Genomic DNA, 144,179 nt, shown 5'->3' with positions numbered 1-144,179 from the left:
AATTATTCTACAGTTATTTAATGTTCAAAAACAGTTTTGTAATGGTTTTATTTTATCTAGTATTTGTCTTTCTGATATAGTAAGTTCAATATTAAAACCAGTAGAGTCACTTTCATGATACTTTAAGATACTTTAAGATACTTTTAAGATACTTTAAGATACATTCCATTATCCATTACTTAAGATACATTTAAACCAACGTATCTTTTCAAAGATGACAAATTGAGAAGTTTTCTGCTATAATTTTTAAGTTTGTGAGAGATCACTGGAATCGACATGGGTATGAAGTATAACTTTTCAGTTATAGAAATGAATTTTATAAGTGTGCAATGTAAAGTGGCCTTTGGTTATATTTTCACACACAACACACATAAGGCATCTTTGAAAGGGATATCCACCTTAAAATAAAAAAGTAGGTGCCAAGCAAAAAGAAAATGGAGTGATCATTTTGTACCGTCAATTCACTATCCTCATGGTAAACTTTCTTTAGGAGGTCAAATAAGATCAGGATGTTGTAGTAATATAGAGGCATAGAAGCAAACCAAGTACATAAATTAATATATTGCTAGCTCGTTTCCTTCTTCCCTTTAAGATATTGAAGAAAACACAAAAATGAAAATTCTCAATAGAAACTGCTAATACTGTCAGATGCCAAGAAGAATTTATATTAATTAAAATGAAGTTAGTGCTCTGAAAAAGGGTAGAATAATTTGGAAGTAAAAAAGTGGGGGCGGATTTCTGCAATGACCAAAATAACTAAAGTTAATACAGCACCACATAAAAAGGTGAAGTTGTCAGTAATACTGTGCTTTGTACATTGATTCTTCATTCTAATTTCCATTAAAGAAATATGTCTAAGTTGGATAAGCATAGCCATTTGGGCCCCGCCTCTTGGGATGAGATTTTAGACATAGGCTCTGGTGAAAAACACAAAATGAAAGTCCGAGCACGCTCCCGGTTGCACATTTCCATTCCCTTTCTACAAAGAAAGAACTGGATTCCTTTAAAAAGTCCACTAATAAAGACCTCCATGAATAGCTGGGAAAACTGGCAAACGAAATCAAAGTCCTCCTCCATTAAACAGGAGGTGCAAGTTAGCACCTAATAGACACTGGATATTTGAACCGGAGTGTTAGCTAGGATGGCCTTTGCAGTTTGTGATCTGAGAAGAGTATTGATTGACTCTTCTTGATTGAGGGAAGCAGCATAACAATTCCAAACTCAAGAGGGTGGGCTTTGACTGTGGGTACTTATCTTGGCTCTGACTCTTGACATGCCTGTTTTCTCGTGGTATAATCTTACACATCACTAATACTCTTTGACCATGTTTTCTCATTGACAAGATTTTTAACACGTAGAATCGTGAGTCAAATGCGTGAAATATATCTGCTCTGTGGCTAGCATGGAGGAAATACTTGAGGAAAAGCAAATGCATCATCAATGTCATCATCATTATTGTAAAAAGCAATCCTAAGACATATTTTAGTAAACTGAGAGGTGGATCATGATAAAGAATGCATTAAAAAGACAATTTACATATTGGAAAGTTGTGCAATTGTCCTAGTAATAAAAACAGAATCTAATTTACTTTAGTGGTTACGAAAAATGATTTCTTTTGATATACAATAAAATAAACATTTCTAATTTATTTGCCGTATTAGTTTCCATGGGACTGATTGAGTGTCTAAAAACAACACAAATTTATTATATTATTATCCTGTTTGTCAATTCCTGAATAGGTGTTGTTAGGCTGAAAATCAAGGTGTTGTCAAGGTTGTGTTCCTTCCATGGGCCCCAGGGGAGAGTCAGTTTCAGGCCTTTTTCAACATGGAAAGGCTGATTTCTTACTTTTTAACTCCGTTTCAACATTTTCAAAGCTCATAGCTTCATGTTGAGTTTTTTTATGTTGCTATGAAATTGAGACATAAAGCCAAAGTGATTAAATCATCATACTCAAAAAGGAATAACATTATTTGCATTATTTGGTTTTAATTTGTACTTATTCTTTTTGTATTATGAAAATAAGAATAGTATAATAATGTTTCAAGAGAAACATTATAATACAGAATATCAATAATAAGTATTTCAATTACCTGCTATTACCATGAGATGGTCAATAATAATATGTTGTATTAAATCTTTCTAGACATTTTTTTAGAAAATTACTTTAAAAAGTCATCATAAAACATTATACACATATGTTTAATATAATTAAGGATTTGTGATAGAATAAAAACATACCTCATCATTTAAAAGCTTGCATTCTATTATTTGTAGGTGTGTGTATAGCTTATTTAACCTATACTAGAGTTAGACATTTAGGCACTTTCATTTTTATGCTACAATGAGAATGCTATGATAATTCCTATTCTAGAGGACTTGTAGTTTATGTTAAGGCTGCTAATACTCCCTAACTAGACAAAAAGCCTATGAAGTCATCCCAGGATAGATCTCTGCAATATAACGAATATATACAGTGTATTTATTACTATTATTATTATTATTATCATTTATTATTTAGAAAACACACAATTTAAACAGGTAAATAATAAAGGAAGAGTATTACAGAACTAGGAAAATTAAAAGTATTAGTATTATTTTAAAAATACGATGCAGGATATTTATAGAAATTGCTCTCAAAATCTCAAATAAAAGCAAAAGTAGTGTGGATATAAGTTAATTGAAAGTAGCTTATCACATCACTGAGAAGAAAAAACCAAAGACACTAAAGACATTGCTTTTTTAAATTTAAGGAAAGAAGAATAAAAATGAAAAAAAAAATTAAGTTAAAGTTAGTAACAGAATAAAAAACAGGGTAGAGACTCGAAATCCCCAAATGAGAGATTTAACAGATAAATTTGGCAAATGAGGCAAAAAAATAAAGCATGATACATAGCAAAAATAAAATGGCAGCATAAGTTCAAATCGACAAATTATGATACTAGGTTGAAATGAACTTTGATAAAATAAAAACTCATATTTGGGGAAAAAAACTATAGCTATATATTCTACATGAGCGACAAAAAATGAAATTGAAAGTTTTTTAAATCGTCATTAAAGAACTTTCACTTTGGCAACTAAAATATTGTAAAGAACTGGAGTGTTAGCATAAGATGAAGCAAAAAAAAATCAAGTAATAAATAATTACAGAAAAAAAAAAGAAATCCCATGATTGTCTAATACTGTCATAATGGAAAATCCTCCAGGATGATATGACAATCATAAAACTTTGTGCTCAGAATAACATTGCATCAAAATCTTTAATTTAAAAAACTATTAGAAATAAGAACACACCTTGAAAAAAAACTAATTATTGAGGAGGCAAATATATTCTTCAGAAAGTAATTAATTATTCTAGCTGAAAAAGGCCAGCTCCTACAGAATCTTAGCCCTACCCACATTTCCAAACTCCTCTTTCCACACTCTCTATTTTGCTGACATCTCTAATTACAGAGCCCTTTGTAATGTGGGCTACAAATGATGAGGTCGTTCTTGCCTCGGGGTTTTTGTCACTTCTGTTCTTTCTACTTGAAATTATTGTCCCAGATTACCAGATGGATTTTTTCATATATCTACCTCAATTTGACTTCTTCAGAGACAATTTTCTCTGATAACTATGCAAAATAATTTTTTCAATGTAATCTGTTTTTTATTATTTTCCCTTAGTATAATGTCAAAATCTGACACTACATTGTATGTGAGCCTGTGTGTTTAATTTTTGTCTCCCTCTTGAATGTCAATTCTACAAGTATGGGTATTCTTTCTGCTTTATATGTTTATATGTCCTCAGTCCTTATGACAATGTCTGACATATAATATCAGTAAATATGGAAAGCTTGAAAGAAAGAATAGAGCTGGGATTCCAACAAGAGAGAGACTTTTATCAAATGTAAAAAATAAGTAAATATGGCAAGGAATCATTGAAGCAATTTAATAAAGATCTGATCCAGTTCTAGAAAACTACCTTTTATTCTAAGTATTTTATTTTGCATTGATATTTTTAATTGCATTTTTCTTTACATTAATTTTTACATCTGGCATAATTTTTATATTTAAAACATTGATTTTTACAAAATTACTATTAACAAATGAGAAATATATTTTAAGAGAAACTGGGTGCCTGGGTGGCTCAGATGTTAAGCACCTAAGACATGGTTTTGGTTCAGGTCGTGATCTCACGGATCATGTATTCGAGTCCTGCATCAAGCTCTGTGCTGACAGTGTGTGGAGCCTGCTTGGGATTCTCTCTCTCCTTCTCTTTCTGCTCTTTTCCCACATGCACTCTCTCTCTCAAAAAAAAAAAAAATAAATAACTTTAAAAGTTTTTTTTTTAATTAGAGGAAACCATTTGTAATAGCACAGTGTCAAAGTATCTAGAAATAGTTATAAGAAGAATGTCCAAAATTTATATGATCAAATCATACTACTTTATTGAAAACCATTAAATTATTAAATAAATACATTTAACTTAAATGTGAAGAGAAACAAGTGTATTTTAAAATTGTTGATTCTCCTCAAACTGATCTGTAGATTTAAAACAATTTCAATAAAAATCAGTATAGATTTTCATATACTTACACGAATAAAGAGCTAAATTCACTAGCTACTTTTATGGAAGAATAGAAGGACAAATTTTTATTTTGAAATATTAGGGCATATTATGAAATTATAAGGTGTGAACCAATCTGGTACTGATGTAGGAACAGACAATTGATTAAGAAATAATAGATATCCCTGAAACATACCTAAATGTATTAGAATTTGTTTGCTGCAGTTACACCATGACAAAATAATAAGGAAATTAAAGAATATTCCATAAATACGCCTAAAAACTGGTTCTGTTTCCAGAATAAAATAAAAAGAAAGAAAATTGAATCCTTTTTGCAGTAGAAAGAAATTAACTAAGCATGTACACTGAAATAAATATCAAAAACAAGTCTTCAAAACTTTTAGTAGACAATATAGGTAGATAACTTTCTATTGATTAGTACTGTCTAGCACCAATTGTAAAAAAAAATGATTATTTGACTACATTTATATAAAGAATTTATATTCATTAAAAGACATATTTAAGAAGGAAAAAGACAAGTACCTAAGTGGTTGAAGATAACTGCAACACTTAGTGAAAAGGCTGGGTGGGGGGGGGGGGGGTGTTACAAATTTTTCAAAATGGCCAACAAAGGACAAAATCCAATAGAAAATTAGCAAAATAAATGAAAATATTTTTAACAGAAGATGAAACATATAGAACCCATCAATATATAGCAGTATAGTTAACCTAATTAGTGATCAGGGAGATAAAAATCCATATTACAATGAAATGCCATCTTACATCCAATAGTAAATGTTAAAAAATATGAAAATTTCCAGCATCTGAGAGTATGTAATCAACAGTATCTTATATTCATTGTTGGTGGATGTGAAGTTGACACAATTACTTTAGAAAAAAGTTTGTCAATCTGTATATTCTTATATACAACCCAGATTTTTTACTCCTAGATATGTATTCAAGAGAAACTCTTTCACTTGTATACAAAGAGATGTAGGAAAAAAATTATTGAGCAGCACTAGTAATATTAACAAAATATTAGTGAATTGGAGGCAGAATCCAAAGTCCCATCAACAGAATAGCCTAATGAATTTTGCTATATTCACAAAATAGAATATAACAATGTGTTATATTCTAGTTATTAACCAGTGTTAAACCACAGTTAATAACTGGGTAATTAACTAGTATAAATAATATAAAATAGATTAAATTTATTAAGAAAAAATGTCAGATTAGTATATATTAAATATCTGTAATGAGAAGTTCTTACAGAACTTTACATATAAAACTAAAATCAAATCAAATAAGAATTAGTTGACAAAATAATAATTCTAAGACAAATAATATCTTGGAAGTAGTGATTCTAGCATATATGATGATCAAATGGTTCCTTTCACACACACACACACACACACACCTCTACTATGCTTAAAGATGTAGAGACTTACTTTCGTCTATTTCTAGCCAAGATGGATTAAATTTATCTCCATCATAAACATCTGGAAAATAAATTTTATCAAATGACAGTTCTCAGACATTGCACACAGCAGTGCTCACAGCAGAGCAATCCCTGATAGAAGACAACAAATTAGGTAAGTCATACTATAGAATTCCCTAGCATTTCGTTGTCAGGCCGATAGAACCTAGTGTTTTTCCTGAGTTAAAGAGACTGACTTGAGGGTTCTAAAAGTCAAAAATAGTTTGAATTTGTAGGCCAGAAAGAAGGAATCTCTAAAGAGATGCCAAAGAAGAAAAGGGCAGAGCACCAGTTATCTCCAGAGATTTCCGTGTAAGAAAGTCTACAGCTGAATACTACAAATAAATTAGCAAAGCATCACCAGTCTTTGGGAAAACTTCTACTAATGTAAAGGTAAATAGAGTTCCTGAAAAAGAAGAGAGAGTGGAAAGTGATAGAAAACTATTTTTAAAAAAAAGCCAAACATATATTTTTCTAAATGTGATTAAAAATGTTAACCCCCAGATTCAAGAAGGTTAGCAAACTCAAAACTCAATAAACATGAAGAAAGCTCCGTGAAGGTATATCATAATCAGCATGCTCAAAACAAGTATTAAAGAGATGCTTTCAAAAGCAACCAGAGAAAATGACACATTAAAAAGGAAAAAAAGATAACAATAAGGGTAGATTTCTCTTGAGAAGCAATGCAAATGAGAAGAAAGTAGAGCAACACACATTCGAGTGCTGAAAGGAAAAAAAAGGAAAAAAAAGAAAATACCATCACCCTACATTCTATGGGAGATAAAAATCTCTTTTTAAAATATACATGAAATGAGGCTTTTTCAGACATTAAAAGCTGAAAGAATTAATCATCAAGGAATCTGTAATTTAGAAAAAATTAAAGGAAGTTCTTTAGGCATAAAAAATATACCATATGCAAATCTAGTTCTACACTGAAGAACCGGCAGCAAAAGAAATGGTATATATGCAAGTAAATAAAAAGTACTTAGTACCTTTCTTAACTTTAAATCTCTGCAAATATAGACAATTAAAAGCAAATAAAAATGAAACTTAGAATTTATATTATATGTAAAATAAATGTAAAACTGAGAGTAAAGTATTAGAGAGATGAGATGGAAGGAAGGATTAAATGATACTTTTGGTGAATTCCTGGAGGTCCAGAGTGTGGACAACCATGAGAATGGAAAACCTCCCCAATTTCATCTATGAACTCAAATAGGTTATTGTACTAAAGAGTCAAGAAAAATCTCCTGGTTTTTCAAGCAGAGGCAGAAAAAAAGCAACAAGTTAAAATACACCTAGAGTATTCTACATAATAAAGCCCTACACTAAAGGGAGAAAAGATTTTACCAGAACCTATTCATAGCGAAGAAGGGCAGCTACCAAACTTCAGCCCCTTTCAGTTTTCCTGTCTTATATACAAGACAACAACATCTACCACAATGAAGAAGGAGAAGGGGCAAGAGGAGAAGCGGGAAGAGAAGAAAGAGGAGGAGAAAGAGAAAAGAAAAAGAAGAAGAAGAAGAAGAAGAAGAAGAAGAAGAAGAAGAAGAAAAAGAAGAAAAAGAAGGAGAAGGGGAAGAGCTAGGAAATATTTGTAAATGTTTCAGTGCAGACACAGAGGTACAGTAAAAGACTGAGATTTAATCATAAGGTTATGGAAGATAACCATCCCCCCACATTTTACAATTGTACCAATAGGCCTCCAATATAAAAACAATGGATTATGGGTTAAAGAGCCATACAGTACAGACTCTAATTTTTTAATTTATTTTTTTAAATTTGTTTAACATTTATTCATTTTGGAGAGAGGGAGAGAAAGAGACAGAGCATGAGCAGGGGAGGGGCAGAGAGGGAGAGGAAGACACAGAATCTAAAGCAGGCTCCAGGCTCCAAGCTGTCAGCACAGAGCTCAACATGGTGCTCAAACTCACGAACTGCGAGATCATGATCTGAGCTGATTTCAAATGCTTAACTGACTGAGCCACCCGGATGCCCCTAGACTCTATTTTAGAAGTTCTTAGGGACACAAAAACATCAGGGTAAAGAAACCAAATGAGGACACTATAGAAAAATAAAGCCTCCGGCAACTACAGGCATATCAACAGAAAACACTCCTAGTCAAGAACACAACTCCTAGCCAGATAAACATAAAACCCCACAGGACAAGCTTATTTATCTCAGTTATTATTACCAATGGAGTATACCTGACACTCAAGAAAAAAAATTACAGGGCTTGAAGGTAAGAAAAAATAGCTTAGTAAGACAAGGCAGACATCAAAAATAGATTCAGTTATAATACAGATTTTGAAATTGTCAGACAAATAATATATAATAATTATGAATAATATGTTAAGGGATCCAATGGAAAAGGTAGACAGCATGAAAGAACAGATGCTAATGTTAGCAGAAAGAAAAAAAAAGGAAAAGAAAGGAAATGCTAGAAATCGAAAACAAGTTAATAGAAATGAAGCATGCTTTTGATAGGTTCATCAATAGCTTGGACATAGATGAAGAAACAATCAGTGAGTTGAAGGCAGGTCAACAGAAATTTCCAAAATTTAAATGCTAAGAGAAAAAAAAAAAAAGAATGAAAAAAAAAAAAAAAAACCAGACCAGAATATCCAAGAACCTTGGGAAATTTTTTGAAAGAATAACATAAGTGTAGTTGTAATGTTGGAAGAAGAGAGGAGTTAAAGAAGTATTTGAAGTAATAATGCCCAGAAGATTTCAAAACAATATTAGGCACCAAATCACAGATCCAGGAAACTTTTCAAAGATCAAACAGGCTAAATACCAAAAAATCTATCCACAGGACTATCACATTTGAACTCTAGAAAATCAAAAACAAAGGAAGATCCTAAATAAAGCCAAAGCAGAAAACACCCTATCTATAGAGGAGCAAAGATAAAAATAGTAGAGACATGCTGTCAGAAAGCAGGCAGTAAAAAATAAAAAGAGTAGACTGAAATATTTAAAATGTTGAAAGATAGAGAAATACCAACATAGAATTCTATATCCAGCAGAATTAGCTTTTATAAGTTAAAGAAAAAGACTTCATCAGTTTACTTCACTGATAAGAAATGTTAAAAAAGTTTTTCAAGCAGAAGAAAATGGTATAAGTCATAAACTCAGATCTGTATGTATAGAAAGAGAAATTGTGGGAGGAGTGAGTGGAAGCATAATAAAATATTTTATTTCTCTTATTTTTAATTAATATAATAGTCATTCAAAATAATAATAGCAACCAAGTATTTTGTGATTATATCATATGATAAGTGAAATGGGTACAATGTTATAAGGAATGGAACACTCTTTTTTAAGGTACCTGAATTATACATGAGGCAGTATACTACTATTTAAAAGAAGATTCAGATTAGTTGTAAATGTGTATTGAATAGTTAGGGCAACCACTAAAACAAATTTTTTTGGGGTGCACCTGGGTGGCTCAGTCGGTTAAGCGTTCGACTTCAACTCAGGTCACGATCTCACGGTCCGTGAGTTCGAGCCCCGCATCGGGCTCTGGGCTGATGGCTCAGAGCCTGGAGCCTGCTTCCGATTTTGTGTCTCCCTCTCTCTCTGCCCCTCTCCCGTTCATGCTCTGTCTCTCTCTGTCTCAAAAATAAATAAACGTTAAAAAAAATTTAAAAAAATAAAACAAAATTTTTTTATAAAAAAAGTATAACTGATGTTCTAAAAGAAGAGAGAGAATGGAATTATATAGAACATTGAATTAAAACCAGAAAAGACAGAAAGAAAGGGGAGGATAAAATGGAATTAAGAACAAGTGCAACAAATAGGAAATAATTAGAGAAGGCAGACATTAATCTGACTATGTAAATAGTTATTTTAAATGTGAATGTTTTAAGTACAGCAATTAAAAGACAGGGACTTTCAGAGCAGAAAAAAGAACATGTTATTTAGAAGAAACCCACTTTGTATACAAATACACTCAGAGATTAAAAATAAAGGGATGGAGAGAGATACTTCATGCAAATACTAATCAAAAAAAACTAGAGTAGCTATATTAATTTTAACTGAAGCAGATTCAGAACAAGGAGAATTTTCAGGGATAAAGAGGGACATTATACAATGCTCAAGGAGTCAATTTTCCAGTAAGACAACAATTATTAGGATGTATGCACCATCAGCATGCCAAAATAGGTGATACGAAAAGTGATAGATTTTCCAGGAGAAATAAACGAATCCACTATTAGAGTTGGAGGCTTCAACAACCCCTCATAATATAATTGATAGACCTGGCAAGGCAGAAAATCAGTGAGAATATAGTTGAGCTGAGCAACACCATTAATCACCTGGACCTAATTGACATTTATAGACTAGTCTATGCAACAACTGCAGAATCCACATTCTTCTCAAGCTCACGGAGCATTTACCAAGATAGACCACATTCTGGGCCATAAAACACACCTAAATCAATTTAAAAGGACAGAAATCTTACAAAGTATGTTCTAAGACCACAACAGAATTAAACTAGAAATCAATAACAGAGAGATAGCTGGAAAATCACAAAATATTTGAAGTTAAACAATATACTTTTAAAAAGGCCATAGGTCAAAGTCTCAAGAGAAAGTAATAAAAGAACAAATTAGATGGAGGACATATAGAAGCTACTATATATGTAATTATTCAGTAAACTTAAAACTGTTTTAAAAAATAAGGTCTTTAAAAATAGTGATAGCTAATAAAGACACAAAATTTTACAGACAATAACAAAAGACCTGACATTAAAAAAAATAATGCTAAATAGGGAAAAGAGAAGAAACACTAGATGGGACAAATAGACAACAAATGACAAGAGATTAGCTTTAAACACAACTGATAATAATATTAAATGTAAATGACTTAAAGACTATAGTTAAATGGCAGAAATTATCGAATTAGACTATGAAAGCACAAGATCCAACTATATGTTCCCTAGGGTAAAAAAATTAAAACTAAAACACAAATGCATCTAAAAACAGAAAAATATACAACACTCACACTAATTAAAAGAGAGCAATAGTGGTTTATTAACATCATTAGATTTTAGAGAAAAAACTATTATTAGCAATAAGGAAAGTCATTCTATAATGACAAAAGGGTAAGTTCATTAAAAGGACATAAAAAACCCTTAATGTTAATGCACTACTAACAGAGTTTCAAAATCAAGAACCAAGTGGTGTAAAAATTCAGGGAGAAATAGATAAAATCCAATTATATTTCCATAATCTCATACCCTTTTTTCAATAATTAATAGAAAAAGTACACAGATAATCAAGGACATAGAAAACTTCAGCAATACTAATTTAACCTAATTGATAATTACAGAACATTGCATCCAAAATCAATAGAATGCATATTCTTTTTAAGTTACTTATAATATTTACCAAGGTAGACTATATTCTGGGCTACAGAAACAAGTTTCAATAAATTTAAAAGGATTTGAATCATACACAGCATGTTCTCTGACAGCAACTAAATGAAAGTAAAAATCAAAATCAATAAAATAAAGAAAGCTGAAAAACTCCAAAATATTTGGAAACCAACTAACCCAATTAAAAGAATCTTGGATTAGAGAATATATATGAACAGAATTTAGAAAATAGAACTGAATGAACATGAAAGGATGACATCAAACTCATGTGATGCATTTGAAATAGCTCTTATAGAAAACTGTGGCAAGAAATGCCTCTACAGACCTTCCTTGCCTTACAATGGGGTTACATCCTGATAAACCCACATTAAGTTGAAAGTATTTTAAGTTGGAGTTGCATTTAATACACCTAACCTACTGAACATCATCGGCTACCCTAGCCTACTTTAAACTTGCCCAGAACACAGAGTCACCTACAGTTAGCAAACTCATTTCTAACACAAAGCTTATTTGTCAATAAAGTGTTGAATATCTCATGTAATTTATTGATTACTACACTGAAATCGAAAAACAGAAGGGTCCTCTGGGTACAGAATCATTTTAACTGTATTGATCGTTCACCCTCAAGGATGGCATGGCTGACTGGGGAGCTTCCGCTGGCCGCCACTGCCAGGAATCACGAGAGGACTGTACCACATATTGCTAGCCTGGGGGAAAAAAAAATCAAAATTAGAAATGTAAAGTACAGTTTCTACTGAACATGTATTGCTTTTGCATCTCTATAAGGTAAAAAAAAATCATAAGTTGAACTATCATAAATTGTGGAATTGTCTGCATTAGAAAGGAAAGAAAAATAGGGGTGCTTGGGTCTTGGGATGGAGACTGTGGGGCTCCATGCTGAGTGTGGAACCTCCTTAAGATTCTCTCTCTCTCTCTCTTTTCTCTCTCTCTCTCTCTCTCCCTCGACCCCTCTTCCCCTGCTCCTACTTTCTCTCTCTAAAATTAAAAAAATAAAAAGAAAGAAAAAAAAAAAAAAGGTCTCATTTAATGCCCTAAGCTTCCATCTAAAAAAATGGGGGAAAAAAAGGAAAGTTATTTAAATCAATAAAAGCAGGAGAAAAATAGTAATGAAAAATCAGAATGCTCTGCATTAAAAATAAAAAAATGAAACAAAAGTTTATTCTTTGAAAAGTAGCAATAAAATTGATAAAACTCTACTAGACTCATTTTTTTTTAAAGGAGAAGGCACAAATATTTACACCGTAATGAGAGAAGGCATTATGGACATGAAAAGAATCATGAAATTATTGTAAACACATTTATACCAATTATTTTGACAACTCAGAAGATATCAACAAATTCCTTGAACAGCATAAACTAACAAAGCTCACTTGTGGAAATTTGATAACTATCTATGGAAATTATTGGACTTCCCTGCAAAGAAAACTCCAGACATATAAGTGCTTGGCTTATGAATTCTATGAAATATTTAGGAAATAAATGATACAAATTCTAAAATAACTTCCCCAGAAAATTGAAGAAGAGAAAAATACTTCTTAATTTATATTATAAAGCCAGCATTGCCAGAAAAGACACTAAATGGGGTGGGGAAGCGGGGGAGGACCCATATCTACATACCAATAACCCTCATGATCAGAAAAGCAAATATTGCCAATGAAATATTACCACACTTAGTTTCACAATGTATACAAGATGTTTAATATATCACAATCAATGTTTTCAGACCAGAAACGTAAGTCTGGTTTAACATTGGAAACATTAATCCATAACATTTAATATATAAACAGGGTAAGAAAAATAAAAGGTTTTTTCAACATAGTAGAAAAAGCATTTGATAATATTCAACAGTCATACTTGACAAAACAAAGAACATACTCATCCTTATAAAATTCATCCACAAAAGACTTGGAGCTCACATTACAATAAAAAGTGAATGACTGAATGCAATCCTCCTATGATCAAGACACGCTATATAATATCTAAAATGTGACCTATTTAGGAATATATTTGAGCAAAATATATGCAAGTCCAGTATCCTCAAAAATGAAATCATTGATAATAACAATTAAAGAAGAGCCAAATTAATGGAGAAATATATCATGTTTATGGATTGGAAAACTCATTATTGTTAAGATGTCTATTCTCCCAAGCAATGATTTATTGACCAAGGCAGCTTCAATCAATATCCCAGCAAGCTTTTGTAGTACTTAGCAAAATAATTCAAAAATTATATGAAAATACAAAGGGCCTAATATAGCCAACCAACTATGAAATAGAAAACAAAATCTGAATTCTTGCACTAATTTTAAGTCTTATTTTATTATAAATCTATACTAATAAGAGAGTGTGTTGTTGGCATAAAGGCACACATGTAAATCAAAAAACATGGTTAAGAGTCTAAATAGAGCCATAAAAATATATAGTCAATGAATCAACAAAGGTGCCAAAACAATTCATTTACAAAATGATAGTCTTTCCAACAGAATGCTGAAACAATTGGACAGAGAAGCACTGAGTAACTTGAGCAAAAATTAACTCAAAATTGATCATAGCTACACAAGAGCTAAATATCTAAATATTGTTGAAGATAAGAGAGGAAAAGTGTTGGTGACATTGATTTTTGCAAGATTTCTTAAATAGAGAACAGAAATCATGGACTGTAATAGACATAATCAATTAGTTGGTATCATCAAATTAAAAAGAATTCCAAAATACGTATTTGACAATAGGCTCATATCTATAATATATAAAGAATTCTTATAATGTAAGCAAAAGAAGTCAATCTAAATTGAAAAGTGGACAAATGATTTGAACAGACACTTTACCAAAAAAGATACACAGATGACAAATAAGTAAGTTTAAAGATACAACATCATTAGTCATTAGGGGGATGTAAATTTAAACTACAATGAGTTTAAATTTACACATTCCCTAGAATGGCTATATTAGAAAAAAAAAAGATTATGTCATTTAGAAGTGAAGATATGGAGAAACTAGACATCTTACCCATTAATGGTTGGAATGTAAATTGTACAAACACTTTGAAAAGCACTTTTTTACTGTTTCTTTAAAAAGTTAGTTCTTAGAGATACATTTTCCATATGACCATCCATTCCTCTCCTACATATTTACCCACAAAAAAATTAATGCACATATCAACACAAAGACTGACAAAGTGTTCACAGCAGCCATTATTTATAATAGATCCAAACTGGAAAGAACCTTCATACTCATGAATATGTGAATAGATAAATAATCTAAGGTATATCCACAAAACGGACTACTACCCAGTAACAAAAAATGAATTACTTCTTTTATAGGAAATATGGATAAACGTCAAAATAATTATCATGAGTGAAAAAAGTCAAGCCAAAAATAATACATAATTTTTCATTGTCTTTCATTGCCTTATATACAATTCTGAAAAATGCAATCTAATCTATAGTGTAGAAAGCAGATCAATGATTAGGATAAAGAGGGAAGGAGAGAAATGGTTAAGTTTCAAAGGGATAGGATAGAACCTACCTACCTGGGTTGATGGTTTCACAGGTGTTTATATATTTCAAATACATGCAGTTTATATATCTCAATAATGCTAAAAAAAAAGTGAAAATACAGGCATTCTCAGTCATTGTATGACTTAGAGTATTAAGGTAGTACAAACATAATCTGCAACATTATACTCCCACCTCAGGACATAACTTGTTTATATTTACTTTAAACTGCTAACTACAATTTACATTTAAATGCTTTTGAAATGCTTAGCGCACATCACAAAATTAAAGCTTTCAAATAACAATGTATGATATTGGTAAATATATTTTTCTTATGAAGATACCAAAATTAAATTTTTTTAACCAAGGTTTTAAATAACGTTTATTCACTTTGACCCATTTTTCAGCATCTAGCAAATTAATAGAAGAATAAATAATAAATGTCCATAAGAAAAATTAGAAAATAATGATTTGTCTTTTTAATCTTCAAGGATAGCCTGGGTTACTATATATGCATAGTGATTATCTTTACAGTGATTATTAAGGTAGTCCAAACATAATCTGCTAAATTATACTCCCACCTAAGGACATAACTTGTTTATATTTATTTTAAAATGCTAACTATATTTAAATGCTTTTGAAATTCTTAGCACACACCACAGAATTAAAGCTTTTAAACAAAAATGTGTAAGTGATACTGGTAAAAATATTTTTCTAATGAAAATACCAAACCATTGATATCTAGCTTTGGTGTTTTAAGTACCACAACGAGGAAGAATTGTTACCAAAATTTAAAAAATAAATTTAATGAATATTTTAAAAATTGTTGAAAGTAACTGCAAATTCTGAAGTGAGATATATATATAGTTATATGTAGATATAGAAGGTATAGATATAGGCAAAAATATATATATATATATATATACATATTCTCATTATCCTTAAAAGAATTTATGCTGGGTTCTGATGAGAACAGGTAAGAGAAAACTTCTATTCTGGTCTGATTTAAATGCCTTCGTATATTATTCCAAAACTGCACATCTTTTTTCTCTTTGTCTTGACTTTCTTGCCTTGTGCTGATCCGCACTGAGATATTACTCCTGTGAAAGTGAAAAACATATACAATGATAAAAATATTAAATATTTTTGCCTCTCTGGTGTTTCTAAGGGATTTTCATTTGTGTAGTTCAGATCACCAAGGCTTTTTTGTATAACATGATGGTTTGGTTATACGATGCTAAGGTGGGGAGAAGAGAAAAATTAGAATTGATAATTAGAATTAAAATAATTATTAGATAATTAGCCATCTTTACTATCATCCTGGACTAACTGATAAACAACAACTTTTCTTGGAGCCATCAAGAACTGAAGTAACTGCCATCCTGCAGTCCTGAGAGACAGGCTCATCCAGGGAGATATAGAAATCAAGATCAATTCAATTAGAGCAGAAGATCCTGAGGTATAAACTAATAAGAACATTAAATCATAATTTTGATGAACTGCTGAAGACTGAATTTAGACCAGCATGAGACCAGAAGAAATGCCTGGGAATTCAGACTTAGGGGTTTCCTAACACTTTCCTGAGGTTACTCTCAGAAATTTTTATTAGTTGGGGCACCTGGGTGGCTCAGCCAACTAAACATCCAACTTCAGTTCAGGTCATGATCTCCTGGTTTGTGGATTCAAGCCCCTCTCAGACTCTGTGCTGACAGCTCAGAGCCTGGAGCCTGCGTCAGATCCTGTGTCTCCTTTTGTCCCTGCCCCTCTCCCACTCATGCTCTGTATCTCTCTCTGTCTCAAAAATAAACTTTAAAAAAAAAGAAATTTTTACTGGGAATATTCACCAAATGTTTACAGTGATTATATATGTACATATATATTCAGAATAATATATATATGTATATATATATACAGTGAATATATATATGTATATATGTATACATATATATGTATATATATTTATATATGTATACATATATATGTATATATATGTATACATATATACATATATGTGTGTATATATATGTATACATATATACGTATATATGTATATATATGTATATGTATACATATATATGTACATATATATATGTATATATGTATACATATATATATGTACATATATATATTCACTGTATATATATATACATATATATTATTCTGAATATATACGTACATATATAATCATATATATGCATATGTATATATATGCATATGTATATATATATGTATATGTATATATATGTATGTATGTATATATGTATACATATATATGTACATGTATATGTATATATATGTATATATATGTATATGTATATATATATGTATATGTATATATGTGTGTGTGTGTATATATATATATACATATATATACATATATATATGTATATATATATATATATCTTCTTCTTACCTCTGGCAGGAGAAAGCAAGAGTAAGCATTATGAAAAAATCTCAGAGACTTCTCCATAGCAATGGGCTACTCTCTCTAGGGCTAAGGACTTAGCCAGCATATTCTGAAATTTGCTCTTGGGGTGAGGAGCAATTTCTCTCAATTTATACCAGTTTATACCTTTGTCAATTTATACCAGTCTTGCTGCCTCACTAAAGCTGTGGGACACAGTCATCAGGGGTCGTGGCTTCATATCACTTCAGAGAAATTGATTGGGAATACAGCAGCCAAGCAAGAAAAGTAGAGAGCAGTAGGGGAAAGCTATGGAGAATCACTTGTGAAGGATAAATCTTTCAGACAAAGGTGCGATACATGATTAAGGTTTAATCAGAAGTTCACAAAGTGTTCTTCTGTTTTAAAGTATCAACACAACACACATAGGGCTACAATATTATAATACATAAAATAAGAATACATTGTAGCTGAAGAATACATGGAGAAGCACATGAGGAAGTCAATATGGGAGACAAACATAAAGTTAATACAGGAATTTGGAGCACCTGATATTGTCAAAGAAAAATTACATTGGATGGGGTTAAAGAGGCAAGGAAGACTTTATTTAAGACTGTTCCAGAAGAGGAGAGAGACTGAACTCATCTCTGTTGAAACAAAAGGCAAGAGAGTTTTTAAGCACTGGGGTGAGCTAGTGGAATTGTAGTAAAGTATTTTATTTATTTTGTAATTTATTCAAAGTAAGTGAAGTTTATCATTTAAAAATAAATGCAATCTATCATGTTGTATCAGCTGAAACAGAATAATCATTTTACAGAATCTAACACTCATTCATGATAACAAATCTTCACCAAATATGAATAGAAGGAGAATTCCTCAACATAGTAAAGAATATTCACAAAAAACCTACAGCTAATATTATACTTAATGGTGAGAAACTGGATGTTCTACTTTATTATTAACAAAAAATTCAAGGATTTCTTATCTCACCACTGCAGTTCAACATCATACTTAGGCATAAATCTAACAAAATGTGTATAGGGTTTATAAACAGAAAACTTCAAAACTAATAAAAATAAACCAAAGATTTAAATGAAAGGAAAAATATTCTGTGCTCACCTATTGAAAACCTCAATATCATTAAGAGTTAATTCTTATCAATTTGGATTCAATTCAATCAAAATCTCAGCAAGTTCTTTCATATGTAGTGATAAATTATTCTAAAATATTTATGGAAACCAAAAAGCCAGAATAGCCAAGAAAATATTGAAGATGAAAACCAAAGTTGAAGATCTCACATTATCAGATTTTAAAACTTATTTTGAAGATAGTGTAATACAGAGAGCATAGTATTGGTTAGACACAGAAAAGAATGGAAGTGTAGAGATCCTAGAAGTAGACTAACACAAACACGGTCAATTAATTTTTGACAAGACACAAAAGCGATGGAAAGAGGGTCAATTTTTAACAAATTATACTGGAGAAAGAAGCAAAAAGGAGAGAGCCCAGACACAGATTTTGCTGCTTTCACAAAATTTAGCTCAAAATGCATCGTATAAGAAGGTGTAATTTGCGAAACTCTAAGGGTCTGTTGTAGACTCTGGGTCTGGAGTTCTCTCTTGCCGAGCAAGAAAATAGGAGGCAGGATTAAAAATGCAAGAGAGGCAACTCAGTCAGTAGAGCACAAGACTCTTAATCTCAGGATTGTGGTTTCGTTCCCCACGTTGGGTGCCAGATGGTGACCCTGACGGGATCTGAGGCAAGAGGACTATAGGCCATCATGGAAAAGGAGCCAACACGGCCAGAAGGCAGGGTGACACAAGGACTGCAGGACACCACGGAATGACTGAAGAGCTCCAAGGGGGGAAAAAAAAACTGCACTGGTTCAGTCTCTTCCTGAGGAGGTAAGGAATAAAGCCAAACTAGGTTAAAATTCGCTGCTGTGGAACTTTTTGAGAGATCTATCATGGGAAACTCCATAGCCCCTGAACAAAAGTGCTATATTCGAATTCTTCAATCACTAGGGGAGACAGCAGGGACTACTCTAAATTATAAAGCTCTCCTTAGATTATTGCTGGCAGTCCAACAAAGTTGCCTGTGATTCCCAGAACAAGGAACTTAAGATCTTGATGTGTGGGAACCAGTAGGGAAAACACTGAAGACCAGGCATTCTGAAGGAGCTAATATCCCCCCTGAGGTAATCTTCACCTGGTCCATCCTCCACACTGCCCTTCTCTCCTTGAGATCGGGCAGTGTATACGAAGTTATAGAGTTATCTAAAAAGGAGGAGAAACCTCAGCCCCCCTATAGTCAGACCATGCCTCTGGTGCCTCTACAGGCATAAGATACTCTCCCTCCCTCAAAAGGGTGGGACGATATTAAGCCTCTAAAAACCTCACCAACCGGTTCTGATAAAGTCCTCACCCCAATGCAAAAGTACATTAAGGAAGCCCATAAGGCTGGTAAATTCCAGCAAGAAAGTGGGGCACAGGATTAAAAGTGCGAGAGGGGCTAATGTCCGGGAGGAGACCAGAGCCCCCAGTAAGGGTCCTTGCTCGTTTTTATTAGGATCAGAAGGCTTACAAACGTGGTGATGGACGTTGCACAAAGATACAATGAAATCGTGAACATTAACTCATGGGCGTGAGGGAAAGGGGGTTTTGAAGATATGTGGTATTAGGGGTTTGGGTCAATAAGAAACAAAATCCTGGAACTGGTCAAAGGTTGTTTACAGCAGATGTGAGGCCCCACCTCTGTTTACCTACATTGGTCTAGGGAACTAGAAAGACAGAGCATGCTACCTCAGGGTCAACCTTTCTTTTGCTAATTAGCTCCACCCTAGGCAACTTCACCCCACTGTGGTCTATAGCCCTATCTCCCTGTTCAACTAATTTAGTCCTTCCTTCCTGTGAAAGCAGCTTTCTGCTATTGTACTAATTTGGGGGCCATTTCCGCCCTGAATACCTCATCTTGTTTACCTATCTTGGATGTTTTCACCCTGAGATTCCCTGTTCCTATACCTTCATCCTATACTGGGGGCCTTTGCCCCATTTACCTAATCTTATTAACCTAATCTTGTTTACCCAAACTTGGGTGTGTATATCCTATGGCTTTCTAGTTCTTTATGCCTTATTAACCCGTCAGTGCAGGCTCAGGGAATTCCTAAGCTTATTCCCCACAAGTGTCTAGAAGAAAACATAAGAGAAAATTATGTTGACCTTGAGCCTGCTGATGAGTTTTTAGATAAAACAACAAAAGCATAATCCATGAAAGAAAATAAAACATAAAGTTGACTTTATTAAAATTTAAAACCTCTGCTTCATGAAAACATCATTAAGCCAATAAAAAAAAAAGCCAGCTAAAACTGAGAGATAAGGTTGCAAAACACATCTGATGAAGGACTCCTATCCAAATTTACAAATTATACCCGGTATTTTTAGAAAATTAAAAATAAAAAAAGAGAAACGTGGGCCAAAGATCTGAACAGACACCTCACGAAAGAAGATTTAGAAAGGGCATGTTAGCAATGAAAAGATACTCAACATTATTTGTCTTTAGGGAATTACAGATTAAAACAATGAGATCAATGAGATACCATTATTCGTGTATTAAAATGACTAAAATCCCAAATACCTGACAATAACAATTGCTAGTGAGAATGCAGAGAACAGGAACTTTCATTTATTGCTGCTGGGAATAGAAATGGCACAAACACTTTGCAAGATCATCTGGCAGTATCTTAAAAAGCTAAAATATGGTCTTAGTATGCAATAGAGCAATCATACATCTAGGCATTTACTCAGTTGAATTAAAAACTTGTGTCCATACAAACACTTACTTGTAAGCAAATTTTATAGCAGATTGTATTTGTTTTTTTTTTTAACAATTGCCCCAAGCTAGAAGCCATTAAAATGTTCTTCAATAAGTGAGTGGGTCAGCAAACTATGCATATCCATACAATGGGATACTATTCAGTGACTAAATAGACATGTTCTTTCAAGACACACAAAACCTGAATGAATCTTAAGTACATGATGCTATGTAGAATATGCTAGCCTGAAAAGAATATATACTGTATAATTTCACTCACATGACATTTATAACTTCTCACTCTTTATGTAAAGAGTAAGTCAGTAAATTACACATATGGATTCCCTTTTTAAAATACAGTGTAGAAAAGGAAAGAAAGAATGATTTTACAATGGAAAAAGTCAAACAAACACCATCTCAAGAACGTGCTGAGTCAACATGAAGGGTGGCAAGCCATGCTGTTAGTACTTCCTTTACCTCTGTGGACTTGCTCCCCAAAACCCTTAACCTTGGAACAAACCTCAGAACAATCATGAGGAAAACATCAAACAGATCTCAATTGAAGGACATTCTACAAAAGAGCTAACCATTACTTATCGAAATTGTCAAGGTCATCAAAAAAAAAAAAAAAAAAAGAAAGTCTGAAAAACAGTCACAATCAAAAGGAACCTCAGAAGACATAATGACTAAAATACAATATCATATCCTGGATAAAATTTTGGAACACACACAAAAAAGACATTTGGTAAAAACTAAAGAGATTTGAATAAAATACGGACTTCGGTTGATAATGTACCTTTATTCATAAATGGTGTCAAATGTACCATATAAGATCTTAATAATGAAAGATATTGCATATGGGATAAATGGGAGTTTTGTTTTATCTTTACAAATTTTCTGTACATCTAAAACTATTCTAAAATTAAATGTTTATTTAAAAATAAAGATGCAAGAAGAAAAGAAAAACCTTATAACTATTAAAAGAATGAGGGGCTATGCCTTCTACATCAGCTTTGTATTGGGGGCAATGGAATTAATATACAAATTACATTGCACAAGCCTTGAGGGTGTTTTTGTAATCAGACAACAGGATAGCTTCTTTCCTTTACCTTATAATTTCTTTGAATCATTCCCATAAGCGATGGACGATCCTTAATAATAGGGGATGGTCTGGAAACCATATATTTAACAACAGTACAAAAAAAAACCCCACACATAATAAAAAAAAAGGGAAGGTTAAAATAACTGATAATTATGTCTTGCTTTTCAATTAACATAGGGTAAATTTCTGGTAAGACAGGATGACAAATTCAAGTTGGTTATTTAATCATTTTTAATACATACTAATTCCATGGTTGTACATTCAGCTACCTGGGATATGTTTTCATAAAATCTGTTAGTTTATGGCTTTTATGTAAATTTTCCATCTTATCTTCATTCAGAAAAATGTTATCAATGATGTATAATTTATTTACTCTTTGGATAAACGTAAAAATCTATACAAATCCCTTTAAGATATTCATATGTAATTTTATCACTTAATCCAACCATTCGAAGTGTGACTCATGTTCTATGCTTTATTTCTATTACTGCCCAAACAAAATGAATGAATAGCTCAATTATTCAAGTAAATTATTCTTCAGAATGATATACAGTAGAGATATGTGCTTAAACACACACACACACACACACACACACACACACACACACACATATACGCACACATTTACACATAACCTACTTCCACTTTAGAGGACAAGCTCCTGCAGGAACATATTGATTCTTTTGCCTTTTAAATATCCCAAGACCTCTGAGCTGTCATTAGTGACTTTAGTTTTTGTGGAGTGACAGTATGCTTGAGGCCTCATACACGATCTGTGAAATCTAAAATTAGACTTCTTGGATTTGAATTTTATCTCCTTTACTTACTACCCATGTGACTATGGGAAAAATTGTCTAATTATCTATTTTCTTGTTTTTAAAATTAAAATATTAAAAATAACCTATTCATAGTATCAATGAGCTAATTGAATATAAAAAAACAATATGTGAATACAAAACACATAACAGAATGCCTAACATAGTTAATATACAATAAGTGATAATTACTCATTATTTCCTCCTAGTAGTTTATCTCGCAACATCATCATCATTTGAGCCATTTCTGGTAGTAAGTACCTATATTCACAATGATAGGCATGGTATTTGGTAGTACTGGAGTTCTGAATAAGTAATATGAATGATTTTAACATAAAAAAACATATCATCTCCATGGGGCACCTGGGTGGCTCAGTTGGTTAAGCATCCAACTTCAGCTCAGGTCATGATCTCACAGTTCGTGAGTTCATGGCCCACATTGGACTCTGTGCTAACAGCTTGGACCCTGGAGCCTGCTTCTGATTTTGTATCTCCTTCCCTCTCTGCCCCTCTCGTGTTCGCTCTCTCTCTCTCTCTCAAAAATAAATAAACATTAAAAAAAAGAATTAAAAAAAAAACAAAAAACAAACAAAAAAACCATATCATCTCTAGATAATAGGGTGCCTAAAGGTTGAACTTACATTCTGAGACCAAAGAAGTTGAAAAAAAAAAAAAAAGTAGCTCCTGTCACATCCTTATATCAGAAAGAACTGATTGTAATTGCAAACAAATGGGCATATTAGTATGTTACTTGTGGTTAGAAAAAGTTAGAGGTACATTACAGCCAAACACAGTTTTTTGTGATCATTATTTAGAAATTGGAATACTATCAGGATGCAGGAATCCATTTTTCATAGTCAGAAATATTGGTTATTCAGAATTATTTGGCCTCAAAACTTGTGATGCGATGGATCCTTTCCTAATTGTTTCCTGTGCTGCTTTGCTCATCAGTGGCTTAAAGGCATAGTTTTTGTTTCCTGGTTTTGGGGTGTTTTGTTTTGTTTTGTTTTGGGGTATTTTGTTTTGTTTTGTTTTGTATGCTGGTACCGCATACAGAAAGAATAAAGCTTTTTCTCATACATATTTTCCTCACTTCAGATCTTAGTTATAGGAAAATAATTTTACATTTATAGGAAAAGAATTGCATTCTCTCTGTCATATATAGATTAGTAAATGTTTAATAATAGACTCACCAAAAAGAGCCCCAATTTGTAGTGTTTTTTGATTCTTTGAAGAAAAATCTCCCACTTCGTCAATTTCAAGCTACCAATGTGATGCTGAGGGACACAGGAAAAGATGCTTTGCAAAATTGAGTCTTGTAAACCATCACAACCCAGCTCCCACACATTACTCTGTGTGTGTGTGTGTATGTTTGTGTGTGTGTGTGTGTGTGTTAAATTTCCATGTGCCAGGATTTGTTTCAAATACTGGGAAGATAAGAGAACAATAGAAAATGTCCGCCTTTGTGATACAATATATATAGTCTGTGGGGAGATACAGACATTAAACTAATAAATGAATAAATAAATCCAATGGTTTCCAGAACACTAACTATATAAAGGGAAAAAAAATGGTGTGATAGTGACTTGGGGGATTTTATGGTCAGAAAGATTTTTCAAATAGTTATGTCAGTAAAGCTTTTCCTGTGAAAGTGACATTTGAACTCAAATTTATGTGATATCAAGGAACAAGCCTTACAAAGTGTTGAGAGCAGTATGCTCAAATAGCCCTGGGGTAAGAACATGCTCAGTGTATTTGAGGAGAAGAAATAAGCCTGCAGGGAGATGGGGGTCATTAAAGGAAACTGAACACTGAAAAAATAAAAAGAAACCTGGTGAGACAGGTGGGAAATGAATGGGTAGAGTTGTAAAAGGTGAAGTGGGAGGAATGGGATTACATACAACCCAGTTAAGTATGATGCGCAGTTTGAATTTTAGTACTCGAAGGCCACAGTATATGAGAATGGAACTTGTGCCTCTAGAGAAACAGGTTTAGGGAGAGATTCCAGAAATATATAAGGAAATCTGTACTTGGTACTGAAAGAAACTGCAAGTTAACACAGAAGCCCTTTTCTCCCCATTTTCTTCTACTATCTAGCATTAAGGTAATGAGTTTAAAACACGGCAATGAATGACTTGAGATTTCGATGAACAAGCAAAAATTTCATTTTATAAATAGGATAAAAATTGGTAAAAGTAAATTGTGTACCTGTACTCTTAGGGCAAGATCGAGCTCCGTATCTAAAGAACATCACATGTTGGCCATATATTGGTCACATACTGAGATTTTCAACTAGTTTTCTTAAAAAAATATTTTCACTTATTAACATAATTGTTCTATGAGATAAAATAACTTTTTAAAAAATATTTCAAAATCAAAATGAAGACAGTGAAGATCAAGGAATTCTGGTGCCTGGACCACATCAGATATAACCTCATCTTTTCTACTTCTCCATGTTAATTATATTACACACTTCTATGATTTATGTTTATTGGAGGTATCTCATTTCTTTTTCAGTGTTGTTTGTCTCATTAGATATAAAATAATGGAATTTAACAAGCCAGTTAAAAATGGATTCAATGGTCATGTTTAAAACCTGCTGAAGTCGTAGTATAGTAGTTTTTACTCATAGCTCTCTACTTCTATGTACTGCTGTTTTTGTGAAATTTTGTTCTGTGAATATATGCATTATTCAAATTATAAGAATCTTTTCAAATATTAAAGTCATCCTACAGAATATTAAGTCATATCCACAGAAGCAGCAATGAGTTTCTACTTCATTTTTTTATGTAAGAATATTCTGGAAATATTTTATTTCATTATTGAAGTAGCCTTCACTTAGAAACTTAGAAACTTAGAAATGTCATTGTGACAGCTGTGCTCTGTGCTGCAGTATTTCAATGAGATATCATATAATTAAATTATCTTGATTATCCTTCAAAGAAATGAAGAGCTCAAAAGTTTGAACCATTAATGGGAATAATTTAAAAACTAAGTGGGAAAAACTAGATGTCATGAATGATTTTAAGTGTCAATCTGTGATACCGAATAGGGTTTATAAAATTGGTATTATTTATTTATTCCGTACCTATCTCTTATCTGCACTAAATATAGGTTCAATACATAATTCAATACCATACAAGCATTCATTAACACTAGAACTTTCCACTTCTCACTGCTGCCCAGGTCTGCTTAAGTCCACTACTTCTTAGCTCCTCATACCTTTGGGAGAAGGAGTTTGCAGTCTAGTTAGTAAGAGTCTAGGTTGCCTACCATCCACAATTCACAAGTAGAAAGGAGTACTATTAATTTTCAATACTGTAAATTAAATGGTACTTTGATTTCAATTAAGAGATTTCCCCCTATTTGTAAAGTTACATTAGAAACCGTCCTAGGAGATGATATAATAAGAAGGTGAGATTCAGCATTCTGGAACCCCTGATGCTAATTCTATTATAACACCACAAAAGGAACCAGTAACTGTACTTGGATTCATGACACACTTAAGAGGGGGATATAAAAATATAAAACCTTCCATTTATAAGGATGGAAGACAGTTTACCTGCCTTCAAAATATTCACATTTTAATGTGGAAGACACTCAAATAAATAATTAACTATTGCTCTATAGGCACAAAACTATAGGCAAGAATATCTTGTTATGCTTATGTGTATAGAACCAGAGGAATATTTCAACTGGATGTGATATTTGACTTTGACCCTGAAAGGGGAATAAACTTTTTCTAGCTGTAGAAGAAGAAAGAATATAATAGGATAAGAGGAATAAGTTTGAACAAATATTTAATGTACATGGCTATTTAGGTAATCAGAGGAAGAAGATACAATATGGTTGGGACAGGAAGTGAAGAGAGAATCAAGGCATGCTTTGAATAAATAAGGAACACATTTTAGGATAGCAATAATGTCCTGGAATTAAAAGGAGAAGAGTGAGGCAAAGAAAATTCAGATATTTCTGTATGATAGATTATGTTGGATCCTAAACGGGAAACAAATAAAGATTAAATTGAAGAATTGGTACACAGCTAACTGAAAAAGAATAACACAATGTATGTTGCTCAGAACAAAAGATTTTAATATATGAATTTGGAAGTCATGTTATAGAAAATATACAGTAAGGTGGGCAGAATATATCCTGAAAATGCACTTCAACAGGATAATTTGGTAAATTTTGGCTTAAGATAGTCCCTTTATTTCTGCAATAAATAGTATTAGAGTGTTGAATTGAAAGGGAGACAATGAAAGAGGGAAGATGTATATAAAGCCCTCAGAGACTTACTTACCAGGTTCTTCTTTTTGAGATTCGAGTAACCAGGAGCAAGCTGAATAGACAACCAGGAACAGGAAATGAGTTTCACTTAAAATCATCATTTGGTTAAAATAAAAAATGAGAGCAGTGGATCAGCCCTAGGATAGACAGGGTGATTACAGGGTATTTCTGAGTCCATGAGGTGGTAGATATCAGAATATTTCCGTATAAAATATTTTCCCCATATAAACACATCTGAGGCGTTCTAACATTGTGTGGGAGTCAGACCAGTGTGAGCTTGGAGCCCTCAACAAAACAGAAGTCTGAGTCATTTGCTGATCAGAGACATTTTTTTGGTCGTAGTATCTGTGCATGGGGAAAATGCAGAAATCTTTTCTCTCCTCAATTCCCATTTTACACCTGTGCCACCAGGGCAGCTCATATTACCCCACAAATAACCATACTTGTGTTGTTTCTAAACTTCAGGAGAGAGCACAGTGACGGAGCAGTGTGAAAGCCAGTAGCACAAGCATACCTTGGAGATACTGCGTTTTCAGTTCCAGACCACTGCAATAAAAGGAATATTGCAATAAAGTGAGTCACATGAATTTTTTGTTTCCTGGTGCATATAAAAATCATGTTTACATTATAGTGTAGTCTACTCATTATGCAATAGCATTATGTCTAAAACACAATGTACATACCTTCATTTAAAAAATACTTTATTGCTAAAAACTGCTAACCATTATCTGAGCTTTCAGAAAGTCATAATCTTTTTGCTGGTGGAGGGTGCTCTTTTTTTGTAACAATAAGGGTTGACTATAAATCTTGGAAGACTATACTCTTGTAAAGCAAGACTATACTAAGTACATAAGTTGCCCAAATAAGAGGCAAAGGTCACCATCAAAACAAACAAGGGAGCTGGCTTGAAAAGCAACCTAAGTAGAGGGCTGGCTGAGCTTACTTTGTAAGAACTATGAGAGAGAGCAAGGCATGATAAAAATTAATATGTTTGTGTTTGTGAGATTGGCATGTTGACAGTAGGAAAGGGAAGAGGAAGAAATATAGAAGGACTGGTCAGAGGGTGCTGTAAAACTTCTCATGGAAAATGGGAAAAATAAAATACTTCATCAGCGAAGCTCAAGGGTATGAGCAGAAAATGTAGGGAAAAAAAATACTGCAAATAAGGAAACTGACAACAGAAGACCCAAAAAGTAAAAATGACTTCTGAGAAAGCTTCCTATAGTATATGAGAACAAAAGGGCAATGAAACTCATACATGAATGATCAAATTGTCATTAATTTGGGAAGCAAGCAGAGACACCTAAAAAATAATTCACTCTAATGTTGGGTATGTAATGTTGGGAAAGTTATACCACTACAAGAAATATCATAGTAAGTTAGGCAATTAAAAAGGTAGCCTAAGCATGGGAAATATAATAAAAGTTATAATGTTTTGCACCAACAACTGACACAATCAATGCACATTACACAGAATCGTTTCCTCATGCAGGTGAAGACTGAGGGCTTGCTACCCTCAGTAGGATGAATTATAGATATATTACTGGGTTGCAATAAATTACTTTGATAGGGAAATGCCCTGGCATTTAGGGGGCAAGTAATTAATTTTCTACAAGTAAGAAGGCTATATTTTAGAGAACAGTGAGTAGGGGAATGACAGAGTTCTCAGAACTAAATTCTGGAACTCAAATGCATTTCCACCTAGCTTCTGTTTGGATCCACCCATAAATATTTGAAAACATGTTCCTTTGTCCACTAAAATCCAGAACATGAAACTCTATGTAAACTTGACAACTAAACATAAGAAAGCTCAGGTGTATTCCTTACATAAGAAATAGAACTTCACAGACCTGGACTTTGGTTATCTATCTAGTTGCATGTTTTTATTCATTCAGCAATTTGTGTTCTGTATACCAGATAGGATAGGATAGGATACTTCATATCATTATACTTATGAGCAATAACCAGACTAATTTATAAAAGTTGATATCACATAGATGAAATTAGAAGTTAACTTTTTTAAATTAAATTAAAATTCATTATTTTATTCATTTAATTTTATTATTGTATTGTATTGTATTGTATTGTATCGTATTTATTCTTTTATTTAAATTCAAGGTAGTCACCTTTTAGTCTTGTCTTCAGGAGTAGAACCCAGTGATTGATCTCTTACATATGACAACCAGTGTTCATCCCCAAAAGTGCCCATCTAAAAGCCCATCACCCATTTAACCCATCACCCCCTCCAGCAACCTTCAGTTTGTTCTCTGTATTTAAGAGTCTCTCATGGTTTGCCTCCCTCTCTGTTTTTTCTTATTTTTTTCTTCCCTTCCTCTACCTTCATCTGATTTTGTTCTTTTTTTAATTTTTTATTTATCTTATTCGTTTTTGAAAGAGAGAGAGAAAGACAGAACATGAGCGGGGAAGGGGCAGAGAGAGAGAGGAAGACAGGATCCGAAGCAGGCTCCAGGCTCTGAGCTGTCAGCACAGAGCCCGATGCGGGGCTCAAACTTACAAACTGTGAGATCATGACCCGAGCTTAACTGACTGAGCCACCCAGACATCCATCTGATTCTATTTTTAAATTCTACATATGAGTGAGATCATATGATATTTGTCTTTCTCTGACTGGCTTATTTTGCTTATCACAATACACTCTAGTTCCATCGATGCTGCAAAAGGCAAGATTTCATTCTTTTTGATCACCAAGTAATGTTCCATTTTATATATATACACCACATAATCCTTATCCATTCATCAGTCGATGGACATTTGGGCTCTTTCCATACTTTGACTATTGTTGATAGTGCTGCTACACTGGGGTGCATATGCCCCTTCGAATCAGCATTTTTGTATCCTTTGGATAAATACCTAGTAGTTGACTTTATTTTAAAAGAAATATGAAGAGAAATTGTCAAGCCTGGAGTCTGTTCAGCCTTACTGTCCATGACGGTGTTTGAATTTGGTGGTGTAGGTAATGACCATAATAGGATATCATTTTACATCATAAAAAGTTTTGAAGTTGTTACATTATAGGCACATTTTATGTATCATCAAAAAATCAGACTATTCATAATTACTAACAAGTATGAAGAGGAATTCTGAATATTTTACTTGTTGGGCCTCATTTGAATTCTCTTGAAAAAGACATTGTAAAATCTTAACAAAGTTTTCACTTAATCTCCCAATTCTCGCCACTGCAGGTATCCTGGTCTCATGGGAACAGAAAATAATCCCAATATAGAGCTTTCTTTACAATCAAGCTAAAATATATAACAATATGCATGTTCAGACACTAATCAACAAGAATTTGTTATTAGTGCCATCTGTTATTTGTCATTATGTTTTGATTATTTCAATCAGCCCCCAGGAATTTCAGCCGTATCCCAAAATTATTCTCTAGAGACTGAAGAAAACATGTACATTCTTAAAATAAAGAATATCTTAAATTTGGGAGAAAAACAAACCAGAATATCTATTTCTACTTATATGAAAATTTTGGATTTTAAAATCTAAGCAAATAGCATATTATCTAGCCCATTTTGTTATACTGTGAACTTATTTGTTTAAGAATAAAACCCTTCTCGGGGCGCCTGGGTGGCTCAGTCGGTTAAGCGTCTGACTTCGGCTCAGGTCATGATCTCGCGGTCCGTGAGTTTGAGCCCTGCATCGGGCTCTGTGCTGACAGCTCGGAGCCTGGAGCCTGCTTTGGATTCTGTGTCTCCCTCTCTCTCTGACCCTCCCCCGTTCATGCTCTCTGTCTCAAAAATAAATAAACATTAAAAAATTAAAAAAAAAAAGAATAAAACCCTTCTCTTCTTGTTGTAGGTAAATCCCTTAGCACTTTATCATGCCTTTTGTAAATATATTGTGAAAAATAGCTATGAAACATACACTAAGTAACCTTTATACTTATTGTATAATTATATATTTCAGTAAACCTTGTATTATGAGATGTTTGGGGTTATGCTTTGGAAAAAAGAAGTAGAAAATAGTTTTCTTGTCTATAACTATTTGGATTTTTTTAATTTTTTAATTTTAATTTTTTTCTTTTTGAGAGAGAGAGAGAGAGAGAGAGCAAGCAGGGTAGTGGCAGAGAGAGAGAGGGAGACAGAATCTGAAGCAGTCTCCAGGCTCTGAGCTGTCAGCACAGAGCCCAATGCAGGGCTTGAACTCATGAACCATGAGATCATGACCTGAGCTAAAGTCTGAGGATTAACTGACTGAGCCACCCAGGCACCCTTCTTATATATAACTGTTTTTTTTAAGTTTTAATTTTTTTTTTTAATTTTTGAGAGAGAGAGAGAGAAAGAGAGAGAAAGTATGAGCAGGGGAGGAGCAGGGAGAGATGGAGACAGAATCTAAAGCAGGCTCCAGGCTCCAAGCTGTCAGCAGAGAGCCCAAGGCTCCATCCAACTCATGAACTGTGAGATCATGACCTGAGCCAAAGTTGGAGGCTTAACTGGCTGAGCCACCCAGGCTCCCCTCTTGTCTATAACTATTTGAACAAGTATTATGTCCACGTTATTTCTGTTTATATAATAATTCTCTGAGACCTCGCATGAACAATAAGAAAACACGTAACCAGAAATAAAAACCTTAAAGCATACTTCTTTACAAAACTTAAGTTGATCAGGACAAAGTAAGATAATTTCTCTTTTATTTCATAAGGCACAAATTCCCTAAATTAGATAATAAAATCAGAAACTTCATGTCTCTTTAGGAAAAAAAACGATTAAAATAAAATCAGCAAAAATTAATCCAACATGTGAACAATATGATCAGCTAATAAGTAATTCTTAAAATGAATATGAAAGGAAATTTTGAAGTATAAAGAAAAAGGTGGAAAATTAATAAATAGGTTAATATGGCCAAAAAGGTTGAAAGCTTGTTTTTACAACAATAATGCATGATATAAATTCAATAGTGAAATTATACATCAATCTCTATATATTACAATGAATGTGATACGTTATGCAAAAAATTTGATCTTTAAAAACATATATTGATGTTTTTTTCTGCACAAAACAAAAAATATCATTGTGCATATAACTGATTATCATTAGCATTATTATTTTTACATTTATATCATATTTACAAGGACTAAAACTGAGAGTTATTGAATTTATGTAGCATGTTAACTAGCAGGAAATGGTTAGTCAAGATACATTTGATGGTGCAGTTTGTAGACCAATAATATGTGTGAAATTCAAATGGAAAAAGTGACTTTATCAAGTCAGATGATAAGAGTGGCAACTGCTTCTACCGTTTATATATATATATATATATATATATATATATACACATATATATATGTATATATATATACAGAGAGAGTACAAAGAGAATGTATACAATAGATTCAAGGAGAATGTATAAAAGAAATTGTATGTAAATATATAGTTTCCCATATATACATTTATTTGTCTTATCCTCATATTTTCTGGGGTATATAAGAATTATACATCCACATTGCTACAAAAGGCCATATTTCATTCTTTCTCATTGCCAAGTAGTATTCCATTGTGTATATAAACCACAATTTATTTATCTATTCATATGCTAAGTGAAATAAGTCATACAGAGAAAGACAGATACCATATGTTTTCACTCTTATGTGGATCCTGAGAAAATTTAACAGAAGACCATGGGGGGAGGGGAAAAGAAAAAAAATAAGTTAGAGAGGGAGCCAAACCATAAGAGACTCTTAAAAACTGACAATAAACTGAGGGTTGATGGGGGGTGGGAGGGAGGGAAATTGGGTGATGGGCATTGAGGAGGGCATCTGTTGGGATGAGCACTGGGTATTGTATGGAAACCAATATGACAATAAATTTCATATTAAAAAATTATACATGCTACTATGTAGTAGTATATTAAAATTGAACTGACTTTTTTCAGTCCACTCTTCCCCAATCTACTACAGTGTTTTCTCGTAAAATGCAAATATGGTTAAATCATTCGCCTCATAAAAGCATTCAGAGATGGATGATCCATTGGCTTAGAATAAAATCCACAGTATAGAGAGAAGGAAGCATAGAAGGCCTTTTATTTTTTTTATTTTATTTTTTTTTAAATTTTTTTTTTCAACGTTTATTTATTTTTGGGACAGAGAGAGACAGAGCATGAACGGGGGAGGGGCAGAGAGAGAGGGAGACACAGAATCGGAAACAGGCTCCAGGCTCTGAGCCATCAGCCCAGAGCCTGACGCGGGGCTCGAACTCACGGACCGCGAGATCGTGACCTGGCTGAAGTCGGACGCTTAACCGGCTGCGCCACCCAGGCGCCCCGAGAAGGCCTTTTATGATCTGACCCCTGTCTAAATCCACTGAGCTAATTTCTATACATCTATATATCTATATACATATGCCTATATATAAATAAACACACATATTTTTATAACCCATAGAATATATTCCCGTCGTTGCTAATCTATATACATATTGTTTTCTCTATTGTCCATCGAATGTATGTCTTGAGCTTTAAGAATCATCTTAAAGGTCAATTTTTTTTTCTTGGAACTTATGCCAATTGATTGCGGTTTAATTGTGCTATTTGTTCTAATTCTCCATTCATAGTTCTGCCCAAGTACTATCCACTACTATACTATTCTGTCCAAGTACTATACTATTTTGTGATTAATTTGCTTTTCTCCCTACCCTATGGAAAATTGGAATGGTGTATTGTATGCCTTACTTAACATTCCAGTGCCAGGAACAGTAGATATTTCAAAATTTGTGAACATTGTAAATTTACATCTATTGAGCATCTCATTCACTCTTCACAATACCTATAATGTTGGTTACTATCACTGTAATTTTATAGATAAAAACTTTTTAAGATCACAATAATGAAGATACTGAGATTTGAACTCAGTGTTTGGTAATGCCAAAGTTCTTTTTTTATTACACTACATTGCTAAATTAATGTAACAATAAAATTTAGCAACTCATTTTGCTTTTTATCTCATTGATGATGCTATTGCTTCACCAGAAAGTAGACTTTCAATGGCAGTATTAGAGGAGTAACTCTTCCATATTTTTCTAAACTATAAGCTGTTTGCAAAGTCATGGTACACCTTAGGTAAGGCAAAACCGTATTCATGGTTAGAGGCAGTAAATCAAGGCTGATCTACTTATCTATCTTTGGTTTATGATGGATGAGTTCTTTCTCCATGGATGTTTGAGCAAAGTTGTTTCACTCACCCACGGATGATTTATTTTGGGTGATCCACTTGTCCAATGAAGATTTATTGCAGAGGATCCACTATCCAGTGTGATTAAATATGTGCATTTGGCTTGTCCAGAGGTAAGCAAGGAAAACTGAGACACACATGCACATTTTATCACCGTCTGAAATCACTGAACCAGCAAAAGTAAGGCCAGCAAGTAAAAACCAGCAAAGTAAGGCCATTTCTTGTGAAATTTTATGTGGCCCCTTTTCATTAATATATTTTTATTTTACTATGCTGAACCATAATGGAATTTAAAATTATTAAAATGTTTTTCTCAATCTACTGGGCCAAAATATTATTTTAAATGAAATTTTGAGCAAATGATGTTCTCATCTATATTAGTGCAGAAAGTTATAAATAGATTTGGTAATGATTGATTAAGAACCATGTGAAATAGTTTTGTTCAGTATGTGAACTAATGAAAGGTTTCAATAAACATGTATTTAATGATTGATTCTTGTTACTTGTAAACCATTTTTAAAAATCACTATGTATTTCTTTTCCCCCAAATTTCAACCTGTATTTATGTTTTTATATATTTTTATTCTCAATATACATATCTGTTCCCTATAGAATTTTATCCAAATTTTGAAGAGATTATTTTCTTCCCAAGACAACTCCTTCATATATTTAGTCTCTTAATACCGAGGCAGATTTATTGGTAACTACTATAAGGATTGAGGTACAATTGAGTATTCACTCATCCACCAGCAATGGTCAATGATCATATTTAGCTAACTTGTAAAGTATGCTTTCATGTGGTATAGGATCAAAAAGTTCTAAAGAAATCAATATACATCTTCCCTATTTTTTCCCTTCATGTACTTGACCTCTTTATCTACCATGGGAGGATATTAGCTGAGGTTAGTACAATTTCAAGAGTACTGTTGATCTGTCCAGTTACTTATGTTCACCTAGATGGCTGCACCTTGATTCATGTTTTATTCTAATTTCTTCTCGAGATTCTATGATATGCTAATATATCTTCAATTCCTATGTCTATATATGTACCTATATTTATATCTCATGTATATTATTACATATACATCTATCATCATCTATATTATCTAACATCTGCCTATTATCTATCTACCTATCTATCATCATCATCATCACCATCATCATCTATATCTATTTTTCTTTAAATTTTCCTCGTAAAACATGGGGCGCCTGGGTGGCGCAGTCGGTTAAGCATCCGACTTCAGCCAGGTCACTATCTCGCGGGCCGTGAGTTTGAGCCCTGCGTCAGGCTCTGGGCTGATGGCTCAGAGCCTGGAGCCTGTTTCCCATTCTGTGTCTCCCTCTCTCTCTGCCCCTCCCCCGTTCATGCTCTGTCTCTCTCTGTCCCAAAAATAAATAAACGTTGAAAAAATAAATAAATAAATTTTCCTTGTAAAACATAGTAAATATACTTTCTTATAGGTTTCAGGAGCTAAATGACTTTCATAGTTTACCAAAATAATTGATAATTGAAACAAAAATCACCAGCTCTTTAAAAACTTTAACATTTGTTGTTTTGATTTCAGTTTTTCTGTAAATCTTCTTATTTATGTTTTCTTTCAATATTTCCATCACAGTTCACTGGAAGTCAGGCAATGTTGTCTCCTAATTTGATATGAAAAAGTCCTAAGAGAAAGGGAAAACTTTAACCTATGCCTTTACACTTTTATGCAAGGTGTATTTATTTTTAACTGAAAGGAGTAATATTTTCCTTTTCTTTTTGGCTGTTAAGAAAAACACAGAAGAATTTGCTTTAGTTTGCATATGCTAGTTACAATTCTTTCCCAATTATGCCATTATTTCTCTGAACCTATGCTTTCAAGAAACATATTTCCCAGAAGCATTCTATTTTGACAACAGCTCTCAGAAATGGCTTTTATTACAAGATTTCCTTTTCCTTTTTCTTTGTTTTAAATTAATATGCTTTAATTTTTAGAGCAGTTTTAGTTTTGCAAAAAGTACATAAATAAATAAACAAAAACTAGAGTTCCCTGCCCCTCACATACACTATTTCTTTCCCCACTATCAGCATTTTTCACCATTATAATATCAAACAGCATAGCTTCATTACCTTAAAACTCCCCTGTGTTACACATATCTATCCCTTCCTTCTTCACTCTGAACCCTTGTTAACCACTGACCTTTTATTTTCTCCATAGTTTTTTCTTCCCCAGAATATGTCAATGCCATATAGTTAGATTGCAGACCTTTCAAACTGAATTTTTTTAGTTATCAATATGCATGTAATGTTCCTCTATGACTTGGTAGCTGTCTTTCTCTTTCTTTTCTTTCTTTCTTTCTTTCTTTCTTTCTTTCTTTCTTTCTTTCTTTCTTTTTGTGGTTTTCAAGACTTTATTTTTTAGAGCAGTTTCAGGTTCACAACAAAATTGAGGGTGAGGTACATAAACTTCCCATGTAACCACTGCCCTGCTATTTTGTTGCAACTGAGGAACCTATTTGACAGATCATAATCACACTAATTCAAATGCTAATCTCTTCTTGAGACACACTCAGAGACACGCCCAACAATAATATTTTACTAAATATCTGGGCATCCCTTAGTCCTCAAGTTGACACATAACATTAACCATTACAATGTTCTAGGAATTAGTACCTGCTATGAATGTTGGTCATGTATAAATGACTTGCTGTGAATGTGGCTGCATGAGGAGATGTTGGCAGGCTTAAATGCATTATCTTATAATCATAAATAGAAACATTAACATTTCTTGTCATTTGAGATAATATTAATCTTATTGTTTACTTAAGCTTTAAGAGAATCCAACTGATCTAAATGTCCATCTATAACGTACTTGAAAAACAAACTACAATTGATATTCATGAAACCCTTTCCTTTGGTTAGAAAGATTGAATAGTATGCCTATGTGCTAACAGGTCATTTGGTTGTATGGACAAATACAGAATTTATGATATATATTTATATAAACACACATACCGCATGCCTCAGTAATATATGTCTCCTAAAGCATATATGCATATGATATGTATTTAATATGCATGCATATTGTACACATTGGATGGTACAGGAAGTGATTTGGAGGAATATACACTAACTGGACAACAGTGAATGTGTTTAGAAAGTGTGGTGAGGACTGAAATGGGAAGTTATTTAGAGTTGCCCTCATATTGACCTATTACTTAGAAAATATTTAAAGCTTAGAACATATTAATGTAAAATGGCATAATTAAATATTACAGAAAAATAAAGAAAACAATTAAAATATACTATAGAGAAAAGATAAAAACTCTTCAAGATAAATAGTTTGTAGAAAATGTGTGGATAGCATATTGCAAGCTATTGAATGCTTAGGGCAGAGAATAGGGTAGGAAGAGAATTTTCTTTATGTGCCAGTGAAGCAAACGTTTCTAGTCACCTCCATAGAGGTTTGACAATATAGGCTGTCTGAATTATCAGAAAAGGCAAAGCTTGCCCAATTCTCAGGGATCCATCAACCTCTGGCCATCATTAGCCTCCTATTTGATATTTCAATTTAGAATACCCTAGGCTAAATTTATCTTTAATAGTTGAAAAGTTCAGGGTTAACATAAGAGACAAGTAAGTACTATAATAATTTAAAAACCACTTAATACACTAAAGTAGGAATTTGCCAAATGGTACCCAAGAGGCCTAAAAAACTTAATTCATTTTCTAGAAGTACGTAAATTAATCCCAGGATGTAGTTAATAAACTGGGAGTCACTATTTCAATTGTAGAAGGAATTAATATTGTTAACAAATTTAGTGGAAATAATCTTTGTTATTTATCTTTGTTTAAATTTCATTTTTAAACATTACTTATTCATGTTTTCTTAGGACTTTATTTTTTTGTCACATTTTTTTTTCAAGCTAATAATTGTTAATACTATTTAAGTTGTGAGCAAGAAATAAATCATTACTAGCTTCACACTCGTGGTATTACGTTACAGGCTAGACTGAATCCTCGCAGTTCAATTAATAAACTTATTTTAAAATTGTCTAGTGGAATATGCATTCTGCCACAACTTCTTTCTGGAAACTCAAATGTATTGTATTGATTTAAACCCTTCATGTTACACGTGGTTTGATTTGTGTTAGGCAAAGAGACAAAGACATGTCAGAATAAATTTAAGAAAATATAATTTTAAAACACATCTCTAGGGGTGGCTGGTTGGTTCAATCAGTTGAGGGTCTGACTTGATTTCAGCTCAGGTCATGATGTCACGGTTCATGAGATTGAGCCCCGCATCAGGTTCTGCACTAAGGGAGGCTGCTTGGGATTCTCTCTCTCCCTCTCTCTCTGCCCCTCCCATGAACACCCGCACTCTTTCTCACTCTTTCTCAAAATAAGTAAATAAATAAAAACCTAAACAACACACCACATCTCTAGTAGTGAAACAAGTGGGAATAATTAATCACATGATCCAAGTTAATATAATTCCAATATTTAACACTTTCCTGTACTTGATATACAGATGCTCCTTGATGATTTTGATCTTAGAATTTCTATGCATTATAATTACCTTATCTGCAATTTCAAAACAATGAATTATAGAGCTCTAGAAAATATCAGTAGCCTGCAATGTAAATTTGTATAATAGTTTTTATTTCTATGCTTGTTTTTGATAAACCAGTTAATGAGTTGAATCCAATTTTTTTTCCACAATGTATTCTCCAAGTGTGAGGTAATATCAAATCTCCCCTTACTAGCCCACCTTAAAGATTTTGAATTTGCCACACTCCACAACTGTATGAGCAAATTTCTTAAAAACAATTTTCCCCTTTTCCCCTTTCCCTTTCTCTCTCTCTTTCTTTTTCTCTCATGTGTATATATATATATATACACATATATATATATACTTTTTCTCTCATGTATATATATATATATATACACACACACACACACACATATATATATATATATATATACTTTTTCTCTCATATGTATATATATATATATCATGCAAATGAAAGACAGGTCATATATATAATGATATATATATAAAACATTTTATATATAAAATGATATATAATGTATATGTATTGTCTCTTATTGGTTCTGTTTCTCGGTAGAGTCCTGATGAATACAGAATCTCCTATTGCAGATTCTTCCGAAGTTTAGGGATAATATTCAAACTACTTATCGAGACATATAAAATCTCTTACTTTGTTTTTATTTATTTATTTATTTAAAAAAATTTTTTTTCAACGTTTATTTATTTTTGGGACAGAGAGAGACAGAGCATGAACGGGGGAGGGGCAGAGAGAGAGGGAGACACAGAATCAGAAACAGGCTCCAGGCTCTGAGCCATCAGCCCAGAGCCCGACGCGGGGCTCGAACTCACGGACCGCGAGATCATGACCTGGCTGAAGTCGGACGCTTAACCGTCTGTGCCACCCAGGCGCCCCCCCTTACTTGTTTTTAATGTATTTAACTTTGGTGCCTATTCATTTACCATATATATTTAATAATACCATACCAATTGATTTGCCATTTCTTGATATCTTATATTCTTGTATTTTATTATTGATTCACTTTTGTCATGCATTTCTTTTGTCATTCATTTATTCATACAAAACATAGTTTTGTGGAACTGTTATTTGCTAGAAACTGAGCTGATCTCAATGTTTGGGAAAGTAAGCCATTCATTTATTATGCCTGTGCTAGATGGAAGAAATACTATTTTATCGCTTCTAGTCAGATCTGTACAATATGATAACCACTGGCCTCACGTGTCTGATGAGTACTTGATATGTGTCTAGCCTGAACTGAGATGTGTTGCAATTGTAAAACACACTGGACTTCAAAGACTTAGTAACAAATTATTAAAATTTATTAATTTTTCACAACTTACTTTTTTTTTCTTTTTAATGTGGCTATTAGAAAATGTAAAGTCACATATGTAACATATATTTTTTAAGTTTATTAATGTATTTAGAGAGACAGAGAGCAAGTGAGCATGGGGGGGTGTGCAGAAGAGAGGGAAAGAGAATCCCAAGTAGGCTCTAAGCATCAGTGCAGAATCTGACACAGGGCTTGAACCCACAAACAATGAGATCATGACCTGAGTTGAAATCAAGAGTCAGATGCTCAACTGACCGAGCCAACCAGGTTCCCCTGTGACTTGTATTTCTGACTCCTTTGACTTCTCTGAGTAGTGCTTGGCTGTATAGTCATGTCTTCTCCATCATCCAGACCTTATTTCCCAGATGTTATATGAGACTTATTTCATTGTGTTCCAATATGGATATCAGTAGTTAGTATGGCTTACAGTTGACCCTGGAACAACATCAGGGCTACAGGCACCAATCTCCCATGCAGTCGAACAGCCATGTAAAACTTGACTCCCCCAAAACTCAACTACTAACAGCCTATTGTTGATCAGAAGCCTTATTGATAACATAAACAGTTGATTAAAACATATTTTGTATATGTCTATATACTGTATTCTTATAATAAAATAAGTTTGGGAAAAGAAGATATTATTAAGAAAATCAAGGAAAAGAAAATACATTTATTATATTGTACTGTATTTATACAAAAACAATCCACGTGTAAGTAGACCCACATAGGTCAAACCAATGTTCAAGGGTCAACTTCGTACTATTTGTGTCCTTCCTTAATAAGCTTATTAAGCGAGTATTGTAAATTTTTCCATTTTACAGAAGGAAATACTGAATCTAAAATTGTTTGATAAATTCTTTTTCTATCATCATGTTGTATAGTTGTTGGAATAGAATTCCAAAGACAGTTTGAAACCATAGCACCACCAGTATCACCTCATATTTGCCAAAACACATATTGGATGAACAAATTTGTCTGAGGAGCAGATATTAAGTTTACGTACCATGATTTACATATGCAGAAATTCAACTTCATACATTTTGTACATGGCTCGGAGGACAAGAAGTATTATGTAGGCTTTCTCTCATCTGAACCGTGGCATCCCATCATCTCTGGTCTTTTTGGCCTGCCCTGTGTTGCTATAGGATTCCTGATGAGGCATCTGGTTCTCACAGTTAAAGCGGGCCATTAGGCATAGTCTACCTCAAGTTTCAAAGTATTGAAATATCTTGGGTTTTTCTATTCACACAACAAGAACATTCTTTTCCCTGAGCAAGGACATTTATTGTGTAATTTGCTGTTTATTTGACCAGCATGATAAAGGGTTGGATTCCTTTGTCTCTTTTCTGAATTTAGCAAATAGATTAGCACATTCCTAAAGCTTCTAAATTTCTTCAGATTCTTCCAGCCTCACACCACATAAAATAACACCTTTACTCTGTATATAGCAGAAATTTCCTTTATTACATTCCCCACATGACTATTCTGAGTAAACAAGCTTTCTGAATCCTTTGCTATTTGGAATGCTGAGATATACTAGTATTTTTTTCCCTACTTAAATTTTTTTTTTTAACGTTTATTTATTTTTGAGACAGAGAGAGACAGAGCATGAGCAGGGGAGGGGCAGAGAGAGACGGAGACACAGAATGTGAAGCAGGCTCCAGGCTCTGAGCTGTCAGCACAGAGCCTGACGCGGGGCTCGAACTCACGAACTGTGAGATCATGACCTGAGCCGAAGCCGGATGCTTAACCGACTGAGCCACCCAGGTGCCCCTTTTTTCCCTACTTAAACCTAAGACAATTTTCAAAGTTCCTTTTCTGCGCCATTTATTTTACAAGTAAAAACTGAGCATTGACTTATTTTTTCTCAGCTGAGTTAATATATACCTTATCCTTAAAGGCTTCATCACTTGAGATATACAAGGAAAATAATAATCATAATCATAAAAAATACTTTGAAGTAAAAATGCATTAGGTGTGGGCACCTAGGAGGCTCAGTTGGTGAAGCACCCAATTCTTGGTTTTGGCTCAGGTCATGATCTCACAGTTCATGAGTTCAAGCCCAGCACCACCAGCACAGAGCCTGCTTGGAATTCTCTCTTTTCCTCTCTCTGTCTCTGACCCTCACCCACTGGAGAGTGTGAGTGGGCGTATGCTCTCTCTCTCTCTCTTTCCCTCAAAATAAACAAATAAACTTTAAAAAAAGATGCATTGGACAATGTGTCAGAATACCTTCTATACTTGTGGGCTGAGTTTTCTGCTTTTCTTTCACTGTTTTATTTTTTCTCTATTAAAGGATCCCTAAGTCTGTGTTCATTTGTATTTGAAATTTTCTCTCAGGTTTTATTTGTTATAATTACTGTTTGTTTAAAACAATCTGCCCCCACTATGCCGGGTGAAGTGATGTCCTGGATGTTAGAAAATTCTCGTCATTTTCTGAGAGTCAGTACTTGGGTGATGGGAAAAATCACCTCTCCATAATTTATATCCATCTCACAGCTTTAGGATCTGGATGAAAATACCAACATTGCCTGCCGCCTTCTACAATCAAGATGCAAGGAGGGAGTGTCATCTGATCTTGATGTTCTTCCCAGTGAGTAATCCTTAAATGTCATCAAGGGTCCCTGCACTTTTTACCACAGGTAGACTCGGCTTGAAGCATCATCATAGGCACCTGTAGTTGTCTTGTTCTGCAGCTTCTAGTTTATTTCTACATAGAATTAGGAATTACTCAAAATTATAATCTCCCCGGTGACATTTTGTCATTTGTCTAGTGACACAATTGATCAGTTGATTTATTCATTTTGGAATACTTTTTTTTTCTTTTTTCAGAGGGAGAAAAGATATTTGTATTCATTTTGCAGTCTTGATACATTCTCCAAACAATTTTATTTGTATTTTCTAAAACACAAATTTACAATCTCTTGAACTGTTTAAAATCCTTATTGGCTGCCTCTAGCTCCCAGGGTAATAACTAAACTTAATAGCACATCACACAAGACCTCCATGATTTTCCAACTTCTTTAGCTTAAACTCTTGTCAGTCTCAAACCCCATCCTCTATTAGTCACAGTAGACTACAGAGTTTATAATTCTTAAAATCAATATGCTCCTTCTTTTCTTTTATGGCAGTATTTTTTTTGCCTGCTCTTTGCCTGGCTTAAATTCCCTCAAGTTTTATGACACCACTATAATGCCAATCTGACATTACAGGATGAATTCTTTGACTTTTCTCTCAACCTAATGAGATTCCTTCTCTGTGCAATTTTAACATCCTAGGCATATATCTATTTCAAAGATGTTATTACATTATGTTGCAATTTTTCACATAAATGTCGACTTACAAGGCTGTTAGCTCCTTAAGCAAAAGCTATACCTTAGTTGTCTTCATAGTTTCAGTGCCGAGAGTCTTACTGTATATGTGCTAAAATATTACTGAACAATTCAATGAGCCATGACATAGTCACAAAATATTGCATATATGGTAATAATATCAACATAGGGGGATAGAATAACTGTGTCTCAGTAACAACTGATTTCAGAAATACTGTGTCATACCAAAGTTAATCACAGGAACTTCGTTTTAGGTCAGTCTCCACTGTTTGTTTTTGTGGAGACAGAATGACTTTTGATCAAATCTGAAAAGGAAAATGAAATCATTCTGAGGTGTTATCTTCATCAATTAGAATAGCCTAATCATCTTTTATCTTTGTATAGAAGTATTCCTGAAACTTAGTCATCTTACACCTCTTCTCTGGAATGTCTTTGAACTACCTTCCTCTAGTCCAATGCTTTATATATGTCTTGTTAAAGCAAAAAAAAAAAAAAAAAAATATATATATATATATATATGTGTGTGTGTGTGTATTAAGGTTCAATATTACCTTATAAAATAAGTAAATTTTCATTAATAAAGATCACATTTTCCATTTTCTAAATAGCTAAATATTATTTTTCCAATCAAATCTACTCATAATTACATTTATCTAAAGTTTGTTTTTCTATTTTTACTAAAGATTTGAATTTCTCCTCTGCCAGAAAACCTCTTGCCTAAGGAAATATATTTACTTATTTATTAATTTAATATCAATCTCTTATGAAAATAAGAACTTTTTTCAGTGATCACCAATGCTTTTGAAAGTTAAGAAGGAGAAAAGGCAAAATACACTTGGAGATAACATCTTTGAAATACAGATTATTTAGAGACCATGTATTAATATTATATTGGAGTCCTCCCCCAGATCTACAAATAAGTTGAAACTTTTAAAATACTAAAATCAGGGGCACCTGGGTGGCTCAGTCGGTTAAGCGTCTGACTGCAGCTCAGGTCATGAACTTGCGGTCCATGAGTTCAAGCCCTGTGTCGGGCTCTGTGCTGACAACTCGAACCTTAAGACTGCTTTGCATTATGTGTCTCCCTCTCTCTCTGGCTTTCCACCACTTAACACTCTGTCTCTCTGTCTCTCCCTCAAAAAATAAATAAACATTAAAAAATTTAAAAAATAGAACACGAAAATCAATTAAGCAACTGATTAATATCCTCATAGTCAAAATAAAACCTTTCCTTAGGTTTCATGGCATACATAATTTAGAGTTCACTGGTATCCACTGATAAAAATAATCATATCAATTTTTGTCTTCATCATTTCCATAACAGACTCATGGTAGAAGATTGTTCATTGCTTCTGTCAAATTCAAAAGGTAAATTTGAGGAAGTATCAAGTAGCAAATGCAGCATAATTTCCAATGTAAATGATAACTGGGATCATCAGACATGGAATTGTGAAGATAAGCTTTTCAAGGTATAAACACATATCTAATATTGTGTAGTTTGTGCTAACATGAAATATTTATTGTCAAAGGAGAGATTTTATTTCTCCATATAGTTTTTTAAATGTTATAGTTTTTGAGCAACATGCACATCTTTGTCATAGCTTTGATATAAAGTTCACTACAATTCCAACAGAGGTCTTGGACATGGTAACAAGGAAAGGAGAATATGCCCCTGTTGGTGGAGAAATTCAGTGGAATTTTGAGGGCCCACTCTACTCGGCTGGATGCTGAATTTTTGTGTCAGGCAAACAGAATTTTATCCACAGTGCAAATAACAAGATCTAACAGTCCCATAATGCTTTTCCCGTGCCCAATTATGGTTTAAGTGCTTTCAGATGTCAATTCATCATTAGAATCATATTCATTTTTAAATAAGAGTTGAAGTAACTACTTTTTTTCAGAGAAGTGAATTAATTCACACAGAGTTAGACAGCTAAATTAATTCAAGGATTTGAAGAATCTAGGGAGTCTGTTTCTAGAAGTGTGCTTTTATATCTTAAGCCATATATACAGGTTAATAAAAACAGATAAATTGAGTAAAAAAAGCAACAAACAAAACCTTATTAAAATTCCTCCCTATAATTAAAAGATTGAATAAAAAGAAACACATCTGGAGTCAGCTTAGATGTGTTGAAATTTAGACAATGGGGAGATATAGTGTATATATGGTTAAGTTAACTTATTTTGAAACCTGAAAATTTATTTCTTCCTAAATAAAAATACCACCGAATTGCCAATATGCTCCTGTTTCTTTCTCACAGATGTGAAAGTTGCAATGATATTTAGTAATTTGTTTATCCTACCTGTGAAGAGTGAAGGAATTTGTTGATATTCACATCATAATGAGTTAATTTTATCTAAGAATAAATTGCAATGGTAAACTGAAATTTTAAACAAAATATAGAAATGTTTACTCTATTGCCCTCAGTAAACTTTTTTCTCATTCAGATGTCCACTGATCTAAAATGTTATTTTTTCCAACTAGACCAGTACTTTTCAACTTACATATGGCATAGAATAAGTATAACATGGCAATTTGTATAGGAACATTAAAGTAACCTGGCACAGATTTTTGAGGCAATCATATGTAATTTAGTAAAAACATATTTTACTTGCTATCATAGCAATAGAGAAGACAACTGAAACGCAAACTTTTGAATGTGTTACATACCGAATCAGATTACAATTTCAAAAAATTTTCATATTTGAAATATGATTATTTACTGACCAAAAATCTTTATATATATATATATATATGTATATATATATATATATATTTACATTTATTTATTTTTGAGAGACAGAGAGACACAGACATTGAATAGAGGAGGAGCAGAGAGAAAGGGAGACACAGAATCAGAAGCAGGCTCCAGGCTCTGAGCTGTCAGCACACAACCCGAAGCAGGGCTCGAACCCGCAAACTGTGAGATCATGACCCGAGCCAAAGTGGGACGCTCAACCGACTGAGCCACCCAGGCACCCCGTGACCAAAAATCTTTTATGTCAGGTTTTATGCTTGAAATAATGTCTTCAAAATCTTGATAATTCCATTCAATAGTACACTTTTTTTAAATGCAAATTTTTGGGTAGCATATGGAAGAAAATCACATTATAGCTCTGATAAAACAAAAACAATGAATTATTATTAACCATACTTCCCAAAGGAAAATTGCTGCTTTGAACTTTGTTAGTAAATATTAACCTATATTCGAAACAGTTCTTTAATATTTCATTGCATTTAAATGTCAGTCAAAAGTATAGGTTATTGCTTAGTATCATTCAATTAATTTTAAACTGAGGGAATTCACACTGTTTTCAATTCCTTTTTAACTTAATACCTTTTGATAAAACAATATATTTGTATTAACCAATTATACTGTAAGAAAGAAAAGAAAGCTGTGTTTTGATGAACACTCTCTTGATCTGAAGATGATGAGTCTTAGATGATTGGTTATGTTATTTTGATAGCATGTAATATACAATTTAGGTCAATAGGCAGGCTTCAGACTCTTCTGTCATTGAAGCTGAATTGCACGTGTGCGCACACACACACACACACACACACAGTTTTTCCATAAATTGACCTAGTTCTCCATACTATTTTATCATCTTCAAATTTTTAATATATCATTTTGAGTAATTTATTCAAAATAATTTAAGAAATTATGTGGAGAATGAACAATGTTCCCTATTCAATAAATCTATTGCTATTAACTGAGCAACACATAATCATCTATCTATATTTGAGAAAATATCTATTTTCAAGAAAAACATTATGGATTTAATAAACTTCAGGGTAGCATCTCTCTCATTGATTCATTACCACTATATTAACTCATACTGTCATGTAAATGTGGCACCTTTTCTTTTCCCATTGATTCATTGGTCCCAAACAAACACTAGCTTTTTTTAATTATTATCATTACTGACCTAAGCCATGGAATATTCTGGAAATGCAAGCCAATCAGAGTCTAATTAAAATAAGTCAGTATTAGATTTGTGTCAAGTTGAAAATTCAAATATTCCCATGTTTAAGTTTCATAAAATTTCTATTAGTTTTTCAAATTTCATAAGCACATGAAATCATTTTCTAGAGTATATAAAACCTATTGAATCAAAAAAGTAAACACAGAACAAAGCTAGGAAAGATAAACAAAACCGGAAACATGGATGAAGAGCCTAAAGGTCTATTTTCTTATTTTGACCAGAAGAAGCAGAGAAAATTAGGTTTATAAAAATACGTAGCAATTTTTACAAACTTATTTCTTGTATCTGATTGCGTTGCATTGTGCTTTCAAGAAGATCAGTTCTAGTTTGACCTCTATTAAATCTCAAAACATCCAATTGTTTTCAATGCCATCATTGTTTTCTTTCCCTATGATTTTATGTTTTTCCTCCATGCCATTCTTTACAAGGTTTCTAGCATTATATATCTGTAAAATATCATTAAGTGGATGGAAAATTGAAGGAGATTATCTCACTTCCCTATAACAACTATAGACAAATACTGCATTGATATTTGGTTTAGACTCTCTCAATATATAATTATATTCAAATTGTAGATAGATACCTTTCACTCCCTGAGAATGAATGCAAGTTGCTAGTGCAGGAAACAGATACCAAACAGATAAATTGTTCATATCAAAACAGTGCAAGAAACTCTAACATGTACTCTACTAATACTACTATAATGATATGCAAAGGGCATTTCATCACTCTGTTCTGTATGAAATGAGCATGAATAGGAAGGAGATGAAGAAAACTTAAGTTTATATGACCTGTCACCAAACGAGAGGAAGGATTGTATTGATGGATCGAGAAATAGGCACTGTATTCTGTGTCTTTTTGTCTCTGCAGATATCTTGTCTGTCTGGTCACCAAACAAATTGGCATATGATACTATGGTCTGTATCTTGGGAAACTCATGGTTCTGGAAGATGTCTCCAAACAGGAAGCAATAAATAAAATCTATGAACGTGGAACTCCCTGCTCATCAATTCACCTTTCTTCCTTGACTCTTTGGGAACTTGATTCAGGAAGAGGAATGCTTGACACAAATTTCTGATTACCTATGGCATCTGTACTGTCCCCACAGATCCCCAGCCTGGAAAATAAGCTTTCCATTTTCTCTTCCTCTCTACCTATTGGATACATATGATCCCTATACAATATATGATTCTCTTATTGTTGAAGAAAGGCTCAGGTTTGAGTTGGTCAAGTTCGACACTTGATATGAAAGCCAAGGGAACCCTAAAGAGGAGGAATTAAAAAAAATTGAACCCAATTGTTTTAACATACCAAAATATCATTTCTGTTCAGGTATAACCAGAACATTAGAGATTGCTTGAGGAATCACAGGAAGTTGACAGTGAAATTTCAGCCTGGTATTCTGATATCATTGCTTAATCTGTACTACGGTTGCTGATTTTACTGAAAGTTTTCTTGCTTCAAGGGGCTATCAGTACTACTCCAGACCTGCCAAGGCACATGGAATGGAGATGAGTATAGCTAGATGGTAAGCAGGGGATATTTGTTCAAGGCCTGGTGAGGAGTTTAGACTTTACACAATTTTGAGCAGGTTGGCTAGTGTTCCAATTTATTCATGCTTCCCATATGGGAAACATACTATTGGCAATAATTTAGTTCAGAAAAAAGCAAACAGTGAAAAATAGTAGCCTAGATAAATATGAAAATAATATAAGCCTTAAGAAGTTGTGGTAATTTTTCTAACATACATTTTGGTAAAGAAGACACATTTTAGAATTGTATGAATATTGTCATGGAAAGAAAGTAAAGAAGGATTGCTCGGATGTTTTGCCCTAAGCAACGAGTGAATGGTAGTGCCAGTTGATTGGGAGTGAGGGTGAAATGAAGACATGTCAGATGCATATGACCCTTTGACTTTCAAGTGGAGATATCAATTTATATAAGTAGGTCTTGACAGAATCCCAAAAGCTTATAAAGCTATTTTTTCTCTTAGGAAAAACTTAGATACGGAATAGAAACATGATTGTTGACTTCAATTTTCACCTTAACCCTTAATGACACACTGCATTCTATTGAAATTTGAGTTTGAAAACTATTTACTTTATTCTGATTGGCAAGTTATTTTCATAAAAGGCTTACAAACAGTTCCAGAAAGTAAAAGGATTATTTTTATTTTCACCAAGAAACCTATGTTTTTTTAAGTCACATTTTTATTTATTTTAAAAAGCAGAGCATGCATCCATTGACAATGAATGGATAAGCAAAATGTGGTATAAACATAGGTGGAATATTATTCAACCTTAAAAAGAAGGAAAATTCTACTAAGTGCTACAACATGAGTGAAACTTGAGAACACTATGCTAAATGAAATAAGCTAGTCAGTAAAGAACAAATACTGTATTTTTTCCCTTGTATAAGGTACTTACAGTAGTCAAATTTATGGTGACATAAAGCAGAAAAGTGGTTTTCAGGGGCTCAGGGGAGGGAAAATTGGGAGTTGTTGTTTAATGGAAATAAAGTTTCAGTTTTACAAGATGAAAGGGATTCTGGAGATGGAAGGAGGTAATGGTTGCACAACATTATTAATGTGTTTAATACCACTGTATTAACTTAAAAATGTTCCTTAAAAGTGGTTAAGTACTTTAAAATGGTTACTTAAAAATGTGTACTAAAAAATGGTTAAGATGGTCAATTTTATGTTATGCTAATTATACTACAATAAAAAATGGAAAAAGAATAAAAAATAAGGAGAGCTTATGACCCCATATGTTTATTTTTAGAAAGACTACAAAACTATTTGAAATAATTTTCAATGACTTTTACTGGTATTTTTATAAGGCAAAAAAAAAACCCACACAAAATGAATAAATTAATATATTTATTAAGACCAAGTTGTTTCTTAAACATATACAAGGTGTTGTTGGTTAATAGAAGAGGGGAGTAATACAGTGGTTGATTTGTACTATAACAACCCTTTCAGCATGAAATATATACATAGACAATACATACAATACAGACAGACACACATACACTTGTATATATACATACATATGTTTTAAAATGTAGGATTTATTATTTAGGTATCATTTTTATTTTTATTTTATTGTGCCCTCACAGACAATGAGATAATTGCTATTGAAAATTTAGTTTGTTGCTCCCAGTTTCCAAGAGGAAGGAGAATACCATGACATGTAGGACCACATGGCAGATGCCCCGGGATCTGTCAGGAGGCAGCAAAAGCAATGGGGAAGCATGGACAAGAGGCTGTATTGTGGTTTCCATGGTAAAGGCAAAGGGAAGTCAAGGTGGTAAGCGGCATAGAATTATCTAGTTTTAACTAATTTCAGTGGGCATGGAGGCTGTCTTGAGTTATCTGGTACCTGGCTATGGGATAGAGCTGGGTCAAGAGATAGTGGCTCAACCTTTGAGACCTTGATTAGGGAGGTAGCTGGCTACTATGGGCTCTGGATTGGTTGGTTTGCACGTGAAAGGTGCACTCCATACCTACCTTATACGTGTCATCCTTTTATCATCAAAAGTATAATGAAAAAGCCAAAAGAGAAGAAATACAGTTAAATTACAAAATCTATAAAGCAAGAGGAACCAAGGAGTGACACTGTTGAATATCTGCTCTTTCATGGGGTGATTATTACTGAGAAGCTAACCCAATGCTAGGATAATATAAATTCTTTTAAAATACATTGACTACCTACCTGGTACCAGGAACTATTATTTGCTAGAAACAGAAAGACGAGTAAAATGCTCTCTGACCTTCAGGAGTTTACAAGTTCTAGAGACTACCAATAAGCAAACAGATAATCACAATGATACTCAGGTCTTAAAATGGCACTTGTGCATTTCTTGTTCACATTGTTCCTCAAGATCTTCAAAACATGCAGGGCTTTTCACAGCTCTGCTCTAGGTAGCTTCTATGTTGTGGAACAAAATCAACAAGTTCAACCCCAGAAGCCTGATGAAATTGCTAAATGGCTATTAAAATTTTTGCTCAGAGTTGGCAGACGGTCACTTCTGCTCTTATTTCCTCGGCCAAAACAAATCACACACCAACTTAGTTGTTAACGTAGCAAAACAGTATAGTTCTCCTACTAGAAGGAAATAAAATTACACAGCAACAATCAGGAATATATATGTATATTCTCTCTATATTTATATAGAATATGTATAGTCTGTCTATGTATATGGAGAGAGGAGGGTCAGGCAGTATATCGTTATTGAGGACTACATTGGAGAACAACAAAGTAATCCATCAATGTAAATACCTAGTTGGTTACTTTAGGCCTTATTTTTTTCCTCCAACAGCTAATGTTATACGTGTCTCTTCATGGATCTGTTCCAGAATTTTACTGGACTCTGTACCCCGGGGTATATTTTTGTAGGGTAATTTTGATCAAGTAGTCTTATTACAAAATCTGAATGACATAGCACAAAGTTTTCTCTTCTCCACATTTCTGTTGGCTTTTTCCAACTTTCTGGAATTGGATAATTTAATAGTATGAAGCGGTGTGTTACATTTTTAAACTGCCTGTTCCTGATTTTGTCAGTTTCACTATTGGTTTTCTTGTTCTTTTTTGGCTTGTTAGCAGAAGTTCCTGTATGTTATAGATGTTCAACATTGTCACTTTTAGATACTACAATTATCTTTTTCAAATGTCATTTGTTAATTTTACCATTCATGACCATATCCTTTAGCTCACTCTCACATCCAGTCAGCCACTGAATATTGTTCACTCTTTTGCTCTATGTCTCTCAAATCTATCTACTTCCATCCATCCCCTCTGCCTATATGTTAATTTAGTTTCATATCATTTATTGCTGGACTACTGTAGTAACTTCTTACATTTTTCCCTGTCCCTTTTTACATCTTCAATATATTTTGCATAATAAAACCAGAGTAATGATACTGTAATAAATAAGAAAATAATAACAGGGACCATCATTTATTTAGTGTTTGTTATTTGCCAAACACTATTTTAAGCCCTCTACATGTATTTAGTAATACATTCTTCAAAACAATCCTGTAGGCATGTACCATTAAGACTCTTATTAATATTTGAGTTGAGCAAACGAAGGTTGAGGGCACTATAGCAATATGACTAATACTAAGAACTCTAGCACCATACTGCTAGATACGATTATTTATTGTTTGTAAACTATCTCTCAAACTAAAATTCTAATTGTATCATCCTACAAGTTAAAAAAGATTCATGTTTTGGCATTACTTGTAAGGAGTTCCAAATTTCACCTCTCCTTATATTCTAGTCTGAACTTTTTATATGTCTTCTTGTGTCTGAAAATCCATGTTGAGAGCTGCTTTCTCATGACTCCATGTTTTGTGTTTGCCATTCTTTCTTCCTCGAATTCTCCCTTCTTTCCCATATCCATCTGGCTCACGTTTATTTAACATTCAGTAAAGAGTCACTTTCTTTGGGAAACTTCCCAATGCCTACAGGAGGTACTCCTCTTATGTATCTTCACAGTATCTCTGAATTGTCTTAGCATAGAATAGATTTCACTGTATTTTAATTATCTGACTGCCTTCCTTTCTGATATATTAGCTTTTTAAGTTTTGAAAAGACAAAGATCCTGTTTTAGTGTCACCTGTGATCCCCAAACAAATGCTATGCCTGTCACATACTAGGCACTCAAGAAAATGTTGTTATGGAAAGAAAGGAAAAAAGAAAACCAAAGAAGAAAAGAAGGAATCAAATCAAATCCAATTTTAAAATTATATAAATAATTTGAAAAGTTATATAAAAGTGTTTCATCATGGAAAAGAGGGTTCTTAAAATAATAACAAAATCAATAACACCGTGCACGAATGAAGAAAATGGGGAGAGATCACAGTAGGAAAATGGCCTGCTGCTGAAACAGACTTTCTCTTTGAGAATGCAGGCCAGAGCCTAGTCGAAGCACAAATTGTGTCTTTCATGTTCTGTTTGTCTGACCTGGTTAAAAGACATCTGTCATGTGTGAGCTGGCCAAAGGACATCAGCATATGCCATTTTCAAATTAGGGATAGGCTGCCAGGATCAGTTCTGGTTGCTTGCCCTTGCCAACATTTTGTGAGATACACGCTCGTTTCTCCGTAGAGTTGCCAGTCTCCTGCCTGCTGTGAGCCAGAGACTGAACAGGTTCCACCTGGACCTCTATGCTGCCTTGCTTTCTGACATGTCAGGTCTTCTTATCTTCTTTTAACATCTCTACTAACAGCAGACTGAAAAATAACACAAATAACATTGGGTATGCTGCTCATTCTTTTATAATCTTGTTACTTTAAAACCAAACAACTAGGTTTATTTATTTTTTTAATATGAAATTTATTGACAAATTGGTTTCCATACAACACCCAGTGCTCATCCCAAAAGGTGCCCTCCTCAATACCCATCACCCACCCTCTCCTCCCTCCCACCCCCCATCAACCCTCAGTTTGTTCCCAAACAACTAGGTTTAAAATAAAATGAATTATCTCCAAGATTGACATATATCTGATGATAATAATTTCTTTTTTTGTCAATTGGTTCAGTAAGAATCAAATTTATTTTCTAAGTTATGGATCTTTCTTGAAGATATAAGGCAAAAGGAGTTTGTTATAATGAGGAAAAGAGAGTTCAGGTAATAAGATAAATTTCTGTCCGTCTCTCCAGGTAAGCAGCTTCGATATTTCCTGATAGCTGGTCATCACCATATACAATTGTTACCCTAAATATGCTGCAAATGCCACCATATACAGTTGTTACCCTAAATATGCAGGCAAAGGAGAGGAAGAGGGAGCTAGATTTACTCAGCCTTGTATTCACCAGCCAACAGCATCCTACCAGCCAAGAGTCTCCACCTGATCTGGATGTAAAATAAAATGAATTGCCCATAAAAGGAAATTTTCCAGTCACTTGTTCACAAACCTGTGCTTCCTTCATACGGTTTCACGTAAAATTTTCAGCGATCTTGTTTTTCCCAGCTTTATTGAGATATAATTGACATATAAAACTGTATAAGTTTAAGGTATACAATAATTTGATATATGCTAAGTGACTACCACCATATTAGTTAACACACCCAACGGTTTACCTAGTTACAATTATTTTTGTGTGGCAAGAACTTTTAAAATCTACTTTCTTAGAGACTTTCAAATATATAATATTGTTAGCCATAGTAATCATGTTGCAAATTATACCACCAGAATTTATTTGTAACTAGAAGCTTTTACCCTTAAAAATATTCTTTTTCTTCTTCTCTTTCTCTTCTTTCTTTCTTTCTTTCTTTCTTTCTTTCTTTCTCTTTCTCGCAAGAGCAGGGGAGGAGCAGAGAGGGAGAGAGAGAGAATCCCAAGCAGGCTCCATGCTCTGTGTGGAGCCCAACGTGTGGCTAAATTCCACAACTCTGAGATTATGACCTGAGCCTAAATTAAGAGTTGGATGCTCAATAGACTGAGCTACTCAGCCACCCCTCTTTTCCCTTTTAATGAGATCATTTTTGGAACAATTTTGGGAGGTTTTGCAAATTATGTGTCACTTTTTTCAGTCTTTATAAAAATAATTAATTTCAGGGGCACCTGGGTGGCTCGGTTAAATGTCTGACTCTTGATTTCAGATCAGGTCATGATCTCAGGCTTCCTGGGTTCAAGCCCCGAGTTGGTCTCTGTGCTGGGGGTGCAGAGTCTGCTTGGAATTCTCTCTCTCACCCTCTCTTTCTCTGTCTCTCTCTCTCTGTCTCTCTCTCTCTCTCTGTCTCTCTCTCTCTCTCTCTCTCTCTCTCTCTGCCCCTCCCCTGCTCACACTTTCTCTCTCTCAAAATAAATAAATAAATAAACTTTAAAAATTAATTAATTTCAAATTAAGTTTGATATGGCTATGTGTATTCTGTTGAGCAAGGCTTTCAGAAATAAATCAACAATCTCCCACTAGAATGAAACAATCTGAATTGCAAATGAATAGTTCAATTTAAAGTGGAAAAGCATTTTGGGGTAAATACCTAGTACTAAAATTGCTGGGTCATAGGGTAGTTCTATTTTTAACTTTTTGAGGAACCTCCATACTGTTTTCCAGAGTGGCTGCATCAGTTTGCATTCCTACTTCCACAAACAGAGTAAGAGGGTTCCCCTTTCCTCACACCCTTACCAAAACCTGTTGTTTTTTGTCTTGTTGATTTGAACCATCCTGACAGGTGTGAGGTGATATCTCATTGTATCTTTGATTTCTATTTCCCTGATGGTGAGTGATGTTGAGCATCTTTTCATGTGCATGTATATGTGGAATTTAAGAAACAACATAAATGATCATAGGGGGGAAAAAAGAGAGGTAAACCAAGAAGTAGACTCTTAACTATAGAGACCAAACTGATGGTTATCAGAGAGGAGGTGGGTGGGGGGATGGGTTAAATAGGTGATGAAGATTAAGGAGGGCACTTGTTATGATGAGCACAGGGTGTTGTATGTAAGCATTGAATCACTAAATTGTACACATGAAACTGATACTATACTTAAAATTTATGAAATTTAAATAAAAATAAAAATATAAAATGGCAAACCACATGATTATCTTGATCAAGAAAAAGTACTTTATTCTATTCAATATCCATTTTTGATTAAATCTAAACACAAGCACAACACTATGCATTCTATGTCATAACAATGTGTCAATATTCAAGTAGCCACATAATTAAAGTTTTGAAAAAAGAAGTATTATTTTGTAGTTCTAGGAAATCCGATTATAAACTTTAGATAAATAAAAAATAAGAAATTTAATTTTATAGATAAAATGTTTCCATAAAAAATAAATTGAAATGTATTATTTAATATATTCTTTAAAATTTTTTAATGTTCACTTATTTTTGAGAGAGAGAGAAAGACACACAAACAGAATGTGAGCAGGGAAGGGGCAAAGAGAGAGGGATACAGAATCTGAAGCAGGCTTTAGTCTCTTAGTTGTCAGTACAGAGCCTGATGCGGGGCTTGAGCTCACTAACCCCAAGATCATGACCTCAGCTGAAACTGGATGCTTAACAGACTGAGCCACCCAGGTGTCCCTAATATATTCTTTTTAATGTATTCTTTTTATTGTTAGTATAATTGAAATATAGTAGGTGAAAATATGGAAAAATCACAATTGCACTCAGAGAACATAACAAGGTCTTCAATATGTGAAACATTACAACGTTTCCCTCTTCACTGTAGTCTTCTCATGCTGATAAGTCAAAATCCAAAGAAAGGATTTCTTATCCTGGAAGAGTTAATTGAACATTCTTTACTTCATATGCTAAGGTTACTGCTGCATAATCAGAGGAGTGAAAAGATCGTCTGGAATTCAAGGACTGCTGGGGGTACGTACTTGTATTTCTATTCCTTGTGATAACAGTCATAGGTGCTTTCTGGGATCACTTCTTAAGTACATGTTATGCTCATACCTCTGTACCTCATGGTCTTTCTTTGAGGAAACTCCGGTAAAGAGGTGGATAACAGTAATTAGCTATGCTTCAGGGGATGCCCACAGCCCCTTTAAGAGCTGGTGTAGCCACTTCCCCAGCTGTTCTATAGGCTGGTTGCTAACAGCTGTGCATTCTTAGGAGGTTTGCCACTCTTCTCCTCCAACAGACGGAAGCTGCCTTGCTCTCACCCTAGACCTCAGCAAATGACCTGACATCAAGGTAGGATAAAGCGTGTTGTATAGTTTTTGTCCTACAGCCTCTTTGTGGGATTAGACTAAAGCTAGTCTTCAGAGGAGACACATGCTTGCTTGCTTGCTTAGCAAACCCCACCACTCCCCCCCTCCCCACACACCTTATCCCTCACATTTTTCTGAGGGCACTCCCTTAAACTCTCTACATCCCTTGAGTAGATGAAAAAAAAAAAATTACCATCACAGGCTTTGCATCTAGAGAAGCTGATCTAAACCACATGACATTTCCTCTGAGTAAGGCCCCTACGTGTGTGGGAACTCCAGACTCTAGACAGAGGCTGCATAGGGTAGGAAGGAGGAAAGTGGCTCACTAGGAAAGCAAGGGCAGTTAGAAAGTGGCTGTTCCATGTAAAGAAGGCTTATGTCTGCTCTTCCAAGGTGTTAAATCCTAAAAGGATGACCTAATCTCCAGAGAGCTTTGAAGGATTCAAAAGCAGAGGGACTTCTACATATGTTTACAAAGACTCAAGCGTCCAGTATGAAATGACCATGTGGTAAAAGTATAGGACCTTGAGTAGCCACATAGAGTTTCTGGGATGCATCTCCGGTAAAAGGATGATTCCTTTACACCTATGGGCAATAAGTATGAGGCAATGATCTTAGCCTTGTATGGTTCTGTGAACACAGCATGGAGTAGAAACTAAAGAATGTGTCCTGTGTACGTAAGCCAGACATAACACAGACATAATGTAACCCAAACATAACACAGAAAACCATGAAGCCCAAAGAGACCCCATGGAAGGGATCAAAGAACTTTACCAAAATGACCCATGTGAAATGAAAACTAAAAGCCAGAAGAAGTAATTAAGGTCAGACTAATAGATGAACCTGAGGATCATGTCCAGCTCTCCCTGCAATATTAGTTTTGCCTTTTGAAATACCCACCGTAATTCATATGAAGCTTTGGATAAAAATAGAAATTCCCTAATTTTCATTAAACTGTAAAAGGGAATTATTATACAGACTTTTATTTTAATCAAAGATGATCATGATCATAAGATACATCTTTCTAATACTCGATAATGTAAATAGTAGGTCAAGATTTAAATGAAAATAAAATCAAACCAACTTAAAGTTAACATCTATCCTTAGAAAGCAGATGATGACAAGTAAAAGCAAATGTAAAAACAAGTGATACCAGAAGTTTGGGCAGTATTTATAAGAAATGATTTCAGATAGACATGTTTTATTTAGCTATATTTCTGGAATGCAAACATTTAGAATCTCAAGGAGAAAATATATTTTAAATTTCTATTGTGATTTACCATTTAAATTTTATTTATTCAGTCTTAGCTTATTGAATCCTCACCATATCAATAGATGAAATATCAGTTGTTCACTTTTTCTAGCTGAGAAACTGGGACTTGGTTCCAGTAAAATTATACCTGTTATTTGATATAATTGTCAAATTCTACACTTAAATTCTCTTTCTCTTGAGTCTCCATTGGTCTTTCCAAAATATTATAGTTTTTACTCTGTTGCCATATTATTTTTGTGCCAGTAGTAAATCACTTGGAAAAATTGTACAATGTTTTTCATGTGCAAGTTTAGCATGACTCTTGCTTAAATAAATTTAGCCAGAATATACTAAAGGTGATTATAACAGCCAACACAAAGTAATTACATTTTGTTTTCCTTTGTGATTTAAAGTTTTGCTATTTTGAATACATCTTCATGGGAAATCTGGCTTTCAAAATTAAAGCTATTGTTAATTTGAGTTCTTCTGATACAGTATAATTAGATAAAAATATAATAATCCAGAAACATATTTGAAACTAAAAATTAATCTACAAAAATGGTAATTACTCTTCAGCAAGAGCCTGATCAAATTTCTTTGTTTTTACAAAGCAAAAAATTGAAGATTTATTTACGTGTAAGGGAATTTTGTGTTTCATGTAGCCTGACCACTTTAAAGGTCAGGATGAAGAAATCCTAAAGTTGAAATTTCTTACTCACTTCTACAGCTAGTTTAGAGTAGATTTAGGACTTCTCAGGGGTATTTCCCTAGACCAGGTTGAGAATAGTGAGAATCTTAGATATTAATTTGTCTTGGACTTCAAGGTGCTTGGATTTCTATTTAATGCCTCTTAAATAGTTAGGAGCTATTAATTAGGTAATAGTGAAATGATTATTCTTACCTGTAATATGAGTACAATAATATTAGCATGTGTGACACCTTAACATTAACACCTTGTGAACAGCACAATGTGGAATAAATAAAGTCAAATTGATTAAAAAAAAACAACCTATAACCAGATTTAAACAATGCTGTGAGACTTGCAGAAATATTACTATGGTATAGGAATTATTTATAGGTTTATTACATGCTTATTGGAAACTACACCTAAAAAATTTCTAATCAGTGTAATTTCATTATAAACTAGATGACCTTTATCTTTTGACATTTCCAGAAGTAGCTCTTCAAACAGCTTCTAATTTTACAGGTTTATTTTCTATCTGAAATTATTTGTTGCATATGGGAAATAACTGATTGATGATTTTTAAATCTGTACTTATTTTAGAAAATATTTGTTAGATGCTTTTTGAATTACAGTTCATGTCATATTTTGCTTCTCTGATACTCTTTAAGGCAGTGATAATCTTAACCTTTTTAATTACAATATTCAGCTTATTTTTAAAAAAATACCACCATTTGGGGGCACCTGGGTGGCTCATTCGGTTAAGCATCCAACTTTGGCTCTGGTCATTATCTCGCAGTTTGTGGGTTCGAGCCCTGCAACGGGCTCTGTGCTGACAGCTCAGAGCCTGGAGCCTGCTTCAGATTCTGTGTTTCCCTCTCTCTCTGCCCCTCCCCTTGTTGCACTCTGTCTCTGCCTCTCTCTCAAAAATAAGTAAACGTTAAGAACACATTTTTTTAAAAATACCAACATTTCGTCCTGTAGCCTTAAGGTACCATGATAATAACAACATAAATTGATAGCCTATATCATAATCATGGCTGAGTGGAATAAAAGAGTTTGGATTATATTTCTATGCTTTACCAAACCTTAGGGGATAGACTATTAAAGAGAAAAAAAAGTAATATGATTTCCCACAGTGATTTAGAAGTTTTGATGGTTTGTAAATATTCAAGGTTTAGAACTGCAATTCATGAATTTGCCATATAGCAATTTCTCTGTGTGACAGAAACACAATGTTTGATGGGCTGCTTAAATCACTTCATTCACCACTGAACTGAGACTAAGAAGAAACATCTGTACAGTACAAAGTGACATGACTCAAACATTTCAAGAATAGAAATGAAAATGAAATGGATGCTTCATCATATCAAAACCAGAAAGTGAATTTATCTGTACAATATAATTATCTTAATTTTGTTAGTTGAAAATGAGGCCTAAATTTCCCAGTCGTATTGAATTACTACTAGTTAATTATGGGAAAGTGCAGAGAAATTTTAACCCCAACAAACATGGTTGCACCTGCAGCTCTGTTTATATAAATTCATGCATTGGAAATATCAACTTAGAGTTCTATCCTCTAGGAAAGAGATGATATAGTGAAATTATTATTTGATATGTGAGTATATTAGTGTTTCAAAGTAAGTATTCCCTCTGTTTTATTTTTATTTTTAAAATTTTATTATTCAGGGTTTTTTAAAATTTATCCTTTATATTTGTATGCTCTTACATGCACTAGTATCAAAGTGCTCTACACAATTAAAAGTTCTATAAAAAACTGTTAGGTTAAGAGTATTGTACAATTACAGTATTTAAGCCAAAAATTAAAAGCCCTTTTCATTTAGAGTAGGTTCTGTTTGTTCTCCTTGTTATGATTTCTTATTTTTCTGATATTAATTACCGCTTTTTAAACCTTTCATTTTGAGATCATTTCATATTCAGGGAAAATTTGCAAGAAAAATTAAAAAAGTTCTTATAACAACTTCATGAAAATTTTACAAATGCTAACATTTCAACACATTTGCTTTATCATTTTCTCTCTACATATACATGGGTATTATTTCTTGAGTAGCTATTTTATTATTACTTGAGTAGCTACTTCAGAGTAGGGTAATACCTTTATTTCCCTAAGTCGGTTTGCATTACAAACAATTTTTCATATAACCATGCTGCAATGATCAAAACCAGGAAATTAACACTGATAAAATAAGTATTATCTAATCATTGAGACAGTATTCAGATGTAAAACTTGCTCAGATAGTGTTCTTTCTTGCAAAAGTGTTTTCTTTCCAATCTAAGGATCCAATCCAGTATAGCACATTGCATTTAGTTGTCATACTTTGAGTTTTCTCAGATTTTCTTAGTCTTTCAGAAGGTTGACATGTTTGAAAATTATAGGCCAGTTATTTTGTAGAATTACAGGCCAGTTATTTTGTAAAATCACCCTCAATTTGGCTTTGTCTGATGTATACTCATGATTAGATTCAGGTTACGCAGTTTGGGCAGAAGTCTCACAAAACTAATGCTCTGATGTTCTCAGTGCACCATAGCAGGAAGTGATAATGTGGCATTTTTATATAGCCTACCTTAAAGATGGTTTTACTTTTGCTGTCATTGTTGTAACAATATCATTCTTCTCAGTATATAGAATGCTATCTAGATGTTATGTTTATTACTTATTGAGAGTTGAAGATTTTTATATTCTTTGATCAAGTGGACACTATATTTACTGCTTTTCCTTTTGACATTTTTATCCTTTTTTATTTTTCCAGATACATATTTGAAATTGATGTTTACTAGCTGTTATTCTCTCTCTCTCTCTCTCTCTCTCTCTCTCTCTCTCTCTCATGGCCCTTTCTGGTTTATCATTGAACTTGACCTGATCAAGTGCTTCTGTTTTGTCTTCCATCACCTCTGTATAGGACCACAGTGGAAATCTGAAAAAAAGGAAAACTCCACACAACTACCACCTAAATTTCACTTTTTTAACCCTTCTTCACATAGCTTATAGGTATGACTTTCCTTCATAGAAATCAATAACTGAAACAAGCCTTAAATCCCTTATTCAGTAGACCAATTGTTGAAAAATAAATTAGGATTCATAAAACTTATGAACATCAGGAATAATCGCAGGTATCCTGAAGTCTCAACAATGTGTTTTCCCATGAATTTTGTCTTAAGGAATGTGTATTTCTCTGCATCTGAAATGTAAAATAATGTATCTCATTGAATAATTTATAGATTGATAGTAGGATATTGCACTAATTCTACAGATCATTGATTGGATCAGAGTGAATTGCTTTGTCATTTCTCTTTTATCCACAACAAATCATGCAACAGCCCTGCTACATTGTAGCTGGTGCTCGAGATTTCCTCTAACAACATTCTTTTAATTAGTTCCTGCCTATGATGTAGCTGCAGGCCACGTACATAGTGCTGGAGATGATGACAAATTTGTGACTTGTTGGACTTTTGACCTAAGTTATTGATCCATGACTATCTCCGTATTTAGGATAGTTACCATTGCTCTTCCATTTTATTTCATCTTTTAAATTCCCCAAGGCAAATGAATGGTAATGAATATTTATCATTTTATTTGATTTCCATAAAAGAGTCATTTTAATAAATATCCAATATAAAAGACCCAATTTCAGGGGCAACTGGGTGGCTCAATCAGCTGGGCGTCCAGCTTTAGCTCAGGTCAGGATCTCATGGTCTGTGAGTTTGAGCTCCGTGTGAGGCTCTGTGCTGACAAGTGAGAGCCTGGAGCCTGCTTCGGATTCTGTGTCTCCTTCTCTCTCTGCCCCTCCCCTGCTCATGCTCTGTCTCTCTCTCTCAAAAATAAACAAACAGTTAAAAAAATTAAAAAAACACTATTTCAGCTTGAGCATATATATCTCTTGTGTATCATGACATGTATTTATTTTCTAGGGAGAAATTTGTAACTCACCAAAAAGGTGTCAGGAATAAAAGCAGTACTGCTATTATGATGCATAATCTCTAAAAGTTGCCTTACTCTTCCACACTGTAAACTTAACTCTGCTTGATTCTATACTTCCATAGTTGGGATATCTACCCTTTTCCTTTGCTTTTTTTCTGTCTTAACCATAATTGATCTACCATATAAAAGGTACACTTTTGCTAATTGTGTTATGGGCTTGAGTATTGCTCCTCACAAAAATGCTCTTACAGTTTAGTGACTCAGTCACTTTTATACAGTTGTTGATACTGAATGTGTCCCTTCACGTCCCCTCATCCAGCTGGTGTATCTTTCTCCCAGCTATTGTGAGGCTTGTGCTCAGCAGACAACTCATACCTGCCCTCTTTTCCAGAAAATTGCGCTCAGCCAAACAGCACATCCCTTAGCAGGGATTCTTCTCCCCACTCTCCCTTGTTTTGAGGGCCGACTTTGGCCAGTGACTAACTGGTTATAAGAGTTAAAAGTAACTTGTTGCAAGGAAGCATTGACTTTTTGGCAAAGTTTACGTTCCATAGCTTCCACATGGAATCAGACTGGAACTAATTGCCAGCTGAGATGACGTTCTTGTTTAAAATTTGTCTTGTGACCTTTGTTGCATTACATTTTCCCTTCTCCTGAGAGCTTTTCCCTAATTAGCCACTTGAAAAAAATCTCCATCTTAGATTCTGTTTCTAGGAAACTTGACCTAAGACAGTGCATACCAGTAGTCATTCTAGAAAGCAGCTCCTGAAAATGAGATTCTGGATGGCAATGAGGATCTCAACACTGGTGGCAAGTAGACTGTTGACAGTACTTGGAGTGCTATAGTAGTGTAACTGCTAAGGCCTTGTTTATGATGGATTGGAATAGGATGTACTAAAAAAAAAAAGAGGATGGGGCACCTGGGTGGCTTAGTCGGTTGAGTGTCCGACTTTGGCTCAGGTCATGAACTCATGGTTGATGAGTCGTGCTCTGTGTTGACAGCTCAGAGCCTGGAGCCTGCTTCAGTTTCTGTGTCTCTTTCTCTCTGCCCCTCCCCCTGCTCATGCTCTCTCTCTGTCTCAAAAATAAAATAAACATTAAAAATAAATAAATAAATACATAAATAAATAAATAAATAAATAAATAAAGGATGAACTAGTAGTGAAACATGGTAGGTGTCTGAGAGATATGGAAGACATAACAATTATAAGAATAGTAGAATTAGATGGCTGTTGCTAAGTGTCAATGATAATTAATTTGAGAAAGAGATGGTCTCAGTTCTATTAATCAATGACTTAAAGCAAATTGTGAAAGTCAGAATGTCTCTGGGCAGTTTTTAAAGAAACCCTTATCTCCTGCAGCTAGAGGATGACTAAGGCTGGATATCAGGCTCAGAGCATAATTGTATAAGTGGTAGAAATTCAAAGACTGAATTCTCAGAGTAGAAGCATCCCCAATGCCAGAGTCAACACCATAAAAAGAAAGGAGAGGGTAGATGAAACCTAAGGGTAGATGTGCCAGGATCCTTGAATGCCTAGGTGCCCCTTGTTAAAAGATCATGGTAACCCTTTGCTTAAAGATTATGAAGAGGTCTTAACTGATGTAATTTATTGGCATACCAATTATTTCTCTCCTTAGGATATGCCTACCTCCTCTCCTTGCCAGTGGACCAGTAATTGTGATCAAGTCTCATGACTTAACAGGAGTAATATTTTAAAGGTGCTGAATGAAGGGGGTGTGTGTATGTGTGCTTCAAACCGGATCATGGTTTCTGTTAATATCTGAGCAGTCTCCTGTGACTTGGGGTTTGATGCCCTAGAAAGGATTTTTAGAGCCATTCTGATACACTGTTGGAATGGTCCCTGGAAATAGGAAAATAGCATTGGCCCACATGAAACAAAATGAAGCTTGCAGAAGAATGGAGACAGAACTGAGGAAGGGAACAAAGTCTTGAAACAGTGGGATACTAAAATGTAAGACATAAGAAACCACCTGCTGTGTTTGTTCCCAGATAAGACTGGTATGAAACTTTATTTACAATGACTACCATGATAGCCTAGTGGAGCAGAGTGTGGATATCATATGGGAGTTCAGAGGTGGAAGTTCTCTATAGAATGATGTTAAAAGTAGGAGTTAACTATTGTAGAACTGGACTCCCAATAATAACTGGGAATAATGTAACTTCTGAATGGAAGTCAGGCAGCAGTACTTCAATTGTAAACACAAGGTAAACACCATTTCCTTTTTGGGTAACAAAGCCAAAAGGTTTTGTCCCGTCTATAAGATCCTGCACAACATCACCTTATTCCACTGGACCCACTCTATGGCAAAAGAAACGAGATGGTGAGCATATGCCCGCAGGATCCATTGGTTCTCTCATATACTATGTTATGCAGATGCTGTTTTCTGGTATAATTCAGTTAATAGTGTTACTGGGGCTCCAGAATGAAGATGATACCCTGCAAAGGTGGTGAGTTGTGAGGGAATACATGTTGAAAGGGATGAACTACATGATTCCATATTTTGGCATTTGAGGTATAAGGGGGAAATAATAATTGTAAAGACTGTGAATTGGGTGTTCATAGATGAGTGCTTTTGTTAAATTGAAGAGAGAAAATGGCCAGCTCAGATCAGTCAGTTCCTGATCCCTTTTCATTCTGTATACTGCTCAGATGTCAAATCTCTAGAGATTCCTTTCTTGACTTACAAAACAGCCATGGAGATTCATCTCTCAAATATCGCTTCAAGAGACCTTGCCATAGGGAACAAAACTAATTGACATCCTGCAGCTTTAACACATTCTATACATTGTGTGTTTATATGAGGATATACTTGCCCTAGGCTACTTCTAACCACTTACTGAACATAGTGAGTGAATTGGGTAGAACTCAACTCTTGCTTGATGCAGGATTCCCTAAATGGGACACATCAAGCTACTTGACAGGAGACTGTAAGGAACACAAGGATAATTGTGTAAGAAAGATGATTTTTTAATGTATTTGTGATTTTAATTTCTCTATCAGAGACAAACATATTTTATCTGAAATTTAATTTTTTCTTGTGAATATTATCCAATTCACAAAGTAGGCTGTATAATGGTTTATTTGGACAAGCCAGTTAACCTCATGACATGTTCAGCATGACATGGGAACAAGAATAGGGGATGAGTTGTACACTTTTCAATGTAAATTCTGAAGAGTATCAAAGATTTCTGTGCATAAATTGAAAATTACATGGGCAAAGGGTTTGAGAGGCTGAGGAAAAGAAGAATGTTCTTGGCTATTTTAGATTCAAACTCAGAAGGAAAAGGAATCCTAAGGATCACATTTGCCTAGTATAATTAGAATAGTGGAACTGACCGGAATTTGAAGTAGACTTTGTAGCATATTATAATAGTATTTGTATGCCTGCCAAAACAAAAGAGACAAGAAACATTGTTTTCTTTCATGAAAGGTCAAAGCCATAGTTTAGCCAAAAATATTTTTCAGAATGTACTCAATGTACCAGGATTAATAAATATTCTAGAATAAAAAAAAATAAAAGAGAATTTCAAAAATAGATTGAGTGACAAATTAAACCAGCTAACAAGAGAAATAATAGAACAATAGATACAAAGGACTTATCCATACGGTACCTCAAAAAGCATTAAAAAATAATATTAAAGGTTAAGAGACATGGCAAATTGAACAAAAAGGGTTATGGCATGTTTAATCAAAATTCTTAAGGCAATAATGGAGTGATTGAAATCAGAAAAAAAAATTCTATGTGATGAGGCAATGCCTCAAAATTTACAGAATTATTGAAGTCTACCAAATACTCTGATCCAAGAACCCCAAGGACACCTTCACTTATAAACAAAAGGGCAGTGTGGTAAGGAGACAGTGGGAAAGACAGAAGCTAAAGGAAACTACTATTGGAATAAAAGCTAATGTAAGAATGCAAAATGGAAGCCAGGAGAAAGTGTGATATTGTCTACAATGTGCTATGAAAAACTAGCTTTCCACTCAGAATTCTATATCTGGAGTTCTTAACCTTTAAGAATAAGTGGAAAATAAAGCTATTTCCACCCAAACAAAAAATTGAGAAAGTTTATTGCCAGTAGATCTTACCAGAGAAAATTCTAAAGTATATACTTCAGTCAAAGAAAGTAATTCCAGGTAGAAGGGCTGAAGGCAAAAAAAAAAAACCCACAAAAAAACAAACAAAAACAAAAAAACAAAAAAAAAACCTACTGGAAATTGGAAATTAAGTGAGTCAGGAAGGATATCTGGTCAAAGAATATTTACATTTTTATGCATTGTCTTGATTTTGTTTTCAGAGATGCTAAAGCATTTGAGTGCTAATGGAAAGGATTGAATACTGGGAGGACAAACTGATGTAATATGAGCTAAGAGTGTTAAGTGATTATAATTTAGAAAACAGATTGTACATTTAGAAGTAGAAAGCATGTTTTCTTATTTGAAAAAAAGAAGACAAACAGGTTATAAATGAATGACTTCTCTTCTCCTTTCCTTCATTTTCTTCTTCTTTTTCCCTTCCTTCTTATCTTTCTTTTCAACCTGTGAGGTAGGGCTAGGAGTTCAAAATAAGAGAAAGAAGAAGGCTGTGGTTTGAGGCAAGTGAAGAAAGTACAGAAGAGGAGGACAGCAAACATTCATGAGAAGAAAGAAAATTGAGAACTACTAAATTCTTTTGGTTCTCTCTCTTGCCTTTTTTGTCCACCGCTGTCTTGGAAATTTCTTACAAATTCTTGTAACTGTTGTTCCTTAAATTACTAGCTATTCTATCTTGTTGCACTGGTCTTCTTTCCAAGCAGGTATCTCTGATGTGAGTTCTGTTGTGGCTTTTAGACTCTGTTTCACATTAATGCTATTTCCCTCCTTGAAAGCATTCAGTGGTGGAACCAAATTATCTACAATACAGCCAATCTCCTTTCCATAATGTGTCCCTTAAATACCTAAGATGCTTTTTTTTTTCTTCCCCTTCTCTTTGCTCAGTTTTTTTTTCTCTTGCCTGGGATTTCCAGTTCTTCACATCTCCACTTCTCATTAATAACTACCTAGTCAAAGGCCTTATTCTTAAGTAAATACATCTCAATGTCCAGAATTTTCTTGTAGAAACCAGACGTTATGGTGGCCAAAAATAATCATTTGGGTGTCACTTAATATTGGGTACAAGATTTCTGCTTGGTCACTTAATTTGATCTTGGAAAGGTTTTGGATTTATTTAAGCCTAAGTTTGTCATTAGTAAAATGTTAACAAGAGTATTTGCTAGGAATATGATACAGATTGCAATATATAAATTATGTATCTGGCAGATGGTTCAAGAAATATTGGCTATTTTTATAAAAGTTACAAAATATATTTATTTCAGTTTGTATTCTTCAATATGAGCATATTTACATATGTGCCTCCTTCCCTATTTCTTCACTTCCCACTGGATTTCTTATTAAAAATATACCCCATTAATTCTGGGGGGAGGGAGGCAGTACAGCAATCAATATCTTTAAACTGTATTCCTGGACTCCTACCCACTCATCTCTGACTAGGTTAATTTTACAATGAATTAAATTTGGGAAGCTGGTCTGAATATTTTCAGTGATGAATGAATTGTTAAAACTGTTCACAGAAATATTTACCAAAAATGAGAATTGATGCCCTTTATCCCTTTACTTCTTCTACAAATATTGATTTAAACCCAATTAAAAAGAACTGGGGTATAATGTTATTTATATAAACATATTATATAGACATTTTTAATAGATACAAGTATTTTTTTTTAGAACAAGAACATGAAGATATGGTAGTATATTTTCACCCTTGACTCTAATGATAATTTGTTAGGTTTTTTTAATAGGCGATGGAATCCTTAATTATCAAACACCTCCTTCAAATATAAAATATAAAAATCGCTTATACTTAAACTGTTCAAGTGGTTACTAAAATTTCTTACTATATGAGTTAAAAACCTCTAGAATTAATTTTCCACTACAACTACCATTGAAATATGTCCTATTGTAATATTCAATATATATGAAAACCAAACTGAGTTATCCTCTAGGAAAAAATACTTTGCCATAAATATGTGTACACACACATCCACACACACTCTACTACCGCTACTATTATATATTCAATAACAAAATACTGAAATCCTCACTTTCTTTAGAATGAAATGTTTGTATTCTCCCTATCTGTTAAAATCATACTGAAGGATTCACTTAAAAATAATAACTTACTCCCATTTCTGAAATTAGGTAATGTTTTTTTTCTATATTTTTAGATAAAAATGTGTATATTTAAGGTGTGTGCCATGTGATCTGGTGTATTTATGCATAGTGCAATGATAACTACAGGAGAGCTAATTTACATGTCATCTTCTCATGTAGTTACCATTTTTGTGTGTGTGATGAGTACACCTGAAATCTACTCTCTTAGCATATTCTCATTGTTGGGTACTATAGTAATGTTTTAAATCCTATCTTATTTTCACTCAATGCTAAGATTTATTTTTTGTCTTTAAAAATAATCTTTTTGAATGTGTGTCTTTTTGAGTAACTAAAAATGTCTTTACTATTTGCAATACAATAATTTTTATAGGCAATGCTATTATTGGCCACACTTAACATGGCCTACAATACATAAAGATCTATTACATATAGCTCATTTTATCTTTATCTACTCCTTAGAACAGTTTTAAATCTCAAAAATATTTTAAATGGCATTTATATCCTGCAAGTGCAAGTAAGTTCCATGAGTAGCATAGAATGTTATCAACACAATGAAATGTTAAAATCCAAACAGTGCTATCAGACTTTATATTAGACTATATGGCTCACACCCAACCAATCAAAATAGACGATTGTATAATAAGATAAATAGGATAAGTTAATGTTTCTATGCTCTATAATGAAAACACTACACATTGTTAAATGAATGTGTAAGTAAAATCAATAATAAACACTATAAATTAAGTTCTGACAATTAGTAGTCTGTTCTTACTAAAGAAGTGGTGATAAATATTAATCATGTCAGTAGGACCTTTACCTTGACCAATTAGGGTAATTATTTTGTTGAACAAGTCCTTATCCTAGTTGATTTAGTCTGCTTTCAAATATCTCTTATTTTCTCACATACCTATTCAAAATCTTTAAGTACTTGTTTAAACCTCAATTTCTGGGAAAGTTTCTGCTTCCGTTCAATATTTTCTTTTTTTTTTAATATTTTTTTAATGTTTATTTTTGAGAGGGAGACAGACAGACAGACCATGAGTGGGGTATGGGTAGAGGGAAAGGGAGACACAGAATCTGAAGCAGGCTCCAGGCTCCATGCTGTTAGCACAGAGCCTGATGCAGGGCTCGAACTCACGAAACCCGCGAGATCATGACCCCAGCCAAAGTCAGACACTTAACCAACTGAGCCACCCAGGTGCCTCCCCTTTTAATATTTTCAATGACTTCTGTCTTTTGTCGATTTTTTCTGTAACTACCCTAAACTCTCTGTATGGATTAATCTTTCTCTTTGTGTGATGTCACTACTATGGGATCAGAAGTTATCAGAAAGCTGTAGGACAGAATAGTCACTTAAAAATTCTTTAAGAAGGAAGAGTCAATATATGCTTTGAGTGGAGTCAGTAAGTTCTCTCTCATTTACTTCATACAGTGGAACTTCTCATATAACAATAATTGCTAGCCTTTGTGTGGTAGTTGTGGTTTTGATATTTAATTACCTTATGTCAAACATCCTGTAATACTATATATGACTGTTTATTTTCTATGATATTCAGAACATACTAGGCAATGTTGTGTACTTCTTTGCAACAGGGATTATCCACTTAATAAAGATAATATTTTATTTATTTTTTTATTTTTTAAATTTTTTAAATGTTTTTTTTACTTATTTTTGAGACAGAGAGAGACAGAGCATGAACCCGGGGGAGTGTCAGAAAGAGAGAGATACACAGAATCTGAAGCAGGCTCCAGGCTCTGAGCTGTCAGCACAGAGTCCGACGCGGGGCTTGAACTCACGACCGTGAGATAGTGACCTGAGCCGAAGTCGGACGATCAACCGACTGAGCCATCCAGGTGTCCCTAAAGATACTATTTTAAAAAGTTTAGTTTATGGGCTCAGTTTATTAAGTGTCCAACTCTTGATATTGGATCAGGTTATGATTCCAGGGTCATGGGATTCTTAAGATTCTCTCTCTCTCTACTCTGCCCTGTCCCTCACTTGTGCGCTCTCTCTCTCTCTCTCTCTCTCTCTCTAAAAAACAAAACAAAACAAAACAAAAACCCAAAACCAAAAAACAAACAAACAAACAAAAAACAAAGAACAGTTTGTTTTTATTGTTTACTAATTCAGTGTTACTATGACAAAAAAGATGAAAAGGTATATTGGGAGCTTTTTCCTACTGTTACCTGTTCTTATTCTTTGTTGTCTAAGTGTCTTTTTTTAGTCCTTGAGTTTATCCCAAGTAGCAAAAATTTCTGTCAACACAAGAGGTAATCCGTGGCACGGCACCGGAGTAAAAATGAATAAATTAATAAATAAATCTGCATTGTAAAATGTTACTCTGACTTTATACTTTGAAACATACATTTTCAGTAATGACTACACTGTAAAAGAGTTCACTGTGAAAAAGGAAGACAATCATAATTTTTCAAATGTCAGTTTTATTCTTGTGTAACAATTACTTTCACTGACAGAAAAAACTACTTTATAGAACTCTGAAATGTAGTCAACTTTTGTTTAACTCTTGGTGGGAAAATCCTAACAGGTATATAGAGCACTTCTTTTAGGAATAGGATTACCTCTTTCAAAGAAATAATTTTCTCCTAGTATCACTTTTTATTTACAATATTGTGAAGACTTTAGAAAGTTGCTTGTATCTTCTTTTTAAATCACAAGCTAGTGCTCGCTTCGGCAGCACATATATTAAATCACAAGCTGAAAATTTTTTTCCCCATTTTTTGTAGTAAAATATACGTAGCAAAATTTACTATCTTAATTGTTTTTAAGTGGTAATTCAGTGGTATTATGTATATTCATATTTTTGTAAATCCAAAATTGCTACCATCTTTCTACAGAACTCTTTTCATCTTGCAAAACTAAAATTCTATATTTGTTAAACACTACCTCTCCATCACCTCCATTCCTCCTCTCTGCTCGCTCCTTCCTTCCTTCCTCCCTTCCTCCCTCCCTTCCTTCCTTCCTTCCTTCCTTCCTTCCTTCCTTCCTTCCTCCCTTCCTCCCTTCCTCCCTTCCACCCTTGCCTTCACCTCTCTCCCCTGTCTTTCTCTCCTTTCGTTCCTGTTCCCCCAAGCCCCAGACTCTGGTAATCACCATTCTACTCCCTATTCTGTTGCTATGAGTTCAGCGGTTTTTTTCTCTCTCTGTAGATTTCACACATAAATGAGATTATGCAATATATATCTTTTGGTGTCTAGCTTATTGCACTTAGCATAATGTCCTGCAAAGTCATCCACATTGTCACAAATGGCAGGAAGTCCTTCCTTTTTAAAGTTGAATGATATTCAATTGTGTGTATCTTTCACTCTCTTTATCCATTCATCTGTCAATGAACACTTACACTGTTTCCATATCTCGGCGATTGTGAGTGATGCTGCAATGAACATGGGAGTGTAAATATCTCTTCAAGATGATGGTTTTACTTCCTTTTGATAGATTTCCTTTCCCATATTGTTTGATTACTCTATGTTGAAGTTTTATGAGAATAAATTTTATTTAGAAATTGTTCTGAGCACAGAATATATATATATATATATATATGCATATATATATATGCATATATGCACATATCAGTATGTATGTTCACATATAAACATATTTTGGAAAGCATTAGGTTTACTGAAGAAAGGAATATAAAAATGTATGTGCTAAATGTGTGTGCAATTAAACATTTGGATCAATGTTAATATAAAATATGAAATGTTTCAGGGGCACCTGGGTGGCTCCATTGTTAGGCTCAGTTCAGGCCAGGATGTTATGGTGTGTGAGGTCAAGTCCCGTGTTGGACTCTGCACTGGCAGCATGGAGTCTCCTTGGGATTCTCTCTTTCCCTTTCTCTCTTCCTCTTCCCTGCTCACCCTCTTTCTCTCTCTCAAAAATAAATAAACTTAAAAATAAAAAAGGTGAAATGTTTCAGTAGATTAGAATCTTGCCCAAAACAAATTAGTCATTTTATATTTTGTAATTCTATATTGAAACCATCAAAATAGCATTATAAGCAGTGATAAACTACTCTTGTGAGCATAACATAAAGCATAAGAATGTTGAATCACTGTGTTGTACACCTGAAACTAATGTGTGTGTGTATATATACATATTATATATATTATATATGTTTTATTATGTATATATATAATGTTTTTCAATTTTATATATTGGTTGAAATTATCCTTATTTTTAAGTATCTAGAATCAAGTAAATTGTTGATAGTTAAAATACTAATTGTTATGTTAACAACAAAGAAAATTTTATGGGTTAAACTGACGCTAGCATGAGACTTAGATTTGATCCCAATAGACTGACTTTAATGTTTATCTTTAAGCCAATTTGCTATGTGGCTTTAGTATATATCAAATCAGGTTCTCAGTTGGAAAGAACTCATGAACAAAGCAATATTAGTTTTAGAAAATATTTGAAAAAATAATTTGATTATTGGATGACGCCTTTGTCTATCAAGAGAATTATAAAAAATATGTTCTTTATTCTTTTGACAATTTCAAACAATTTAGATGTATAGATATTAGAATAGTGGTGAAAACAAAGCTGTTCTACATCCTCCTATTGTCACTGTTCTAGATCCCTGAGAAGTAAAAGTCAGAAGACTGCATAGTCAAAGTAGGACACACTGAAGAACATTGAAGGAAAAAAGTTGCCAGGTGATATTAGCAGATTTACGTAGCATTTTTATTAAGAAAAAGCAATTTTTATTTAGTGAATGTCAACAAAATCCCTAAAATGTGGTAATTAATGTTCAGAGAACTATGAAGTTCAAGTCTGCAGTAGACATCTATCGTGTGTTTTGTTTTGTTTTAGTGCTTACCTGGTGTTTCTTTACTTTTGACCACAGGGATTGGTCCAATGTGGCCTAAATTAATCAAACCAGAGCTATCTCGGGAGAGTTGACAGATTTCAGGGAAGAGCCCTACATTATGAATTTGCTGTTTGAAAATAATGTGAAGTTGGACTGTCAATGGCCATGATATGAGTTTATCTGAGAGATGGAGAGAGTGAGACCAGATGACATTGTTTGAGTCCTTGTATCTATCCATCTGTATCTAAAGTTAGTTTTGCCTTAGACGTTTCAATCATGTGAGAGAATGTTTCTACTTTTGCTGAAGATCTATTGAATTAAAATTCTCTCATTGCAACTGAAAGAAACATCAATTTATGACTAATACAGGTAGAATAAACCTGACTAGAAACACTTTCTATAAAGGAAAATAATACTTCACAGACTATTGCCTATAATTTTTTGAGGGCTATGTAGTCTCAGCAGATTAAAACAAAAACAAAAACACCTTATTTAAATGAAGTTATGGATCTGAATTCTGCTTATCTCCTATTGATTTTTCTTCTTGTTTTGACAAGATTCTGTCTAATTTTGCCATATTACTTAATCCTAAGATGATTGTTTCCATGTAGCAGAAACAGTATGAAAATCCGATTTCTCATACAAAACCAATTTTTGGCAAAATTTCTTAAATTTTTTTATTGTCTAATCTTTTTACAAAATTGTTGTGTAATCATTTTACATTGTCTAATCTTCATGATTTGTGTTGCACTCCTACATGCCCCGTGCTAAAAAACTGCTTCCTATTACTTATTACTCTCACTCACAATGGTTATTTTTAATCTCCTTTTTCTGTCTTCAGTTACAATGTAATTTTGTTGATATAGCTAGTTACTTCAAGATTGACAACAGAAAAAAACAACCACTCTCGAACAAATCTGACCGTGTGGTACTTTTTCAGAAGATAATAAATTTTTGTTATGGTTTTATAAGAATTTGTTTTCTTTCAGAAATTATTCCATGTAAAATATCCTGGGGTCACAAATATTCAACAGATGTGACAAAGTTGCCATGGTAAATGGATGTTCTCATTAATCATGTTCAAAGAACAATTACAGTACCTTTTTATACAGATCTTAGTTTCAACCTAGATATAAGTTGATAATGTCAGAAAAACTTCAGGAAGTAGAGATAGGGATGCAGAAGATTGTAAAAATCATCTAAATACTTTAAAAAATGGTGCAAAGAAAATAATGAAAGGCAGAGAAAAAAGGTTTCAACAAAAATAAGGGAAAGTACTGAAGTTACTATGGAGACTAAGACATATGTGGAATTACTCAAGCCCAGAATAAGTGTAAACAAGGTAAAAGTCGAGGGATTTGCTCAAAAGGAATCACTTGGGGAACTTTAACTGGCTTATTAAAAATCCCCTTTGTACTTCAGTACTGCAAAAAGGAGAACGGAAATGAGAACAAAAAGGGTTCTAGTTGAAAAAATTCTCAAATTGTCACAAGAAGTAGCTCACGGTAAGAATTGAAAATTTTGAGAGAGCCTGAATGACTCATGGAATTAATATAAAGATATAGATTTTTTTTAAATAAATTGATCAATGTTCCTATCATTGTGCTTCCATACTGTGCAGTGACTTACTTGTCTACATATTTTTAGACCCTTGAAACTGCATGCTTATTGAAGAAACTTTGTGTTGTTCTTGCTTCCATATTAAAAATGTCTTTTGTTTGTTTTATAAAAGATATTTTTATTATTGAATTATCTTTTCACTTTTTCATAACAACCTTTTTTTAAAAAAAATCAAAGTATAGTTGACATTCAGTGTTACGTTTCAAATGTCCAACATACAAATTTGACAACTCTACACATTAGTCAATGCTTACCACAGTAAGTATGGTTACCGTCTGTCACTATATGACATCATTACAGTATTATTAACTATACTCCCTATGCTGTATTTTCATTTCCTTGACTTATTTATTTTATAACTGTAATTTATATCTTAATCCCCTTCACCTGTTTCACTCACCCATCTATCACCTCCCCTCTGAAAATAACCAGTTTGTTCTTTGTGTTGAAGGGTCTATTTGTTTATTGTTTATTTGTTCATAGGTTTTGATTTTTAGATTCCACATGTAAGTGATATCATATGGTACCTGTCTTTGTCTGATTTATGTCACTTACCATAATATTTTCTAGGATGATCCATGCTGAGACAAATGACAAGATCTCATTCTTCTTTACAGTCAAGTAACATTATATATTATAATATATGTATAATATAAATACATATGCATCCATTCATGTATTGATGGACACGATTTGCTTTCATGTCTTTGCTATTGCAAATAATGTTGCAATACGCATGGGGTTCATTTATTATTTCAAATTAGTGTTTTCATTTTCTCTGGGAAAAAACCCAGCACAGGAATTACTGGATCATATGGTATTTCTGTTTTCAATTTTCTGAGAACCCTCCACATTGTTTTCCACAGTGGTTACACCAATTTAATTTCTACTAACAGTACACAAGGGTTATTTTTTCTCCACATCCTCACCAACACTTGCTATTTCTTGTATTTTTGATTGTAGTCATTTTGACAGCCATGAAGTGATATTTCATTATGGTCTTCTTTTGCATTTCCTGATGATTAGTCATGGTTTATATGTCAGTTGTTATCAGGATATCTTCTTGAGAAAAAATTCTATTCAGTTCCTCTGCCCATGTTTAAATCAGATTTTTTTGATGTTGAGTTATATAAGTTCTTTATATATTTTAGATATGAGCTCCTTAAAGTATATACCATTTGCAAATACCTTCTCCCATTTAATAGGTTTTCTTTTTGTTTGTTGATGGTTTCCTTTGCCGTGCAACAGCTTTTTATTTTGGCATAATAACAATAGTTTATTTTTGCTTTTGTTTCTTTTGCCTAAGAAGACCTATCCATAAACATTTTACTAAGGCTGTTGTCTAAGAGACTACTGCCTATGTATTATTTTAGGAATTTTATACCTTCAAGTCTCACAATTAGGTCTTTAATTCATGTGAATTTGTGTTTGTGTATGGTATAAGAAAGTGATCCAATTTCATTCTTTTTTCATGTAGCTGTCCAGTAACTTTCCATTTCTCTGCATGATTTATTGAGGAGACTGTCTTTTCCTCATCATATATTCTTGCCTTCTTTGTCATAGATTGACCATATAAGCATGCATTTATTTCTGGGTTCTATATCCTGGTTTTTTCATTGATGTGACTATTTTTGTGCCACTACTATATTTTTTCATGACTATAGCTTTGTATTGTAGTATGTCTTGAAATCTGGGATTGTGATATCTTCAGCTTTGTTTTTCTTTCTCAATATTGCTTTGGCTATTTGAGGTCTTTTTAGTTCCATATAAATTTTAGAATTCCTTGTTCCATTTCTGTGTAAAATACTATTGATATTTTTATAGAGACAGCATTGAATATGTATATGCTTTGGGTAGGGTGGCCATTTTAATCACATTCTTTCAATCCATGAGCATGGTATATCCTTCCATTTGTTTGTGTCATCTTTAATTTTTTTCATCAATGTCTTATAATTTTCAGAGTATAGGTCTTTCACTCCTTTAATTAAATTTATTCCTAGGTATTTTATGAGGTGCCTGGGTGGCTCAGTCAGTTAAGTGTCTGACTTCAGCTCAGGTCATGATCTCATGTTTCATGAGTTCAAGCGCCATATCAGGCTCTTTGGATTCTATATCTCCCTCTCTCTTTGCCCCTCCCCTGCTCACACTGTGTGTGTGCGTGTGTCTTTCTCTCTCTCAAAAAATAAATAAACATTAAAAAATTAAAAAAAAATATTCCTAGGTATTGCATAATTTTTGATATAATTTTAAATGGGATTGTTTTTTTAATTTCTCTATTTGTGCTTTGTTATTTATATAGTATATTAGCATAGTATAGAATCATAAGAGATTTCTCTATATTAATTTTATATACTTAAACTTTACTGAATTCATTTATTCTAATAGTATTTTTGGTGCAGTATTCAGGTGTTTTTATATGTAATAATATGTTATCTGCAGAGAGTGACAGTTTTAATTCTGGTTTATCAATTTGGATGCCTATTTTTTTTGTCTGATTGCTGCAGCTAGGACTTGTAGTACTATGTTGAGTGAAAGTGGTGAGAATGGACATCCTTGCCTTGTTCCTGGTCATAGAGGAAAAGTTTTCAGTTTTGCACCATTGAATATGTTACCTGTGGATTTTTCATTTATGGCCTTTATTATGTTGAGATATGTTCCTCTAAACCCACATTGTAGAGAGTTTTTATCATGAACAGATGTATTTTTATCAAATGCTTTTTCTGCATCTACTGAGATGATCATGTAGTTTTATCCTTCCTCTTGTTAATTTGATGTATCACGTTGACTGATTTGTGAATATTGAACCACCATTGCATCCCTGGAATAAATCCCATTTGACTGGGGTCAGTGTTCCTTTTAATGTATTGTTTAATTCGGTTTGCTAATATTTTGTTGTGTTATATATGTGTGTTATTATATATCACAGCCTATGTATGTAGCATACCTTTTTAAGTTCCTGTTCCTCTGTTTGTTTCTGGGTGTTAGGCAATTCAGCTACATCTTCTGGTATTAAAGGAGTGGACTTATGTAGGAGATGTCCTGTGGGATCCAGAAGTATAATCCTCCTACCAACCACCAGGGCTAGGTGCTCTGGGGTATCCCCTGTGTGCATTACATGCACTATTATGTTATGGGAGATCTGTGAATACTGTGGGCACGCTGTTGGACAGTTATTGTCCTGTCTGCTGTGAAAGCCAGCTGAGATGTGGGCTTGTGTAGGACTCTCAGTGGTACAGAACTTCCTGGCACTCGCAGTCTAGAGGGAATATTCCAACATGTTTCCTTCCAGCATCAGGATTAGCACAACAGAACAAGATAGCAAAAATAGCTGCTGCCAGTGTCTCAGTCCCTGAGGAGAGTCCAGTTGTTTCCTGTCTCTTCTGGCAGGTACTCCAGGATTAGTAAATGAGTCTCCTTCACCTATGGTCTATCCACTTTGGATCTGATGTTTTTGAAATGGTTTCACGGTCAAGCAAGACTGTATGTGAACCCTTTAAGAATAGATCTTCCTTTCTCTAGAGTTGTATAGTTTCCCAGGATGTACTCCCTATTTATTTTCAAAGCCAGATGTTTTCGGTCCTCATCTCTCCTGTGCAGCATCTTAAGGATTTGGGTGCCTGATGTGGAGCTCAAATCTCTTACCCCTCAGAAAAAGTTGCATACCTTTGAGACCCTTCCCAGTCATAAAATACAGAACTCTGGATATGTTCCAGATTGTAACTCTGTTTCTTCTACGTATCTCAGTCCTATCTCTTGTTATAGAGCTCAATTCATCCAGTTTCTAGGACTCCCTCCCAGGTAATTATTCTATATGTAGTTGCAGGTTTGTTGTACCCATAAGAGTAGGTGAATTCAGATCTTCCTATGCAGCTATCTTGAATCCTCTCTCTCTGTTTTCTATTTTTTATATCTTCTATCCCTTTGTTGAAATTCTCACATTTTCATGCATTGCTCTCCTGATCTCCCTGAGAGTCTGAAACTATTATTTTGAACTCTACATTGGGTAAGTCATTTATCTCCATTTCATTAAGATCAGTTTCTGGAGATTGGATTTGCTCTATTTTTGGAACATATTCTCCTATTTCTTCATTTTTTTCCTTGACTCTCTATGTTGTTTCCTTTGGACCAGATAAAACAGCTACCTTTTAGTCTTAATATACTGGTCTTGTGTAGGATAGGAATCTTGTCAATCAGTTTTGCTTGAGCTCCTTTTTCCCTCTCAACTCCTGTGATTGACAGTCAACCCTCTTAGTACTTTTTAAGAAGTTTTTCTATTGAAGTATAATTGACCTGCAGTGTTATACTAGCTTCTGATGTACAACACAGTGATTCAACAATTCTATACATTATTCAGTACTCACCATGATAAGCATAGTTAGCACCTGCCACTGTTATCAAACCAAAGTCCAGCTGCCTGTTGCTCAAAAGGCTAATAGTCAAGAGACAAGTTTTGATTGGAAAAAAATTGAGCTTTATTCAGTAGGCTGGCAACCTAGGGAGAAGGCAGGCTCTTGTCCAAAATTCAACTCCAAGGGTTCTCCATGGCCCAGGGATTTTTAAAGGAGTTTAGGGCAGTTAATAAGTAAAGGGAGTGCTATGGTCTGCAACCTTTCTTGATTACATGCAGACATGATGGTACCAGATACAGAGGTTATCTCAGTGCAAGGCAATCCAGTTTCCATTTTGTGATGTACAGGGGTGCTCTGTCCTTTCTGCAAAGGAGAAAAAGATCTACGGATACATCAAGGCAGGTTAGTGAAATCATTTGTGTGACCTAAAAAAAAAAAAAGAAAAAATTTGCTAAAAAAATTGCTAGGCTAATCAAAAAACTGAGGCAGCTTCAAACAGATTCATTGGCCTCTGTGGGCCTGGGAAAGTTTTGATCCTTCACTCCTCATGGCCAGTGGTCTGTCTGCTACAGATCAAAGGATTTAGGTCAATAAGCAAGATAATCCTTAAAAGCAGTTAGTGTGCTTTAACATCACCATTCAACATTTATTGCCTATATTTCTTATGCTGTACTTTTTAGTCCTGTGACATTTATTGATATTTTGATGGGGATTGTATTAAGATTTTAGATGGATTTTGGTATTATGACTATTTTAACAATACTAATTCTTTCAATCCATGAGCCTGGAGTATCTTTCCATTTGTTTGTATTGTCTTCAATATCTTTAATCAGTGTCTTATTGTCTTCAGAGTCTTAGGTCTTTCACCACTTTGATTAAATTTATTCCTAGGTACATATTCTTTTTATGCATATGTATATAGGATTATTTTCTTAATTTCTCTTGCTGCTAATTTATTAGAATATAGAGATGCAACATATTTCTGTATATTAATATTGTATTCTGCAACTTTACTGATTTCATTTGTTCTACTCGCTTTTTGGTGGAACATTTAAGGTTTCCTATGAAATAAGTATCACATCATCTCCACGTAATGAGTTCTACTTCTTCCTTACCAATTTAGATGTCTTTTGTCTCTTTATATTTTGATTGCATTTGCTAGCACTTCCTATACTATGTTGAACAAAAATGGTGAGAGTGGACATCCTTGTCTTATTCTTGATCTCAGAGGAAAAGTTTGTTTTTCAGCATTAAGTAGGATGCCAGCTGTGAGTTTGTCATATACGGCCTTTATTATGTTGAGGTATATTTCCTCTAAACCCACTTTGTTGAGAGATTTTATCATGAACAGATGTTGAATAGTGTCAATGTTTTTTTTCTAAATCTACTGAGATGATTATATATGTTTTTTATCCTTCATTTTGTTAACGTGATGTGTCATGATGATTAATTTGCAGCTATTGAACTGTTCTTGCCCCTTCAGAATAAATCCCACTTGATTTGGTAAATGATCTTTTAATGTTTTATTTAATTTAGTTTGCTAAGATTTTGTTGACAATTTTTACATCTATGTTCATCAGAGATACTGAGCTGTAATTTTCTTTTTTTCTCTCTCTCTCTTTCTTTCTTTCCTTCTTTCTTTCTTTCTTTCTTTTGTAATGTCTTTGTCTGATTTAGGTACCCAGGTAACATTGGCCTAAAGAATAAATTTTGAAGCTTTTCTTCATCTTTGATTTTTTGGAAAAATTTGAGAAAGATAGGTATCAACTTTTTAAAAAAAATTTTGTAGTTTTAACCTATGAAGTCATCTGGTCCTAAACTTTTTTTTTCGTTGGGAGTTTTTTTTATTGGTGATTCAATTTTGTTACTAGTAATTGGTCTGTTCAAATTTTCTATTTATTCATGATTTAGTTTGGGAAGATTGTAAATTTCTAGGAATTTATCCATTTCTTCTAGGTTTTCCAATTTGTTGGCATACAATTTTTCATTGTCTCATAGTCTTTCATATTTCTGTGGTATAAGTTGTTACTTATATTTTATTTATGATTTTATTTGAGTCTTCTCTCTCTCTCTTTTTTCTTGATGAGTCTGGAAAAAGTTTTATCAAGTTTGTTTATTTTCAAAGAAACAACTCTAGGTTTCATTGATCGTTTGTATTGTTTTTGGTTTCAATTTCTTTATTTCTGCTTTGATCTTTATTATTAGTTGTTTTTTTTTCCTGCTAACATTAGTCTCTGTCTTCTCCAATTTCTTTCACTATAATGTTAGATCATTTATTTGAGGTTTTTCTTGTTTCTTGATGTAGCCCTGTATCACTATAAGCTTTCCTCTTATAATTTTTTTTCCTGAGTCCCAAAGATTTTGGACCATTTGTTTCTATTTTCATTTGTTTTCAGGAATATTATTTCCCATAAGTAGCATGAAGGTTAAAAGACAAGTCTTTTAAATAGGCACAAGACCACCTCTAGTGGCCATATATTTGGGCTCAGTGAAGAAGAAGCAGACAAAAACACCTAAGTTCCAGGTTTTCCTGGGAAGGGATTTGACGGCATACTTTTCCAGATGCTTTTTGAGGATACATCTTCTAATCTGTCTGCATCTGGGTTCTATGATCCACCTTTTTGGGGCACTAATAAGTTTTGGCACACCACCAACTACTGGGAGCCTTTAAGAACAAAGAATGTTGAGGTTCATGTCCAAGGTGGTGACGTAGGAAGTCCTGGATTCACCTCCTCCATGGGCACACTGAAGCTGTATCTACATTTGAACAATTCCTGCTGAAGAACTGAGGGCTGACTGTAAAGCTTTGCACAATAAGGAATAGAAGGGCTACATAGAGAATGGCAGGAGAAACGGAAACATGGTAAAGGTGGAAACCGCATCCCTCTCATGCTGCAAACTGCCATGGGGAGATGTAGACCTGAAGAACTAGAACAGATGCATCTGCCCTGAGCAGAGAAGAAAAGCTCCAGTTTAAAAGGGGAATGAGGATATAAAGGAACCAGCCCTTGAGTGTCTGCCCAATGGCTAGGGAACAACTGGAACAGTTTCCAGGGTCAGAGGAGCTAGTGAGAAACATGGTTCCCATTCCACCTTCACTTTAATTGTGCAGACAGGAGCAGGGTCCAGGCATTTTAGCCAGCCTGCTACCTAAGTGCCCATTCTAGCCCCAAATGCTGTAGGACACAAGAAAAAGGAAGGGTTCAAAAGGTCAACTAGAATATAAAGGTACTAATCCTCTGGTAAATGATGGGAGACCTGCTGGAACGTTACCCAGAATTGGAGGTGTGACAAGCATCATGGTTTGTGTTCTCCCTCCATCTTGATACTGGGGACAGGAGTAAGGTGCAGATGCTATAGCTGGTCTGTCACTTTAGTAAGCCAGTGGCCTCTGCACCACAACAGCCACAGACATTCTAGGGCACAGGGGAAAAAAATTACAGTTTAAAACAACATAAAGAAACCAGACCTAGAGAATCTGCCACATGGAGGAGATGCGGAAACATTCTCTGGGTGTAGAGGTGCTAGTGAGCACCATTGTTTGTGTTCCCCCTCCACCTTGATAAAAGAAGTGTCTGGATGCCCTGAATGGCATGTTGTCCTAAAGAGCCCTGGGACTCTCCTTGACTTCCTCATTGCCCCATTGTTTGTTTAGTAGCATGTTTTTTAGCCTCCATGTGTTGGTGCATTTTCCAGTTTTTTTTTTCTTGTAATTATTTTTAGTTTCATACCATTGTTGACAGAAAAGATGCTTGATATGACTATAATCTTCTTAAATGTATTAAAACTAGATTTGCTAGTACATTTCTCCACCATCCATTGAAATGAGAACTTTGGAACGGTATAACTGATCTGTATCTGGGAATTTGTTATAACTTTATTATTCCAGCCTATTTATCTTTAGAAATATGTGTGTTAAGCTAAAGTTAAAATAACTTTGCATTTTCTAGGCATCCAGCAATGAAGTCAGATAGTATGTGGTGAAAATCTGATTCATTCCATACAGTCTTCATAAATCTCAAATACTGATTTTAAAGCATAGCTATGAACCACCCACAGAATTGATAAGCCATATAAGAGGGTTCAGTACAGAACATTCAGGGTCTTGCTTATTATATGAAGCGAGACATACACAATGATTTAAAATTTTTTCATGGGGTGTCTGGGTGGCTCAGTTGGTTGAGCATCCAAATGAGACTCAGGTCATGATCTCATGGTTCATGTGTTCAAGCCCCTCATAGGGCTCTGTGGTGGCAGTTTGGAGCCTAGAGCCTGTTTGGATTCTGTGTCTCCCTCTCTCTCTGCCCCTCCCCTGTTTCTGCTCTGTCTCAAAAATAAATTAGTATTAAAAAAAATAAATTAATTAAATTTTTTCTGAAGTCCAGCTAAATTTGTTTAAATATTCTTTAGTGTGTACTACTCTGTCAGTCCCTTAGCATCTTTTTAACATCTCAGAAGGTAGCCAATGACTCTAGCATTATATGGGATGATAGTAATTGACACCAATAGTCCTGAAATTACTCACTTAAGAATTCCTCCTTTTCCTAAAGAGAGCTTGCAGCTTTGCAACTTATCCTAATGCATTTCTTATGAAAGACGAGAGAGAGAAAGAAAGAAAGAAAGAAAGAAAGAAAGAAAGAAAGAAAGAACAAAAGAAGGAGGAAAGGAAATGAATAAAAAAGGAAAAAAACAATACAATCTGCTATGGCAAAGATTACTTTTGCTTTCCAATATTTGTGCTGTCATCTAGGCTTTTTGTTAGTTTGCTATTTAATATTTTGTATTTTTTAAACTTTTTAAGTTTATTTATTTGCAAATATCTTCTCCCATTCCATCGGTTGGTTGCCTTTTAGTTTTGCAAATTGTTTCCTTCACTGTGCAGAAGCTTTTTACTTTGATGAGGTCCCAGTCGTTTATTTTTGCTTTTGTTTCCCTTGTCTCTGGAGACGTGTTGAGTAAGCAGTTTCTGTGGCCAAGATCAAAGAGGTTTTTGCCTGCTTTTTTCTCGAGGATTTTCATGGCTTCCTATCTTACATTTAGGTCTTTCATCCATTTTGAGTTTATTTTTGTGTGTGGTGTAAGAAAGTGGTCCAGGTTCATTCTTCTGCATGTTGCTGTCCAGTTTTCCCTTGACCACTTGCTGAAGAGACTGTCTTTATTCCATTGGCTATTCTTTCCTGCTTTGTCAAAGATTAGTTGGCCATATGTTTGTGGGTCCATTTCTGGGTTCTCTATTCTGTTCCATTGATCTGAGTGTCTGTTCTTGGGCCAGTACCATACTGTCTTGATGATTACAGCTTTGTCGTATTGTTTGAAGTCCGGGATTGTGATGCCTCCTGCTTTGGTCTTCTTTTTCAAGATTGCTTTGGCTATTCAGGGTCTTTTCTGGTTCCATACAAATTTTAGGATTGTTTGTTCTAGCTCTGTGAAGAATGCTGGTGTTATTTTGATAGGGATTGCATTGAATATGTAGATTGTTTTGGGTAGTATCGAGATTTTAACAATATTTGTTCTTCCTATCCAGGAACACGGAATCTTTTTCCATTTTTTGTGTCTTCTTCAATTTCTTTCATAAGCTTTCTATAGTTTTCAGTGTATAGATTTTTCACCTCTTTGATTAGATTTATTCCTAGGTATTTTATGGTTTTGGGTGACCCCTAATCTCTTGTATTTATGTGTGGGAATGTAACTGAGAATCTTCCATTGCAATGTGTGCAGAAATTAGGTGTACCACCTCTCAACCTTCCTCATATAAATCTCCTGAGTGGCCCTCATATTGTTTCTCTGTATGCTGGTTGAATGGGGAGAGGACTTCCAGGATCAAGAAGAAAGCAGAGTGACACGATAAAGGAGCCAGGGTGCTTGAGTGACTGGGAGAAGTAGAACTTCCCTATACATATTAGACAGTAACATAAGATAAAATAAACCTTTCATGGGAAGACACTAAAATTTTGGAATCATTAGAGCATTTAATGCACCCTGAATAAAGTATACCAAAACAACACCATTCTTAGATTTATGTTAGTTTGGAACCAGAGTCATATTCTCAGGGAAAAAAAATATTTTGTATACAAATTCATTTTATAATTTTTTAGTTAACTAAAGTGGTAACTATGTTAACTGTTTATAAATGAAAGGAGATAAAGTTCTAATATTGTCTTCAATTACTAACACACTATTGGGAAAGAGGGACCCTTAAGTTGGAATGCATTTTTTAAAGTTTTATAATAGTGGTAATTAATGAAGGAAAATGCAAGGAAAAACAATTATTTTCAACAATGAGAGTTAGAAATGACTTCATACAGGAATCTTATTTTAAGCTGCGTCTTGATTAGTGAGTAGGAGTCTACTGGACTGGACAGCAAAGACAGCATGAGATGCATATGCAGATTTTTTAGATTTTATGGCATATTAAAAAAATCCTTTGTTTTTAGGGAATATTGCATCTGGAAGTGTTTAATCTGCTACTGAAAATATTAGTGACAAGCTGAGAGAAAATTTTAGATGTGAGAAATATATGGATGCCATTATTTTATAAGTAATAGCTACCACAGGACTGGATAAAGAAACCATCTGGTGACCCAATAGAACAAGGGTCAGCAAGCTGTGAAACATGGGCTAAATTTGGCCTGTTATTTTGTTTTGAATATGAAGTTTTATTGGAATACAACAATACTTGTTCATTGGCAACTAGTAAGGCTGAAAATATTTACTACCCAAAACTTTAGCCAAAAATTGTCAACCACAAATGTAGAGGGATTACTAGAAGACACTTTGTATTAAAAGAGCATACATCAACATTACAGGCCAGTTAAGGGTGGCATGGAATGATCAGAAACATAAAATAAGAAAGACAAGATCCTGGGAAGTTGGTAGAAAGCAAAAGAAGTAGAAAATGATGTTTATTTATCACGGTAGAGACTTGTAGTATGATTTGGTCTAATGACTCTAGTTTTGAACACCTGAGGTGGAGTTTTGAAGGTATAAATATTATCAAATTACACTAAGGAATAAATGGGAATCGAATAATTATTTTTTTTTTATTTTCAGTGAATGGGAGAAAAAAGTTAAAAATATATTAATTACTTGAGTGATAAAGCAATGGCATTCTACTTATTATTTATTTAACTTATTTATTAGATTGAGGAAGACTAGAGCATGTTGTAAACTTAAGACAATAAGTAAGCCAAAGAAAGAAAAAGATAAAAGAGAGTGTGGATAATTAGAAAAATAAATTTAAGAGAGGCAAGATGGAGGAAACCCAATATAGATGATGGGATTAACTTGAATAAGAAAAGAAATGCCTCATCTTTTGCTGTAATGAAATTGAGTTGATAAATATACATAGTATTATTATAGGTGAATTGAGAATTAGAAGTAGTGGGATGGGGACATGACAACATATACATGTATTCTTTTTTTCATCTATACTTAGGAGACAATTCATATGCTTACAGGCAAAGTGGGGACCTTGAGGAGAGCAAAAAACTACTCCGAAGGACAAAATAAAACTTGAGTTGAAAAATGGACACTTACAGTCATATCAATGCACATAGAAACAAATTGTAATTTCATAATGTATTTTTATCTTGATGGGATAGCATTAGGTGAAGTTCGGAGAATTTCAATTAACTGAGTTTATGGACTCCATCTATAAGGAAGGCCTGCCACATTCCTTGTTAGAGAATAAAAATCTTGAAATCCACAACAAATGTTATTGGTTGTCTGCATTAAAGATTGCAACACTTGGGGCTCCTGGGTGGCGCAGTCGGTTAAGCGTCCGACTTCAGCCAGGTATGATCTTGCGGTCTGTGAGTTCGAGCCCCGCGTCAGGCTCTGGGCTGATGGCTCAGAGCCTGGAGCCTGCTTCTGATTCTGTATCTCCCTCTCTCTCTGCCCCTCCCCATTCATGCTCTGTCTCTCTCTGTCCCAAAAATAAGTAAACGTTGAAAAAAAAATTATGCTCATGGATTGGAAAAATAAATATTGTCAAAATGTCAATACTACCCAAAGCTATCTACACATTCAATGCAATCCCAATCAAAATTGCACCAGCATTCTTCTCAAAACTAGAACAAGCAATCCTAAAATTCATATGGAACCACAAAAGGCCCCGAATAGCCAAAGGAATTTTGAAGAAGACCAAAGCAGGAGGCATCACAATCCCAGACTTTAGCCTCTACTACAAAGCTGTCATCATCAAGACAGCATGGTATTGGCACCAAAACAGACACATAGACCAATGGAATAGAATAGAAACCCCAGAACTAGACCCACAAACGTATGGCCAACTCATCTTTGACAAAGCAGGAAAGAACATCCAATGGAAAAAAGACAGCCTCTTTCACAAATGGTGCTGGGAGAACTGGACAGCAACATGCAGAAGGTTGAAACTAGACCACTTTCTCACACCATTCACAAAAATAAACTCAAAATGGATAAAGGACCTAAATGTGAGACAGGAAACCATCAAAACCTTAGAGGAGAAAGCAGGAAAAGACCTCTCTGACCTCAGCCGTAGCAATCTCTTACTCGACACATCCCCAAAGGCAAGGGAATTAAAAGCAAAAGTGAATTACTGGGACCTTATGAAGATAAAAAGCTTCTGCACAGCAAAGGAAACAACCAACAAAACTAAAAGGCAACCAACGGAATGGGAAAAGATATTTGCAAATGACATATCGGACAAAGGGCTAGTATCCAAAATCTGTAAAGAGCTCACCAAACTCCACACCCAAAAAACAAATAACCCAGTGAAGAAATGGGCAGAAAACATGAATAGACACTTCTCTAAAGAAGACATCCGGATGGCCAACAGGCACATGAAAAGATGTTCAGCGTCGCTCCTTATCAGGGAAATACAAATCAAAACCACACTCAGGTATCACCTCACGCCAGTCAGAGTGGCCAAAATGAACAAATCAGGAGACTATAGATGCTGGAGAGGATGTGGAGAAATGGGAACCCTCTTGCACTTTTGGTGGGAATGCAAATTGGTGCAGCCGCTCTGGAAAGCAGTGTGGAGGTTCCTCAGAAAATTAAAAATAGACCTACCCTATGACCCAGCAATAGCACTGCTAGGAATTTATCCAAGGGATACAGGAGCACTGATGCATAGGGCCACTTGTACCCCAATGTTCATAGCAGCACTCTCAACAATAGCCAAATTATGGAAAGAGCCTAAATGTCCATCAACTGATGAATGGATAAAGAAATTGTGGTTTATATACACAATGGAATATTACGTGGCAATGAGAAAAAATGAAATATGGCCCTTTGTAGCAACATGGATGGAACTGGAGAGTGTTATGCTAAGTGAAATAAGCCATACAGAGAAAGACAGATACCATATGGTTTCACTCTTATGTGGATCCTGAGAAACTTAACAGGAACCCATGGGGAAGGGGAAGGAAAAAAAATAAAGAGGTTAGAATGGGAGAGAGCCAAAGCATAAGAGACTGTTAAAAACTGAGAACAAACTGAGGGTTGATGGGGGGTGGGAGGGAGGAGAGGGTGGGTGATGGGTATTGAGGAGGGCACCTTTTGGGATGAGCACTGGGTGTTAAATGGAAATCAATTTGTCAATAAATTTCAAAAAAAAAAAGATTGCAACACTTAATTTTGTAGCCATATGATAACAGCTCTGTAACGTTTTAATCCTTTTTTTGCAGGGGGGCTGGGAAGTGGTATTAAATACTATATTTTCTTATTTGACATCTGTCGTCTTTGATGAAATATTTTCAAATATTGTGCTTTATCTCTTTTTTTCCTTTTTATTTTGGTTTTATATTACTGAATTTTAAGTTTATTTATATATTATGTATACAAAATATTTATTAGATATATTATTTGCAAATTTTTTCTCTTTTAAAACACATTTCTTTGTTCCCTTAACATTGTATTTTGAATCTTAGAAATTTGTAACTTTGAGGGATCAAAGTTTGCTTTTTTTGTGATATGAACATCTATGTGGATGTCCAGTTTCTACAGCACCATTTAATGAGAATATTATCTATTTCCCCTAGATTTGCCTTTTCATCTTTCTTTAAAATTAATTGTCTGAATGAGTATGTATATTTCTGGACCCTATATTCTCTTCCATTTATCTATGGCACTACAACATTGTGGTGATTAATGTAAGTTTCTAAGTCTGTTAATCTAAAATTTAGGTACTGTTTGTTCATCTTTGTCTTTCCTTTTTATAAGATTTTAGGTATTTAGTTTGCTTGCATTCTTATACACATTTTAGAATCAGCTTCTCAATTTCTTTTTTATAAACAAAAATGTAAAAGACTGTACTCTGAAAGCTATAGGACACTTATGAAAGAAAATGGAAAAATATTCCATGCTCATGGATTGGAAAAACAAATATTGTAAACTATCTATACTGCCCAAAGTATTCTACACATTTAACACAATCCCTATCAAAATACCACCAGCATTCTTCACAATCCTAAAATTTGTATGGAACCACAAAAGACCCTAAATTCCAAAACAATCTTAAAAATGAAAATCAAAGCTGGAGGCATCACAATTCTGGACTTCAAGCTATAGTACAAACCTGTACTGATCAAAAGAGTAGTATGGTAGTGACACAAAAACATACATATAGATCAATGGAACAGAATAGAAAACCCAGAAATAGACCAAACTATATAGTCAACTAATCTTCAACAAAGCAGAAAAGAATATACAGTGGAGAAAAAAAAGTCTCTTAAACAAGTGGTGTTGGGAAAACTGGATGGCACCATGCAAAAGAAGGAAACTGGAACAATTTCTTACAGCATATACAAAAATAAATTCAAAATGGAATGAACACCTAAATGTGACACAGGAAACCACCAGAATCCTAGAGGAGAGTACAGGCAGCAACACCTTTGACATTGGCCATAGCAACTCCTTACTAGACACGTTTCCAGAAGCAAGCGAAACAAAAGCAAAAATGAGCTATTGAGATTTCATCAAGATAAAAAGCTTCTGCACAGTGAAGGAAACAATCAACAAAACTAAAAGGCAACTTTTGGAATGGGAGAACAAACTTGGAAATGACATATCTGATAAAGGGTTAGTATCCAACATCTATAAAGAATATGTCAAAGTCGACACCCAAAAAACAAACAATCCAGTGAAGAAATGGGCAGAAGACATGAATAGACATTTTTCCAAAGAAGACCTACAGATGGCCAACAGACACATGAAAAGATGCTCCACATCACTCGTCATCAGGGAAATACAAATCAAAACCACCATGAGATACCACCTCACACCTGCCAGAATGGCTAAAATTAACACACAGGAAACAATAGATGCTGATGAGGATGTGGAGAAATGGGAACTCTCTTACACAGTTGGTGAGAATGCGAACTGATGTAGCCACTCTGGAAAACAGTATGGAGGTTCCTCAAAAAGTTATAAATAGAACTACCCTGTGACCCAGCAACTGCAGTAGTAGGTATTCACCCAAAGGATACAAAAATGCTGATTTGAAGGGATACATGCATCCCAATGTTTATAGCAACATTATCATAGTCAATTATAGAAAGAATCCAAATGTCTATTAACAAACTGAAGGTTGTGGGAAGGGAGGTGAGTGGAGGAGGGGTTAAATGGGCAATGGGTATTAGGGATGGCACTTGTGATGAGCACTGGGTATTATATGTAAGTGATGGATTGCTAAATTATACTCCTGAAACCAATATTTCACTGTATGTTAACTAACTAGAATTAAATAAAAACATAATAAATAAAAAGCAACTGTATTCTTACGTAAAAGCAACAAATATTAGAAGATAAAAAAATTTAACTGCATTACATTAAATGTATTACAATAAAAACACCAAGGAAAAGACTAATAAAATATTTGCAAAATATAAAGAAAATTATATGCTACCGAGGAAATTAAAGATCTTTAAAAAAAAAAGAGGTATGTGTTATATTCATGGACTGATAATCCATAAAGCAGTATGTCAAGTCTCCCCTAAGTTGACCTATAAATTCACTGCAATCTGACACAATATTTCTGTAGTTCTTTTTCTAAACGTTGAAAAACTAATTCTAAAATTTATATGGAAATGCAAAGGATCAAACATCAAGGACATATGTTAGCAAACTTTTTTTTTGTAAACAGTAGGATAGAAATTATCCTTTTTGCGCTTATTTAATATGTTTTCATTTTTATTGAAGTATAGTTGACACACTGTTTCGTTAGTTTCAAGTGTACAACACAGTGATTTGACAAGTCTATACGTTATGCTGTGCTCACAAGTGTAAATATTATCTACTGCCATACAACTCTACTACAATAGCATTGACTACATTCCCTATGTTGTACACTTTATCCCCACGACTTATTCATTTCATAACTGGAATCCTCCCATTCACTGATTTTGCTCATCCTCTGATCTTCCTCCCCTCTGGCAACCATGAGTTCATTCTCTGCATTTATGAATTTGTTTCTGCATTTGTTATTGGTTTTCTTTTTTAAATTCAACATATTAGTAAAATTACGTGGTTATTTGTCTTACTCTGACTTATTTCACTTAACATAATACCATCTAGATCCATCCATTTTGTCAGAAATAGCAATAGCTCATTCTTTTTTATGGCTGCGTAATAGTCCATTGTGTGCGTGCCTGTGCGTGTCTGTATGCGTGTTTGCGCGCGTGTGTGTGTGTGTGTACACACATGCCTACAGACCACACTTTCTTTATCCATTCATCTACCCATGGACGCTTTAGTTGCTTTCATGTCTTGGATATTGTGAATAATGCTGAAATAAGCATGCAGTAAGGGTGCATATACCTTTTTGAATTAGCGTTTTTATTTTCTTTGGGTAAACACCCAGTAGCAGAATCACTGGATCATATAGTATTTCCATTTTTAATTTTTTAGGAGAGTTCCACTCTGTTTTCCACTGTGGCTGCATCAATTTGCCTTCCCACCAACAATCCACAAGAATTTTTTCTTCACATCCTTGTCAATACTTATTTCTTATCTTTTTGATTCTAGCCTTCTTGACAGGCTTAAGGTATATCACATTGTGGGTTTGATTTGCATTTTTCTGATGATTAATAATGAGAATTTTATTTTATTTTTAATAAACTTTTAAAATTTATGTCAAACAAAGAGAAAAGTATATAAATCACACATGTAGAGCTCAGTAAATTTCACTAGGTTAGCACACCTATATAACCACTCCTCAGATTAATAAATAAAACATGATCAGAACCCCAGAAGTCCCCTTTATATCTCCTCCTTGTCAATACCCACCTCTTCTCAAAGGTAACCACTTCCTAACATCTTAAAAAGTTGTGTAGTTTGATTCTTTTGCATGCATCCATCTAATTTTCCCAGCACTATTTATTTTTTAAAAAAAGTCTTTTCCCCATTTTATATTCTTGTGTGTGTGTGTGTGTGTGTGTGTGTGTGTGTGTGTGTTGTGTGGGTTTATTTCTGGGATATGCTATTCCATTGATCTATGTGTCTTTTTGTGCCAGTACCTTACTGTTGTGATTACTTCAGCCCTGCAGTGTATCTTGAAATATGGGATTGTGATACTTCCAGCTTTGTTCTTTTTTCTCAAGATTGTTTTGACTATTCAAGGTTTTTTTGGTTCCATAAAAATGTTAGTATTATTTGTGCTAGTTCTGTGAAAAATGCTGTTGGTATTTTAGTAGGAATTGCATTGAATCTGTAGATTGCTTTGAGTAGTATGGCCATTTTTACAATATTAATTCTTCCAATTCATGAACACAAAATATTTATCCACGTGTTTGTGTCACCTTTGATTTCTTTTATCAATGTTTTACAATTTTAGGAGTTCATGTCTTTCACCTTCTGGGTTAAGTATATTTGCAGTTATTTTATTGTTTCTAGTGCAATTGTAAATGCAATTATTTGCTAAGTTCCTCTTTGACTTTGTTGTTAGTATATAGATATGCAACTGATTCCTGTATATTAGTTTTGAATTCTTCAACTCTACTGGACTTATGTATTCTAATAGGTTTTGGGTAAATCTTCAGGGTTTTCTATGTACTGTATCATGTCATCTGCAAATAGTGACAACTTTACTTATCTTTACCAATTTGGATTTTTTTTTATTTCCTTGTATGCTATGATAGTACTTCCAGCACTGTGATGAGTACAAGTGGCGAAAGTGGATATCCTTGTCTTGCCCTACTCTTAGAGAGAAAGCTGTTAGTTTTTCACCATTGAGAATGAGGTCAGCTGTGGGTTTTTCATATATGGCCTTTGTTTTGCTAAGGTATGTTCCCTCTAAACCCACTTTGTTGAATTTTTTTCTCAGGAATGGATGTTGAATTTTGTCAAATTCTTTTTCTGCAGCTATTGAGATGATTATACATTTTTCTTCTTTGCTTTATTAATGTGGTGTATCATGTTAATATATTTCTGAGTAGTTAAAGATTCCTTGGAATAAATAAATGGAATAAATCCTACTTGATCATGCTAAATGATACTTTTAATGTATTGCTGAAAGTGGTTTGCTAATATTTTGTTGAGGATTTTTGTGTCTATCGGGATATTGGTATCTATATCTATCTACGTATATATTGTCTTTTCTAATGTTGGTATCAGAATAATGTAGACCTCTTAAGAGGTATTTGAAAGCCTTTTTTCCTCTTCTGTTTTTGAATAGTTTGAGGATAATAATTATTAATTATTTTTCTAATACTTGGTAGAATTCACATGTTGAAATGTCTGGTTCTGGACTTTGTTGGGAGTGTTTTGAACACCAGTTCAATTTTGTTACTAGTAATTAATCAATTCAGATTTTCTATTTCTTCCTGATTTAGTTTTGAAAGACTGCATGTTTCTAGAAATTTATCCATTTTTTAAGTTGTCTAATTTATTGACATATTTTTATAGTAATCTCTTATAATCCTTTATATTTTTGTCATGTTGGTTGTTCTACTTTATTGTTCCTCATTTTATTTGGCTTCTCTCTCTGTCTCTCGATAAGTCTAGCTATAGGATTATCAGTTTTGTTTCTCTTCTCAAACAGCTCTTACTTTTATTGATCTTTCTTTTCTTAGTCTTTATGTCATTTATTTTTGCTCTTACCTTTTTTTCCTTCTACTGAATTTTCACTTTGTTCATTCTTCTTCTTCCAGTGCATTTAGGTATAATATTAAATTGTTTGAGATATTTCTTGTTTCTTGAGGTAGGCCTGTGTCACTATAAATTTTCCTCTTGGAACGGCTTTGTAAGCTGGGGTGTTCCATGACTCTCCATGCAGATGCCATCCTGACTAGAGTCAAGGAGGGGTGTAAGGCAAGAGGTCTTAAAGCACTCCCCACAGGGCATACCCCAGCAGGGCAGCTGAAGCTGAGGTGGCTTATGGGCCAGAGTGTCCCAGGATTCTATGTGCTGAGGACACATATACTGGCAGCACAGGTGAAGCTAAAGTTAGTGCAAGTGAGGTGACCTCGGATGTTCATCACAGGGGGTACCCTGACTGGGTGGCTGGGCTGAGGCAGAAATGGGCTGGGGGTTCCTTGGGTGCTCCATGCAGGGGACACCATGGTTGAACAGCTGCATAGCAGCCAGGGGGTTCCAGAGTGCTCTGCTCCTTCGGTGCCCTGGCAAGACCTCTGAAGCTGAAGCGTGGGCCTGTAGTGTGCTGCAGTGCTTTGCGCCTGTATCACTTTGCTGCAAAGGCTGGAGGTATACTGATCACTAAGAAGAGATGTCTGGTGTTTTCTGCCCTGTAGCCACCTTGGTAGGGTAACCGGTGTGGGCGAGAGGCCCCGGCCTTACTGACGTGGCAGTCTGCTCAGGGGGCTTGAACCGGTTTGTGCTTTCAAAGTGAAAGGGGAGTGTAGCCACCAGCCTGCTACTGGAACAGAGTTCCTGCAGTTCCCTTGTCCTTTGGCAGAGTTCTAGGGCTGCCTCTTTTAGATGCTAGTTGTTCTTTAAACCATGGTGCTTTTTTGTCTCTGTCCAGTGTGTCCGGAACTAGTGTGAGCTAGGGACCCAGGTTTCACTGATACAGTAAGCCAGCTATGGCATCTAGATCCTGTTTGTTTACACTATCAAAGTGAAGGGGAAGCAGAAACCATGGGGCTCACCAGCCCTTCTGACCAGCTCTGCAAACGTTGGTGCTGTCCTAAGGTTGGATCTGTCATATTGTAATTTTTTTTTTTTAGTGTTTGTTTATTTTTGAGAGAGAGAGAGAGCACACGAGCACATGTGCAGGAGGGGCAGAGAGAGAGAGGGAGACACAGAATCCAATGCAGGCTCGACTCTGAGCTGTCAGCAGAGTTCCACATGGGGCTTGAACTCATAAGCTGTGAGATCATGACCTGAGCCAAAGTTGGACGCTTAATGGACTGAGTCACCCAGGCACCCCCGGAACTGTCATATTCTAATTCTTTCAAATTGTGACTTTTTTTCTGTGCCCCAGGGATTCTGGGGCCTTGGACTCTCTGAATGGCAGGCCAGCTATGGCACCCAGACCTGGGCTCCCATCTGAACTATCAAAGTGAAGGGAAAGCATAAACCATGGTGCTCACCAGCCCCTTCAACCTAAAGAAGAGTTCCAGCAGCTTCCCTGTCATTTGGTGGAGTTCTAGGGCTGGTCTTTTATATTCTAGTTGCACATTTAAACCACAGCATTTTTCTGTGCCCCAGGTCACACAAATCTGCTTACAGTCCTTCAGCGCTGTCTCTTCCTACTGCAGTTTGCAGCATCTGAGTGAGGGGTTCCCTTTATTACCATGTCTCCCACTCTCTGGCTGTTTTCCATAGATGGTTTCTCTATCTTTTGTTGTGCAAAAGCTGTTCAGTCATCCATCAGTTCTTCTTCGGGAGAAATTGCCCTATAAATAGGTATAGTTTGATGTGTCCATTGAGGATGTGAATTCAGGGTCTTCCTACATTGCCATTTTGGACTGAACCTAACATGCCAGCAAAAATTTCTGGTAGCATTTTGTTTTGGAATGCCTTTACTCGAGATGAATTTTGGGGAAATTGACATCTTGGAAACCTTGAGTCTTCCAAACAATAATCACAGCATATATTCCCATTAACATTTAGGTGTCTTTAATTTCTTTCAACAGTGTCGAAACTGTAACAGTGTTACAGGTCATTACATTTTTGTCAGGCCTATGTATATTTATTTTATTTTTCTAATGTAATTTAAAATGATATTAAATTTCATTTTAGGATCATTACGTTATAGGACAGATTTTTGTGTGTGCATATTAATCTTATATCTTTCAATCTTTCTAAAGTCACTCTAGTATATTTGCTTGAATTTTATTAAAATATGAACATGTCATCTCTGAACAAAAAAATTTATTTATTTTTATTGCAACACAGATGCTATTTATCTTCTTTTTCTTCCCTCATTGTACTAAATGGACATTCATAACAGTGTTCAAAAGAAATGTTGAGAGTGGACATGCTTGTCTTGTTCCTGATTTTTTAATAGACTTTCCTCTAACTAAATATGATTTTAACTATGATTTAAGTTCATACTGTCAGGTTGAAAATATTTGCTTCTTTTCATAGTTTTCTAAGAGTTTTTATATCTTCTTAATGTGCCATCCCCCTTTTCATTATATAATATCCACATTAATCTTCCAGTGGCTTAAACTTCTAACACATGGTGGTTTTCATTTTTAAGGTTTTGCTTTTTTTTTTCAGAGATCTCATGTGTATTAGTTTGCTTTAGCTGCCATAACAAAATACCAGAGGCTGAGTGGCATAAACAATAGAAATTATGTTCTCACATCTGGAAGTCTGAGATCAAATTGTAGCTGTTTCATTTCTCTGGAGGTTTCTCTTCTTGACTGCAAGACGGCCACCTTCTTGCTATGTCCTTATATGGTCTTTTCTTTGTTCACTACAACCAAATACATTTTATCTTCAAAAAACACAATTTAGTCCATAACACTATGTCTATAGTTAACTTTTTGGAAGTATGCAATAGGTTTAAAATAACTCTTTTAATATGAGTATCTATTAATTCTATTACCTATATATGCTCTGGGTTAGTTTTGTGTTTTTATTTTATTTTTTCATCAATGTGCATTGTATTTCCAGATTATTTGCTTACCTAGATTGAATGATAGATATGTTAATTTTACCTTATTGTTGTTGGATATTTTTATAAATCTATAAATATTTTGACACTTTGTTCTGGAAGGCAATTATTTATAAATAATGTGATCCTCTCAGGTTTTTCTTTATTTTTTTATTTATTTTTAATATATGAAATTTATTGTCAAATTGGTTTCCATACAACACCCAGTACTCATCCCAAAAGGTGCCTTCCTCAATGCCCATCACCTACCTTCCCTCCCTCCCACCCCCCATCAACCCTCAGTTTGTTCTCAGTTTTTAAGAGTCTCTTATGCTTTGGCTCTCTCCCACTCTAACCTCTTTTTTTTTTTTTCCTTCCCCTCCCCCATGGGCTTCTGTCAAGTTTCTCAGGATCCACATAAGAGTGAAACCATATGGTATCTGTCTTTCTCTGTATGGCTTATTTCACTTAGCATCACACTCTCCAGTTCCATCCACGTTGCTACAAAAGGCCATATTTCATTCTTTCTCATTGCCACGTAGTACTCCATTGTGTATATAAACCACAATTTCTTTTTCCATTCATCAGTTGACGGACATTTAAGCTTTTTCCACAATTTGGCTATTGTTGAGAGTGCTACTGTAAACATTGGGGTACAAGTGCCCCTATGCATTAGTACTCCTGTATCCCTTGGGTAAATTCCTAGCAGTGCTACTGCTGGGTCATAGGGTAGGTCTATTTTTAATTTTTTGAGGAACCTCCACACTGTTTTCCAGAGTGGCTGCACCAGTTTGCATTCCCACCAACAGTGCAAGAGGGTTCCCGTTTCTCCACATGCCTCAGGTTTTTCTTTGAAGAAGTATTGTGAGGTTTGAACAATTACTTAGTCTTGGGATAATTATTTATGGATACCAAAACAAACTTTTTTTTAAAATTTCTATTCATTTTTGAAAGACAAAGAGAAACGGTGCAAGCAAGGGTGGGGCAGAGAGAGAGGGGGACATAGAATCCAAAGCAGACTCCAGGCTCTGAGCTGTCAGCACAGAGTCCCACATGGGGTTCAAACTCATGAACCGTGAAATCATGACCTGAGCCAAAGCCTGATAACTGACTGAGCCACCCACGCGCCCCCCAAAGGAAGAAACTTTTGTGTACTCAAGGCAATACCCCATGAATCACGAGATTTTATATCTGGCCGGTGGGAATAGGTAATTGTGTGAGTACTGGTCACTATTATGCCTAAACTTTTCTGGTTATATACCCAGGCTTGGGTGGTTTTTTACACACATGCACTAATTAGTACTCAGCTCAACATTTGAAGGGACACTTTTTAGGTCACAGATACTTTTTCTCTGTGCATTTCTCTATCCTCTGAACTATGCCTTGGGCTTCCTGGAATATAAATTCTTACTTCAAATGTGCTTGCAGTAATCTGATGACATTGGCCATGAGAAATATGATAAAGTGATATTGCTTTTAATTAACTGATTTTAAAATATTTTATAAACTTAAACAATATCAACGTATCGCTGATTTTTCTAAGTACTGAAGAATTATTTTAACTATATTTTAACTATATTAATATTAGTAGGTTATATTAATAACCAACAACAAACATACTTTAGTAATAACTAAAATTAATATGCATACACACACATATATATAAATATAAATTTTTACCCTTTACATATGAGTCTCTGCGGTATAGTTTTAAGTAAAATTTTCATAGGACAAAATGAATCTTTCTTCCAAAGGATGGTATATTCAATATTTTGAAGAGAGATAATTTTCAATAATGCCTTTAAGTATTATTTTTTAAACTTAACACATTCTGTAATTTCACTCATTTCAAGGATACCCGTCTTCTTCTATGCATCAAAGTTGTTGATTCCAATTTTGAGCATGAGGCAAGAGCAAGTAGTTAGTGTCTGCATGGAATCTGCTATAATAATTTGTCAGCTGATGATGAAATTGATCCATTTTTTTAAAGAGGAATATGGAGGTGGATATATGCATATACTAGTGTGGCTAATACAAAAAGCAAACATAAAAAAGTAAAACCTATCTACAAATGCCTTTTTTTGTAAAACTGTAAAATGTTTAAAGCAAGGAGATTTTTTAGCGTATTTTTCTCCATATCCTAAAAACAAAACAAGTTGCAACACATTTTCTCGATTAGCACACAAATAATCCATATTTGTCATGACTCCCTAATAATCTGATGTACCAGACACTAATCAATTATGCAATCTTTGACATAAAAACTCAGCAAAATTTGATCTTACTTTGTAAATCAGTCTTTTCTATCAGTGAAAACTGCCTCTATGAAGACTCTATCAACAATTGAGAAAGGTAAAAATAAAGTCAATGTTTTAGAGAAAGAATTACAATAATAGTATTGAGAAAGTAAGAAACAAGCATGCCACATTATGGTAAGAATATTTAAGTATATCTTTTTTTCTTCTTCTTTTTGGAGAGAGTGGGTGAACAAGGGCGGGACAGCGGAAGAGGAAGAGAGAGAATCTCAACAGGTTACATGCCCAGCACAGAGCCCCCAGCACAGAGCCCCATGTGGGACTCAACCTCACAACCATGAGATCATGACCTAAGCTGAAATCAGGAGTCAGATGCTTAACTGACTGAGCCACTCAGGTGCCCCTAAGCATACCTTTAAGAAAGGCAAAAACATGTTATAATGCAGGTATTAAACTCTTTTTGGCATATGGATAATTTTCTCTAATACCATGTTCTTTAAAAGTATATTTCAAGCAACGAATATTTCAGGAACTTAGAATGTCAGAAAACCTATTTCATTTTAAGCAAATCTTTTCCATATCTGTTCATTTTGTCTTACAACAACCTTTGCCACTATATGTTCAATGAAGAGAAAATCAGCCTAGATCTGGTGAATAAATTGTCATGATCACTGATCACCTATTCAACCATTTGGCTCTATTTGACACTTGATGTATTAAGTGAAGGGACAGATGCATAAACTTCAAATCCTCTCTGAATCTACATTTTGAAACTAGTATTAAGGAATACTAAAATTTAGTAACTAACAAGTATAAAAGTGACAGCTAAATGCCAAGCTCTACAATAGAACAAAGCAAATATATTACATTTTCTCTGAGCATATGATTTTATAATGTTGCTAAGAAGATAACATAGATACAGAACCAATAAAATAATAGCAGTGACAATTGAAAATTTATACTTTATGGAGTGTTTCTGGATTAGTTAATACTGTGATTTGACATGAAGAAGGCCATGCCCTGTAGACAGAAAAAAAATTGTGTTACAGATAACAAGATATGTAGTTTAAAAGGTAAGACCTTGGAAATTTATTTGAAGTTTGAATTTTATCCATCAGTAATTGGTCATGGTCCAATAAAAATAAGATGCTGATTAAAGGTTTCTGACCAAAATAATATTCTTTGAAACCTTACAGTAATGTACAATGGAGATTAGAAGGAGAAGAGAATGGAGACAGGATAATAACTCATAACTCACTTTACACAATTGCTACATAAAAAAAGTAGAAGTGGGAATCAAAAAGAAAGGCAGATCTGGGGCACCTGAATGGCTCAGTTTAGTGAACAGCTCTTGATTTCAGCTTAGCTCATGATCCCAGAATCATGGGATCAAGCCCCATATTGGGCTCTACCCTAAGCATGGAACCTGCTAGGGATTCTCTCTCTCTGCCCTTCTCTCCCACTCATGCTGTATGTCTTTAATATTAAAAAAAAAAGGAAGATATGTACATCCTTTACAAGAAGTAATTCACAATAGGGGGACCTGAGTGGCTCAGCTGGCTAAGCAACCAACTCTCAATTTAGGCTCAGATCACAATCTCATTGTTCATGGGATTGAGCCCCACATGAGGCTCTGCACTAACAGTGTGTACCTGATTGGGATTCTCTCTCCCTCTCTCTCTTCCCCATGATGAGTGCATGCTCTCTCTCTCTCTAAGTAAACATTTTTGTAAAAAAAATAATTAACAATAAAACAATTTAAAAATGATTTGGTATAGGGGCACCTGGGTGCCTCAGTTGGTTAAGCATCTGACTTCAGCTCAGGTCATGATCTCACAGTTTGTGAGTTTAAGCCCCATGTCGGGCTCTGTGCTGACAGCTCAGAGCCTGGAGCCTGCTTCAGATTCTATGTCTGCCTCTCTCTCTGCCCCTCCCCTGCTCATGCTGTGTCTCTCTCTCTCTCAAAAATAAATAAACATTAAAAAATTTTTTTAATGATTTGGTATATTCCTTCATATATAATAAAAATATACATTTATGACTAAAAGGTAGAAAATATATAAATTGTAATTTCACTAGTTAGATATTAACATTTGAATGTTTGATATCTTTTAATATGTGATCAAACATATCTTATATGTTACATAGATATATATAAAGTATAATATGTAATTAAGTGTAAATTATGTAAGTTTTATGTTAATCATTATATACCATATATATATATATATATATACACACAAACATGTATGTACATGTGCTTATATTTTCTGATAAATAGAATTTTCTTTCCCTATATCTTTGGAGTATTTCAGTCTGGGTTACATTCTACTAGTTTATAGATTACAGTTATTTTCATATCTGATTTTCATATATTGGACATCAATAATATTATCAAATAAGTGAGTGATATTTTGTCAATTACTTTATATGAAGAATTTAATAGTAATAATGTCAAAACTCTCAAATAATAAAAAGACTATTTCTTTCTAGGATACATTCTGGCCCCAGGAAAAGTACTATATCTTGTTAAGGGATACTAACTTGATACTGGGCCAGAAAGAAGAGAAAAAAAAGTATTGAATCTGATAGAGACTGAAAGAAATGTCAAGAAATTTAATTATACTTTATAAATAAATAGATAAATATAGAGGGAAAGACATTACATCAGGAAAATAGAACCAGCTGCGTGGATACTAAAAAAAAGATGTGTCGGTTTAAATAAAATAGTCTATGATAAAATAAAAGTAAAGATTGGGATCTTTGCACAATTTTGATAATGATATTATCATTTTAAATACTTGGAATAAAATAGCAATAACTTTTACTACAGAAAAGTGACATTAAATCATTAAAGAGTGTGTCCCAAATTATCTATTTGTGTTATAATGATAAAGATATACAAGAAATTATAGACACATAGTGTCTAGTTTGGGTGCTCAAGTAAAAAGCGCAGTGAGATTGTGTAGAAATGATATAGAAAAGTCGGAATAAGATGGTAACAACTTGGTTGGTAACAAAGAAAGAATGGGGCTGCAGTGGCTGTTGATTCCATTCTAGTACATACTAAATATCTTCAATGTTAATAGCAGGTTTACTCATATATGTGAAAAACTGAAAGAATATGTCTTTCAAGAAGTAAATAAACAAAATGTGATGTATGAAAAGTTATTCAGTGATGCAAAGGAATAAGGTATTGATCTATACGAAACTATGGATGAATCTTAAATATATATTGCTAAGGAAAAGAAGACCATTTGAAAAGGCCATATATTATATAATTCCATTTATATGATATTCTGGAGAAGGTGAAACTAAAGAGACAGTAAAAATGTTGGTGACAACTCAGGGTTCAGGGAGAAGAGACAGTTGAATAATCTCTGGGATTTCGATACTGTAATGGTGGCTGTGTGACACTGTGCATTGGTTAAAAGTCATAGATTTTTGCAGCACAAAGAGTGAATCTCAAAGCAAATAAATAAAGAGTGATCATTTAGGAGCTGAGTAATCTGAGGATGAAAGGCAGACTTTGACAAAAGAATATATCTATGTCACAAATACATGGAATGATTTCACTAAAGAGGTTAAAGGAAAACGGTGATGATCGAAGTAATTTTAGAAATAAGTGAATAACATAGAACTAAAGGTAGAATAAACTGTATATAAGGCATTGTACTCTAGTTGATAAAGTAGCTTCTCATAGAGTTGTAAGTTATCAGTTCTGGAACAATACATATGTACTAGAATTGACCAATTAATTAAATGTGTGGTAGATAGTAACTTTGGAGTAGAAGTTTACAAATAAGCAAGAGTAAAATATGAGATTTATTTAGTAATGGATTAGAAAGGGATACATCAATATGAACTAATACTTAAGATAGATGGTTTACAAAGATTAATATTTATTTAAAGATATATATACACATATATACATATACATTTTTTATGTTAACACACACGTACTTGTTAGTACACCCACATATTTTGTTCTGCTAGCTGACAGGATCTAAAAGCAACAATCCAGTAACCGTGAGCACACACATGACCTAGGTCTTGGTTTCTAATGCCTTTCTCCAATAAAAGTAACTAGAGTTTCTTGGAGAAATGGTTGATTCTAGAGATGGAGCGGGGAATGTATAACATGAGCCTGGAGAATCTTGTAGTGTCAAAACAAAAGAGTGTGCTAAAAAAAATGATGGGGGTGTGTGAAAGGGAGAAAGGAATCAACCAAAAGAGTCACCAATGACCAAAATTGGAACAATTTAAGCAATAAAGTGAAAAATGTAGTACTAGATTGTAATCCAAATCATAGATATCTATGAGTCAATACTGACAGAAATCAATAGAAAGAAGAAAGGAAAGAAAGACAGGAAAGAAGTTAAAGAAGGAAAGAAAGAAAGAAAGAAAGAAAGAAAGAAAGAAAGAAAGAAAGAAAGAAAGAAAGAAAGAAAGAAAAAGAAAGAAAGAATTGGCACATCCCCCATACACAATTCCAGGTATTTTACATAGATACCCCACCTTACAGTGGCAGAATGTAACGCTTTACATCTTAACCATGGGCTGTGTATAATAACTTCTCTCCAAAGAGTATAATATGGAAAGGGAGAATGAATAAAAAAGTAACTTTATAGTGGAGAAATACGACAAACCACCTCAGCCAGATGATCAAGTTTTATAAAAAACAGTGGTAATCATGCTGATAATATGTACTTTTGATATGATGTAATGAAAATAGCACCTAGCCTCTTTAGTCCTCTTCTCAAAAGCCCATGACACCAATCTAGTAATGAGAAAAACGTTAGTTACATCCTCATAAAGGAACATTCTGTAAGGTACCTGAGCTATACTTACTCCTCATAACTATCAAGGTTATCAGAAGCAAAAAAAAAAATTTAAGAAACTGTCAAAGCCAAGAGGCGATTAAGGAGACATGATGAGAAAGTGTAATGAAGTATAGTGGTTGATATCATAAAGCTAAAACAGTAGGTTTGTAAAAAGGAAGAATAAATAAAATAAAGTGTGGACTTTAATTTTATTTTTAAAAAGTAGAAGATATAAATGAATCTTTAAAATATCTTTATAGCATTAAAATTATTAAATTAGCTGAAAATGAAGGTTTGTCATATTGTGATTCATATTTTTCTCATTCATTATCTTCTTTTTTCCAGCTTTTTTGAGATATAATTGACACATAACATTGTATAAATTTAAGGTATACAACCTGATGATTTGATACATATAATTTCTGTAAAATGATTACACAAAGACATTAACACCTTTCTCACCTCACATAATTATCATTTTCTAAAAGTAAATGTGATTAAGCTTTAACAACTCTTAGCAACTTCCAAATATATACTACAATATTACTAACTATAGTCACCATGTTGTACCTTAGACCCCCAGAACTTATTAATCTTATAATTGGAAGTTTATACCCTTTGATCAACATCTCTCTATTCCCCTACACCCAGCCCTTGGCAATAACCATTCTATTCTGTCTCTATGAGGTTGACATTTTATATTTTACTCACTGTGACATAATATGGTATTTGTCATTCTCTGTCTGATATATTTCACTGAGCATAATGCCCACAAGGTCCATCCACATGGCTTTACATAGCAGGATTTCCCTCTTTTCTATGAATGAATAATGTTCCATTGTGTATGTGTGTATGTATCACATAGATCTCCCATCTTCTTTATCCATATATTCATCAATGGACACTTAGGTTGTTGTCTTGGTTATTGTGGATTATACTGTGACAAACAGCTATATCATATGGTAGTTCAATTTTTAATTTCTTATAGAGCGTCTGTTATATTTTCCAAAGTGGCTGTACCAGTTTACATTCCTACCAACAGTGCACCAGGGCTTTGTTTTTCGATGTACTTGCCAATAGCTGTCGTCTCTTATCTTTTTGATAATAGCCATTCCAACATGTGTGAGGTGATATCTAGTTGTGATATTTATTTGCATTTCTCTGATAATTAGTGATACTAACCATCTTTTCATATATCTGCTGACTATTTGTATGTCTCTGGAAAAATGTCTATTTAGGTCTTCTAAACTTTTTTTCCGACTACTTTGGGTTTTTTTGCTATTAAGTTGTATGAGTTCTTTTTATTTTTTGGATGTTAATCCCTTATTTGATATATACTTTGCAAATATCTTCTTCCATTCTGTAGGTTTCTCAGTGCACACCACAAAAAGTGTAGTCACAGTCTGTCACCATGCAATGTTATTACAGCATTATTGAATATATTCCTCATGCTCTACTTTTCATCTCCAATGATATCTGTATTTTATAACTGGAAACTTGTACCTCTTAATCCCTTTCACCTATTTCAGCTATCCACCCATCTGCCTTATCTCTAGCAATGACCAGTTTGTTTTCTGTATTTAAGAGTCTGGTTTTTTGTTTCTTTGTTTTGCTTTTTAGATATATTTTTCAACTTATAAATGAAATCTTATGAAATTATTATAGCTTTTGTTATTAGAAGTCTTTTGTGGTTTCATACAGATAATATAATTTTTTTTTGTTCTGTGAAAAACAGTTGGTATTTTGACAGATATTGTGTTGAATCTGTATATTTTGGGTGTTACGGACATTTTAATGATATTCTAATCCCTGAGCATGAAATATCTTTCCATTTGTTTGTGTTGTCTTTGATTTCTTCATCAAGTCTTATAATTTTCAAAATATAGGTCTTTGACTTTCTTGGTTAAACTTATTCCTAGATATTTTGGAATATGCACCTCTTTTGGTGCAATTGTAAATGGGATTTCCCTAATTTCTCTTTCTACGAATTCACTATTAAATTTTAGAAATATAACCAATTTCTGTATGTTAATTTTGGTATCCTGCAACTTTACTGAATTCATTTATCAGTACTAGTGGTTTTTTGATGAGTCTTTAGGGTTTTCTATATAGAGAGTATTATGTCATTTGCAAATAGTGACAGTTTTACCTCTTCCTTACCATTTTGAATGCCTTTTATTTTATTTTTTTTTTCTTACAGCTAGGACTTCCAATATTATGTTGAATAAAATTGAGGGGAGTGGGCAATCTTGTCTTGTTTCTGATCTTACAGGGAAAACTTTCAGTGTTCTCCACTGAGTATGATATTAGCTGTGGGATTTTATAGGGTACCTTTATTATATTGAGTTATATTTCTTCTAACCCCACTTTGTTGAGGGTTTTTATCATGAACAGATGTTGTATTTTGTTAAACATTTTTTTCTAATCTATTCAGACGATCATGTTTATTCTTTCACTTATTAATGTTATGTATCACATTGATATGTGTATATGTAACCACACTTGCATCCTGGTAATAAATTACTCTGTGGCAAATTATTTTTAATGTTGCATTTCATTTGGTTTGTTAATATTTTGTTGAGAATTTTTGCATCTATGTCCACCAGAGATATTGGCCTGTAGTTTCCCTTTTTTGTAGTGTCTTTGTCTAGGCTTAGTCAGGATAATGCTGGCCTCATAAAATAAATTTGGAAACTTTCTTCCTTTTATATTTTTGGAATAGTTTGAGAAGAATAGGTATTAACTCATCTTTAGATGTTTGGTTGATCACCTCTAAACCCATCTGGTCTTTTTTTTGTTGTTGGAAGGTTTTTGATTACTGATTCAATTTCATAAATAGTAAATAGTGTGTTCAAATTATCTTTTAATTTTGTATTCAGTTTTGAAAAAAAAGTTTCAAAAAATGTATATTTCTAGAATTTGTCTATTCTAGATCATCCAGTTTGTTGGCATATAACTTCTTATAGCTTCTCTTTTAATTATTTGTATTTCTGTTGTCAGTTATTTTTCCTCCATTTCAATTATATTTACTTGAGTTCTCTCTCTTTCTTGATAATTCTGGCTAAAGGTTTATCAATATTATTTATCTTTTGAAAGATGCAGCCCTTGGTTTCATTCATATTTTCTATGTTTTCCTCTATTTCATTTATTTCACTTTAACCTTTATTATTTCCTTACTTCTAGTAGCTTTAGATTTTGTTCTCCTTTTTCTAGCTACTTTAGGTGTAAGGTTAGGTTGTTTACTTAAGATTTTTGTTATTGTTGTTTCTAGTCATAGACCTGTATTGTTATAAACTTCCCTTTTAGAACTGTCTTTGCTGTCCTAAAGATTTTGGGACATTGTTTTTTTTTTTTTCATTTTCATTTGCCTCAGTGTATTTTTTTATTTCCTCTTCGATTTCTTGGTTGACCCATTAATTGTTTAGCAGCATGTTGTTTAGCCATCACATGTTTGTGTGTTTTCCAACTTTTTTCTTGTAATTGAATTTTAGTTTCATACTGTTATGAATGGAAAAGATGCTTGATATGATTCAGTCTTCTTAAATTTATTGAGACTTGATTTGTGGCCTTATATGTGATCTATTCCAGAGAATGTTCCATGAGACCTTGAAAGTAATGTGTATTCTGCTGATTTTAGATGGAATGTTCTATGTTCATGTGTTAGGACCATCTGGTTTAATATGTCTTTCAAGGACAGTTTCCTTACTGATTTTCTGTCTATATGATCTATCCATTGATGTAAATGTGGTGTTAAAATTTCCTACTCTCAGGGAATCTTAGTGGCTCAGTCAGTTAAATGTCAGACTTTGGCTCAGGTCATGGCCTTATGGTTTGTGTGTTCAAGCACCACATCAGCCTCTCTGCTGTCAATGCAGAGCCTGCTTGGGATCCTCTCCTCCTCTCTCTCTGCCCCTCCCCTGCTTTCTCTCTCTCTCTCTCTCAAAAATAAACATTAAACAAAATAAAAATAAATAAATTTCACTACTTTAATTGGATTACTATCAATTTCTTCCTTTATGACAGTTAATATTTGCTTTATGCATTTAGGTGTTCCTAAATTGGGTGCATAGGTATTTACAGTTGTTATATACTCTTGTTGGATCCCTTTATCATCATGTAACAACTATCTGTCTCATGTTCCAGTTTTTGTTTTATTGTCTGTTTCACCTGATATTAGTATTGCTACCCTTGCTTTTTTTTTTTTTCCACTTCCATTTGCATGGTGTATTTTATTTTAATCCCTTCACTTTCAGCCTGTATGTATCTTTGTATATAAATGACTCTCTTGTAAGCAGAGTATATATGGGTCATTTTATAATCTATTCAGTCACCCTATTTGTTATAATTGGACCATTCATTAACATTGAAAGGCATTATTAATACGTAGGTTCTTATTGCCCTTTAGTTATTTGTTTTCTGGTTGTTTTTGTAGTTCTCCGTTCTTTCATCTCTTGCATCAAACCGCAGGGAAAGAGAGCTTTTTAAAAATATTATGCTTGGGTACCTTTCTCTTAATTTTTGGTGTCTTGATTACAGATTTTTGATTTCTGACTATCATTGGGTTCATATACAACATGTGCATAGCAGTTTGTATTATGTTGATAATTGCATAAGTTTTAACACATTCTAAAAGCAATACATATTTACAATTCCCTCCACGTTTTATGTATATGATGTCACACTTCACGTCTTTTTATTTTGTGTATCCCTTAACTAATTTTATACAGTTGGTTTGACTACTTCTGTATTTTAACTTTCATAAGTGATTTATCTACTACCACTATGTTTGTCTTTACCTATAAACTTTTCTTAATTTTATCATTTTCTTTTAATTATGGACATTTTTTTTCCACTTAAAGAATTCCCTTTAACATTTCTTGCAAGGCTGGTTTGGTGATGATGCACTCCTTTCTCTTTTGTTTTTCTGGGAAACTCTATCTCTCCTTGTATTCTTAATAATATCCTTGTCAGGTGGGAACACCTGGGTGGCTCAGTGAGTTGAGTGTCCAACTTCTGCTCAGGTCATGATCTCCCAGCTCATGAGTTTAAGCCTCATATCTGGCCCACTGCTGTCAGCAAAAAGCCCACTTTGGATTCTCTGTCCCCGTCTCTCTCTACCCCTCCCCCACTCATGCTCATCTTTCAAAAGTAAGTAAACATTTATAAAATAATACTATTAATAATATCTTTGTCAGGTGGAGTATCTTTGTTGTAGTTTTTCAGCACTTTGAATATCCTGCCACTCCCTTCTGGTCTGTAAAGTTTAGGCCAAAAATTCAGCTAATAGGCTTATGAGGTTTCCTTTGTGGGTAACTGTTTTCTTTCCCTTGCTGCTTTTAAAATTATCTTTATCATTACCATTTGCCATTTTGATTATGTGCCTCAGTGTAGACCTCCTTGGGTTAATCATCTTAGGGACTCTCTGTGCTTCCTAGACCTGGATGTTTGTTTCCCTTCCCAGATTAGAAAAGTTTTCAGCTATTAGTTCTTCAAATAAGTTTTCTGCCTCTTTCCATATCTCTTTTTTTTTTCTTTCTGGGATCCCTATAATGCAAATGTTATTACACTTGATATCACAGAATGCCCTTAACCTTTGCTCATTTTAAAAATTCTGGATTTCTTTTTGCTGTTCAGCTTGGCTGTTTTCTATAACCCTATCTTCCAGATTACTGATTCATTCTTCTCTATCCTGTAATCTGCTTTTGATTCCCTTTAGTGTGTTTTTCATTTCAGTTATTATATTTTTCAGTTCTGGTCATTCTTCTCTATAAATTCTATCTCTTTGTTGAAGTTCTCACTGAATTTATTTATTCTTTCTTAAGTTAGGTAAATATCTTTATGACCATTTTTTTTAATTCTTCATCAGGCATATTGCTTATTTCTATTTCATTTAGCTCTTTTTCTGTGATTTTGACTTTTCTTTCATTTGGTACATGTTCCTCTGTCTCTTCATTTAACCTAAATCTCTGTGTTTGTTTTTATGTATTAGGCAGGTCAGTTATATCTCATAGTCTTGAAAGTAATGACTTTGTGCACAAAGGATCCTTTGGTGCTCTCTGGTACAGTCACCACTGGTCATGAGAACTAGACAATAGAATATTAAAGTTAGACCTGACATAAAATGTTTTAGTCATTTCTCTCCTGTGTTATGTCACTATTAGAACCATCGAATTCATCCTTTTTCATTTTATATTTTCATCCTTAACATTTAAATTTTGTTCATTTTTGTATTTCCATTGCACTGATGAAATTCTCTATTTCTTTAGAAATTTTACCACATTTTCTACCTGATTTACTATAATATTTATCAAAGTTATCTTTAAAAATTCTTGTAATTCCAACATAGTTCATTTCTGAGTCTGCTTATATAGGTTATTATTGTTCTTAACCATAGAATTTCTTGCTTTATCATACATGTGTGATGTATGCCAGGCATTTTGTGAACAGAAACAAAATCATTGAAGTAAATAGTATTTGTCTCAAAGAGCATGTTTCTTCTTATGCCACTTGGTAATGTGTGTACCTTAGGTGGTTTAAAATATATTTTGCTATCGCTCACTTTTACATCATAGACGATGTCTTTTGCTGTCCTACAGCAAGACTTTAAAGCATGACTTACCAAGAAAGGACTGTGGTAATATTTCAGAAATTCTCTGTTCTTCTGACTTGCATTTTGATAAAATCTAGATTATCTTGGAAGAACGTTTTTCATCTCTTTTCCTCCTTCCCATACTTCAGAGGTCCTAAAAAATACAATAATTGGTAGCCAAGAGAATCACAGTGTTTTCAGGTCCACTTTTCATGTACATAATTACACATTGTCCTAGAATTCCTGAGTGATTTCTTCAGTTCTCTCTGCCACCAAACGTCATCTTCCCCCTGATTCCTTTGTGCACTCATGAGGGCTCTTGGGAAAAAGTGGACTGGTATAAACCAATATTTTTTTTACCATACATTTTTAGGATTCTAATATGTTGGCAAGCCCTCACATAGCCAATGCCTATTAATTAAAAAAAATCAGCTTTCACCTGTCATCTACGATTTTTATTCATAAAGCATTATTCTCCAAAAGAAAGAGAATATTTCAAATTGAGAATCTGGGCACACAGGCAGAGTGTCACTTGAGGCAGACTGAATCTCAGAGACAGAATGTTCAGGAGATCATCTTACCACCCTGCAAAGAAGCATTACTAGATCAGGTCTCCACTAAATAGATCATATGTTCCCTCCTTAATCCCTTGTTGCTCTCAATCTTTGAGAAGAATTATGAAAATGCTAATGCAACTTTATTATAAAATTAGACACCAAGATAGGTAAGCACTGGCTCTGGCTCTTTAAAGAGCTTTCTTAAAATGTATATTGCTAGATTCTAATTGTCTTGTGGTATGTTGGGATTGGGTGTAGAGGGTATCACTATTTTTTTTTTAAGTTTAGTTTGAACACAAGTTGTCTTCCTGCAGAAGAGGAGCTAACAGTTTAGCTTGTATCCCTTTGTGTAGCTTAGGTTCATCTTCCCAGTTTACCTGGCTAATGGCAGAATTTACTTCCTTGTGATTATAGGACTAAGGTCCTTGCTTCCTTGCTAGATGTCAGCCAAGGTGACTCTTAGCTCTTAGAAATCTCTGCATTTATTTGCAATATGGCCTCTCACAGGCCCTTTTAGAACATATAAGCTTATTTCTTCAAAGTCAAGAAGAAAATTACTCTCTTCAAGAAGAGTAGAACAGAAATAATAATAATAATAATTTTAAAATAATAACGGGAGTGCCTGGGTGGCTCAGTCAGTTAAGTGTCCAACTTCACCTCAAGTCATGAACTCATGGTTCATGAGTTCAAACCCCACATCGGGCTATGTGCTGACAGCTCAGAGCTTGGAGCCTGCTTCAGATTCTGTGTCTCCCTCTCTCTGCCCCTCTGCTGCTCAACTCTCTCTCTCTCTCAAAAATAAAAAAAAACATTTAAAAAATTTTTGAAAAAAGAGTAGAGCATAATGTCTCAATTATGCAAGATAAGTTCTGGAGATTTGCTGCACATTTTGCTTATAGTTAATGATACATTATGATACACTTCAACTTTTAAGAAGGTATATCTCGTGTTTATTATTGTAAATGTTCTTACCACAACAAAATAATTTTTTAAAAGATTTGAGTGCTTTATTAAGCATTTTCATCTGATTAAGTCAGGCCCACCTAGAATGGTCTTTTTTATGAACTCAAAATCAGGTGATTTGGAACCTTAATTGCACATGCAAAATATATACCTTGTTCAAAGTATTGTTCTGTAGTTTACTTTTATTATAGTATCTTTGGTTTTGATATTAGGGTAACATTGTCCTTATAGAATACATCAGAATATATCACCTAGTCTTTAGTCTTTAGAACTGCTTTTGTTGTATTTATACATATATATTTTATTAGATATTTTGTAGTGATCACTAATAAAGTCATCTAGGCCTAGACTTTTCTTTTAGAGAAGGTTTTCAACTACAGTTTCAGCTTCTTTAATTGATATATGGCTATCAGTTTATCAATTTCTTCCTGAGTTAGATCATTTTGTTTCTTTCAAAGTTGTTTTTTCAATTTTTTAAATTATTTAACATACTAGCATAAAATTGTCCTAATATTCCTATCATTTTAATAACTGCATAATTTATAGTTATGATGCTTTTCTTTTTCGTGATGCTGATAATCTCTCTACATATTTTCTGGTTTGTCTGGATAGAAATACACTAATTTTATTATTTCTTCCTAAGAACAAGCTTTAGGTTTCATTGATTTTTCTCCATTTTTTGTTTGTTTTTTATTTTATTGATTTCCAATATGATGTGTTTTAAAATTCTATTTCTTTTACCCATTTTGTATTCAATTTATCTCTGATCTCTTGGTTCTTACAGTGGAATCTAAGGCCTTTAATTTGAGAAACTTTTTTTTTTCTTGTAATAAAAGAGTTCAGTTACAAATTTCCATTCTAACTATTGTGCTATTGGCATGTGACAAAATTTAATATACTGTTTTAATTTTAATTCAGTTCGGGGCGCCTGGGTGGCGCAGTCGGTTAAGCGTCCGACTTCAGCCAGGTCACGATCTCGCGGTCCCTGAGTTCGAGCCCCGCGTCAGGCTCTGGGCTGATGGCTCAGAGCCTGGAGCCTGTTTCCGATTCTGTGTCTCCCTCTCTCTCTCTGCCCCTCCCCCGTTCATGCTCTGTCTCTCTCTGTCCCAAAAATAAATAAAAAACGTTGAAAAGAAAAAAAAAATTAAAAAAAAATTTTTTTTTAATTCAGTTCAAAAGAAGTGTAACATTCCTTGTGGGGTTTTTCACTCAGAGGTATTTAGAAATGGGTTATTAAATTTTATGTATTTGGAAATTTTATAAATATTTTTGTCTTCTTGTACTTAGAAAACAGTTTATAATTAGAAATTATTCAAACATATTGATGTTTGTTTCATTGCTAGAGTATGGGCTATCTTAGTCAATTTTCTATGATCACTTTACATAGAATCTGTTTTCTGTTATCGTTTAGTGAATTGTCCTATAATGTCAATTAGGTCATATTTGTTAATAGAGTGGTTCAAATCTTCTGTATCCTTCCTGATTAACTGTTAATGGTTAACTTAAACTGTTAATAACTGATTAATTGTTCTGTCAGTTACTATGGAAGGAGTTTTGAATTATCTGACTATGGCTGCGGATTTTTTAGCTTCTCTTGCTGTTCTTTCATGTTTCCTTCATGAATTTTGAACCTCTGTTTTTAGATATATGAACATTTAAGATTGTTACGTTTTCCTAATGGTTTGATCTCTTTGCCATTATAAAATAAACTTCTTTATCTTGGTAATATTATTTTTGTCTGAAATCTACTTGGTCTGATATTAATAGAGCCACAACTTGGCTTCACTTAATGTTAGCATTGTATATGCTTTCCATCCTTTATCTCTAAATTGATTTTTGTCTTCTTTTAAATATTTTTTAATTAGTTTTAATTTTATTTTTTTAATTTACATCTAAATGAGTTAGTAATTAGTGCAACAATGATTTCAGGAGTAGATTCCTTAATGCTCCTTACTCATTTGGCCCATCCCCCTCCTACAACCTACAACCCCCCCCCCCGTTTGTTCTCCATATTTAAGAGTTTCTTACGTTTTGTCCCCCTCCCTGTTTTTGTATTATTTTTGCTTCCCTTCCCTTCCCTTATGTTCATCCATTCTGTGTCTTAAAGTCCTCGAATGAGTGAACTCTTATGATATTTGTCTTTCTCTAATTTCACTTAGCATAATACCCTCTAGTTCCATCCATGTAGTTGCAAATGGCAAGATTTCATTCTTTTTGATTGCTGAGGAATACTCCATTGTATATATACATCACATCTTCTTTATCCATTTATCCATCAATGAAAATTTGGGCTCTTTCCATACTTTGGCTATTGTTGATAGTGCTGCTATAAACATTGGGGTGCATGTGCCTCTTCGAAACATCCTGCCTGTGTCCCTTGGATAAATGCCTAGTAGTGCAATTTCTGGGCCATAGGGTAGTTCAATTTTTAATTTTTTGAAGAACCTCCATACTGTTTTCCAGACTGGCTGCACCAGCGCATTCCCACCAACAATGCAAAAGAGATCCTTTTTCTCCACATGCTCTCCAATATCTGTTGTTGCCTGAGTTGTTAATGTTAGCCATTCTGACAGGTGTGAGGTGGTATCTCATGGTGGTTTTGATTTGTATTTCCCTGATGATGAGTGATGTGGTGCATTTTTTCATGTGTCGGTTGGCCATCTGGATGTCTTCTTTGGAGAAGTGTCTATTCATGTCTTTTCCCCATTTCTTCACTGGATTATTTGTTTTTTGGGTGTTGAGTTTGATAAGTTCTTTTTAGATTTTGGATACTAACCCTTTATCTGATATGTTGTTTGCAAATATCTTCTCCCATTCTGTCGGTTGCCTTTTAGTTTTGCTGATTGTTTCTTTACTGTGCAGAAGCTTTTTATTTTGATGAGGTCCCAGTCATTCATTTTTCCTTTTGTTTCCCTTGCCTCTGGAGATGTGTTGAGTAAGAAGTTGCTGCAGCCAAGATCAAAGAGGTTTTTGCCTGCTTTCTCCTCAAGGATTTTCATGGCTTCCTGTCTTACATTGAGGTCTTTCATCCATTTTGAGTTTGGTTTTTGCATATGGTGTAAGAAAGTGGGCCAGGTTCATTCTTCTGCATGTTGCTGTCCAGTTTTCCCAGCACCACTTGCTGAAGAGACTGTCTTTATTCCATTGGCTATTCTTTCCTGCTTTGTCAAAGATTAGTTGGCCATACGTTTGTGGGTCCATTTCTGGGTTCTCTATTCTGTTCCATTGATCTGAGTGTTTTTGTGCCAGATTTTTGTCTTTATATTTCAAGTGTGTTTCTCGTTGGCAGCATGTTGGCAGCATTGGTTGTTCTAAATCTAATTTTGCAACCTCACTTTTTAATTGGAGTACTTATATCATTTTATTTTAATGTTATTATTGTTACAGTTTAAGCATTCCATCTTGCTATTTATTGCTATATGTCCCATCTGTTCTTTGTTTTGGGGTCCTCTTCTGCCAATATTTATATTGAGAATTTTCTGTGATTTAATTTTATTTATTGTATTCACATATTTGCTATAACTCTTTTCTAGTTTAGTAGCTTTATGACTTACAGTATGCATCTATTTTTAAAAATTAATTTTATTTATTTTGGTAGAGACTGAGCAGTTGAAGGGCAGAGAGAGATGAGAGAGAGAATCCCAAACAGGCTCCATGCCATCAGCACAGAGCCCAATAGGGGCTCAAACTCACGAATTGTGAGATCGTGACTTGAGCCAAAATCAAGATTCAGACACTTAACCAAACGAGCTACCCTGGCTCCCCAGCATGCATCTTTAATTTTTCATAGTCTACCTTAAAGTAATATTGTAGAACTTTGCATATAAGTTGAATTTACATATACTTAGTTCATTTTTGACCCTGGCTATCTTTTATGCTGTTGTTATACATTTTATTTTTACATTTAACAGCAGACTAGATTGTTATTATTTTGTTTAAACATATATTATATTTTAAAAAGATGTACAAAACCAGCAAAAAAACTATACATATTTATCAACTTGGTTCCCATTTCTAGTTGTATTTAGTATGGATCTATACAAGGTCTAGTAAAGATCCATATTTCCATCTGTTTTTTCCCTGTGTCTGAAAAATACTCTGTAATTTCTTTTGTAGTGGGGTTTGCTGGTGACTAATCCTGAAAAAGTATTTTGACTTTGTGTTTGAAAGTTATTTTCCTTGAGTATAGAAGAGATAGTAACAGGGTGTTTTTTTCTTTTTTCCTTTTCAGTTTTTTTTTTTTCTTTCAGTGCTTTAAAGATGTTTCACCATTATCTTCTCACATGTATTACTTCTAATAAGAAATTTACGGTCATCTATATTTCTATTTCTCTGTGCATAACATTTCTTTTTTCCTCTGGTTGCATTAATCCATTCTATTACCACTGCCCTTTTTTTTTTTTTAAGTTTTATTTTTACTTAGAGAGTGAGCTGGGGAGATGCAGAGAGAGAATCCCAAGCAGGCTCCACTCTGCCAGTATAGAGTCCAATGAAGGGCTCAAACTCACCCACTGCGAAATCACGACCTGAGCCAAAATCTAGAGTGGACACTTAACTGACAGCAACATAGGTGCCCCGATTTATCACTATATTTGATGGGTTTTATTACAATGCAACTTGGAGTAGTTTTATTATGAATTTTGTGTTTGTTTGCCTTTGATCTTCCTGAAGCAAGTTGTAATTTTCATCAAATTTGTAAAATGTCCATATTTCTTCAAATATTTGTCCTGCTAATTCATCAATTATGTAATCCATTAATTACACATATACTAAGGAACTTGATGTAGCCCCCAAATTGACTGATGCTGTGTTTATTTTTTTCAAATTCCCCTTTGTGTATTGATCATCGAAATTTTTGTTGCTATATCTTAAAGTTTATTAATCTTGTTTTCTCCAAAGTCTAAACTATTGTTGATTTCATCTCATGTATTTTTCTACTCATACATTATAGTTCCATATCCAGAAGTACAATTTGGGTAATATTATACCTTCCATGTCTTTTCTTATCAGACGTATTAAAATCAGGTTTTTAAAATTTTTAATTCCAGTTTAGATAACATACAGTGTTATATTAGTTTCAGATGTACAATATAGTGACTCAACACTTCCACACATCACCCAGTGCTCATCAGGACAAGTGCCCTCCTTAATCCCCATCATCTATTTAACCCATTCCCCCACCAAACTCCCTTCTGGGTACCATAAGTTTGTTCTCTATAGTTAAGAGTCTGTGTCTTCGTTTGTATCTCTTTTTTTCCTTTGCTCATTTTTTTTAATTCCACATATGAATGAAATCATATGGTATTTGCCTTTCTCTGACTGACTTATTTCACTTAGCATTATATTCTCCAGCTCCATCCATGTCAATAAAAATGGTAATATTTCATTCTTTTTATGGCTGAATAATGTTCTTTTGTATGTATGTGTATATATGTCATGTTCTTTATCCATTTATCTATCAATGGACACTTGGGCTGCTTCCATATTTCAACATTTGTGAATAATGCCGCTATAAACGTAGGGACACATATATCCCATTGAATTAGTGTTTGTTTGTTTTTTATAAATACCCAAGAATGTAATTACTGAAACATAGGTTAGTTGTTTTTTTTTTTTTTTGAAGAAACTACATGCTGTTTTCCACAGTGTGGATGTACCAGTTTGCATTCCTAACAGTACAAGAGAGTTCCTATTTCTCTACTTCCTTGCCAACATCTGTTGTTTTTGTGTTGTTCATTTGAGCTATCCTGACAGGTTTAAGGTGTTGTCTCATTGTACTTCCCTGATGATCGGTGATGTTGAGCATCTTTTCACATGTCTGTTAACCATCTTTATGTTTTCTTTGGAGAAATATCTGTTCATGTCTTCTCATTTTTAATTAGATTATTTGTCTTTTTGGGGGTGTTGAGTTTCATAAGTTCTTTATATATTTTGGATACTAATCCTTTATTGGATAAATCATTTGCAAATATCTTCTCCCATTCAGTAGATTGACTTTTAGTTGTGTTTTTTGTTTCCTTTGCTGTGCAGAAGCTTTTTATTTTGATGTAGTCCCAATAGTTTATTTTTGGTTCATTTCCCTTGCTTCAGAAGACATATCTACAAAAAAAAAAAAAGATGTTTCTATGGCAAATATCCAACACTTCTGCCTGTGCTGTCTTCTAGGATTTTTATGATTTCAGGTCTCACATTTAGGTCATTAATCAATTTTGATTTTATTTCTGTATATGGTGTAAGAAAGTGGTCCCATTTTATTCTTTTGCATGTGGCTGTCCAATTTGCCCAGCACCATTTGTTCAACAGACTATCTTTTTTGCATTACATATTCTTTTTTGCTATTTTGAAGATTGACCATATAATTGTGTGTTTATTTCTGAGTTTTCTAGTCTGTTCTATTCATCTATGTGTCTATTTCTGGGTTAGTACCATACTGTTTTGATTAATGCAGCTATAACTTGAAGTCTTGACATAACTTGACATACCTTCAGCTCTGCTTTTCTTTTTCAAGATTACTGTGGCTATTCAGAAACTTTTGTTGATCCCAACAAATTTTAGGATTTTTTGTTTGAGTTCTGTGAAAAATGCTGTTGGTTTTTTGATGAGGATTGCACTAAATCTGTAGATTGCTTTAGATAGTATAGACATTTTATCAATATTTGTTCTTCCAATCCACGAGTATGGAATGTCTTTCCATTAAATAGTATCATCTTCCTTTTCTTTCAACAATGTTTTACTGTTTTGAGAGTACAGGTTGTTCATCTCTTTGGCTAGATTTATTCTTAGATGTCTTATAATTTTGGGTGTAATTTAAAATGACGTTGCTTTTTTAATTTTTCTTCTGCCTCATTATTAGTGCATATAAATACAACCGATTTCTGTACATTTATTTTGTATTTTGCAACTTCACCAAATTCATTTATCACATTTAGTAATCTTTTGGTACAGTAGAGTCTTTTGGGTCTTCTATATGTAGTGTAATGTCATCTTCACATAGTGAAAGTTTTATATTTTCCTTACCAATTTGGATACCTTCTATTTCTTTTTGTTGTCTGATTGCTGTGGCTAGGACTTCCAGTACTATGTTGAATAAACATGGTGAAAGTGTCCACTTTCTTGGTCATGACCTTAGGAGGAAAACTCAATTTCTTTTTTTTTTATTTTAAAAAAAAAAATTTTTTTAAGGTTTATTTATTTTTGAGACAGAGACAGAGCATGAACAGGGGAGGGGCAGAGAGAGAGGGAGACACAGAATCTGAAACAGGCTGCAGGCTCTGAGTGGTCAGCACAGAGCCCAACGCGGGGCTCGAACTCACAGACTGTGAGATCATGACGATGACGTGAGCCGAAGTCGGATGCTTAACCAACCAAGCCACCCAGGCACCCCAGAAAACTCAATTTCTTACCGTTGAGTATGTTTTCTGTGAGTTTTTTATGACTTTCATTACATTGAGGTATGTTTCTTCTAAACCTACTTTGTTAAGGGCTTTTATCATCAATGGATGTCTTACTTTGTCAAATGATTTTTCTGCATTTAAAGTATCATATGATTCCTATCCTTTCTTTTATTAATGTGGTATCATGTTGATTTATTTGCAAATATTGAACCACCCTGGTAACCCAGAAATAAATCCCACCTGATTATGGTGAGTGATCTTTTTAAATGTATTGTTTTATTTGATTTGCTAGTATTTTTTTTTTTTTTTGAGGATTTTCACATATAAGTTCATCAGAGATATTGGCCTGTAGTTTTCTTTTTGTGATGTCATCATCTGGTTTTGGTATCAGGGTGATACTGCCTTCATAGAATGACTTTGGAAGTTTTTCTTCTATTTTTTGGAATAGTTTGAGGAGAATATGTATTTACTCCTTTTAAATATTTAGTACAATTCACCTGTGAAGCTGATTGGCTCTGGGCTTTTGTTTGGGAGTTTTTTGATTACTGATTCAATCTCCTTGCTGGTAATTGGTCTGTTCAAATTATCTATATCTTTCTGCCTCAGTTTTCATAGGTTATATGTTTCTAGGAATTTATTAATTTATTCTAGAGTATCTATTTTTTGGCATATAGTTTTTTTATAATATTCTTTTACAATTTTTTCTATTTCTGTGGTGTTGGTTATTATTACTCCTCTTTCATTTGTGTTTTTTTAAGTCCATTCCTAGCCCCCAACCCCTGATGAATCTTGCCTTTTCAAAGAACCAGTTCCTGGTTTCATTGATCTGTTCTATGTGGTGTTTTGTTTTGTTTTGTTTCTATCTCATTTATTTCTGGTTTCATTTTATTATTTCCTTCCTTCTGCTGGTTTCAGTTTTGTTTGTTGTTCTTTTTCTAGCTTTTTTTTTTTAGGTATAAAAGTAGGTTGTTGATTTGAGATTTTTCTTCTTGAGGTAAGCCTGTAGTGCTATAGACTTCTGTCTTTACAACCGCTTTTGCTGCATCCTAAAGGTTTTTGACTGTTGTGTTTTCCTTTTCACTTGTTTCCATGTGCTTTTAAATTTCTTCTTTGTTTTCTTGGTTGACCCATTCATTGTTTCATAGCATATTAGTTAACTTCTGTTTATTTGTGGTCTTTCCAGACTTTCTCTTGTGGTTGACTTCTAGTTTCTTAGTATTGTGGTTGGAAAAGGTGCCTGGTATGATTTCAATCTTTTAAAATTTGTTGAGGTTTGTTTTGTGGCCTAATATGTTTCCTATTCTGGAGAATGTTCATTGTGCACTTGGAAAAAAAATGTGCATTCAGCTCTTCTGCATAGGATGTTCTGAATATATCTGTAAATTCATCTGGTCAGGAATGTCATCAAAAAAAGCCACTGTTTCCTTGTTGATTTTCTGTTTGGAAAATCTGTCCATTGATGTAAGTAAGGTATTAAAGTCTTCTATAATTATTGTGTTATTATCAATTAGCTCCTTTATGGTTGTTATTACTATTTTATGTATTTGGGTGCTTTAATGTTGGGTGCATAAATATTAACAATTATTATATCTTGTTGTTTGATTGTCCCCTTTGTTATCATTGAGTGTCTTTTGTTGCCTCTTGTGAAGGTCTTTGTCTTAAATTCTATTTTGTCTGATATAAGCATTGTTACCATGGCTTTATTTTCACTTCCCTTTGCATGGCAAATGGCAAAATGGTATGTTCTCCACCCCCTCACTTTCAATCTGCAGGTGACTTTAGGTCTGATGTGAGTCTCTTATAGACCCTTATATATATGGGTCTTTTTGTTTATCCACTCTGTCACCCTATGCCTTTTGACTGACATATTTAGTCCATTTACATTCAAAGTAATTATTGATAAATATGTATTTATTGCCATTTTGTTAGTTTTTTTTTGTAGTTTTTCTCTGATCCTTTTTCTCTTTCATGGTTTGCTGGTTTTCTTTAATGTTAAACTTGGATTCCTTTTATTTCTTGCATGTCTATTACTGATATTTGATTTATGGCTACCATTCAATTTATGTATAACATCTTCTGTATATAGTAGTCCATATTAAGCTGATGGTTGCTTAATTTTAAAATTCTTACCCCTCTTCTTCTGATATTTCAGACATTTGGAATCCTTTTTTGTGCTTCTCTTCACTGATTTTTAGAGGTATACTTCATTTGCAGGTATACTTCATTTGTTTGCCTTTCTGCTTCCTATTTTTCTAACTCATATTTATGCTTTTTGGTTTCCACTTACAGAGTCCCCCTTAACATTTCTTGTAGAGAAATGGTTTAGTGGCCTTGCATTCTTTCAACTTTTGTTTGTCTGGCGAACTCTTTATCTCTTCTTCTATTCGGAATAATAGCCTGGCCATTTAGAGTATTCTTGGCTGCAGATTGTTTTCTTTTGCAGCCCTTTGAATACATCCTGCCACTCCCTTCTGTCCTGCAAAGTTTCTGCTGAAAAATCAGCTGATAGCCTTATGGGATTTCCTTTGTATGTAATTTTTTTTTCATCTTGCAAATTTTAAATTTTTTTCTTTATCACTATATATATATATATATATTGCCATTTTAAGTACTATGTATCTTAGTGTACTCCTTTCCTTCTTGGGTTGAATTTGTTAGGGGATGTCTGTGCCTCCTAAATCTGGATCTCTGTTTCTCTCCCCAGATTTGGGAAGTTTTCAGGTATTATTTCTTCAAATATATTTTCTGTCCCCCTTTCTCTCTCTTTTCCTTCTGGGATCCCTATAATGCAAATGTTATTACATTTAATGTTGTCACTGAGGTCTGTAATTCTATTATTATGCAGTATTTGTCTTTCACCTGTTCAGTTTAATTTGTATTAGTGTATCCTCCAGGTGACTGATACATTCCTCTGCTTTCTGTATCCTATTTATTCCATCTATTGTATTTTTTTATTTTATTTATTATGTTCTTCATCTCTGGTATATTATTTTTTATCTCTTTGTCAAGAGTCTCACTGATGTTTTCCACCCTTTTCCGAAGTCCAGGGAGTATCTTTACGATCGTAATTTTAAATCCTCTATCAGGTGTATCGCTTACTTTTGTTGCACTTAGATCTGCTGTAATTTTGTCCTGTTCTTTTATTTGGGGCACATTCCTCTGTTTCTTCATTTTGTCTGTCTGTCTGCTTCTTAGTGTTAGGAAAATCATCTACATCTTCTGCTTTTGAAAGTAGTGGTTCTGTAAAGAAGAGGTTCTGTAGTGCTCTGCTCTGCTGTATCCCCTGTTCACCAGAACATGGCACTTCAGAGGAGTCTCCTACATGTGTTGCTTATGTCCTGCTAATGTGTGTGAGTCACTTTTTCTTTCAGTCCGGATGTCTGCACTGACTGCCTGTTCTGGGCTGTGCTTGCTCTCTGTGGTGTTAGTGAGACCCAGGCAGTTTGGATTGAGGGAGTGTGGCTCAAGAGGGCTCATGAGCTGGGTAGTGGCGGTAGCAAAATTTGCCCTGAGCCAGCAGGCTTGGAATAGGTAAGTCTTCAGGAGTACACATGGGCAGGACACACTGCTAGCAGGTTAAGTAACAAGAGTGTGCAGTGCCATCTCCTGCACATGACCCCGTGTTTATGCCATGAGATAGACGAAGGTGGACCTCACCAGCTCTTCCCAAGGAGGTCCCCTGAGATGCTCTGAAATCAGAATAAATAGATCTCCTTCCCATTTGCCCCATTGTGCAAACTGTCACTTTTATGTTGCCTGTCTGTGGGCTGCTGTGTCTTTAAGGGCAAGGATCCAGCTATCATTCCCTCTCTCTGCTTGCCCAGTGCTGAGTCAGCTGACTTTTAAAGTTCCAGGCTCCTGGTCCTAATGGTTATATAAACTCATGGATTGCAACCGTCTGCTTTTCAAAAACAGACTTGGGATTTGCCTTTCCCATGTACATTCCCTAGTGATTTCCCTTTCTTGTACTTACATCTCTCTCTCTCCTGCAGGCAACTCCCAGGTACCATTTCTGACCATCCTAACCTCTCAGACGTGACTTCTTCTCTACATTTGTGGAGTTTGTCCTGCCATTCTTTAGATTACTCTCTGGTTTATGTTCATGGTTCCAACTAGATACCACTAGTTGTAAACACGGATTGGGGTGAGCTTGGGGTCCTGCTATACCACCATTTTTACAAGCTCCACAGTTTTAATAATTATTTTAGTATTCTGGTGTTTCCATGTGCTTAGTGTGCCTGGTGTTTCAAACAGCTATGACAAGTTTAGGTTGGTTTCCATCAATTGACTTATTTTCATATTATTATTCATATTTTTATACTTAGACAATTTTAATTGGATGGTAGATATCATTAAGTTTACCTTATTAGGTGGTAGGTTTGTTTTTGTTTTTGTTTTTGTTTTACATGTATTCTTGAGCTTTTGTCTGTGATGCAGTGAATTTATGGAAAAATTTGGAAGTTATGGAAAAAGTTTGATATTTTGGGTCTTGCTTTTAAGATTTGCTAAATGCTAATAGAGCATTGCTGGGTCTAGAGCTTATTATTGTCCCACCGCTGAGCCAAAGCCCCATGAATCTTGAGATTGTCTACTCTGTCTTATGGGAATGAGTACTATTCCCAAATCTATATCAGTAATAGACACAATTACCACTGATTCTTTTGGATAGTTCTATCCCCAGCCTAAGGTGAATCTCCCTCAGGTATACACTGGTTAGTACTCAATTCGATGTTCCAGGGGAGAATTCTGCAGGACTCCCGAGGTTCTTCAGTGATCAATGCTCTGATCTTTTTTTACTTTTCATATATATTTCCTTAAATAAGGAAACCTGTCCATTTTCACCTAGGTTCCCACTTCCTGTGCTATATTCTGAAAATACTCTCATTCATATATATATATATATATATATACAGGTGGGTATATATGAAAATTCTAATCATAACATAATATCATGATCATGCACCATTTCTTTTCTGGAAATATAAGAACTATTAATTAGTTGGGATATACTCATTTTCCTATTATAGTCAAGGTGATAGTAAGGAAGTCTCTAAGCAAATATTTAATATGAGGCTTCCTTAAAATTAAAAAATGCAGTCAAAATTAGGAGTGTTTGAAAAATATGCACTTCAATTTGTTGGTTTTTACCCTTTGATATGAGTTTTTTTGTTGTTGTTTAGCATTTTATAAACTTAGTTAAACTTAATTTTATGAAAACATTATTTCATTATATCGCCTTTGAATATACAAGCAATCTAGGTATCTTTTTTTTTTTAGAAAGCATTTTCTGATTATATATCTAAATTCTAGCAAAACAGGATGAAATGAAAACGAAAATGAAAATCAAGACTGAGGAAGCCCCAGTTTCTGATACTGACATTAGAACATTGCCGGGTCCACTGGGGATTTTATTATTTTCCAATCAGTAAAACCATCCCATAGATTCTATAAATGACTTTCAAGAAAAGAAAATCCAAAGTCTGATTACACAGCACCATGTGTTCAAGCTCTTTACATGTGTTTGAACAGTGGGTATTCCTTCACCCCACATTAGAAAGTCCCTGCTCTACAGAAAATGCTTGCATAGGACTGCAGAGCTATTTCATTTTTCTGCTTCTCTTCTCCTGACAAGCTGCTGAAAAGGGTAATTTATGTGCAAGCCAGCCAGCATCCCAAATATTCAGATAATTTTACATTTCTTTCATGCCCCAAATTTAGTGATTTGCTTATCACTTTGACATATAACAGGAGTCTTCTACTGAAACATCCTTTTGTGCTCTTTTTTCTGTTGAGCTACAGACAGTGGGTCTTCAGTGTTGGCCAAATATTTAAGGGGAGTTGTTAGGTTTATTTCAGGGCCTTCCTTTACTACACTGGTTTCTCCTTTCTGGGATTTCTCTTTTCAGTTTCCAGCTATGCTAACAGCCCTAACCACATCTGAAGATAACTGTAGTCAATGGAATTGTAGCTTTGTATTTTAGTTTAGTAGCACCAAAAGAAATATATAAGTGCAAATCTCATTCAGTGAGTGTGGTTCTTTTTTCTCAAAAGTTAAATCACCTCAGAGTTTTGCCTGGTTTTGGCCTCCACTATGGCTTTAAATATTATGCAACTATAGATTGAGCTTATAATTGCTGCTGGAGTATTAGTCCTTTACAAGGTACTCTACCATTACCTGAAGCGAACCTTGGCCTGAAATAATATATTCTAAGGAATTTTCATAAGTTTGTTTTATATCATAAAGTTATGTTGCTATGTGTTGTTTCCAGTGTTTACATTTATATGTGATTTAGAACTGCTATATAGATTATTTTCCATATCCAAAAAAATAGGTGGGCATAAAGATGATTAACTTCAGTCATTATTAAAACTATCTTTTTCTTAAAACATTCATCTAGTGCATTGTGATTTTAAAAGGTGAACTGGAAAGCAAACTGTTAGGGGCTCTGGTATGTGAAAATTGCTGGAACACAAAAACTAATACCCTTCTGAAAGAAAAGACAAATGTGCTTCAACATCTTTTATTCATTAGATTTATACATAAAAATAGTTCTATTTCACATCCAAGTGAAGGTTTTCAATTATTTACTTTAATAATGAGTGGTCTGGATGCCCAATGTGGACAGGTAAGCAAGATACATTCCATCATTAATCAGGTAAAATAAAGGGTACATTGTAAGAGTAATTATGAACCATAAATGAGCCCACTACTAGCTGCCCTCCTTGACTGCAGGTAAGTCTTGCAGTTACGAACAAGAAGTAGGAAAAGAAAATATTTCCTGAAGGTCCGTGCCACAAGCATGCTGTAAAAATCTGCATACATGTTGCATCACTGATATGATCTTGAAGTCCCAAATGAAAAATTTTAATTTCAAGTGGTCCCCTGAAAGTGGTTCTCCCAGTGACTAGTGAACCATAAAAAAAAATAGTTACCAGTAATTTAAGTCAAGTAGCTGGTTAGATACCATGAAGATGGGAACAGAACTTGTATTCCCCAAAATTAATGTCCACAATGAAAATAAGTCACAACCTAAATCTTAAGCTATCACCCCTTTGGAAGTGCCGTTTACCTCTACCCTCAACTTTATAACCTGAATTCCCAGATTGGTTGTCAAGCAGTTTCCAGAGTTACATACTAATTCTATACTAGCAAGGGAAACATAATTATCTGCAATTAGGAATCATTGATACATTTCTATGATTCACATCTTTGTATTTCAAACAAAAACCAAATTGAGAGGCAATTTCTCACAAGTGATACTAAACTTCAGTAGACGTTAATATTTTATTGACAGTCCATAATTGACATAATTTAGCAAAAGTAATAGCAGTATGATTTTTTCTAGACTTTGTGCGATATTAATGATTCATATGTACTGTCCAATGTGTCACAATACCACAAACAATAATAACAAAGAAGGGTTCTATTTCTCTAGCAAATATATATTTTAATTTATAAAGAATAATGGTCAATTTTTAAGCTTACCTTTCTATGTTTATACTGTATGTCATTGTTATTCGGGTAATTCAATTAGGCAAAAGAAATAAACCAAAATGAGTTAAAGAAGATATTATAACATGTTATTTACAGATGATATCACCTTATGTGTATAGGTTAGTATAGGATCTCCAGAGTGTTACTAGAACTAATAAGTATATTTATCAGTTTGCAAATTGCAAGATCAGTACGTGAATTCAACTTCACAAATTCACACACAAAAAAACAACCGGAAAACAGTAAACCACTACCACTTGTAATAGCATAAATATATCTTGGAATGAATCTAATAAAAGTTATGCAAGGGGCACCTGGGTGGCTCAATCCAACTCTTGATTTCAGCTTAGGTCACGATCCTGAGGTCATGGGATAGAGCCCCACATCAGGCTCTGCTGAGCATGGAGGCTGCTTAATATTCATTCTCTCTCTCTCTCTCTTTGCCCCTTTCTCCTGCTTATGCCTTCTCTTTCACACATACATACAAAATTTTTTAAAAAACATATTTTTTTAAAGTTATGCAAGTTTTCTAGACAGAACACTGGAATATATGACTGCAAAAATTAAAGACAAATAAATGTAGATATATTACATTCATGAATTACAAGATAATATTTTTATGATATTCACTTTGCGAAATCCACATCTTCAAAATAAATACATAAATAACCCATAGCTTCAGTGCAATCCCACTCAAAATATAAACAAACATTTTGGAAAAAATAGACAAATGGTTTCATTAGAATGCAAAGAATGTGGAAATGCTAGGACTTTTACAAAAGATGAGCAAAGTAGGAGGATTTGAAATAACTGATGTCTACTCTTGCTATAAAGATAATGCATTCAAGATAGTGCTACATTGGCATAAGAATAACACATGGGTTAATATACAATAATCCAGAATTAGACTTATACATATATGTTCAATTGAGTTCAATTCATGGCTTTTATACAGTTTTCTTTTTTTTTTTTCAAAAAAATTTTTTTAACGTTTATTTATTTTTGAGACAGAGAGAGACAGAGCATGAACAGGGGAGGGTCAGAGAGAGGGAGACACAGAATCTGAAACAGGCTCCAGGCTCTGAGCTGTCAGCACAGAGCCCGACGCGGGGCTTGAACTCACAGACCGTGAGATCATGACCTGAGCCGAAGTCGGCCGCCTAACCGACTGAGCCACCCAAGCACCGTGATTTTATACAGTTTTCAAGTCAAGTAAATAGATAAGGAGTTTTTGAGCATTGGCAGTAACAACTGGGTATTTTCATGGGGAAAATAAAACATGGCACCTACCTCATCCTATACATTATAAAAGTAATTTGAAATAGATAGACCTAATTGTAGAAGACAGAATCAGAAATATGTTAGAATCAAACAGTAAAATTTCTTCAAGAATTTGGGTTAAATTTTCTTAAATGGTACATAATAAGCACTAATTATTTTAAAAAATGAATTTTACATCATCAAATAAAACATGTTTGCTAGTCAAAGTCATCATTAAGAAATTTATGGGGCTCCTGGGTGGCTCAGTCGGTTGGGCATCTGACTTCAGCCCAGGTCATGATCCCGCACTTCATGAGTTCAAGCCCTGCATTGGGCTCTGTGCTGACAGCTCAGAGCCTGGAGCTTGCTTCAAATTCTGTATCTCTCTCTGCCCCTTCCCTGCTTGCACTGTCTCTCTTTCTCCCCCAAATAAATACTAAAAAGAAAATGTATAATAAAAAAAGAAATTTATAAGAAATTTATTACAGGAGTGCCAGGGTGGCTCAGTCAGTTCAGTATATAACTCTCGATTTCAGCTCGGGTTATGATCTCCCAGTTCATGGGACCAAGCCCCACAGGAGTCCCATGTCATGGAGACTGCTGGGGATTCTCTCTCTTTTCCCCTCCCGTGCTTGTGCACGCTCTCTCTCTTTCTCTCTCTCTCTCTCTCAAAATAAATAAACTTAAAAAATACTAGTCAGAAAAAAATATTTAAAAAAAATTTACTATACAAGTCACAGACTAAAATATTTGTAATTCTTATATGTGTCAAAGAGCTTACTTAAAATCCTCCTAATACTCCTACAAAAAAAAAAATTCCTATACATACTCTTACAAATCTACAATAGAAAACAGAAATAATATAGATCGGTAAAATCATGAACAGACATTTCACACACAAGAAAAAGATATAGAAATAGCAAAAAAAAAAAAAAAAACCAAACACATGAAAATGTGTTCAATGCCATTATTTATGAAGAAAATGCAAATTTCTTCATAGGAGACCATTTCATACACACTAGAATAGCTAAAATAAATCTACTTTGATTACCCTATTTTGGTAGGATCGACACAATGAGAACCTTTGTATGTTGCTGGTGGGAGAATAGCTAGCTGTATGGCCACTTTGTGGAAACATGTTTATAATTAAAGTTAAATATACATTAGGTTGCCACCCTGCAATTACCCTTCTAGATATTTAATCACGTACATTTTTAAAGACGTAGAAAAATATTTGCATATATGTATTCATGAGAACCTATAATTCAACTCAAATATTCTTAAGAGAATGAACGCATTTGGTATATCTATGATATGGAATAATATTTAAGTATAAAACAAACGAGTTATTGATACATTAAACATCATGGATCAGTCAAAACAAAACAAAAAAAAAATAAATAAACACAGCATTTTGAGAGGAACCCCACACAAATGTGCTGATAAGTTTTCACTTGGGAAAAACTAATAATGATAACAATCAAAACATGGTTGACTCTGGGAGAGATAGAATGGACTGAAGCGGAGCTTATGGGAATTTTGTACATCTCTACGTTATGAAAATTTGTCTACTTCTAATTTTCGGAGTGCTTACACAGGTGTATACAATTGTCTAAAGTCATGAAACTAAATATTTCTGTGTAAATATCATATACAAATTACAGTTCCACACATGAAGCTATCAAATAACCATTTTAGAAAATTAAGTTTAGGGGCACCTGGGTGGCTTGGTCGGTTGAGTGTCTGACTTCGGCTCAGGTCATGATCTCACACTCCGTGAGTTCGAGCCCCGCGTCAGGCTCTGTGCTGACAGCTCAGAGCCTGGAGCCTGTTTCAGATTCTGTGTCTCCCTCTCTCTCTGCCCCTCCCCTGTTCATGCTCTGTCTCTCTCTGTCTCAAAAATAAATAAACGTTAAAATTTTTTTTTTAAATAAAAAAAATTAAAAAAAAAAAGAAAATTAAGTTTATACCAATTTGGTGAACTTAAATAAGTAGGCGGATAAAGAGTATCATTATTTATCTTCAGTACAGTGTTTGGGTTGGTAAATGAGACTAGGTTGCACTTAAGAAAAACAAAAAGCCTATGTGAGTACCCAAAGGTCTGAATGTCTAAAACTCAGTGTGTAGCATTTTTGTTTAGTTTTAATTTTTTTAAACAAAGGGCATCTCATGGTAAAAAGTGAGATTCAGTTTATAAATATTGTATCTCCTCTGTGTTTATTTTTGCAAAGCAACATATCCATAATTTTTATTGAATTTCTTTGATTTTCTACAATTTCCCACATTTTCTGGATAACTATCCAAATATAGCTGATGACTTTGAATGAAAGATATGTAGACTAGCAATTTATTACCTAATAGCTATTGCTTATTAAATATATTTTTGTTTCGGACACTACATTAGGTTCTAGGATAAGAAACTAGTCATCAGTTTTGATTACATAATAGAGATAAAAACTTACTAGCAGTGACCTTTTGCTCCTGTTTCCTAATCTTTTAGCTAAGATAATATTTTCTGGTATATTTACTAACTGTACTGTTTCTTCTTTCATCAGTTTCAAAATATTTTTTTCACATTTCAAAACCTACTTCTATGGTCTCATCTTTAATGCTCATCAATGGGGCGCCTGGGTGGCTCAGTCGGTTAAGCCTCCGACTTCAGCTCAGGTCACGATCTCACGGTCCGTGAGTTCGAGCCCTGCGTCGGGCTCTGGGCTGATGGCTCAGAGCCTGGAGCCTGCTTCCGATTCTGTGTCTCCCTCTCTCTCTCTGCCCCTCCCCCGTTCATGCTCTGTCTCTGTCTCAAAAATAAATAAGTGTTAAAAAAAATTAAAAAAAAATAAAATAAAATAAATGCTCATCAAACAATTACATATAGTAGCTGAGGTATATTCTTGGGGTGCCTATCACATTTATGTTCTCTGGGCATCTTTCCATTCACCTTTCTATTTCATTCTCTGTACCTAGAGTATTTCTTTCTTTTTCCATCTGTTAAGCTATTTAAGTCTTCCCTCCAGGATCGATCCCACCACAAAATTAAACTGCACTGCCATCTGTTTCTCACAAGTAAACAATAGCAAGTATGCCTTTGAATATACTACTAAAGGTCTATACATTATTTTTCTCATTTTACAAGGCCACGTTGGGAAAAACTAAACCATTAATTCTCCTATCACTCATTGGATATCATAAGACTAACTTTATCTTTTAAAATTTAAAAAAAAATAAACTTTTTTTTTCCCCCAAAACATAATTCTATTACCAGCTATACTGTTCAGGCTATACAAGTTCTGATTTTGTTATAAAGGTGCAATCACTTTCTAAGAAAGAAACTATATGATTATTGTGATAACTACTTTAAATTTGAGTCACTGAGACAATTTCCAAGAAGATATACATATGCATATAATTTGTAGCCTTAATTACTAAATTACATCTTACCTAGCAAGGCTTTTATTTGATTAAAATTTATACTATGAGATTAATGAACCCAACCACTTTGGAATTTTGTCATATAAGCATGCGCCTAAATAAGTGTGTAGAACATGTAATATCTTATTTTCCCAATATTAAACAAAAAGATTAGCTAATGTGAGAAAATTGGATTCAAAATTGTACATTAAATTCATTTAATTGCTATTTTTCAAGGGATTAATCATTTCCAAACATTTAAAATAAGAACAGCTTCTGAGTAATTTTTTTTTTTTTGAGAGAAAGCATTCGAGGGGGGCAGTGGGGAGACGGGGCAGAGGGAGACAGTCTTAAACAGTCTCCACACTTAGCAGAGAGCCAGGCATGGGACTCCATCCCACAATCCCATGACCCCAGGATCATGACCTGAGCTGAAATCAAGAATCTGATGAGCAATCAACTGAGCCACCCAGGCACCCTCTGAGTAATCTTTTAAATCGTATATCAATGCATAAAAATATACAAGAGTCAACGTATATCTACAACAATCAACATCTAAGTCAAAATGCAGAAAAAGTTAAAATGCAGAAAGCAAGTTCCACGTTGCCACGGGTTACTTGCTCCACAATGAACAGACTCTGCCTTTTTTTTTTAATTTTTTTAATGTTTATTTTTGACAGAGAGAGAGCAAGAGTGAGCACGAGTGGGGGAGGGGCAGAGAGAGAGGGAGACACAGAATCTGAAACAGGCTCCAGGCTCTGAGCTGTCAGCACAGAGCCGGTCCGGTCGTGGGGCCCAAACTCACAGACCGTGAGATCATGACCTGAGCCAAAGTTGGACACTCAACTGAGTCACCCAGGTGCCCCAAATTCTGCTGTCTAATAATTTTTTTCAACCTAAACTACAGCTCAGTTTTTGGTATCTAATTAAAAAAAAAAAATTTAACATTTATTTATTGAGAGAGCATGAGCAGGGGAGGGACAGAGAGGGGGAGACACAGAATCAAAGCAAGCTCCGGGCTCTGAGCTGTCAGCACAGAGCCTGACATGGGGCTTGAACTCACAAATCACGAGATCATGACCTGAGCTGAAGTCGGAGGTCCAACTGACTGAGCCACCCAGGAGCCCCTGATATCTGATTTTGATGATGAATAAAATGTATTTGGTTTTCCAGTATTATACGCAATTCATCCCCATTACCATATTTTGGCCACATAAATGAGAAATTTGCTTATGTGATATTTGACCTATTCTCTGAACTTTCTGGACACTATAGTATAGTTAGACTCTAATTCACCAATTTAGGCACATACCATGAAGTAGGAAATGTGTTAGGCACTAGGAACATAGTCCTAATCAATGAATTTTGTTCTTGTTTTATATACATGTATATAATTAAAACATTTATTATAAAAGTAAAAGTATTAAAGACTATAGAAACATGGAAGGATAAGAAGGTCACATTAAGGAAAATATATTAATGAATGATGAATAATGGTTCCCTTAGGGGTGCCTGACAGAGTTGGTCAGAAAAGCATGTGACTCTTGATCACAGGGTCATGAGTTTGAGCCCCACATTGGGTATAGAGAATATGTATAAATAAACAAAGAAAAAAAATAAAAAAGGACTGGGAAGCCTTTAAAAAATGGTTATTTGGGGGCACTTAGGTGGCTCAGTCAGTTAAGCCTCTGACCCTTGATTTTGGCACAGGTCATGATCTCACAGGTTCATGAGTTTGAGTCCTTCAACCACCTCTGTGCCGGTGACAGTGTGGAGCCTGCTTGGGATTTTCTCTCCCTCTCTCTCTGCCCCTCTGTCTCTCAAAATAAATAACTTTAAAAGAATGGTTATCTTAAAATATTAAAAAAAAAAGTGAGGGATACAAGTAGAAAGGAAAGTATAGAGGAGATATGAAACAGCCTGGAATATTACAAGAATTAGAATTCCTTATAGTTCTGGAGCATTGGTGATTCTGATTAACTGCTAATTTTGTACCAACTGTCCTCTGTGGTTTTTCTTTTTAGATTACTTTCTGGTGTCTCTCTTGGTCCTTCTCATTCTCATATACTTAACTTCGATCATGCTTGTTTTGTCATAAGACAGTTATTGTTAAGCATGTAAAGATTAATGTAGTACTTTATATATTTAGGTAATGAATTTAGGTAATTTTCACTAAATCATAAAAAAATAAAAAATCAGGCACAGTTCCAATTGGGACAGTCTAATCCCAAAAGGGATTTGGACTGAAGGTGAACACATTTCAAACTGGTATAGTTTCAAAAGAACAGTCTGGTTTTGAAAAGGAGTCAGACCTAAGGCTAGCACAATTTCAGCAGGAACAGGACAATTTCAAACAGGAAGTAGGAACAGTCCAATCCTGAAAATGAGCGGGACTAAAGCCAAATGAGTACTTGCAGAGATTAAAAAAAAAAAAAAAAAAAAAAAAAGGCCTTAAAATAGATCCTGAATAAAGCCTGGAGGGTTCTGGATATAAGGTGTGGAATTAAAAAATCCTGGAGAAAACTTATTCTCAATCCCCAGAGCTGGCAGGAAAGCAGTGAGCCCAATCATCTCGGGATCTTGGGGGGGGGGGGGACACACCTGTTTGCCCAGAACCCCAGAGTTGTTGGGGGATCCTCTCTGGATCCCATCATTGCCACCAACCAATGATAAACTTAAAAAAAAAAAAAAATTAGTTATTTTACCATGAAAAATTGATTTATTCAGAAATAAAAGAGAATTGCAATCCAGGACAAACAAGCTGCAAGCAAAACTGTGGCGGTTGCTGGGGGTAGGGCCTGGGGGGGGGGGGGGCGGGCATCCAGAAAACAAGAGATGCGTGCTTTTCTATGGACAAAAGGGGTGAGTTGGGAAGGCTCTTATACACTAAAAATCAATTGGGTTAAACTAAGGGTTTGGAAGTACCATGGCTTCTCATTGGCTGAGCTTTTGCCAGAGATTACTGTCTTCCTCTGGCTGGGATAGTAAGGTAGTATCCCCACACAAAGTCAAGTCCGTGTCTTCCTGTTGCATTTGCAACTGACTATGAGTCGTAGGGTGTGTAAGTTCCCTCTGCTGAAATCTCCTGACTCCATTTTAGTGAGGTTTTCTGTTATCAATTTTCACATCACTTTGTAAATAAAGTCCTGACAGAATGAAAATTAGACAATTTAGAAAACATTCTTCCATAGTTTCTAACATTTCCTTTCATAAGTAGGTTTTAATATTATTAAGGGTTGGTGAACATAGTATGTGCTTTTTAATGTTATTTTATCATCTGTTTTCATTACTGTAAAATAGAAAGTGAGCCAAAGCTGAAAGCAGCCTTTGCATGATTTAATGTAAAACAGATCTCCTACTACTGCTGACACTGTAATGCAAACTTCTTTGCTCCCACATCGGCTAAGAACGCTGAAAACTCACGTAAAACACACATTTCATGAGGGGAATCAAAACAAATGATTATAAAATTCCTCTTTAAAATGAATGAATGAATTTGAAATGGGTTTTGATCTTCTTAAATGTGATTTTTTTTAACAAGCAAAGTCATATCAGCAAGAAAGATTCAATGTTATTCATTAACACACATTTATTGAGTACTCTGTCAGAATATGGCATAGGCTACGGGGAGAAACTGACTTCGGAACAGACCATTTACTGTACAGCGTGTAAACACTGATAGAAATGGCTGTGAAATGAGGAATGGAGGGTTTAATTCAAATTTCTGTGGCCAGAAAAAACCGTCACAGAAGGATGGGCAGATGGGCATAACCAACAAAAACATGTTTTCAAGATGTGAAAACACCTGCGTGAAATGAAAAGAAAAAAAAAAAAACTGATGTTTTGTTTACAAAACAAATGGATATCTACCTACAAATGACAGTTTAATTTTGGAAAGTGTTTTAATAAAATCTACCATGTTTTTTTAAAAAAATGTACTTTTCTAATTCCTCTTTAAAATCTGACAAAAAAACAAAAACAAAAACAAAAGTATAGATTCTGCTGAACTGAACTGGATTTTCATTAACCAGAGCCTCTTTACATAATATGGTATAAGATGAAAATCAACAGTCCACAGGTTTTCCCTGTTCTCCAAGTAGGAACCTCAGACTTAGTTGTCCAGAGTATTTTTTTAGTCGCTTTTGTCTATTTTAGTTTGTCTATATATTCCCTTTATCATCCTAAATAATTTAGTGTGCTAATCTACAATTTTCCTTTAATGTATTAGGAAAGTTCATTTTGTTAGCAAAAATTCAACCAAGTAAAGGTCTGATTGGCTTTATGAAATCATTCGTGTGTTGACAGCATGCAAATAGAGGGGGGCTCCACGAGGTGTACAAAACGAAAGGTTTTTATAGAAGGAAGGTGGGGCAAAAAGTTATTAGCAAAATAAAAAGATGGTTTTAGGCCAGGCGGCTTTCCCTTAGGTGAAACAAAAGATATATCAAGCGGATTGTTTAGCATTTGGGGGGGTGGGAGATGGAGAAGGCCTGAATGGAAGATTCATTGGTGGAGATCAGAAAATTCCCGAGTGACCAGTTTAGGACTGTGTTCCTAGGGGAGGATGAAACTGCCATTAGATCAGGGATTAAGCCCCAGTTTGGGAACTTGGTCTAAGTGACCCCCTTTTGGGTGTGTGGTTTTCGACTGAGAGGTGTGATCAAAATCATTCTCAGCTAATGCTCTGAGGTTCCCACAGCTTTTTTGCTCCTCCTTGTGGCATGCAGAGGCCATGACATTGTTACTTAACCTCTGACATTCACAGGTTCTGTCTTCTGGCTCACATTGCATTGGTTATTTTGTTCATTCTTTAGATGTTCCAGTCTTAAGGCGATCCTTTGCTTGGTGGTTAGTGGCTGCAAGCACATCTAAAGTTCTGAGAGAATATAACACACCAAGGAGATTATTATGATTGCTTTAAGTAGGATAATTCCCAATATTTGGAGTGTACTTTTAGAGCCATGGATCCCAAGACTCAAACCAATCAAAATCAAATAAATCAAAGAGAGACCTTGTGGAAGTAATCACCTTTTTAAGTCAAGTGGCTTGTTCTTATGTAATTGAGTTTTAACCTCCCCATAAGTGTTAATCCAGTCACAGCAGGTGTTGTTGGAGGCAGGACAGACACCTCCTTGCTTAGCCAAAAGATAAGTAAGAGCTATTCTGTTATCAAGGATGACTTTGGTTAGAGAGTTTAAGAATCTTTGTTGTGCTGCTATTGCTTTAGTGGTCCATTTTGTAATATTTAAGAATTAAGAAATTCTTCATCATAGCCTCATTTACCTTTTTCCCTAACCAGGGAAATAAAGACCTGCCAACATAAGTAAATCTGGAATCAGAAAAGCCTCCTGGTAAGTTTTTAACTCAACAATGTAAATTCAGGAGAGTTGACCAATGAGATGGCTTATTTTCCTTGGGAAAAGTCATGGGGACAGTTAGATTTTCTCCTAGCCTAAAATAAAAGGTTATTCCTCTCCCTTAGCAATGGTCTGGGAGATACAGATGAGAGTGCTACCTTTCCAGGCCAATGGCAGAGTCAAGGAAAAGAAAAAAAAAAAAGGAAAGGGTTTTATCTTTAGCTAAAATATGGTCTTGATCCATTGTCTTGGGTGGAAGCAGTCTACCTTGATATCAGCTACTTCTCTTTCTCATCTATTTGATTTAGAGGGCTCTAGCATGTCTTAGTTTTGCAAGTGTTAGTGGTTAGGACTACTTGGTAAGACCCCTTTCAAAGGGGCTTGAAGGCTGTTTTCCTCTGATAATGTTTTGGAATACCCAGTCATCAGGCTTTAGATTGTGACTGACAGTTTCCTTTGAACTAGGATCCAGGAAGCCTTCTTTAATCGGCTGATAAGAGGCTGGAGCCTAAGACATTACAGACTTACAGTAGTTGGTCGTTTTAGCATGAGATAAGAAGGGATGGACAGAAGGCTGTATACTGATAGAATTTCAAGAAGTTTGTAACATTTTGGTTAAGGCTCCTATGATTTGTCCAGTGACATAGGTGCCTTGATCACTGGAGATAGTGGGAAATATACCTCAGGTGGGATACACATTATTTTAACTCTTTTGTTATTGTTCATTCACTTTTTTCTGTGAGGGCATCAGCTTTGCAGCAAGGAAAACACACATACAATAACAAGAACATATTGATAACCTTTATAAGTGGCAACTTAATGATACCCGGTTGCAGGTGTTCAAATGGTCCAGAAGGAGGTCTGAAGCCTCTAAGAACAAACAACAACAGTTTTTTTCAGGATTATGGATCAAACAAGTCAGATGTTGCTGATAGCCTGTTTTTGTAATTTTATACCAATGTCTATTCAATAATTTGAGTCATCTTAAATGTACCGTGTTGGGTGAAGGAATGTAAAAATTGAACAATGGGATTTATCAGGGGGCCAAAGAGCACTGAACAGTCATCTTGAGCTTCCCCATAACCCTGACTGTTCATTGAGTTTACAACCATCATATGACCATCTTAATTATTTTTATTTGGAAGCAGTCTGTCATGAGGACATCAGGGTGACAAAAGTCTGGCACTGAAGGGCCATTTTTGTGGAAACAAAATGGACTTTATCTACATGTGTCACAATCTTACAAATATAAAGGCAGCTTAGTATTTGTTATTTGACACTGCTTCTCATGTAATTTATATATAGAATAAGCCTAATTAGTTTTAGCATTTTATTTGGAATATTCAAGGTCAAAGGACTTCATTTAGAATTTTATTTTGGGAAGTTTGTAAAAAAAAAAAAAAAAAGAAAGAAAGAAAAGAAAGTTTGAAAACATGTGCCTGAATAAATAGGATCACAGATAATGTTGAAACCTAATACTTAAAAGGTAAGGAAACTTGTACATCCCTATCAAAGGCAGACGGAAAGTCCAAGAAAACCTTGTCCTTTTAACAGAGAGAAAGCAAAATTGTAATAGCATTTGTTTTAATCTTATCCAGTTTTGTCACTAGGAAAAGCGAAAAGCGCTTTGTGTCTCAGCTCTTAAACGTGATGCAGTAAGAATTAGAGATCAGCGCCCAGGTGAAAGCAGAATGCAGCTTTGTTAAAGCAACAGTATACTCTCTAGGTGGGAGAGTGGGCAGACCCAGAGGTGGCTGTGTGGTCTCTAGTGGAGGCTGCTTCCAATCATTTGTGGGACTCTCAAAGCTTGGAAGGGGGAGTTTTTGACCCTACAACCTTTGTACCAGAACTCTCTTGGCAGCCTTTTCCTGTGTTGGGGCTATATGGTGCAAATGCATTATAATGAGTCTAGGGGTTACCCTGGAGCAGAAGTGGAAGAGGAGAGCCCATGCTCAGCACCTGTGGCTCTTGGTCTGTTAGCCTCAGGGTCATAGACAGGATGTTGTGCTCCCCCACCAAACCCCTCCATTTTTTAATGCTAATCATAATCTATTTATCACCATCCTTGCCTCCAGCTAGGGTCCCTATCATTCCCTCCAACATTCCCCCATCAAAGGCCTGGGGACTGCCTCAGTGCGTTTCTTCCACTGTTCACAAGTAGCTGCTACCTAACAGTTTTAATTACATATATTAATTACAATTTTTAACCCTTAAGAAACTTGATTTCTAGTGAAAATTAAGAATTATGAATGGTCTTTCATATTAGCATTTTGTAATTTGTAAATTTATTAATACATTTTAAAATTTCTAGAAGCATATGACTTTTTCATATATTTTTTAAGTTTATTTATTTACTTTGAGAGTGAGCTGAGTAGGGGAGGGGCAGAGAGAGAGAGAGAGAGAGAGAGAGAGAGAATCCCAAGCAGGCTCCATGCCACCAGCACAGAGCTCAAAGGAGGGCTTGATCTCACAAACCTTGAGATCATGACCATAGCAGACATCAAGAGTCAGATGTTTCACCCACTGAGCCACTCAGGTGCCCCTAGAAGCCAAAAGTAGATAACATATGTTTAGTAATTATTTTATTATTTTGTCTTATTTGGAAATTATGTGGATATTTAATAATTTTTTTTATGTATATGTATTTTTGAGAGAGAGAGACAGACTGAATGTGAGCAGGGAGAGGCAGAGAAAGAGGGAGACTCAGAATCAGAAGCAGGCTCCAGGCTCTGAGCTGTCAGCACAGACCCCTAGTGGCTCGAACTCACAAACTATGAAATCATGACCTGAGTGGAAGTCAGACATTCAACCTACTGAGCCACCCAGGTGCCCCGGATATTAAATAAATTTAAGTAAACTCATCACTTAGCAAAACGTTGAGGGTTTTAAGTTAACAAAGATCTTAGAGCTTTTGTTTTTAAATTACTGCCATAGGTACACAATTCACTAGTTATAAAAGTTGAGTCTGGGTTTTAGTGTTGATGGAATAAGTTAAGGTTACTTATCTGGATGAATAAAGCTTTATTTTAGCATTTGTAGAGAAGATACTTAAGACTTGTGTTTATCCTTGGCAAGTTTTAAATGGCCCTTTCCCCTTGGCTTTATTTGTTTAGAATTATAGCCCTGAAATTTGCATTTTAAAGAGATGGACTTGATAAAGAGATCTTGGAAAAGACCAGGTAGAACACTGAACATTTACATTTCAAAGTCACAGGGAAAAAAATGCAAGCACTTTCTGGAAGGACTTTTGTTCCCTCAAGGTCAGAAATTTTACAATACTTATAAGCCTTTTGAAATAAATAGGGGAGGTTTGGGGATTGGTAAAAAAGGATTGGTGGTCTGAATTGTTTTGGGAACCACACTTTTTCTCTTGTAAAGACTTGATCTGTAAAACAACGACAACTGTTTTTAATTTCTCGAAAACAGATGGTTGTTGCTAAAAACCAAAGCGATACACCATCTACCTATGAGAATGTCTTCTTTTCCTCTGGGTACATTTAGCATAAGAGAGAAGACCCAAAAAAAATTTTTTTCAGGTTTTGAATACCAGCTTCCAATTTGACCCAATTTTGTTTCAGAAAGTCTGATACCCCCACTATGGAAACATTGTTTTCACTCTAAGGAATTTGTTTTCCTAGGAGAAATGGGCTTTAAGATAGAAAGGGTAGCTCTGGTGTCAACCAAGTTTTCACAAGATTTTTCATTAATTTAAATTTTAGTTTCCTCTTGGCTGTTTAAGGCAATTCCTGGTAGCAGCTTACAAGAGAATCCTCTGGAGTCCTCTCAACTCAGAGAGGGGCCCACATTGGGGCCTCCCTTGGGGACACTAAAACTGAAGAGTTTACATAGGTCTTTGAGGACATTTTTCCAGTGCTCCCGTTCGTTATGAATTAGACATTGATCTTCTGGCCATCATTTTGAAGGTGGACCCTTAGAAAAGAGAAATGTGGGGTCCCAGATGTTATTTTAGGTCTCTGGTCTTGGACCTGTTGTAGCCGTAAAGCCAACAGTTTGGTAGAGTTTTGCTTATAGTCTTGCTCCAAGGTCCTTTCATAATACTCAGCTATAGATAGCTATGAGCTCGGTCAGGCCTTGCCCTCCCATCCTATTTTTTGCCTTTTTATTAACCCACTCATCTCTGGGGGTAATCCATTTACAAGTAGGGCAGCTAGGGCATGTTGAGTGATCTCTTTTATTGCATGGAAGCTGGAATACCACAGAAAGAATGCCTCCAAATGGGCTTTAAAGGCTTTCATATTCCATTCTTTTGCATGTTTAAATAGACCAATCAGTATGGGCAGGAAAGGCTCTAGGAATGGCTTTTTAAAAGATTAGCTGCTATTTTGCAAGGTTTTTGTTTTGTTTTGTTTTGTTTTTTTGTTTTTGTTTTTTCCGATCCATAGGAGAACTAGAGACTGAGGACCTCAATGATCATTCTCAGGATTATGCCATTCTACTTCCCACATCCATTTTTTGTACCTCACCAAATCCTACCACCATGTACACGAGTTGAGAAAGATGTGGCAGCCCAGGGTTATAGGACCTGATAAGGGTTTTAAACTCTTCAAAAAACCTTTGGGGATCCTCCCTTCACGTAGGAAATTCTTTATGGCCCTTAGTTCAGTCTCCCACCAAAAAGTAAAAGATATCTCAGGAGGGTTGCCTCCAAATTCAGGCGATTTTATCTAAGAGGTAACTGTTTAATTGTCTCTTCCGAGTAGAAAGGTAGTTCAGTAGTTCAGACAGAAAATTAGTAGACTATGAGAACTCAGGTAAAGAAAAGTAGAGGGGAGCAGTAGGAGTCACATCAGTTCTGTCGTCTTTTAAGTTCCTCTTGTGTTTTTATTTTTCCATTAGTCTTTTGTAATGAATCTTTCAGTGAGGCTATTTTGGAATCTTGAAGCCTTTGGGAACCTTCTGCATACCAATTACAATAGGCAACCTATTCCATTTGTTTAATTCGGGAATCTTTACTTTCAAGTGCACTTCTTAAATGAACAATCTTGTCTAATTGGAACTTTCCCCATAATAGCCACTGTAATTCTAGGTTATTTTTAGTATTTTTTTTTTATCTTGCTAGATATCTGTAACTTCCAGAACTATAGTCTTAGACACAAAATAAGCAGGTATGCCAGAAGGTAGTACATTTGACTCTTCAGAATTTAAGAAATCCGTTAGTTCTCGGAGCTGAACTAATACCTATGAGGGATAGGCATATTCCATAGTTTGGGGATTGTGTGTTTTACAGTGTACCTCATTGCATGACAGTTTTCTAGGTAGGTGACCTGGTATAAATCTAATCGGTTCTGTAAACAGCTTATGGGAGTCCTCTTGAAGTGGTGAACAGTGCCTGTCAGTGCTCAAACCATGCCCAGCAATTTTTGCAGCTTTCTGGCCTCTGACATCCCCACTAGCAATAGCCTTTATCTACACAAAATAAGACTACAACCACGGGCACCTTAATGTACTCGTAGTACAGTGTCCTGACCACAAGGAGGCACTGTGTGAATAATCACCAATTCCAATAGAATCTTATTCTTCTCCAAAATCTTCCTCCACCTGAGGAATTGTGGTCTGAAAGGCTAGGGGCTTGACTCTGGGCAGACCCTTCTGTCAGCTCACTTGGGCTCTAGGCAAAACCGCCATTTCAACTAGGCTTAGGGCAGAACTGCCAGCTCGTTTGGGCTCCAGGCAAACATGCCAATTTACTCAGGCTTCA

This window comes from Prionailurus bengalensis, chromosome C2 (assembly GCF_016509475.1).
Source record: "Prionailurus bengalensis isolate Pbe53 chromosome C2, Fcat_Pben_1.1_paternal_pri, whole genome shotgun sequence".
Classification (NCBI taxonomy): domain Eukaryota; kingdom Metazoa; phylum Chordata; class Mammalia; order Carnivora; family Felidae; genus Prionailurus; species Prionailurus bengalensis.
This window is presented reverse-complemented; position numbering follows the sequence as displayed.